A 144,179-nucleotide genomic window follows, 5' to 3' on the forward strand; every position below is an offset into this window, starting at 1 on the left:
CCTGGCCCTGTTTCACCACCAAACGAACAAGTGGCAACTGTAACTGGACCTCCCCAGATGATCTTATTAGGCAGCAGGGTTCATGACAACAAAGGCACTCCCTTAAATATCCTGGACCCAAGTGGTTAAGGACTTTATAGATAATAACCAGCACTTTGTATTTTGCTCAGAAACATATTGGTAGTCAGTGTAGTTCTTTCAGAATCTGTGTTTTATGGTCTCTTTGAGTTGTCCCAGAGACTAGTCTGGGTGATTCATTATGCGCTGATTGTCGTTTCCAGGCTACATACAAACACAGCCCCATACAGAATGCATTACAGTAGTCAAGCCTGGAGATTACTGGCATATGCATAACTTTTTAAAGGACATTTACCTCCAGAAATGGACGTAGCTGACGTATCAGCAGAAGCTGATAAAAAGTGTTCCTGGCCACTGCCTCAGTCTGAGAAACCAGAGAGAGTTTGGGATCCAAGAGCACTCCCAAGCTGTGCAGCTGATAGCTGATCTTTCGAGGGGGAGTGTAACCATACCAAGAACAGGTAGACCTAAACCATGACTTGGGCCCCGATTCCCCACAGTCAGTACCGCAAACATATTTGGATTCAACCTCAGTTTGTTCTTTATTTACTGTATTTATTTATTTAACACAATTATACAGCCCCTTATAAAATCTCAGTCTGGTTTACAACTTAAACAAACAGCAGCTAAACCCCAAAAATCATATTAAACCGATTAAAATTACCATAAATAAAACTTTAAAACCCTAAAACATAAACTAAAAGCCCAATGAAACAGGTGTGTCTTAAAATGTCACTCAAAAACAACCAGATATGGGAAGATTCTAACTTCATTTTAGAGTGTATTCCTGAGCCGCCGGGCAACTCTAGAGAAGGCCTGGTTTGGCTCACCACCAAGTGATCCAGTGGCAACAGCAACCAGATCTCCCTTGATGATCTTAATAGGCAGCAAGATTCATCATCCTTCATCCTTCAGTTACCCCTGCTAATTTGGCAAAGAGGCACCTTTTAAAGTGGTGATTTTTCTTTATTTAGCAGGGGGAGAGTAACTGGCCCTACCCACCCCCAGCACAGTACCTCCAATGATTGTTGCTGGTGTCTGTCTTATGTTTCTTTTTAGATTGTGAGCCCTTTGGGGACAGGCATCCATCTTATTTATTTATTATTTCTCTGTGTAAACCACCCTGAGCCATTTTTGGAAGGGTGGTATAGAAATCAAATTCATCATCATCATCATGAAGGTGGCACTTTCTGAGCCCAAGCCATTCAGGGCTTTATAGGTAATAACCAGTACTTTGTATTTTGCCCAGAAACTAATTGGCAGCCAGTGTAGTTGGCATCCTGGTGCCAAGCCCAGGGCCAAAGTGCGGCTCTTAGACCAGATTAATGGTGCAAACGCTCCTTTAAGCCAGCTGCTGGCATCATGTGTCAGCACAGGCTGCTTGGGAGCTGGAGGGAAGCATTCTTGCATTGTCTCATAAAGATAATCTAACTGATTTATTTACAAGGTTATATACAGCTCCCAGACAGGGTTTCTAAAACAGACCTGCAGCAGGGTTTCTTCTAGGCAGAAGCAGCTCATCCTCCTTACAAGCCAGGGGGCACCAAAGGAGGCAGTTTGAGATGCTCTTCTCTCTCTCCCTCTCTCTCCCCCATGCCCGAGAGCCACGCTGCCTGCAGGTTGGCCATTCGTCAGGTAGAGCTGCAGCTCTACCTGATGAATGGTCAGCCTGCAGGCAGTGTGGCTCTCATTAATGCTGGGGCGAGTCAGGATGAGAGAGAGAGAGGAGTAAACGGAGCTCCAGGAAGCAAAGGCAGTCACGCCTCCTTCAGAACCCCCTTGGCTCATGATTCGCTGAAGATGCCTGCTTCTTCTAAGTCAAGCAAAGAATGGAAGGGGATCAACTTGAGGCTGGCAAGGCTGTAATTATGGGCCTCTGCACAACCAGTTCACAGTTCAGTGACAACACTCATTAAAGTAAAGTTCTGCCGTCAAGTTGGTGTCAACTCCTGGTCACCACAGAGCCATGTGGTTTTCTTGATAGAATCAGGAGGGGTTTGCCATTGCCATCTCCCATGCAGTATGAGATGATTCCTTTCAGCATCTTCCTATATTGCTGCTGCTGCCTGATATAGGTGTTCCCCATAGTCTGGGAAACATACCAGTGGGGATTCGAAATGGCAACCTCTGGCTTGCTAGTCAAGTCATTTCCCGCTTTGCCATTAGGTGGCTGACCACACTCATTAGAAAATTGAAAATGTGTCCCGTCCACACATCCTGATGACCTTAGGAGCACCAATGATGCTAACTCATGATTATCTAGACTAGACCATTTCAAACTGCTTTTAGGGCAGGCTATGATTTGAGATGGCCTTGGATGGCCTGATAGAGGACCTCTGCTAGGAAACTGATAGAGGAAGTGTGACTCTGCTGGGTTTTTTTGGATCTCTCAGTGGCTTTCGATACCATTGATGATCGTACCTTCTGGATTGTCTGGGGGATTTGGGGACAGGAGGCACTGTTTTACAGTGGTTCCACTTCTATGTCTCGGGTCAATTTCAGATGGTGGTGCTTGGTGACAGTTGCTCTTCTAACAGGATCTACTGTATGGAGTCCCTCGGGGCTCCATTCTGTCACCAATGCGTTTTAACATCTACATTAAACCGCTGGGTGAGGTAATCAGGGGATTTGGTGCTGGGTGGTATCAATAGGCTGATGACACCCAAATCTATTTTCCTTGTCATCGATATCAGGAAATTAAATGACTGTCTACAGGCAGTAATGGGCTGGATGAGGGGTAATAAACTGAAGCTGAATCCAAGCCATACAGACGTGCTCATTGTTGGAGGTCATGATCTTCAAGATGGGATAGGATTTCCTGTTCTGGATGAGGTTTCATCCTCCAGAAAGAACATGTTTGTAGCTTCGGAGTGCTCTTGGACCCAGGTCTCACCCTGTGCCTCAGGTTGAGGCCAGGAGCACTTTTTACCAGCTGCGATTGATTCAAGAACTTGGCCCGTACCTTGAGGAGGATGACCTGAAAACAGTGGTACACCAGCTGGTAACCTCCAGGCTGGACTACTGCAATGTGCTCTGTGTAGGGCTACCTCTGTAAATAGTTTGACAACTTTAGTTCATTCAAAATGAGGCAGCCAGATTGGTCACTAGAGTATCCAGGTTACCTGAGAAAGTGCCTTTCTCTACAAGATTCCCACTGCTCATTAAGATCAACAGGAGGGGGTTGTCTTCAGGTGCCACCAGTTCATTTGCTGGCAGCCTGGGATTGGGCCTTCTCAGTTGACTCTCCTGGATTGTGGAACATGCTCGCCATGGATATAAGAGGATTATCTTCCTTGGAGGCCTTCAGGAGAGCCTTAAATACCCATCTTTTTAGCCTGGCTTTTAATGATATCTAGTTTTAATTTTAATTTTGATTTGGTTTAAATGTGTGTTTTTTTAATTTTAATTGTTTTATTATGTGTTTTTGATTTTAATGTAAACTGCTCTGAGCCACTTTAGGAAGGGCAATATATAAACTGAAAAAATACATTAATTAATTAAAAATAGGACTATTGCACTGACAGTTTTTAGGAAGCAACATTACAGTCATACCAGATCACTGCTCTGTTGCATCATAACATTAGGGAAGCCCCCAAACAAACCCAAATGGAGGTCATGTGCATAATATGAATCTTCCTGTCCATTTATTTATGCCAGCATATAGTACTCATTTTTTAAAACTGCAGCCAGAAGTAGCAAGGCACACTAAATATTTACTTAATGTTACTATTTATCTCCTTATAACGGGTAAACACCTTAACAACAACAAAAAAGATTCCATATCTGCCAGGATATACAAACACTAGGGGCAGTGAGGGAAAGTGGGAGAGACAGTTTGCCCTAACACTGCCCACGCCTGCTAGTGTGGATACAACATAGCATAGGGTATGTGCAAAAACAAACAAAACCAAAACTGCATACCACCAAAGTGTGGAAGTTGAGCTGCAATTCTGTATACCACGTAGGGCAAGAAAGCAATGAGTGGGTGTAGTGGCGGATTGACTACGGCGACAAATTTTGAGGAGTGGCAAATTTGCTTATACGTTAATCCATCACTTGCACATGAGGGGCAGGGGAAAGTTAAATCAACTTTGAAAACATTTTAAACTGCCACTGTGTGAAGGCAGCGAGAGCTCCTAGTGCGACTGCCTGCCTCCCAAAGCATGACAGGGTGCTGGGCCATCTTTACTTGTGTGTGTGGTGGGATGGTGATGGAGTAGCGGCGAGATCTCCTCCCATGGGCCCACATGCCTCCCAAATGACAGGTCAGGCTGTTTCCGGCCCATTTTGAGCCTCTGTGCACATGCACGCAAAGCCTGGAATGGGCTGAAAACATTTTAAAAGTAGATTTAATCCACCCCCCAGCCCCAAGCCTTTTACTTGTAAAGGGGAACCCTTGCTGGGGAGGCAAATCTCTGGTCGCCTATGGGCGGCAAAAAACTTAATCTGCCCCTGAGTGTGTAATGCAGTCTGGAAACCTTTATTAACTGTGCTGAGCCTATGGCCATATTCTCAGGCAAAGAACTTCTCAATTCTTACCCAGGTGATGGGACATGCATACACCTGTTCTCTTTGGGGGAGGTGATCCTAATGAAAGTGGTTCATCGGGTGGTGACTCTGGTCCTAATGAAAGCATCCTTCTCAAAATTAAGTATATTGCTGGTATTTTACTGTAGAATTCCATGTTACCTAAATTATTTCTTGTCTTTGAATTTCAAACTCTTTTCAATATTTCAGGCACACGGGCTGCAATGCACAACCCACTTATTGGGTTATCCTTAAAAATATAAATGCATTCAGAAAATAAAAAAGCAACAACGGAGGAGGCTCTGTTATTTGAGAAAGGGGAGGGAGGAAAGAGGCAGGCTTAACACTGTTTTCTCCTCACCACCTATGGCAGATTCAGAGAAAGGTCTTCCTCTTATTTGGAACACTACTGTTCCTCACAATATGAGGAACTCTTTATTTAAGTTTTCTAGAGCCTCAAGTCAGTCTAAATTCAGAGATTCTCTGATCAGAGTTTGGGTATCCAGTTATCTATCTATTTGACCCAAAGAAAACCCTGATAAAACTCTTGTTTTCCTGCATGGGGTCTTGTGCTCCGAAGAGCTGACTGATAATGTGGCCTGCCAGACATCTGCCTTACTTAAGTATGGGGGACAAAGTGATGACAAACGCTTTAGTCGTTATAAAGGTGCAATGCTGTTTGATGCATTCAACTCAAGGTGCCTGCTAACCATACTTATTGGTTAGGTGAATCCCACTGAAATATATGGGTCTTGCACATAAATATGGCTGCAGGGAGGTGGGGGTGATCTGCAAATTCGGCAGCACAGTAGCCCAGTCAGTGTGTGTGTGGACAGAGGTGCTCTTAGGGCATCCACAGCCATTGCCCCCCCACCCCAATCCTCATTCATTCATTCATTCATTCATTCGATTTCTATACCGCCCTTCCAAAAATGGCTCAGGGAAACACAGAGAAATAACCCCACAGGGCTCACAAGCTAAAAAGAAACGTAAGATAGACACCAGCAACAGTCACTGGAGGTACTGTGCTGGGGGTGGATAGGGCCAGGGCCTCCACAGCCCCTGGGGGCCCCCAAGTCCTCTTTAGTTTGTCCCTGGTGCTGTGGCTGCCAGGCTGAGCATGATGAGGCTTAATTGGTGGGGTGCGGGGAGGGGGGGGCTCCAAAAGCCTTTAGGTCCAGGCTCCAACATTACCCAGGTGCACGGGGGGGGGGCGCGCAGGGCGGGCGGGCGGAAGGGAGGGTGGCGTTGGCAACTCTACTAAGGGCTCGATAGTTCATGGCAGGTCCCCACACACGCGGATTGGGCTGCAACAGGAAAGAACAAGCGTGCAGCGGCTTACGGAAACCGAGCAGCTCTGGCCGCCATGGCCCATTCCGTATGAAGCCCTCGCACACAAGCATGGCCGAGAAAAGGCAAGCTAATCGGTAGCGGGTTTCTTCTGAGCAGCAGCCCGGTCGGGGAACTTCCCCGCCACAGAGAAACACACAGCGCCGTTTTTCACCCCGCCTCGTTCCCGTCAGCTCAGTTCAGACTCAGAGGCCTCGCCTGAGCGGAGGGAAGGGGACGCGCCAGCCGCTGAAGGCAGCAGCGAGCGGGGAAGGAATGCAGGGACCGCCACCAAGCCGGAGGGGAAGCCGGCGGCGGTGGCGACGGCAGGCAGCAGCTGCAGCAGCCAGCCAGCCTGACAGCCCAGCCAAGCGGGTAGGCGGCGCTTTGGTTCCCGAGGCCCGGAGCGGGTTGGCACTGCAGGGGTGAGGGCGAGGAGGCGGGGCGAAAGACGAGCTGGGAGGGCGGCCAGCGTAGCTGGGCTCGGGCTGCCTGGCTGGGGCTGAGGCGGTCGGAGGCGAGCGGAGCTGCACAGCGGCCGTAGTGGCGGCGGCGCGGTGCGGAGAAGCAGCAGCGGAGCTCAGCGGGCTCTTTTCCTGCCCCCGCTCCAGAGACGCGCGGCTGAGGCCCAGGCGTGGGGCTGTGACAGCCGAAGGTGAGCGGCTGGGGATCCGGGGGCGGGGGGTGCGCCCTCCTCTCGCTGGCCTAGCGAGGGAGGGAAGAAGAAGGGAAGTCGGTGGCGTCGGTCGGGCCAGAGCGCGGCTTGGCCGTGCGACATCCTGTTCGGCGGCGCGAGGCCTCCTGCAGCCCGGGGAGAGAGAGAAATGCGCGGCGGAGGGCTTCTTCCTGCCTGGGCGAATGCATTCTGCCCCACCGCCACTTTGACAGGCTCGAGGCAGCCCAGGCGCGTCAAGGGCAGCTCCCATTCATCCCCTTCTTCTTCCTCTGCAAGCTTGCGTGCGTGCTGGCTGGAGGAAGTTCAGCCGCGCAGCTGCCCTGCAGCGCAGGGAACCGATCTTTCCAGTGACCCATGCAGGCAGCCCCTTTCACCCTGTGCATGTTTACTCGGAAGCAAGTCCTGTTGCATGTGATGGGATTTGATCTCTAGGGTGCGTATGTTTAGGACTGCAGCCTTCATAATGGTTGCGTTTATAGCAACCTTAAGCTGAGTGAGGCACGCGCGGGGCAGGTAGAGGTGCCTTATCCTTCCCAAGGGCTGCGAAGATTTTGGGTGCGTGCAGGGATGTTGGTATTAAACGTTTCTCGCTTTTTCTCTTTCTGCTGGGGTGGGGAGGTGCGGAGCTGGTGATGGTGGTGGAGAGAGTTAAATCTGCAGTGGATTGCAACAAGGCTACGTGAAATTTTAATCAGCTACCAAGTCATTTAAAAAAAAAAATCTTGAAGGCATAATCCGCTTGCTGACTTCATATTTCACAAGCAAAACACATTTCCTTTCTTTTCCTCCTCCCCCACCCTCAGCTTTTTATAGACTCCCATCTCTCCCACAGACACTCTCCCAAGCCTATTGCTAGCCTATCGGATTTTTTTGTTGTTGTTAAGCAAAAGAGTGAGTGGCAGTTCTTGGTCTAGACAGTGTGCAATGGCTAGCGTGTGGCAAGGTGCTAGACTGGAAGAAGCTAAATAAAGCTTGCTAAATATTGACACTAAAATCTCATTCTCAGGATAAGTGAGCAATCCGCAGAACTTAATTTGGAAAATTGCTTCACATCATTTTCCTGATCTGAATTTTTATGTATCAGATTACATTTCTACCCCTCACCATTCCTATAATTATTCTTACTTCACGTGCTGAATTTGCATAACATTGGCAAACTTACTTGCTTTTGACTGTATTGATGTTTTTCTCATATTTCTTAAACTTTAATTCCTGCCTTTTATGTGTAAATAGACTCTTCATCCTGGCTTAAATATGTGGGGAGCCAAGATGCTATGTGTAGTTGAGGTGTACTGATATTTCCGTACACTGATACTTTATGAAGCTTTTATAGCCTGAGCTAAATTTCAGTGAAGAAGTGTAGTGACCTGTTAAGGGAACTGCTTGTGCTATTCAGAGCACTGGTTTGTGTTTGGGGGCATACTTGTAGCTTTGTGGAAGAATAACTCTTAAGTGCATTGTAACTTTCCTGGAACATGAAGGTGTCTGGTTCTGAAGGATCAAGTGGTTGGTTGAAAGATTCAGTTCATGAGCAGGAGAAGAAAGCCTTGTGCTTTCTATTGCTAAAGTCTTGCCTTCAAGAATTGGAGGCGTTGTTTGTGCAGATCGTTCTGACAACTGGGAGGCACAGGATTTGGATTAAAAAATGCTGAGCCTGAAATTTTTGGAAAGCAGCTTCCTTCACCGTGATTTTTGGCCATTTGTTGACCCTTTGACTGCATGTCAGTGGGGCATTTTGAGAGGACTGATTTTGGAATGAAATGTTTGCAATAATCAACATAAGCTGTGTTTTCACTAATAAAACTTAGATGTGCATATTTTTAAAACCTTGCCTAAAACTATCTGCCTGATATTTCAGATAGCTGTATATTCATGTTTTATGGTATACCTGATTGCTTCTAGGAACATTGGTAGGATGAATCTGGTTTGTGTGTGTAGACATCTTTGAAGAAAACGAGCTTTTGAGAAAACCCAGAGATTAAGCTCCCACTCCCCTGAGAAACTTCAGGGGCTTAAACTGTTCCATCCAAGGCTGTTTATTTTGAATGATGTGATAAAATTGTCTTGTGAAATTATTTTAAGTACATTGAGTTTCTTGCCAAAATGAAATCCAAGCAGTAAACATATTCATACTGTTCTGAGTTTTTGCATCCTATTTTATTATAGAACAATTAAGACTTGCATCCAAATCAGACATATGTTGACATGTCCTGGAATCATATTCTTTGATTTGAATGAGACTCAGTCTTAAGTAACTAATTTAGGATTAGTGTTCTGGATGTCCATTCCAGGGAGGATGCTTAGGGCCAGGACTTATCTACTATATTTAAGCTCTTTTTAATTTTGATTTACTGTTTTCAGTTCACTATGTGTATGGGATCTATATTTATGAACCCTTTTCAGTTGATAACTTTCCTTTCGCAGTTGGACAGAATAGATTCAGGAAATCTCTGGCAATGGTGTCAGATTAAAATGTCTCTATAGTGATATGAAGACAGTATCAAATTTGGGTGCAATTTTTTTAAAAAAAGAATATCTTGTCTCCAGATGGCCAGTGTAATGCATATTGTAGGTAAAGGTAGAACACATTTAAGCATTGTGTTTTATGTTCACATTGTGTGTGTTATTGGAATAAAGTTCTTATGCTTTTAATAAATTCTCAGCAGAGGAATTCTGTTGTGTAGGAGTGCTGGTCTTGTGGTAGCAAGCATGACTTGTCCCCTTAGCTAAGCAGGGTCTGCCCTGGTTGCATATGAAAGGGAGACTTGGTGTGTGAGCACTGTAAGATTTTCCCCTCAGGGGATGGAGCTGCTCTGGGAAGAGCTGAAGGTTCCAAGTTCCCTCTCTGGCTTCTCCAAGATAGGGCTGAGAGAGATTCCTGCCTGCAACCTTGGAGGAGCTGCTGCCAGTCTGTGAAGACAATAATGAGCTAGATAGACCAATGGTCTGACTCAGTATATGACAGCTTCCTATGTTCCTTTGTTCCTATGTTGTATGAGGAACCTCTTGGATTGCCTATAGTGTTAAAAGCCAAGACATTATTTTGGATATAGAACTAATATAGGCCATAAGCTTCAACCTCCTTATTTTGGAGTTGTCTTAATGATTAAGATCCTGAAACTGGGCTGAAAGCTAAGCTTAAAATTTGGATATATGGTGTCTGATGAGCACAACTCTGTGGTAGACCACATGCTTGGCATGTGTTAGTCCTAGTATAGTCCCTGCAACTGGGACTTGCACATGAATCTCAGGCAACAGGAGTCTTGCCTCAGGCAGTAACCAGTCCCATGTATACAAGGAAAAGAATCCCAACTCTGTGTATTGGAACCATTCCTTTTTGTGATTTAACTCTGTGGATTGCAAATAGATGAAATCTCAAGCACGGGTATTAATGGTTAGTCTACTTTTTCTGCCTGGTAAATCGAACCCCTTGTTGTTTAAAATATTATAATGCTGCTTATAAAAGATAATTCTACTTGAAATGCTGTTGGCATTCATAGATACGTTGTGTAGAGTTTTATGTTAGAACTAGTGACTGTTAAGCCCGTTACATTAACGGGTGCTAGAAGAGTTGTGAACAGGGGAGCTGGCTGCACACCTGCGCCGGCTCAGTCCTCTCTCTGACTCGCTGGAGAGAGGACGTCCGTAGCAGCTCCTAGGCCGGTCAGGAGCACGTGGCCAGGCCTAATAGGAGCGGCTGCGCTGGGGGCTGTAGCGGCGGCGGAGGGGGGCTCTTAAGCCCCCCCGCCGAGAATCAAGGGCGGCCCCCTGCTTAGAGGCCGTGTGTGCGGCCTCCCTCAGCGGCGCCACGGACGCGGCATAATCGAGCGGCCGCTCCCGGGGGCTGTAGTGGCGGCGGAGGGCTCTTAAACCCTGCCGCCGGGGATCCAGGGCGGTGAGCGGCCTCCCCACCACCGGAGTGGCTGCTCCGGGCAGCGCCACAGACGCGGCCCAATCCGAGTGGCTGCTCTTGGGGGCTGTAGCGGCGGCGGAGGGCTCTTAAGCCCTGCCACCGGGGACCCGAGCGGCCTCCTCCCCAGCGGAGTGGCGCGCGCACCACGCATGCGCAGAACACCCGCAAGAGACACAGATGCAGGTACCTTAGGGTTTTATTATATAGGATTAGTTCAGGACAGCTCAGTTCATGTAGCTATAGGAAACATTTAAACTTTGGATTAAATGTAGTTGGTTTGTGTCACATATTAGTGCAGGAGGTAAATGTATCAAATAAATGGTCTGTCTTGGTTGTCTAATATATACACCCACAAGGATGTCTTTAGACAGAACTGATAGTACTTCAACAATTCAAAGTAAGATGTCTTGATCAAAAATTGTTTGTTGTGAGAAATTCAGCCTTACTTCATACTCTCAAACTGACTGCAGAAAAGATTGTGCTCTGTAACCCTTCACTAGCTGTTCTTGACTGTGGTAAACACTGTAATGTTTCTTCTTTTTCTTTTTAGTGGGAGAATTGTGGCACAGTGGTAGTTGGGGCGAAGCGAGGGGAGAGGGGGGCTGTGTTTGCCCCTCTCCCCATCTGCCCCTCATAGTGAGGGGAGATAATGAAGAAAATAGGGAGGGGTGGAGTGGGGGGGGGCTCAGAAGCTTGGGGACCTGGGTTCTTTGAAGCCATCCGCTCAATTATAGCTACACCCCTGGTGGTTGTGTTGGTGTAAACCCAAGAGTTTGCTGTCCTCCTGAGGCAATGGGCTTAACCACCAGAGGTGAGCTGGGCAGGAGAACTCATTGGCTGTGATTTCCAACACAGGCCCACATTGGCGTATAGCAATGAGGTAAAATGGAACCTCTGTGCACAGGGGTTACTTAGCCCTTGTGATCTCTTTGTAAGGAACTTCAGTGCTTGACAGAGCAATATGCTAGCGCTTTGGTCACTCTCTGCCCATGTGACACACTGAGGTGAGTCTCACGATAGGTGAGACTCGCCCAGAGCAGGTTTGCGGGGAGAACAGGCCTAGCCCGTTCTCATGCCCTGCTAAAATTGGGCTAGGCTCTCCTAGCCCGATTTTAGCTGATCGTGAGAATAGCCTCACTGTTAATCCCAGGGTTTAAGGGAATTGTTGCTATACTTCTTTTGCAATACAGAACAACCCTCCCTTCTACATTTTACTGATAGGGGGAGGGAGGGAGGGTGGGAGGGAGGCAAAGAGAGGCTGAAGTTAACTCTCACAACTGGCGGGTTGTGGGGGCAGGGGAAATAGGTCAAGCTAGATAAATTTTGCAGTGTTTAGAGAACTCTATTTGGCCAACTGCCCAAATGCCCATGGCTATGAGAAACAAAGTGAGTAGTCCTCTTTATATGCTTGTGCACTTGTTGGACTGAAAATATTTCATAAGAAGATAAATATTTCAAAGCATTTGGGACGTTGGGAGAGTGTTAATTTTCTGGTACACGTTGTGTGCATCTTTAGTTGATGCTTGGCGGTGTTCCAGATTCTCAAGTCAAGGTGTGTTTTAGTGCATTTGCTTGCTTCTTGGAGGAATTAGGGAGGGAAACTATGTACACAGAAATGACAGTAGAACAATTTAATTAATAGTTATGATGTATTTTCATCCTCGTTTTCCAATTCCTGTTGCATTTCTACACATAGATGTGAAAGATCTAAAATAAGTCTCAATAAATTTCCAAGTTAATGTCAAATTCTTAACTTCTGTGGTAGCTTGTGTTAAGGTGTATAAACTTTTAATTCTTAATTTCCTGCTTCCCTCCCCTGAAAGAGTCAAAATCTGATGAATGGCCAGCTTCCATAGATGCAGTGGCAATGCAGTGCTAAATTCCTGAATGCTGTATCTCTAGAAGGTGCTTTCCTTCTGTGAGGAGCCATTTCCTGACTCTATAGTACAGGTCCTAATATCTTTGCCTTTTTATTCAAAAGTTAATTCCCAATAATTAATTGGTTGTTTTTCTTGCTAGCTTGCACTCCCATTCTTTCAAAGCATCATTCACCCCCACCCCCAGTTAAGTTTCTAAAGATAGTGGTCATATCCTAGTGGAGAACAGGGAGTGGAGAAAAGTAACAAATCTTAATATCCACTTGCATTCCTTTAGTTTTGAAGCGGAGCAGAGAGTGGAGTGTGTGGGGGAAAGAGCTTAGGTGGAGAGGCTGAGTATTTATCATCTAGGTGGATGATTGGCTGCTTATGGTTTCTTCAGACTCAGTCTGGTCTTAAGGGCTCATTTTGCAGTGGTGCAACAGAATGGCAGAGGAGAGAAAGCATGGCCACTTATGGAGATTACTAGCTCTAGAAAAGGGCTGCACAATGTCGGCCCTTCAGCTGCTGTTGGACTACAGCTCCCACCATCCTCAGGCACAGTGGTTAATAGGAATTGTGAGAGTTGTTGTCCAACAACAGCTAGAGTGCCAAAGTTGTGCATTCCTGTTCTAGAACATAACTCTGTTCTTATGAAAAGTTTTTTGCAGTCTCTTATGAAAGAGACTGTTCTTATGAAGGTTGCTTCCCCGTGATGTTATGTTCTCCTCCATTAGCTTCACTTTATAGTTATGTTAATACATGGTGGCTATGCAATACCACTTTTCAACAGTAAAGTTAAAGTTGTGCTGTTGAGTTGGTGTCGACTCCTGGCGCCCACAGAGCCATGTGGTTTTTCTTTGGTAGAATACAGGATAGGTTTACCATTGCCATCTCCTGCTGAGTATGAGATGATGCCTTTCAACGTCTTCCTGTATCACTGCTGCCCAATATAGGTGTTTCCCATAGTCTGGGAAACATACCAGTGGGGATTCGAACTGGCAACCTCTTGCTCCCTAGGCAAGTTACTTCCCCACTGCACCATTAGGTGGCTCTTTTCAACAGTATGTGTATATATAATATATATACACACAGTGGTGTTCACAGTACCACTTTTCAACATGTGTAAGTATGTGTATTTTCAACATGTGTATATATGTGTGGTGTGTGTGTGTTTTAGACGTATTCCCCAGTTGCAGGGGAGTAATGGCAGGTGAGAGGGCACGCCCTCAACTCCTGCCTGCGGCTTCCAGCAGCATCTGGTGGGCTACTGTGCGAAACAGGATGCTGGACTAGATGGGCCTTGGGCCTGATCCAGCAGGGCTGTTCTTATGTTTCTTATGTTTCACAGTACCACTTTTCAACAGTATATACATGTGTAGTGGTGTTCTATTCTGAGCTGAATGATGGAATATGAAGAATTTATTATCCTATAAATAGTTTAACCTGCTAGAATTTCACAACCCTCTCAAGAAATTTATTTTGTTTGCTGTGTAAGTGAATGTCTTGACTTGTTGGTATGGAAGTGCAACAATTAGATTATAATTTGAACTTTGATTTTCCTATAGCCTCAAAATGATTAACAAAATAATAAGCCATTATAGGGTGCATATTCTTCTGGATTTTTCAAAACTTCCTTGTTTGTGTATGTATACTATTACTCATCAGTGTATTACTGCTCTTTCTTAGTTTATAATCAGCAGGACTAAAATGTTCAGGACTAGTCTCTTGCTTCAGGTATAATTATGTATTTACCACTTGCGTCAACTATACAAACACTACTCTAAGGTGGCCTAGTTTTGTTTATTTCAAGTAAACCCTGGGGATTCTTTTGCAAATTGTTTATTTATCATATTTCTTTACTGCTTGATATAGACTTCTCTAGGCATTGAACAAAGTTTAAAAAATAACAAATATAAATAGCAATAGCACTTACATTTATATACCGCTCTATAGCTGAAGCTCTCTAAGCGGTTTACAATGATTTAGCATATTGCCCCCAACATTCTGGGTACTCATTTTACCGACCTCGGAAGGATGGAAGGTTGAGTCAACCTTATATTACCAAATATAAAAACAATATGAAACAGTTAAAATTCATAAAACAGATAAAGATAATCTCAATAAGTAAAAACATTAAAATTAAAACTTCAGTAAAAGCTTCAGTAAAAGCTTGGGAAGACAGGAATGTCTTGAGGGTTTTCCTAAAAAGAAGCAGAGAAGGAGATGCTCTTATTTTGACAAGGAGTGTATTCCAGAGCCTCAGAGCAGCTACAGAGAAGGCCCGGTCCTGAGTCACCACCAAACGAGATGGCAGCAACCTAATCAGACCTCTCCAGATCTTAATATAATTATGGAAAATACATAAATGAAAAGATTTCATAGAAAAATCATAACTATCTATATTGTGACTGAAGGAATGAAAATGGGCATAATGCTTCACCAACAAGAAATACTTCTGGAGAAATGCTATTCAGAAGAGCTGTCCCAAGGCATGGAAAACAGGGAGTCTACAAGGGTTATCTGGCAAAAAACACTAACTGACATCCTGACTACCGAAGTCTGGAGCCCTTGCACAAATCCGCCAGTCATCCTCTGCACATGCCCTTGTGTCAGGGGGCAAATGCTTCTGAATGCTGCTCAGAAGCACTATGTAAGATCAGATACAAATCAGAGGTCAGCAACATGTTTGTGATCTTGCAGAATGTTTCCCTAGTACCAGCAGAGCTCAGAAGTGTTAGCCCTCTGGCCCAACAACACGTGCCCAGGAGGACTAGGAGAGTTGTGTGTGGGCTCCCAATAGAACCTCCTAATAGATGCTGGCCATTAGTCGGGATGTCAGCCGCTGGCTTTGCTCGGTCTTAGCCTTGGAAAGTGGATCAATGCAGGGGAAAAGGCTGGAACATGGACTGATGGGAGTATAGCAGGCTTTTAAGATGAGAACCCTAGGAATATTGTTGAAAGGGAACAGATAAAAAATACCAGCAGACCATCTTCATTGCATGCATTGCTAAAATTGTAGGACTGGTTCTGATTGTGGTGAAAAGAAATGTGACCCACTACTTGGCTAGGGATACTTTTTTTAAAAAAGTGTATGTTGGCAGAGGTGGCAGGAGAAAGAGGTAGTGGCTTTGCCCCACTGAAGACCATGGTCTGAGAGTCAGCCTCAAGGGATGAGGTGTGAAACCTCTCACAGTGCATTGATTGTTGGTGATTAAGGATAGATTGATGAATTGGAGGGGCCTCTTCTTTCCTTGCCCAACTATGGCCTCTTGCTCCACTAAAGAGGCTGTCAGCACTTAGGAACCATTGGGCTTGAATACTCATTGCTTGGGTGGGGGGAAGGGCACCGTTCACTTTCTCCTATCTTCCAACTTGATGCCAGCTTCTCTATAAAGAGATGCATCAGATGGCGTTGCAGTTTTGAAGGGAAAAGCATAGTGCAGGTTCTGGTTAGTGGTTAATGTATACAGTGATGACTTGGACATCAAGGATAATCATGCCTGGCTTTATTAGGATGGTTCCCTGTTCCGGTTTCCATATTTCATACCAGTATTTTATGTTATGTTATGTTATGTTATGTTATGTTATTTTATTTTATTTTATTTTATCTTATCTTATCTTATTTTATCTTATTTTTATTTTTTACATTTTATATCCCGCTCTTCCTCCAAGGAGCCCAGAGTGGTGTACTACATACTTAGGTTTCTTTTCTCACAACAACCCTGTGAAGTAGGTTAGGTTGAGAGAGAAGTGACTGGCCCAGAGTCACCCAGTAGAAAGACTTCACTTTAGTTTTTGAGTAAATGATATGCCCAAGGGGTTAGTCTGCAGTACTTGTGTAATAAGTGGAGTGCACTCCTCTCCTAATGTATTACGTGCAGGAGCATCCTGTGTGTGCCCTAGCAATCTTATCTGAGTGGTTGAGTCCTTCCCTGATATCAATTTCTTGTCATGATTCTCCACAGGATTTATGTCAGTACACCTATTTTTGAGACTTGTTCTGTAACACCTAAGCTTATGAATGATGCACCTAAACATAATTAAACTTTAAATTATGCTTAGAATAATTATCTTATTGTCTTTTCTCTCTCCATAGATAAAGTATGTGTGCAGAATCCCACAGCAAAAGTTTCAAGACAAGTGAACGTTTTATGGAAAGTACAGCAGAAGAAGGTGAAGCAAGGAATAAAATTGAGCCCGCCTTGAAAAACTGTACCCATAAGTGCCAAGTAAATCTGAAAAGGAACTAGTTCTAGACTATACATAGATAGAGAAGAATACATCGTTCTGATTAAATATAAGGATAAAAATTCAACGTCAGCAGTTCAGCTACAGATTCTGGTGCTTTTTACATCTTTGTATTACGGTCCTTATTGATACTTTCGTTCCCCTGTTTAGAACTCCTCTAATGTATATAAATGATAAAGACTGACAAGAACTGTTTTTGCTATTTTTCACTAAAATAATTTTGCTATTTTTCACTAAAAATAAATAGTTAAGACATTTGCCAAAATGAGTGCAGAAGGATACCAGTACAGAGCTTTATATGATTACAAAAAAGAACGAGAAGAAGACATTGACTTGCACTTGGGAGATATTTTAACTGTGAATAAAGGTACTTTAGTTGCCCTTGGATTCAGTGATGGGGAAGAAGCAAAACCTGAGGAAATTGGGTGGTTGAATGGTTATAATGAAACTACTGGAGAAAGGGGGGACTTCCCAGGAACATATGTAGAATATATTGGAAGAAAAAAAATTTCTCCCCCAACTCCAAAGCCTCGCCCTGTTCGGCCCCTTCCTGTTGCACCAAGTCCTGCAAAAGTAGGAGCAGAGAGTGAACAACCAGGTTAGTAGCCTCTGTTTTGGAGGGTGGGATTGTGGTTCCATATAAACTGTTTATTTCTGTGGAGTGTTCATTGACATTTAATGCTGAAGATGGCTGGTCCTGGAAATTAGTCCAAACAGTGATAGTTTCTTGTATTTCTCCAAATGTTTTAACTTGATAACAACTGCAACTTTCAGTTGGAACTAGAATTAAATGCATACTTGCTTGCATTTTGGTTTCCCTGCTTGTAAAGAGTAACCACAGAATAGCCACACATTTATAATAGTTCTGGGAAGTACTTTAATTTGGTAATCTTCGGAGCTCAGTAAGGTTCCTTATTGAGAATGTAATAGAAAAGTATTTTCCTTTAAAGGTAATTGTGCACTACTACCAAACTCCTCCTCTAATGCGCAACCTCAGGGGAGGAACATTGTGTACTCTTTGACACACTGCCAGTACACCTGGGGTAACAGGTCTGACTTGCGCTTTGAATACCTTCCCAAATTCCCCAGAATCATCTGCAACCGAGGAGATACCATGGCAGATATATGATAGTTTGGCTGCCCGACAAGTCAATGTGGAAAGGGTTCTTTTGAAGTTACAAAGTTTTTGAAAACCACCACTCTTAACGCATAGTCAGGGGAAAATGCTGGGATAGTAAACTTTTATAACTTTATATATATATATATATATATATATATATATATATATATATATATGTGTGTGTGTGTGTGTGTGTGTGTGTGTGTGTGTATATATATATATATATATATATATATATATATATATATATATATTGCTCAGATGCTCTAAGTTGATTGTAACTTAGAATATCAGATCACACACACAGAGAATAAAACCAGTGCAAGAACAACCAAATATTTCACTGGTTTCTGCTTGCGGCTGAATAGGAAACAATGCCACTGGTACTATTGTGCATGTTCCAATGCCTCTTGTACATCTTGATCAGTAACTTGTTTTTAGAAAGTATATGATGCATTTCATTAGAATAATCTGTGCTGGGTTCTGGTGCAAAACATCTTCAGTAGAATTTTGTCATCATTATTTTAAAATATAGTAAAACTAATACATGTTCTTGGATATTGAATATTAAAAAGCTGAAGCCAGTATATATGTGTGTATAATAAGCAATTAAAATATTAAAAAAACTTTAATAGAGCTATTTACTTATACTAGTTATTAAGGTTGTTCTCACTACCAATACTGGGGAGGGCGGGCAGTGGGGGAGGCAGGGTTCAACCTATCCCAACCCCCAGCTTGTCTTGGACGTGCAAGCCATGTGCCCACAAAATCCATGCTGCTTAGGGCAGCGTGGATCTCCAGAGGCCAGGGCAACGCATCCCAGCCTCCGGATATCCCACAATATGCTATTCGAGCGTGGTGCATTGGGGGATACCTCAGTGGGACTGGCGCTCTAGGTGCCTCTCTCTGTGTGCAGTTCAAGCAGCTCGAGCTCACACATGATCCCAGCACTGGGGTTAAGGGTATGTTCGTGCCCTTAACCTCAGCTAATGGCCAGGCTTCAGAGTGGGGTTAGGCATGTGTGCAGCATTGGCGTCCGTGCAGATCCTGGTGTTGCGCATGAACAGCCTAACCCAGGCTGGGCTACCCTAGCCTGAGTTAGGCTGTTCGTGAGAACAGGCTTATTGTCTCAGTGAGGTCAATCACAATACATTTGTGGAAGTGGTAATTGCATTTAATTGCTTTCTTCCCATCCCACTTTGTAGAAAAAACAATGAGGCTGTTCTGACGAGCAGCTGAAATTGGGCTAGGGGAGCCTAACCCGATTTCGGCTGACCGTGTGAGCCACTGGGCTCGCAGGTGAGCCCGGTGGCTCCCAGGCGTTTAACCCGCCCAAGTACCTCTCCCCTTAAACTGGGTTTGCGGAGCAAGGTCTCCGCAAACCCGGTTTTCAGAATCGCGAGTAGCTGCAGTGCAGCTCAACTCAGTAGCTGCAGTGCAGTGCAGTCCAGAGTAGACCCCTGGATGGGAGGCAAAAAGCCGTCTCCCGACTCCGGAGGTGTCTCCAGTATGCCCTGCACGCTCGTGCAGAGGCACGCGGTCCCCAAACTCCCCAGCCCCCGCCAGCTCTGTCATGGAGCCATCAGTCGTGTGGGCAGCCGATCCGGCCGCCCAGGGTTCCCGTCCTGCTTGTCTGCGGGGAGAGTGGGCTTAGCCCGCTCTCCCCGCAAACCCGGACAAAACAGGTCTCACGGATCGTGAGACCCGCCTCAATGACTTGCCCAGAATAATGTTATGTTTAGTAAAGTGTTTTCCTGCACAGTGACTTTCCTCGCCTGTGAGCCTGGTGGTTTACACGCCCAGTAAAAATCGGGCTAGGCTCTGCTAGTCCGATTTTTGCTGGTCGTGAGAATAGCCCCACTGTGTTCTGCCCGGGTTTGGGAGCTGTGTGCACTCCCAATTTCCGGTTGTGTAGAAGCAAGGTAAGAAGAAAACCTGGCTAGAAGTGATTGTGTGGAAGCAAGGTAGAAGCAAGGGAGCAACCTATCGAGGTTTTCCTCTTACTTTGCTTCCAGACAACTGGGAATTGGGAGCACACAGAGCTCCCAAACCTGTGTAGAACACAGATTTTTATTGTGTGGATAACCTCAATGTTTATCTTTTCTAGCTTTCCATGATAATCACCTTGCTTCCCACAGTAGTTGTAAATGGTGAAATTTTAATGCTGGAAATCTGGCATCCAACCTGGACAGAAGCCAGTGCAGGAGGGGACTGTGGGCACAAAGGTATATAGGGGCTATTCACATGCACAGGCAAAACTGGGCTAAGGAAGCCCAGCCTGGTTTTGCCGGTGTCTGTGAACTGCTGAGATCCACATGGCTCCCAGCAGCAAACCCACTTAGGGAATCCACCACTGAACCTGGGTTTTGGGTGGCAGGGATGTGTATAATGCAGTCCTTTCTGGTGCTAGGGTTGCTAATTAGCCCTGTGTAGTGCTTTCATGGATTCCTCACCAACTGCAGACTACGACCCCACTCCATTTCCCAATACTTGAATATGCAGTTTATTGTTGAATAAATATTCTATTTATTGATTTAAAAATGCTAATTTAAATATGCTATTAATTAGTGAAGGTGAAGATGCCAGATAAGATTGGTGAAGAGAGCAAATCAAAGCTCATGCTGAGGAGCAGTGCTGAGTGCATTTTCATCACCACTGAATTCTACAATTGACTCCACAAAAGTGGCACTAGGGATTAATGCTTTCATGCTTGAGCCTGGTCGTGGCCACCATTTACATCCTGAGATAAGAACACAAGGAGGCTGTTCACACACACACACACACACACACACACACACACACACACACACAGGCAAAAGGGAGCCCAGCCCAGTTTTGCATGTGTGTGTGAACTGCTCGGATCGGGCCTGATCCCGGCGGCTACATGGTGGCAAAACTGGCTAAGTACCCTCCCTTCTAAATGAGGTTAAGGGAGCAAGCACTCCCTTCACCTCATTTATTTGATGGTGTGTCAGCCGTGGCTGCTTACAGCCCCGACTGGCACATCCGGGGGAGGGAGATCCCAGTAATGCACCGGACACTCACGTGGTGCATCATTGGAGCTCCAGGGGGCAGGGCAACGTGTGGTGTCGCGTCCCAGCACCCTGACCCCCAAGCTGCCGGGCGCGCAGCTGGCCGTCCGTGTGGGCGAGCCACCCACTCAGGGAAGGGAGCATTGTTCCTTGTCAGGTGTGTGCACTTGCGCACGCTCACAAGTTTTCTGATGTCCGCTGAGTTAACTTTAGGTTCCGCTCAGGTTGAATTAGGAAGGCCCCACTCTGTATGCATGTGTGCACACAGTGCTCTGATACTGCCACCCAGAACAAAACTCATTCGGCACAGAGATGGAAAAAATTAGTGGGACCACTGGAAGGGAGGCCGATTATCTGTGGGGAGGGTAAGTGAAACCTGCTCTCCCTACACTCCACCCCAGAGTTCTTCTCACTGATGGTGAGAAGAGCGCCAAAATGAAATTCCAAAATGACTCCTTTTGATTTAGAATACTGATATAGGCTGGAAAAGAGCAGGGGGCAGGGAGAATTCATGGTGGCTTATAGCAAGATTAAAAAACACACAAAAACAAAGTAATACCTATAGGAAATAAATGAAGACTACATAAGCTTGAGATATTAATAGCAGCAGTAGAACTAAAAATATACCATTAAGGTTGCAATCCTATACACACTTACTTGGGAGAAAATTTGATTGAAACCAATGGTGCTAGCTTCTAAGTAGGTATGCACAGAATGGATTGCACAATAAAGCCCAAAACCTTAAACATGACAATGCAGAGATAGGCAGTGATTTACATCAAGATCAAGCTATTGTTACCTTGTTGGCATGACAGTTGAGTAGAAAGGACCAAAGTGACTTGCTTCCTCCATTTGGTTCTTGTATTAAAAAGCATGCCACAGTAGCATGGGATATTACTGCAGGGATAGTGTATGTGTGTAATTGGGCTTGCATTGGAAAAATGGAACAGAAGCCACTGTTCTCAAATGTAATAGTGTTCAAAAATAATATTAAATTAGTCTCCCATGGCTATATGTAAAAATGCATTTGACAATCGCTAGTCTCTGCTCTAGCATTCCAGCAAAATGGATGGAATGCCTTTAGATTTTGCAGTGTGGGCAAAAATATCTAGCACTTAAATACCAGTACTAGTGGCTATCTGCTCTTACAGTCAGAGCCTAAATTATTAAGTGTTTAAAACTGGATTTTCTGCTCCCCAGATAATGAAATAGTTAATCTTTTATATAATCCAGATGCATGTGGGCAGCAAACCAAGAGGAATCTTCCCAGGGTAATAAACTATTGCTCTGCACATTAGAGTGCATATTGAATATAAGGAGATCTTGATGTAACATTTGCTTGACTGTATTTGGTCAAGTTTATATTTTCTGGGCTTAACAGTTCAAAACCTCTCTTTAGTCAATATGAGGAGAAGAGCCTAGAGAAGTGATGTTTCTTACTGTACTATCTGGAGTCAAACTGAAAATGAAAACATACTGGTATGGCCTGCAGAGTATGTCTCTGTTGTGGTTTTTCACTGATACATTAACTGTAGTACTTTCTTTACAAACTGTTTTTAACATGAGTGTCCCCATAAACAACATTAAGCTAAGTAAGCTGACTCTTGGTTCAATTCTTGTAACTTGGGAGGGGGGGGGGAAGTATTTACGAGCTTATATCACTGAATTGCATCTGATTGAAAATTATGTTCAGGGGTTGGGGACTGGAAGCATTTAATTAAATTATGGAAATGTTTTTCAAATTTAATTTTATGCTAATATACACTTCAGTTAGCTCTAACTCACAAAGCTGGCAGAGCAACTAACCCAGGCTTCCATAATTTTTTAATGCTATCTGAATCTGGGGGGAACCCCCTGTTAATGTACAGAAATTCCAAGTGGCCATGGAATGCTACCAATAATAGTGTTAGGCCGAGAGTTTAAAATAAATGTTTCTAGTCCCAAATAAAGATGCAAATTAGTTTTTAGTGATACTTGGGTAAGAAATGTCCCTGTGTTCATGTTAAATACATTTTGACAGTAAGGGCCAATGTTACGGTTCTGAGTGGTAGTGCTACTGCTTTGTTTGGTTAGACCGTTTGTTCTTATGGTGACATCCAGAAAGAGGAACCATGTGATATGAGTGAATCATGTGGTTGCTTCGTACATTGGCATCACTCCTTCCAATCATGCTGTTGTGTCAGAAGCAATCATGTTATTCACATGACGCATTTAGTTCCCCTTCTCAGACATCACTGGAGCAGTGAGGGGTTTAGCTTACAGTAAGTGGCAGCCATGCCAAATCTTAACTGAGTCTAAGCCTGATTTGTAAGATATCAGTAGGGCGTAATTCAGGCACATGCTTCTGAAATTTGAGACATATGTTTTGTACATGTATAAGGCTGCCTGTGCTCTTGCATATCAGAAATTTTGAGGTGGGGATGTATATTTCCACCTCTCTAGATCTGGAGCACTTATACCCCTGTTTGCTGGTGGGGCAAGGAGTGAACTGATTTTTCTTCTTCTAAGTAAAGTTATTCTCCTCCAATGACTTTTATGGATTTAGTATCAGGCAGAATGCTGAAAGAGAGGCCATTTTTGTTACTAAAAAAAAAAAAAATCTGTACAACTGCTATGGCTTCTGTTGGGTATTGTACGAGGTCTCACAATGGAGCAAAGCCATTGTGTTTGCAATGTCTTCTCAGTTGATGTTAGAACTCTCTTTTTTTCAAAAGTAGGAAGTGGACTTCCAAACAACCCTTCAAAGAGAGTGCCTTGTCAATTGTGCCTCTTTTTTGGGTGAAATTGACAACACTGGGCAGCAAGGCCTCTTTCTATGCATGTTCTGCCTCATGTTGCTTATGGAGCTGTTTTGTGAGATTGCACAAAGAGCGAACATGCAGTTGGGAAATATTTTGCAGGATGGTGGGATAATCCTGAATACAGAATGAGGCGGGTCTCATGACTTAAAAAAAGGGGGGTTTGCGGAGCGCTCGCTCTGCAAACCTGGTTTTAGGGGAGGGGTATTTAGGCAGGTTAACTGCCTGGGAGCCACTGGGCTCACTTGCGATCAGCTCCCCTAGCCCAATTTTGGCTGATCGTGGGAATAGCCCCTATGTCTTGCCTTCAGAAAGGGAGCTAAGCCTAAAGATGACGACCTTCTTACCTACAACCTTTGATACTGTTTTTCAAAGAAGTTTATGTGAACTAGATGTTTCAGAATGTGTGTTTAGGACCTAAGTTTGCTCTTGCTTTTCAACCATAAGGAATAGTGAAGGAAGTTTAAAATCTACATGAAAGAGGTTAATTATAAGTTTGAATTAAAGTAACACTCTATCAAAGAAGTAGCAGCAAAAAAACCAGTCACTTCTCTCTCTGCCAAACCTACCTCACAGGGTTGTTGTGAAGAGAAACATAGCTATGTACACTGCACTGGGCTCCTTGGAGGAATAGTGGGTTATAAATGTTAAAATACATACATACATTAAAAATATTTTTATTGCATAAAGATGTGAAATTCTACTTCATGAAGCAGCAACATATTTGACAGTTTTTAGAACAACTTTTTCTGAAAGCGTGGTACTGCTGGAAAAAATGCTTTTGAAAAGTTCCAGTATATGTTCCAGTATCTCAAAGTGAAGAGCTCTGCTGCTGATTTCTGGAGGCTAACTGAAAACAGACTTGAAATGGTTATTATCTTTCTCCCCCACAAGGACCTGCAATTATGTGTGAACAGTCCTGTATATGCATAGAAGTGTGTTCCCTTTTCTTTCAGATATTTCTCTAAATCCAAAATACTGTGAAATTTTTAGCTTTTCCATTTAGCCTGTGCAATGGGCAGCTAGCATCTTGCCCTAACACATTTAATTAAATATGCCTATTGACCTCTGGACTCTCAAGTAAAAAATAGCCATAAATTTAGCGATTGGTATCCCAAATCAAGTGTTATCATAAAGGTACAGAAATTCCAAAGGTGTGTTATCCATATCCCAGGCCTTGACAATTTTTCTTGGATCTAGGAGCCAACTCAGAAATTTAGGAGTCAGACAGAGGACACTTGACAGAATTAATGATGGACTTCATTATTCTCTTCACAAGTAACATACAGCGAAGGGAAACAGGGCTGCCAGGGACAAATAAGGATGTTATTAAATAACTCTACCTGAATATCCTAGTGTAGGCACCATGGTTAAATTTCTCCCCCCACCTCCAGTGCCTTGGGTTTGTCAAGCCTTGCCATATACCTTTTCCCATGATCTCAAACCACTGTGTTCATACAGTGAATTGTTAACTCCACAGTGATGTATGTTTTGCATTTTTGTTTCTTCAACCAGTTATTCCAAGATGATGGGGCAAGGAGAAAAGGGTGAAAGCTTTGCTGTTAACTTCTGTTGTTCGCTCCCTCCATAACTTTGTAAACAATTCCACGTCTGAAGAAAGTTATAGAACAAGTTGACATGAATAAAGCATTATGTAAACGATCCATGGAAGACATCACACTTCGTAGTCCATCAATATTATCTTTCTGTTTCTGCAAAATTTTGTAGAACTGGGGGATATCTGGAATCTTTGAAGGAGCTGGAGTTTTGAGAGCTAGGATTGTCCATAGAATTTGTTGTGTAGTGCAAATTCTGCCTGAAGGTCCATATTCAACACATTGTTGAGTTCTGACGTCATGGAACTGGTTCCATAAGGCTCTGTGTGCTCAGTGAAAGCTATGGGGTCACGTTGGGCATTCTGTAACAGGAGAGAGATTGTCTCTTCATGGAACTGAAGGTGTTGAAATGGGAGGAGAGAGGGCTAGTTACCCTTTTGGAAAGAAACCAGAACTTGGCATTTCTTGCCCTTTTCTCTGCTGTGGTGCCTCATGATATTGAAATTGAGAGTTTATATTTACATGTATGCTTTAAGAGCTTCTGAAAACAATACTGTTGAGAAATGGATCTTGTTCATCTACCTTGAATTGAATTGAACCCATGAATGAAAAATGTCTTTCTGTTAATAGAGGTCTGCTTTTGTCACCATGTCCACACTTCCTTTGGGATACTTAATGGTTGATTTGTCAAATAACTTTCTGAGTGCCCTGTTGATTTGTATCAGTGGAAGCATATTCCACTCTTCCTTTTCCTTGTGATCATACAGACACTGACACTTACTGAGGAGGATGGGAGAATTGAAAGTTTAGTATACAAAGGGTATAGTCTTCTTAAATATTCTTAAATTATTAGCATATGTTGTCTGGCAGTAATTTGGTGATAAACTGTTAATCTAAGATAAAACATGCTAAAGTGATTACAATGTTCTGTCTGTATAACTTATTTTGTAATGCATATGAAATCTCTTAAACACCCCCCTTACACACACACACACACACACAGACACAGACACAGAGATACACACACACACACACACACACACGTAATGCTGCTGAGCTTCCCTAACTGTTGTTTGACTCCACCTGCTGGTATATGCCCATAGTACAGCGGGGGAAATAGAAACCAAATTGATGGATTGAAATTATAGTAAAAAGGAATCATATCCTGTTTTCTGATAAATTGGAAATCTAATTTTAATATTGTGAATTGTGTTATGTAAATACTACTATGGTATCTACAGAGTAAAGTGCTAACATTTAACAAAGCTTGCCAGCTTATCCACTTTAGGACCTCTTGCTTGTCTTCAAAGGACACGTTGTGTACAGTGGTGGTCGTTCTATTTTTTTTCATCTCTGTTCAGAATGAGTTTTGTTCTGGGCGGCAGTATCAAGGCAGTGTGTGTGTGCACGGGCATTCAGAATGGGGCCTTCCGGATTCAACCTGAGCAGGATCTAAACTGAACTGAGCGGACATCCAAAAACTTGTGAGCATGCACACGCCTTAGAGGGAACATTGGTTGCATACTGAAACAGGCTTACCCCCCTCCAAATGAGCTCTTAATAATAACTGGGGTTATGTTTAATTTGTGCTAATATTACCTGATGCTGGCTGGCTAGTTGTATTTCAGTGAGGACTTGCTTATAAGCAATTTTTCTGCACATTTCTCAGTAGCACATGGTTACTTGCAACTGCGAAATCCTTGCCAAGAAATGATAATTCTGTACCACTAATAAATTGCTATGCCCTCTTAAACTTTTGTTTAATGCCATTTACAGATACACAGTTTCTTGTGAAATAGCACAGATGTCTGCAGTGCAGCTGGCCATAAAACCTTTTGCATGTGTATCTTGCTTACAATCTGGTGTCCATGATGAACTACCATGAAATCAGTCTGAAGGCTGAAATCTGAGGTTGAAAAACTGAGGGCAGAAAAACCCCTATTTTAATGGCTTGGAATGAAAAGGGCATTTGTGTTATAATTCAAGTATTTAAGGACTGTTCTGTGGAGAAGGCTTAGACATTTAGAGGCATTACAGTGACATTAATCTGAACTTGAAGGAGTAGTTGGATTTTCAATATGCTGAAAGAAATAAAGCAGACCCAAATAGAATGACATAATTATATATCTAATTATTTAACTAAATATCCTTCCTACCCTACCCAAACAATTCTGGGCTGGTAACAATAAGTGCAACAGAATATACCAAATCAAATAGAACAAAAGCATTAAAACCCACTCTGTTGGCTAAATGCTGACCCCAGAAGCCAATCCATACAAAGCTCTTACAGTGCCTGTGAGATGTGTTTAGCCCTTGGCAAGTCTCCATGAGGAGGGGAATTCCACAGCTGTGCGACAGCCACCAAGAACGCCTCTCTGCGTTCCTTTGTTGTCTGAATGTAACACAGAGATATGATTGTTAGGAGAATATTCATAGAACACTGAACTTAGATTGTGAGGGAATATAAGGGGGGCTGGGAAGAGCTAGACTTTTAGGTATGCCAGAGTTGTTCTGCGCCTTGTGACAGAATTCTGCAACCAAAAGGTACATAACATGACTTTGTATCACTTATACAATATAGTGCTGTTGAGCAAGCTCAGTATTTTTCACAGTAGTTTGTTCAAATTTGCGGCCTTAATGTGAGCTAAATGCCTTTGAAGCAGTCAGTTTTTCCAGGTAAGATGAAGATCTTGACTTTGCCAAAGCTAGTCAGTAACTGTGTGGCCTAAGGGCCAACCTGGACATTTCAGGGGGTGGGGGAAGGTTGGTTTAAAAAAACAAACAAACATAATGCAGAGTCTCTGGGAGAGCATTTACCAAGGAGAATCAACAAGTGAGTTTCTGCTGATTCTCCCTGACAAATGGTCTTGCACTCACCATAAACTAGTTCAGACATTATATCGTCTTGCGGGGGGGAGTAGATTCCACTCTTCCTTCCTCCCCCACCCACCCGCCTGGTTTTGAGAATAGCCTCAATGTCTGGTTTGCCCTTAAACGTGATTCTCCCTACCAAAAATCCTATAATGTTGCTTTTGAAAAGTATAATTCCACATGTGTATGTAGTCATCCCCACTGGAACTAGTACAGACGTTACACATCTGCTTGGCCATTAACTGAACATCACTTAAAGTCTCAGAATGAATGGGAAGAGGATGAACAGCACAATTTGCACCCCTGTGCTTGCTTTTGGATATGAACAATACCTTTTGTCGTAATTCTACTGAGCTGTAACTTTGATATTTCTTATTTAGTGAACTCATGCTTCTGCACCTGTGGTTTATACAATTCATGGTCAGAGTTTGACTGAATGCAGTGATGTCATCAAAAATTAATACTGAGAGTGGAAATGTAGTAGATAGCACTTGGGAGTTTAATAGCCTGATTAAAAACTTTAGCTGCTTCAAGGAGACCCTCTGCTGGCCATCAGTGAGAGCCATGGCAGTGAACCCCCACCTCTGTAACTGACTACTTTTCTTTTGTGTAAAGAGGTTCAAGGTGCCCAGAAGAGTGTGGCAGCTCATAGCTAGAGTAACACATACGCCTATGGATTTCATTGAGAGATCGACTGGTGTTCTGGAAAGCAAAGATTGCATTCTGGCCCTAAACTGTGAATTGGCAATGTCAACATGTGAAGCCCAGCCAAGGCTCATACTAGATTAAGGGCTTTCTCTATCAGTGTTGGGTGTCAGGCCATAATGCTTCCATTTTAAATAATCACTTGTGCAACTTAGTCTGATTGATAAGACATAATAGATTTCTTTTGGATATTCCCAGAATTCATTGAGGCCTTTCTCACGACAAGTGAGAAAGAGCAACATAGTTAGTAGGGGTGGGGGATCCCTGAAGAGCTTACCTCCCCACAAATGAGCAAATTTCTGTTCCTTGGGTGGGTGGATTGCCTGCCCAGGTGAGCCATGGCTGCTTTGAGGAGCTCCGAGGGCCAGGGTGCCGGGATGTGTTGTCCCTGCCTCCTGGAGCTCCGATAATGCACCAGTCAGTGCAGACAATTTTAAAAAATGAGGTTAAGGGAGTGCTTGCTCCCTTTTAGAGGTTGGCTCCATAGGTGAGTTTACCACCGCGGTGCTGCCAGGATCAGGCCAAATCCCACACGCACGTGCAAAACCAGACTGGGCTTCCTTAGTCTGGTTTTGCAAGTGTGTGTGAATAGCCTCATAGTGTGTAATGAAAAATGTTGCTTTAAATAATACATTGAATATGAAATGCCTGTTGTTGTGGTTGAGGTTTAAAAAATTGCTATCAGGTTTCTGCCCTAAACAATGCTGCCTAAACATTAAAATGTTATTGATGTTACTGGTACTTCTGTGTATGTTGTGGACTGTTTGGATTGGTAACTGAATTCTTGTCCTATTCTGCCTGATTTACACCTGCTCCTTCTCTGAAGTTGCTCTAGACTTGCACTTGCAAAGTGGCTGGGGAATAGGACTCAGAAGATCTCTTCAGATGTTAAAGAAAGGAGTGGGGGGATGTGGGTGCTGTACTTGCTACAGCATTTCAGTCACAAGAAGGATCTGTCCATGGCTACAGACAAACACTGTAAGACTGGACAGTGTCCAGGTGATGCTTCTGAGTGCTGGTGCAGGGTTCTAGGGATGCAGTGAATAAGTGCTACAGTCTTAAGTGCTGAAGAGAGCTACAGTCTTAAAGTTATCAAGATATTGTTTATCTATCCATTGTTTTCAAGCAAACGTGAATCTATGAACGCCATTTCATTTCATTAACTGCAACTAACTGCTGAAGCAACAAATGCTTCTGAAGATGTTTTGTCAAATAAACTGTCCAGGCCTGCAGAAATTAGAGTTTCTTTTTTGTTTAAAACTCATCTTTGGCCTCTCTCTCTCTCTCTCTCTCTCTCAAAATAAATGCAAGTTAATCTTTGTTTTTGAACTAGAATTTTTTCAGTAAGCTTTCCAAATCACTGATACTGTTTTGCTCCTTAAGTGTCTTTCCTTAGATAATCAGCATATACTTTCCTATGAGGCATTGTTCCAATCCAAAACTTGTCCTAACTGTACACATCAGCTGACAACAGTGCTTCAGAAACTCAGAACAAACCTCCTGCTCTCTGTGGCCTACTGATAGGTACATAGGTAGCCCTTCTTTCTTACCTAATAATCATAGTCAGGATATTTACTCAATCTTTTGGGCATCACTTGATGCTTCAAAACTTTGTATTTCCTGAAAAGTATTTAAGCATGTACTTATTCCTGAAATTGAATTCAATGAGATTTGAAAGTGCAACTTTGGTTATGGCATTACCGTAGATTAAGGCCGCAATCCTCAGCACAGTTTATTTGGGAGTAAGTCCAATTGAAGTGTGTAAATATTCATAGAATTGAGCTGTCAATGTTCAAGGCATTTCCCGTACGCAATCCAGTAACCCTTAAAACAACCTTGTAACGCAGGCCAGTACTACTATGCCTATATTACAGATGAAGGGAAATTAAGATTTTTTGTCAAAGGTCACCCATTGAGTTGATGACTTATGTTTTAGTTGGGACACTTAGGTCATTCTTTAAACCCAAGCAAACTTCAGAGTTCTCCAAAAGGAGCTTTCCAAACAGTTTGTTAAGTCATAACAGCAGAAGAAGTTCAACCTAAGCAAAGTCAAAGTGATGCATGCTGAGGAAAAAAAAATCCTGATTTCACATATAATTGGTAGTATCCAAATTTGTTGAAAACTGCTCATAAAGAAATCCTTGGGGCATAGTCAAAGCTGGCTCATCAGAACAACATCTGCTATTTGTCCTATGGCAGGGAGAGACCCTGGAGGGAGCAGGAAGAATAAAGGTAAGGGTATGGAGTACCTGCTGTGAAGGGTGTTTTAGCAAATTTGGGCTGCTTAGTTTAGAAAATAGGTAGAGGGAAGATGCAGGACAGTGCTATTAACAGTGTGCAGATAATTACTAGAGAGGAATTGTTCTCTCCGCAAGCACTAGAACTTGAGGACATACAATAGAATTGATTGGCAATAATTTCAGGAAAGATAAATGGTGATGCAACAGATAACTGTGAAACTCTTTCTCACAAGCTGTGATGACTGCCATCAGCAGAGGGTTGTTGTTGTTTTAATAATAATTAGAATATGCCCTCTCCTTTTTTACTTTATATTCTGTGATTATGACTTCTCTTGTAAAATTTTTAGAAAATTGGCTGGCTGATGGTGGCTAATGGGTCTTAGGTTTTGAATATGGACCACTGTTTGAATGTAAATTTAATAGAGTTCTTGCCAATTCAAATCCGGTCAGCTGTTCCAAATACAGAATAGCATTGCTCATAATGAGTCTACATAAGCATTTTTTTATGAAAAGCATTATTGAGAGCTATTTTGGCATAGTTCAATTTTGAGACTTGACTTCTCTGTGGGCTTCAACGTCTTGCCTGTTAGCAGGAAAAAGTGTTGAGAAATGCATTTTCTATAGCACAGTGGTAAACAAGAGTTGGTTTTGTTTTTAATAAAATATCTAGATTTAAAGGTCTTCTGTTCATCCAGGAAGGGGCTGCCTCAGGTGCACTGGCACTGCATGGTAATACTTTCTTTTCCTATGTTGTATTTTTAACTTAACTGCCACCAGTTTTGTATTTTTGTAATTTCCTCTCTAAGACAGTTTTCTGTGCTGTTGGTAATAAAATCCCTTGAGCATTTTGCAGTCCCAGGCTTAACTGCTAGGTTTTCATAATAGTATGTGTTTTGAGGGGGGCATGGTAATAGTGGGATATGCAGCCAGTGAGTCAGTAATACCTGTAGCATGAACCACAGTGCTTGTTAAGCTTCCAGCTTAGTCTAAGCCAAAACCAAAACAAACAAAAAAACCCACCCAAAACCCATCTCTCTAATGCCTATGTCAGCTAATTATGAGTGAAGTTCTTGTATTTGGAACAGCTGACTAGATTTGAATTGGCAAGAATTCTGTTAAATTTTCATCCAGATAGCAGTCCATATTCAAAAGCTTAAGCTACTGTCCCTTGGGTGGCACCCTTGCTGCTGCCGCTTTGTGTGACAATTCCACCTCATTTATTTATTTATTTATTTATTTATTATTATTTTTTTACTGATCTTACTGTATATCACAGTTACATCATGTCGACACGTATAAAAGAGCACACTTTAAGTGAAACTCTTTATCCTACCTCATTTGCAGATGTTCCCTAAAGAAGCCTTGCTGTTACAAATCAGATCCTTAAATTCCTTTAAACTGAAACACTGGTGCCACCAGATGACTATGGCTCCTAACTCCCTTGTGATAGAAGGGTAGAAGGTAGGCCTGTGCTTCAGTGTCCCACCATTGCACTGGTACCACATGGAGACAGCCGCTCACAGTATGGCTGTCTCTCTGCAGTACTGTGCACTCCCCCTGTGGAGGCTCCTTCTTTAAAGGAATCTAAGCCCCATGCTGCCCCAGTGATGCCTGGGACAGTGCATGGGATGCAATGGGAGGTGTAAGCCCATGAGGGAACACTTCTCATTGTGGTCCCTGCACACACTTCCTGCCGCACCCTGCATGCTGTTCCAGATGTTGCTGGTGCAGTACATGGGATTCAGTTTCCCATAAAGCAGGCTCCGCTAGCACTGGAAGTACAAAGGACCACATGGAAACAGCTGCACTACATGCACCTCCCTCCATGCAGTACAGACACAACAGTGCAGATTATTCATTTGTGGTAGCACCAAAGTATAGGCCTATTTTATTTTTTATTTATTTTATTTCTTTTATTTATCATATTTCTGTACCACCTGATAAGTATGTCTCTAGGCAGTGTAGAAAATTTAAGACAATATAAAAAGGTAAAAACCGATTTAAAAATTCACAAAACACAAATAAAAGAACCTCATAAAACAAGTTGTTAAAAAAATTATTAAATTAAAAATTATGTATTAAAAATAAATATTTTTTAAAACCCCAAGGAACCCTTGTGAAGACAGTATAAGGTAACCTAAATGGTGTCATGTTTATTTAAAACAAAAGTTACTTTCGAAGACGTATAATGACTATCTCTTTGCAAAATAATGCAGGTTTTTATGATCTCTTAAAGTTCTTTGGTGTTAATTCCTTAGCAAGAGTGTTTATGGAACACCACCGCCCACTGAGATCTGCTGGAGAGGACCGTCTGCAACTGTCACCGGCTCGTCTGGTGGCCACTCAGGGACGGGTCTTCTCTCGCTGCTGCCCCAAGGCTTTGGAATACGCTCCCTAGTGAAATAAGAGCCTCCCCATCTCTGACAGCTTTTAAAGAGTCTTTAAAAACACATCTCTTCACCCAGGCTTTTAATTAATGTTGTTTTAATTGGTTTTAATGCTGTTTTAAAATATTATTTTAAATTTTTAAATTGTTGTAATCAGGGGCGTAATAAGGCTGGAGTGGGCCCAGAGACAAAATTTTAAAATGGGTCCCTCGCTGATACACACACACACACACACACACACACACACACACACACACTTCACAATATATAGTCATGTGACTTGCCTCTGGGGGCCCCCTCGAGGCGTGGGGACACCCAGGCAGCCGCCTCCCCTTGCCTAATAGTAGTTACGCCTCTGGTTGTAATGTGTGTGTTCCCCACCCACCCCATTTTTGTCTTAACGAATGTTTTATTTTGTTTTTATTTTGTTGTAAACCGCCCAGAGACGTAAGTTTTGGGCGGTATAAAAATGTTTTAGTGTACTGTAGTGTTTAGAGAGCAGACTTAGATTAACTTTCCTATTCAAAACCAACTGCCATTTGCCTTTTCCTATTAACGCCCTCACACTCGCCAGTCTAGTCAGTCAGCAACTGGTGCTTGCATGATGCTGACTGACGTGAGATCTCACTTACCTTCCTTCAATGATTGCCCCCTCAGTAAGACCATCAGTAAACCACATCCCTACGGCAACAGACATCTAAATAACCGCTTGCCTATTTGCTCTGGTGAATAAGCATGATGACCTCCAGCTGCCTAGACAGGGAATGGGAAGTGTTTGAAATATGGAAGAGATGGCACTCTTCCCGCCTCCCTTCCTTTCAAGACAATGACCAGTGATACACATACCATCATAGGTGTGTAGTGGGAGGCAAACTAGTAACTTAAGAGTAAAGGCATCCTTCTAAATAAGTCCTGAGAATGTACAAGTCCAGAATTTTGTTTACTCTCCAGCAAGCCATTTCTGACCTAAAAGAAGGAGAAATTGCATATTCTTTAAAGTTTTCCTGCCTGATTACCTGAAGAAAATTCTTACCACAGGTGACCAGATGGCTGTTTTTGAGCTTGCTTGAAGAAGAATACTTGAAATCTCAAGTCAGCTTATTATAAATTGCATTCTGCCCCAGCCCAAACTAAGACTAAGTTTTAGTTATTGTTGGCCTTATTTTCATTTGTGTTGTGCTCTCTGCAAGAAAACAGGCACTGCTAATTTTTTAATCTTTGGATACCAAGGCACCAGGGATGGGGAGTGGATATAAGAGAAAAAGCACTTTTAGCGTATTTAAATAGGCATTTTGGGACTGCTGCACAGATGAAAATACCCAAATTGATTGTGCAGATATCTGTGAAGTTTGAGCATCATTGTCAGCAGACGATCCAAATCACTTTACCAACATAATTTATGAAAAGGGGAAGATAGTTGCATGCTGGTCTGGTTTTTTCTCCAGATGTTTCCTCCAAGACACACATGTAGAGCTTTAATTATGTTTGGGTAACAGAAGGAACCAAAGACATTACTTTTTTATAATTGCATTATTCATCTGATGTATAGCATTTGTCACTGAGTGTTTATATTAAGACAGCTCAAGAACATGTTGTCATTTTTTTTCATTTATAAGGATAAACAACTGCACTCACTTTTCTAAATGATGTTCACTGAAATGTTTTATCCCAAAATATTTTCTGTAAGGGTAACTTTAAGATTTGTATTAGGTTGTTCTTGAGTGTTCAACATTCCCTCCGTGTAACACAGGAAAGCACAAGCTGTTGTCTTCCTCCCACCAAGGTCATCAGCCAAATCCCTCATTAACTTAAGTGAAAATAGGATCAGACTTACAAAGATTATCCAGGATTGACTCTTTAACCTGGTTATTGGGAATCTTGTCTGAGAAAGTACTATAAAGTTGGAGTATAATGTTAAAACTTCCATAATACATTGGCCATACATTGTTAGGGGACTTCTAAAAATTGTTCAGGATTTGTCTGTTGACTTCGTCTACTGACTATTTGATGCAATTCCATGCAAAATGGAACCTGCACAAATGTTTCTTTAAAAAACAACAACTATGCTTGATATACACTCCACCCTTTTCACCTGCATTTTACTGAAGTGAAGGGCTGGTTCTTACTATATAATCTGTATGTGGATTTTTAAGTGCATAAATGTTTCTCAAGTGTGAAGGGCAAAGCACATGTAAAATGTGTGTGACTCTTGAAGAGTTGGACTTGGAATTATGAGAGGGCTTGGTCTGAGAGAAGTTCTAGAATGGCAGCCATTTTACTCTGTTGTAGCAAAATTGACTAACAGAATCCTGCAACATTTAAAGACTGAAAAATTTCTGAAGTCATATTTTTTCCATAGTTTGGAAGCAGAGTCCCATTTCATCAGATGCATTAAGAGTTTTATGTATACCAATATATGGAATATATCCAATATATCCAATTTATGGAAGTGTATGCCATCATATATTTGTTACGCTCTGAGGTGCCACAAGATTGAGAAGAGTTTTCTATATTTTACAGCAAGATTTAGGCCTTGGAGTCCCCTTAGATTTTGTGCTGCTCTTTAGCATACAACTGCTGTCAAGTCAAGCTACTGGTATATTGCTACTTCCCCTTCCTGAGCAGGTGTGTGCATGGGAGAAATCTTGCTTGATTACTTCCTCTCTCTATGCACCCTCTGCTCTTCGAACAGCCTACATGGGAGGATTACTAAGGTGCTTCCTGAAGCGAGCTCCAGTAAGTAATGTCCTACTGGGAGACCATGCATAATACCAAGAACAAATGAAGATTGAAAATTTGAAGTATGGAAAATTGAAAAGAAATTACTGTTTTTCTAGTAAGAATATTCAGGTTTCATAATTTGCTCTTGTAGAAGACCTGCTATGTTAGTGCCAGAGCAGAAACCATCCTGAGTTTCCACATGTTGCTGTTTTCTGTATGACATGGGAGGCTTTTGATTGTCAGAGAGCTGATTATGCAACTGTCCAATGTCTGCCACACTTCATAAGTATGGCTGTTGCTCAGATGCCTTGTGCTGTTGTGACGTTTGGCCAAACATCCATAACTAATCTACATCTGGACTTGATAATTTTATATGCCTACTAATTTGATGGTTTCTTTCCGAATTCTTCCACTGGAAATCACCTTTATGCTATTTTCACCTGAAAAGGAAGGAGATGATAAATATATATCAGTCTTCTGCTAGAACCAAGTTAATTGCTGACAGCCTGCCATCATTTTTCTCTAGCTTTTGTCTTATAGTCACTAAAGTGGATCATGTGGAAATGACACCCAGACCCAGATAGTAAATGCCCTCACCATAGGTGCATAATAGCCTAAATTGTGCTAGGTAGTCTTTTTGTCAATTTCATTTACTACTGTCCAACCTCAGTTTCTATATTTATAAATAATTATTGACTACCAGTGGGGAAATGCTTGACTAGCAAGCAGAAGGTTGCCGGTTCGAATCCCTGCTGGTATTATATCGGTCAGCAGCAATATAAGAAGATGCGGAAAGGCATCATCTCATACTACTCGGGAGATGGCAATGGTACCCCCCCCCCCGCATTCTACCAAAGAAAACCACAGGGCTCTGTGGTCACCAGGAGTCGAAATCGACTTGATAGCACACTTTACTTTTACCCAAATAATATTGCACTGTAGAAAATTGATCAAAGATGGAATAGCCAAATTAGGAATTGCTTGAGGAGGATTTCCTTTCCTAAAGTGCATTAAACAAATTCTCCCCCAAACCTCTGACAGGATGAGTTTTATTAACCATGCTGCTCGAACAACAGCTTTCATAGCAGTTCATTTCTACCACTAAGAACTAGGCTAATGGCCTATGTGATGAGGAAAGTTACTCAAAGTAGTCCCATTTAATTGAAAGGACAATGTAGGCATTCCTAATATGTCCTTTTAATTTCAATGGGATTTCTTTGAGTAATTTTCCTCAAGAGCCAGTGTTTGCTGCTTTTGATGCTAATATAGTAAAGAAATAACGTTTCCCGCTCATGTTCTGAAGATATGCCTGACCACGAAGTGGCCACAGGTTTACATCTTTGTCCTGAGAGTGTTCAGCAGTGGAGTGAGATGCATGAATCCCAGTCATGCATTTCATCTAGGCTGTGGACCTTTGCCAGATACATATTTGAGGCTACCAATATACCACTCCAACTTTGCTCTGTACAGTAGAGAAAAGCAATGTTAGAGTCAGCATTGCATGATTTCACAAGACTTGAAGGAAAATTTAGAACTGCTTGATAAACAATATTTATAGGGGTTCAGAGATGCGTGAACATAACACTTCTCATGCAGTGGGGCTTTCCTGCCCCCTTCTCTGTGCCACAGTCCGCTGCTTCACTGCAAAGCAGCTCCTGAGAGTTGGAGGAGCCACTGGAATGGTATAAGATATGGTGTGGGGGCTGCAGTGGGAGGGAGAAATGGGTGGAAATTGAGTGGGGGCATCTTGTATGAACAGAGCTTTTGCTCCTGCTACTTTGCAAAGTGTCCCTTCCCACTGCCATCCCCTGTGCTATATATCCTACGCCATTCCAAAGGGTCCCTAGACCACCAGAAGTGGCTTTGGGAGGGTGGGGCGTAAAGGAAATCCCTGTTCTACAAGAAGTATTCCACTTGTGCAACTTGGCTTCAAGCCGGTGAAGAAACAAAAGTGTGTGTGTGTGTGTGTGTGTGTGTGTGTGTGTGTGTGTGTAACCGCATATAGTACAAATTATGTGTACCAAGGAGCTAAGACTGGCTGCACAACTCCAGCTTCACGTGATGTTTCTGTTGCAACATTCTGGGGCTGTTCACACAAGCAGCTCTACCCAGGCTTGCGTAGCTGTACTGGGGGGCTGCTTGTATGAAACACGGGGATTATAGCCGATCCCAGCACTTCCTCACCAGGTTGCCCAGGGTTTTTACTCAAGCTTTTACCTGGGTAAAAGGGTATGAGTGGGCCCTTCTACCCAGGCCCCCAGCCTAGGCAGACCCAGAGCCAGGCACCTAGAGTGCCCAGCTGAGGGGGAATCCCTCACGTGGTGCATTTAGGGGGATCTGGAGGCCAGGCTGCATGTTCCAGCCCCCAGAACGCTACACTGCCAGGATCAGTGATGATTATGTGGGCATGTGAGCCGCGTGGCCCATGCAGAAAATGAGATTGTCTGGCGGAGAAGGTAGGAGCACTGTTTCCACCCACCCTTTCCACCCAGTCCTCCCTGCCCAGAGAAAAAGGTTGTGTGAACGACCTTTCACACTGTCATAACAACAAGCCTCCTTTTAAAAAACTGAACAGTAGCTTGTCTCTTCATCACTGGGAACAGCTGTTCTGGCGGGGATGAGGGGGTGTGGGTGGGAATCGACACACAAGGCTTGCAACAATACAAAATATGCATTACAATAATAATGCTTTGGCAGTATATGCCCTCTATCACATAAACATATTTAGAAGGTATCCTCTAGGAGCAGGACCTTCTCAGTGGTGGTGTTTGGAATGCCCTCCCTTTGAAGGTCAGGTGAGCCCCTTCACTCTGCATCTTAAGGCACAAAGCAAAGACTGTGTTTTTTCATAAGCTTTTAACACTGGCTGAATCTTCTTAGAGTTGTATGTTGTTTATTTTGTTCATACCGATCAAATTATAATGCTGCAGTATCTCAGTGTTTTGCCATTATTTTCTTGTTTTAATTGCTGATACTTTTTAGCTTTGCTTTTGTTTTGTTTTTCAGTTATTAAACTTAGATTGTGTTTTATTTGTTTCTTTGTTAGCTGTTGCCTGATGGAGAGGTGAGGAGTGAAAATAGTGGCTAACATGCTACACCACCTCGCAAGGGTGGAGCTGTGACTTCTTGTGAGGACAGCTCTTGCTAAGGCTGCACACCATGTCAGCTAATAATAATAAGTAATAATAAATTAATAAATATTTCTTCTTTGGCTGTTGGTCTGTGTACACATTTTGTAAACATTTTGCACGGTTAAGGTTTTCTTCTGTCTTTGCTAAATGCTGAAATGTAGGAGAGGGAGAGACTGGTGAATTGGGATATGGACAGAGCACCATTAATGCATATACATTCACATACCTTAAGTATATTTATGTAACAGCAAATATTGCAGGAACTATTTGTATTGGGCTGTGCAAACTTATGACAGCTTACGTGCAAGTACATGCATGTGTATTTCATTATTTGATTGCCTTAGGAGACTGCTGTTTAAGTTGGCAGATTGATTTATTAAAAGCAAAGCTTGTCTGCTGGCCAGATTAAGTATGCTTGAGGCGTTGGGGGGGTTAGAAGCCTAAATGCTGAGGTGTAGTGTGTTTATAGTGTAAGGAAACTATAAAGTTACCAAGGAAAAGTAGGATTAAATGTGGTTCCAATTTATTGTACTGAGCTCAAGATGACAGCTCTTCAGAAGTAAATGATGAAAATCTTTTTCTTTCTTTCTCAGAATCAAATATGTTGAATGCTTTGCTCTTCTGACTTTTCAAAAGAGTGTTCTGTTCAGTTCAAGGTTTATCACAGTCTATGACCAGCACAACAAGGAAATCAAAAGAGTGGAAGTCTTGTTCTCAATATTTCCTAAATGTTTAAGCAACCTGGGATTTTAAAATAAAAAAGCAAATGATAATCAAATAGTAAGATTTGTTTAGTCTCAGTAGTTGGCATCCAGAGAAATCGGCCAGTAGCATGGCAGCAGGACATGCCTGCATAACAGAAAACGTCTCCACTACAGCTCCAGCTGTGCAGCCTTGGGCATGTGGCAAGGAGGAGCAAATTTAGACAGTCTTTACTGCCTCCGGATGTGCCCTGTGTCATGCCAAAATATATCACAACACCACAAGACACTGAAGATCACCACAACTGGAGACACATCTCTTCAGCCAAGCTTTTTAATTAGTTGGTGTTTTTTATGGATATTTTAATCTGGTTTTTATATGTTTCAACTGCTAAATTCTTGGTTTGTTTTATTCTTGGTTTGTTTTATGTTGGAAACCACCTAGAGAAATCGGTAGTGGACGGTATACAAATTTATTAAATAAATAAATAATGAAACAAGAGTATGTTCTTGCTCTAAATGCCAAATAAATCCTAACAAAGAAGATCAAGAATTAATAGTACATACATATAAGAAAACATTTTAATATGGTTTCTAGAGTAAACAACAATATAAACTATGTTATACAATAACATAATAATAAGCTGAGGTTTATTTTATTGTGTAAAGTTGTTTATATTGTTGTTTACACTAATAATCGTATTTAAAATATATATATGTATGCACTATTGATTCTTGATCTTTTTTGTTAGGCTTTATCCCAAAATATATCCCCAAGAGTCACACATCCCTTGGGGACATATCTTTGGATGACACGGCACTTCCAGAGGCAGCACAGACCTTTAACATTTGCTCCTCCCACTGCATGCCCAAGGCTGTGCAGTTGGAGCACAACTGGAAAGCTCTCCATGCAGGCTCATCTTCCTGCCGCGCTTCCAGGTAGGCTGCTCTTGATGTCAGCCACTGAGTCCCATTGGCACTCAACTCATCAGCTTTGTGATGGGCTGCTTAGGGCTACTTCACATAATTTATTTATCTGTGTGTTTTGTCATGTGTCTAGAAGCTGTTGTGGATAAGTTGAAAAATTCAAGCCAGATAATTCTGCAACACTGGCCCTTATGCAGGTTCTGAGTTGGTTGCTGCCGACCCATTTGGTGACAACTTGGGACCTGGCCTTCTCTGTGGCTGCCCCGGGGCTTGGGAATGCATTCCCTGTTGAAATAAGAGCATCTTCTTCTCTGTTTGCTTTTAGTAGGATCCTGAAGATGTACTTGTTTTCCCAGGCTTTTAACTTAAATTGAAATATGTTTTTTTTAAATGGAGGTTTTTATCTGTTTTATGAATTTTAATTGTTTTATATTGTTTTTAAATTATGATTTAACAGTACACTGCCTGCAGACTTCTATATCAGGCAGTATAGAAATACAATTAACTAACTAATGAACTAATTAATTAATTATTAATAATACATAAACTGATGGCACATTAGGCTGTATTCTGTTTTGGAATAACTGCATGAGCAAATCCTTATCTGCTTCTTGGCTTCAGTTCAGGAATCCTCAACTGCTAGAACAAATTCAGTATGTTGAGTTCAAGATAAATTGAACATATTGCATATAAACTGTATGTAACTCTGATAGATCAGCTGCTTGCACTGGACAAAAACTGTGAATCATTTCTCACAAGTGGCATCAGTTAGTACTGCGACTTACACTGTATGCCTCTTATACTGGAAAGAGATTAGATTTTACCAAGGCATCCAGCCTAAGAGAAATGATTGTTTGTATGATGATTAAAACAACAACAACTGGAGAACAGGGAGGGGAAAAGTGGTGGAAAAGAGAATAAGTAAATAGCCTAAGGTTTGCCCTAGATGATCACCTCTCTCTTTGTAGCAAGGCAATAATGGAGGGATAGTTAAAGGTGATTGCCACATCAGCACAGTTTTAAGCATTTTTAATTGGCGGTGCATATTTTTGTACATTGCTGTAAGAGTCAAGGGAAAGGCTAATTAGGGTACAGCTTGTTCCAACTGCATGCGCAAATTCAGTATGATAAAAATCATGTACAAACTATGCTTTCAGGTTCTGTGGGTGGCGTTACCTTCAGTGCCCTTAGGAATAAGAGCTCCGGCCTATTAGATGAAAAGGTCGCCAGACTTAGCTGGGGAACAGCCTTTTTCTTTTCTTTCCCCCCTTAAAACAACTACACCACACAATTCCATGTTAGCCAGAAGAGTTCAAACATACAGACTTTCTGCCTACAACTGGGACTGTTAATAAGAGGCTTTCAATTTCATAACACATGAATTAGGATCTTTCTTATCCTGATGTTTTTCAGTCTATTGTCAGATGCTGGACAAATTGTAACAGCAAGTGCCCAGCAATCTGAGCAGGGAGTTCCCAGCCTTTGGTTCCCAGATGTGTTGGACTACAATTTAAGGTACCCATGTGCAATGAAACCAGAAATTCTTACAAATACTTGTGTACACACACACCCAATTAGTGTAGTAGAGTGTAACAGAGTGGAAAATAAGGCTTTTAAAGTGTATTGTTACTAAGTTACTAAGATTTATTATTTGGCTATTACCAAATCATAAACAAGAGTCCTACTCGGAGTGAAAGATAATCCTAACGGGGAAAAAATAACAGTGTCAAGCATCCAGTAAGAAATACAAACTGACGAGTCAGGAACAAAGACAACGTATATACACATAAATCCCAACAAAGAAATCCATTTCTTAAAAGAACTAGGAAATAGAATTACACATTTAATGTAAACTTTTTATATAGTTACTTCCTACCACTTTTGTTGCCTGAAAGAGCTGCCATTTCCTTAGCCATTCATAAAAAGGAAGAAGAGGTCCATAATAATATTCTTGGGTTTCCAGAATGAAGCAATTAAAAATAATTGTGGCATTTTCTTAGATGCACTTTTGCTGGACATCCATTTTGTTTGAACAAAGTAATATAACACTTCCAGGGTACCTTTTTCGCTAAAGTGAATGCATAAATAGATACTTAAAAGAGATCTTGGAAACATAATGCATGCCTAAAATAACGACAGGTTGTTTGTAGGAGACTGATCCAAGGCATCATTCGTGGAAAATACTGACACCCTGACGTGAAGTATAACTTGAAAGCAGTCAACACATTCAGGACATCACCAATCTCTTCTAATTACTCAATTTTTACTAGATTTTGCTGCACACATATATATATTTTCCTGAATTCTGTCCCTACAAAGAACTGTTAAGTTCTTGTTACCAAGAAATGTTAATTTGCCAGATGTAGGTACTTACAATTTCTTTGCTGAGCTTATTAAAAAAATACATATTTTGGAATTTGATTATAGCTACTGCTTTTTCTAAGCACTGGAAAAATCTTCAATTTGTGAATAATGGCACATGATTTACTGGTCTTAGCTCCTGCCTGTTCCTTTCAGCACAATACAAAAAGTCATAAGCCTGGTCTTTGTAGGGTTGAGGTAAAATAGCTTTTGCACTCCCCACTTGAATGTCCTATTGATGTTGGCGATTTCAAGTCTAATCCTGTACCCTTGCCTAAATGGACAAGAGCAGCCATTTGCAATTATTCTGAAAATTAAGCATAAAAACACCATCTACATGAAAATGGTGACTTTGAACAATCAAGCAACCCAAGCAGGTTATGAGTGCACATTTTACTTTTGGTATAGTGTTTGAGGAGAGAACTAGAGCATTCTGCCTATGGAAATGCATGAGCCCTGCACATGTGTAGTGCCCATCGTCTTGGGGGCATGGAAGAAAAGATTCTCAGTCTTCCTCTTGGACAATACATTGAAAGCATTAATATATATTGGATGAGGGTTTCATTTTCACTGCTTGACTGATATCTAAAGGCTGCTGCTCCAATTGGTGTTAAGAGGATTAAAGCCTGAAGGATATAATTATTCTCTATTATCTTTGTTCTCCTTTTTTATTTTTTTAAAAAATTAAATACACATATCAAATACATCAAAAAATCAGTGTATAACATTAAAAAATCACAACTAATTGGGGAATAAAATTAGTGAAATTTTGGTCCATCCATTCAGTAAAACAGATGAAAAAACATATCTTCAGGTGACACTCAAAAGCCTAGAAGAGCAATCATGTCGAAAAGGAGGCCAGTTGATAAAGTCTTTATAGGGAGGGCATTCCATAAAATTCGAGTGACTGCTTAAAAAGTTCAATTCCTAATGTATTCTATTGTCAGGCTGTGCCTTGACTCTGCTTCTGGGGAATCCTTGGAGGAGGTGGGTCCCAGTATGGCCCAAGCGGAATCTTTAGCAGAAAACTCTGACATAGTCTCTGAAGAGTCCCAAACCTGGGAAGATCCCAGCTTGGTCCAGGAAGAACCCTAGCTTGAGGAGGACCCCAACAGTCCCCTGAGCACAATGCTAACAGACCCCTGAGGAAGGCCCTAGCACAACCCCCACAGAAACCCAGACTGAGGAGGACTCCAGTAGAACCCCAGCTGTGACCCCTCCCCCAAAAGCCAAGACACTGATCCCCAGCCATCTACCTTCTGGGGTTTCTCACCATCTCCAGACGTCTAGGGGGACCCTGATGAGTCCAATGGAGAGGAGCGAGCTAGCCCCAGCAGCATCGTCGCTGCTGAGCCCGAGCCCACCTGCAGGAGCGGCAGAGTGATTGCCTGGCAGCACAGTGACGTTTGCTAGGAAATGTCTTCCTCGGGGGCAAGAGGTCTACCCAGGAGGAATCTCAGGACCAGCTCCAGTGTCATGCCTAACGAGCTAGAGACCAGTTATTGGCTGGAATTCTTTAAAAACTACCTAGAGTTTCAAGATGGCTGCTGGTCCAATGGCTCTGCTTGCTGAATTCTCCAGCTCCTTAACTCCAGTCCCCAGCCCCACTGCTAAACTACCCTCTAGTCTTTTTACCCTTAAAGAAACCTCAGTATTGGACAACCTGAATTCTAGCCTCAGCATCACCCTACCCTCAACCGAGCCTGACCACCTACCAGCCCAGCAAGCCTGCCTGCATTTGCTCTAGCCTGGTGAGTGTACACCCACAGTTTGCTGACCTTGTGAAGGCAGGGCAGCTATTCATTTAGAAATTAATATCCTGCCTTTCCATTAAAACAGAATGCCCAAGTTAGCTTGCAGCAATCAGAACACTATCAAATCAACTAAAAATAAGATACGAAGGAAAAAATGCAGCAGATAAAAGCATAACCACCACCAAGAGACACCAATTAAAGTACAGATTAAAATCTGGTCAAAACAAGAACATTTTGTCTGCCCTATGAAAAGCCAGTAGAGATGTGGCCCAATGGTTCTCTTTAGGGAGGGAGTTTGGGTATGACTGCAGCAAAGGCCCATTTCCAGGTCCAACCAACAGTGCATAGCAAGTGCACAGGGGGCTTATGTTTGCACAGCCCCATCTTGGTGGCATGTGTGCTCATGCATACACATGCCCCGCTCACCTGCTGCCTCCCATCAGTTACAAACCCTGTGTACCCATTGCCTTCTCACCTGCCACCTCCTGAACCTGCCATTGCTTACCAAGCCTTCCCCCTTTTGGCCTGGGAGCTGGAAGCAGGAAGTGTAGGCAGAGATGGAAGCAGAGGCAGCAAAGGAGGCAGACCAGTGAGCAAGCAGCAGGTGTGTGGTGGGTGGGCATGAGCATGAACGGTGGAGGAGGAGGAGGAGGAGGCAGCACCAGCGGGAGCAGTGGTAGCAGCAGTGGCTGGCAACCCAGCCAGTACCAAGAGCAGCAGAAGGAGTGGTGTTCCAAGGATACTCTGAAACACCAGTAGCTCTGCTCTGCCAACCAACCAAACATCAAGCAATGGTGGGGCACACAAATGTCATGCGTTGGTGGGGGATTGATGTAAGCATGCTAGCCTTGCATCCGCAAGAGATGGTAACTTAAATCGGTTTTGGTAAGGCATCTTAAAGAGTGACAGGGAGTGGAGAAGAGTTCATATGAGAGAAAATGTTCTCTGAAATATTCAGGGCCCACACCTTTTTGAGCCTTTATAGGTCAAAATCAGCACTTTGAATTGGGTCCAGGAAACACTGGTAGCCACTGTTGTAGAGCAGGTGTAATATGCTCTCCCTGACATGTGCCTATCAAAAGGTGAGTGGCAGCATTTTACTTGAATGTCTTGAATCATGACATTGAATCCTATTCCTGAGAATATTCAAAGCAGCCTCATGTAGAATGTATTACAGTTGTCTAACTTGACAGGTATACATGACAGTGGCAAATTCTCTGGGCATACCAGCCAAATCTGGCACTAGCAGCCAGATCTGATAAAACTGTGGTTTGCATTTGCCCTCCATACCTTATTTATGAACCATGGTTTGATTGTTGCAATTTTGCTTTGGAGAGTGTAACGGCAAACTCTGTTTTGCTGCAGGAGAGGAAATATGGGAGTGCACAAGCCTGAAGTTTACTCATATAATGCCAGGCCATGATTTACCATTGCATCTGAACTGGTACAGAATATGGTCCACCATTGTCATTTTGTAATGACCAATAGAAGTTATCTCTGGGTGTGTTATCATTTCCATCAGTGTACATGGTGTTTTACATAGTATTATAAGCAAAATTTTCAGTTATCTTCTGTGAGGATCTTACAATCTTAAGTTGTAAGAGTTGTAATATTAAATATTACAACTTAAGTTTAAGACTTACAACTTACAGTCTTAAGCCTCCATTACTAATGTTGTTATCTTGTTTGGCTTACGGCCATAAATAAAATGATTGATTGATTGAATGTTGTTATCAAGATGTTACAGTTTTCCAATGCATTTTTTTTTAAAGAAGGCTTGCTTTATTTATTTATTTATTTATTTATTTTTAAATATCAGATTGGTAAAGTCAGAATTAATTCCAAAATATCTAAATTAATTTCAGAAATACTTTAGAATTTCAGGATTGGCAAAATGTAATAGGATTTTCCCCCATAGAGGTGAATGGGCAGATCGCGGGCGGCGGGGGAGGGGATCACTAAAAATCACCAGTTAGTCCTATAGCCTTGAAACCTGGCACACCTGATTTTTGGTGGATTTTTGAAATTTTTGTAAAGAATGACTAACAATGGTGAGATTTGCTTGTTTCAAGCCAGAACTTTACAAAAACTTCTCAAACTGAAGTTTTTCTCTTTCTAGAATGGGTGGGAAAGCAGTAGGGCATGTCCTGTTATACTGTAGTTTCTACATAACCAACTTCGCAGCAAGCAAATTAACCCATTTCTCTCATATTGCCAGGTCATTCAGAAGAATTGTATATGTCTTTTTTAATGATCAGATAAGCAACCAGTGATAACTTACTCAGTAGCAAAATTTTGCACTATGGCTAGCAGAGTGCGTTGTGAATTAACAAAGAACTCCTATCTATAATTGGGTGGACTTAGTAATGATAAACTATTGCATTTAATGGATCACTATGCACAGTCTGTTTCAATTGATTATATTTTATTTTATCATTATTTTTGAGATGTAAGTTCTTTATTGTTATGCTGCCATTACATATTATACTATTTATATTCCATACTGTTACATCACATCTGGTGCTATATTACTTCTGTGTTATATTGCATCTGGTCAAAGACCATAAAAAAGGATTTACTGACTTACTGACTTACTTACAGTTATTAAATCTGGCACATATGAAGTCCTCATTGGCAGCTGTGGGTCAATCCCCTGATTTTTTTTAAATAAATTTTTGAAAATTTTCTTTATAAATGGCAAAATGTGACTTGTTTCAAGCCAGAATGTTACAAAATGTTCTGGATCTGAAGCTCTCCCTAAGACCGTAATTCTACCCCTATGTGGAGGAACAAGGATATACTTTTGATTTTATATTGATTTGTGTCTTCCCCATTGTAGAAACACATTGAAAGTGAAAGTATTTGAATGTTTCTGGTTTTTGTGGTTAGAAAGAAATTCTCACTTTTCCTTCTAGCCATTAAGAGATTAAAAGGTGTGAAATCCTTTAAATTCCTTTTAAAAGGTCTGCCTGTTCCTCCAGTTGGAAAGAAAACAATTAATATAAAATCAATGTCCTTTTCCCTTCACATAAGAATACAAGAACAGCAGTGTTGGATCAGGCCCAAGGCCCATCTAGTCCAGTATCCTGTTTTACACAGTGGCCCACCAAATGCTGCTGGAAGCCTACTGGCAAGAGTTGAGGGCATGCCCTTTCTCCTGCTGTTACTCTCCTGCAACTGATATTCAGATGTATCCTGCCTCTGAAGCTGGAGGTGGCCTATTGCCTCTCCTCCATGAAGTTATCCAAACCCCTCTTAAAGCCATCCGGGTTGTTGGCTTTCACCACATCTTGTGGCAGAGAATTCCACAAGTTGATTATGTGTTATGTGAAAAAGTACTTCCATTTGTTGGTTCTAAATTTCCTGGCAATCAATTTCATAGGATGACCCCTGGTTCTAGTGTTTTGTGAGAGGAAGACAAATTTCTTCTGTCCACTTTCTCCACACCATGCATGATTTTATAGACCTCTATCATGTCTCCCCATAGTTGTCTTTTTTCTAAACTAAAATGTTTAGCCCCAAGTGTTGTAACCTTGCCTCATAAGAAAGGTGCTCTAGGCCCCTGATCATCTTGGTTGCCCTCTTCTGCACCTTTTCCAGTTCTACAATGTCCTTCTTTAGATGTGGTGACCAGAATTGTATGCAGTACTCCAAGTGTGGCCGCACCATAGTTTTGTATAAGGACATTATAATATTAGCTGTCTTATTTCCAAGCCACCTCCTAATGATTCCTAGCATGGAATTGGCCTTTTTCACAGCTGCCGCACATTGAGTCGACACTTTCAACGAGCTGTCCACCACGACCTTAAGATCCCTCTCCTGGTCAGTCACTGACAGCAAAGATCCCTCAGCATATACACGTGGAGTTGGGGTTTTTCGTACCAATGTGCATCACTTTATACTTACCAACACTGAACTGCATTTGCCATTTTGTTGCCCACTCCCCCAGTTTGGAGAGCTCCTTTTGGAGCTCCTCACAATCTGTGTTGGATTTCACTACCCTAAATAGTTTGGTATCATCTGCAAATTTGGCCATCTCTCTGCTTACCTACTTCCAGATCACTTATGAATAAATAAAAAAGCACCGCTCCCAGTACAGATCCCTGGGGGACACCACTTCTTACTTCCCTTCATTGCGAAAACTCTCCATTTATATCTACCCTCTGTTTCCTGTCCTTCAACCAGTTAGCAATCCACACAGCTACTTGTCCCCTTATCCCATGACTGCTAAGTTTTCTCAAGAGTCTTTGATGAGGAACTTTGTCGAAAGCTTTTTGGAAATCCAGGTATACTATGTCAACTGGATCACCTTTATCCACACACCTGCTGACACTCTCAAAGCACTCCCAAAGGTTTGTGAGGCAAGATTGCAGAATCCTTGCTGGTTCTCCCCCAGGAGGGCCTGTTCTTCTTTGTGCTTTACAATTTTATCCTTAAGAATGCTTTCCATTAATTTGCCTGGAACAGACGTTAAGCTAACCAGCCTGTAATTTCCTGGATCCCCGATCTCTTTTTGAAAATCATTGTTATGTTTGCTACTTTCCAGTCCTTCGGTACAGAGCCTAATTTAGGGATAAGTTATATATTTTGGCAAGGAGGTTGGCAATTTCACATTTGAGTTCTTTAAGGACTCTGGGATGGATACCATCTGGCCCTGGCGATTTGTTAGTTTTTAATTTTTCCATACAGTTTAGAACGTTATCTTTTGTCACTTCTATCTGACTCATTTCTTTAGCCTCCATCCCCCAAAAGCCTGGTTCAGGAACAGGTATATGCTCAGTAACCTCTGCCATGAAGATAGATGCAAAGAACTCATTTAGCTTCTCTGCAACCTCCATATCACCCTTAATCATTTGTTTAGCTCCATCCATTTCATGGGGGTAGAACTCCCACCATTCTATGGTGTCACCCCCCATTCCATGTGGGTAGAATGATGGTCCAAGGAGGGGCTTCAGATCCAGAACGTTTTGTAAATTTCTGGCTTGAAACAATTCACCAAAAATTAGGGGATTGACCCATAGCTTTGGGGGATAAAATACTGAGTCCTGCCAATGTGGACTTCATGTGTGTCAGATTTCAATGCCCATCCATTCAGGAGATATAAATGGGGGTAGGGGTAGGGGGGTAGGGCATGCTGTTACCCATTTTCATGAAGGCAAAGGACAGATTCCTCCACATGCTGGTAGAATGAAGAAGAGTCTTCAGCTTCAGAAGTTTTTTGTAAAGTTCTGGCTTGAAACAAGCCAGGTTTCGCCATTTTTAGCAAAACGTTTTTACAAAAATTCACAAAAAATTGGGACTGATAAATTCTCTTTAAATTTGCTACAGGGGCCCCTGACTAGGGCTGTACACAAATTTAAAAAAATGTGTTTTGATTTGAATTCAAATCAATTCGTACTGAAACAGTGATTTTTGGTGATTTATTTTTTACTAGCCAACCCCGCACAGAGCATCTGTGCGCTCTTTGGGGCCGGAGGTTACCTCTCCCCCTCACGTCTGCCCCAGTCTCCGCCTCCAGGCCCATCTGCCTCTCCTCCCCACCACCACTTCTGCGCGCCCCCCCACTTTCTTTCCCCGCTCCTGGGCCTTGCCTCTACGGCTGGGCTAGGCCCGCCACCTCTGGCCTCCATGGCCAGGCTGTGGCAACCAATCCTCCTGGGTGCACCTCAGCCAATCAGACATGTCCGCCGCCCAGCCAATCAGCTGGGTGCTGGGACGCACATTCCAAGGCACACCCAGGAGAATTATATATATAGATTTCCCCAGGGACCACTAGGGGGGGAAATCTGAATTTATGTCAGAATTCGTATTCGAATTCTAAATCTGATCCAATTTCTGATATAACCAGAGCCCATAGAATCCGAATCCAATATTGTCAAATTTGGATCGGTTCAAATCCGAGTCCAAATTTTCTGAAAGCGCACAGGCCTACTAGCTTTGTAAGAAAATAGCTTTAAAAGTGACCAGTAGTGGGAGTAGAATACAAGAGACACTTTAAGTTTCAATCGGTGCCAACAAAAAACATCTGTTGTCTTATTTATAGCTCCCATTTCCAAGAAGTATATTCTATAGCAGATGAAAAAGCGGATGACAGCTCATAATTCATAAAGTTACCAAAGCCTAATCTGATAGAACATCATGTACAAAACTCCTCCCTACCACACAGACAATATAACTTCCTTTTAACATAAGAGAGCATGGCTTTGCTACATATTAAATTGAGGCCTGCCATACAATTTACATCACTTGTTATAATAGTTAAAACTTAATAAAGAAGCATGTTCTTATTATTGCAAAATGCTGGCTCAGAACCAATAATTCACTCTTGTGGAGATGCATTTTGTTAGCGTGTTCCCAAATGGACTTTTTTGAAATAAGATTTATATTCCTCCAGAATCTACTTTTTGTTTCGTGTTAGCTGAACTGCTTGGATTGTCATGGTGATGATGCTTTTTAAAAAATGAGGTTTTCTTGCATGTCATATATGTTTAAATGCTCATACCCACAACATATGAAGAATTGAGACCTCTCTCTCTCTCTCTCTCTCTCTCTCTCTCTCTCTCTCTCTCTCTCTCTCTCTCTCTCTCTTTTTGCACGATGATTAAATTGGTAAGTATGCTAATTGGATTCTTTTGTGAATGTGGCTTCCTGCTTTATTAGTGTTCAAGAATGACTCCTTAAGCTTCTGGTGATAGAATTCCAAAATACCCACTACAGCCCATATTTATAGTATTACACATGGCTTCTGAATGCAGTTGTAGTTTCTGTTCTCCAGACTGTGACTAGGTTAATTAAATAAGACATAATTTAGCACTTTGCATGAACTTTCATGGGGAAAAGGAAACCCCCTTTTGAGCTGTGTTCTAAAAAGGGATTCCAGTTGTGAATATAGATACCCTGTTAAGCTCATATATGCTTTATTCCCTGCTCCGTTTTTATTTTTATAAATGTTCTTGATAATAAAGAGGATCAGTTCAGAAAAAATATGGGTTGTTCCATCCTTTGCAAAAATTGTAATAAAAACCTTTCACTGAGCTAAAGTTTCTAGTCAGGGGAGTTAAACCTGGTCTCGTTTCATGACATTCTGCGTTTCCCCATTTTCCTCTGTTGTGCAGTGCATCTATAGATGCCTTATCCAAACATTTGCTGTATTGCATAGTTCTGGAGAAACAAAGATAGAAAACCTATGTCAAATACAGGAAGTCCCCAACTTACAAACAGGTTGTGTTCCAAAAGTTCATTTGTAAGTCAAGTGTTTGGAACTCAAAATGCATTTTCTCAGAGAAAAAATGTTAGAAATTGTGGTTAGGTTCCCAGGCTAGTGCACAGAAGTTGATTTAAACCATAATATAGCTGAAATACTATACATTTGCAATTAAAAATAATCGAAAACAATACTGTTGCAAAATTAGCAGTTAAAGAAAACAGGAAAATTATAAAATTGAATAAGAAATGTGATTTTTTAAAAACTTACTTTGAATGCTAGTGTTGGACGTATGGCAGGCTCTTTTGAGGAAAAAGAGTCCTGTACGTAGATGGAGACTTTTCTGGAAATTCAAAAGAGGACCTGGGCATTTTGTGGGAAGCCCCAAGCCAAACAGTTTGTGAACAGCACTTCCCACTAGGGATGTGCGAACTGGCTCGACATTGAGCCAGTTCGATGTCAAACCGGTTCAGTTCGATGGTTTGGGGTTGAACTGAACCATCCCCTGTTGTGTCTGACGCTGGACCGAACACCCCTCAACTGTTCGGGGGGGTGCGATTTTTTTTTTAACCGGAAAATTTTTTTTAAGGCACTTACCCCCTCTGGGGTAGTTGTTGGAGGCAGTGGAGGGGGGTGGGTCTGTGGAGGTTTCCCCTCCCCCTGCCAGCCTCAATGCCGTTCGGGCCTTCCTCCTCAGCACGGTGGCCTCCAAAATGGCCACCATGCCGAGGGGGAAGGCCCGAATGGGCTGAAGAGCCAGCCGAATGGGCCAGTTTGGGCTGCACTGAGGCCAGCAGGGGGAGGGGGAACCTCCGCAGACCACCCCCCGCCACCTCCAAAAACTACTCCCGAGGGGTAAGTGCCTTAAAAAAAATCTGTTTTTTAAAAGCTCACAAACTCCCACCGAACCTGGGCGGGGGGGGTCCGAGGGGGTGCCAGACTGAACTGGCCCGGTCTGGTTTGACCGAACTGGGCCAGCCGGTTCCATTCACATCCCTACTTCCCACAAGCAATGTTGGCTGCTTTCCAGTGGCTGCTGTGGCTGCCACTGCCTCTACTTCCTCTGTTTCATGCATTGAGAAAAATTCATTTGGATGTGCTGCCGCAGAAGCACTTCTGCACACACGACTGCAAGAATAGGAAAAGGGCGTGTAAAGCAGAGGAGGAGCCAACAACCAAAACACAGCCTGCTGCCCTGGAGAGAGGAGGCCAGGCTTTCAGAAAGAGTTTGGTTTGGGGGTGCTGCTGCTGAAGCACTCACACAGTGGTTTCAACACTCTGGAGTGCATGCGGCTGCAAGAAAAGGCAAAGGGTGTGCAAAGTGGAGGAGGCACTGACAGCCAAAGCGCAGCCCGCTGCTCTGAAAAGAGAGCTTCCCTTCAGCTGCTGGGGTCTGGGCAACAGTGAAGTGGGGCGGGACTGACTAGCAGCTTGCATGAGTGTGCAGAACCTGACTGTTGTTTTTGGAGGGACATCCTGTACTGAGCAGCAGCTTAGCCAAGTGCATTGTCTTTGAAAAGAGGTAGCAGCAGTGGCAGCCGAGAAAGGGGTGTTTAAGACTGTATCACAGGAGGTAGTCCATTTAAGAAAGAACAGAGGAGGCTATGCTGTGCTATTACCCCATTCCCATTTTTATTTGCCAGGATTTCTGTACTGTGGAGCTTGGTACGTGAGTGTCACCATCCATATGTTGGGGAGCAGGGGCGTAGCCACTATTGTGCAAAAGGGTTCAAAGAACCCGGGCCGGCAATGGTAGGAGCTGCCGAAGCACCCGGGGGGGCATGGCTCTGGAAGAGCCCCAAATGAACCCGGCCTCCACCTGGGCTACCGGGAGCCCCGAGCGAGTGCTTGCTGATCTTTTTCAGGCAGCGTTTGCTGCCTGATAGCATCTATTCCCCTCTCTCTCCCTCCCTCCAGAGAGGGAAAGAAAGGGAGGCTTTCAGGCAGCAAGCGCAGCCTGAAATGATAGGGAAGGGCTCGCTCAGGCTCTTTGGAGCTCGAGGTCATGCCCCCTTTGCATGATGTCACGTGCAAAGGAGGTGTGGCCTCGAGCTACAAAGAGCCCGAGCGAGCCCTTCCCTGTCATTTCAGGCAGCGCTTGCTGCCTGAAAGTGTCTATTCCCCTTTCTGTCCCTAGGGAGAGAAAGGGGAATAGACGCTTTCAGGCGGCAAACACTGCCTGGAAAAGATTGGCAAGTGCTCAGGGCTCCCGGTAGCCCAGGCGGGGGTGGAGGGGTTGGTTCAGGGTACACCCCATGCATGTGACGTCACACGCACGGGACATCAGCACAGGGGCAGCCGGGCTGGGCTGGACCCAGGCCGCCACTCAGCTGGCTCCGCACCTGTTGGGGAGTCCCTTTAAAATGAAAAGACAGAATGTGGTGGGATGTGGTTTCATTAAATTTATGGCTTACCTTTGCCACAGATTCGATAACATCTTAAAAGGAACTTTCAGAACAATTCTATTTATGTTTACTCAAAAATAAGTCTCACTGACTGACATCCAGACAAGCAGAGTGCTGGTGCTACAGGGGAGGGGTGATGGTTGCTGCTCTACCCTTCCCTCTGAGGCCCACTGTGTCACCTGAAAATATGTCTCTGAAGGGCATGTGACTTTCAGGGACATATTTTCAGGTGGCATAGTGGGCTGTAGAGGCAACAGGAGATCGGTGAAATTTCCACTCCCCCACTGTGCCAGCACTGTGTTAGTCTATGAGGTCATTCACACAATCAAAAACTGTGTTCTACCTGGGTTTGGAAGCTGTGTGCTCTCCCAGTTTTTGGATGCGTGGAAGCAAGGTAATAGGAAAACCTCAGTAGAAGTTATTGTGTGGAGCAAGGTAGAGGTATGTGTGGAAGCAAAGCTCCCCAGGTTTTCCTCCTACCTTCCTTTGGGAGTACACACAGCTCCCATATCTGGGCAGCACATAGTTTTTGATTGTGTGAATGACCTTTGTGTCAGCCAGTGAATTCATTGGGGCTTACTCCCAAGAAAGTATAGAGGATTGCAAGCTCAAATATTATGAAAGCGTAAATTAAAAACATAAATACATATTATACACACACACACACACACACACACACACACACACACACACACACACACACTCCTAAATTCCTTTATACAAACATCCATGCCATTTGGTAGGAAACAACACACCACGGGAGCAAACACCATCTCAATGAATGGGTATTGCATAAGAATACCTACATCTTACCTTGTGTGCACCTCGCTTATTTAATCCAGTTTACTTACTAGGGACTCACTTACATATGCATTGCAATTCCGAGCGGGTTTACCCAATGAGATTTACACCCAAGAAAGTGCAGATAGAATTCCAGCCTGACTTGCCTTATCCATAACTCTGCTTATAAAACTGCTATTAATAAAACAGTGTTCCTCTAAACATGCTGGATGCAATTCCAGATAAAGTTCAGGAGCTGTGAATCCGTGGATGCTGCTAGCCACACAGAAGGGGCTGCATGCACCCAGGAAACTTTCATCAACTTTTCCTAGATGGCACCTCTCATACCTGACATATCATGTGGCAAAATGCTTTTGACGTGACATTAGGTTGAAAGTACCTAATGGTGCAGTGGGGAAATGACTTGATTAGCAAGCCAAAGGTTTCCAGTTTGAATCCCCGTTGGTATGTTTCCCAGACTATGGGAAACACCTATATCGGGCAGCAGTGATATAGAAAAGATGCTGAAAGGCATCATCTCATATTGCGTGGGAGATGGCAATGGTAAACCCCTCCTGTATTCTACCAAAGACAACCACAAGGCTCTGTGGTCAACAGGAGTCGACACCGACTTGATGGCACACTTTTCTAGGATGAAAAAGCAGCTTGCTCTTCGGGGCACAGTTGGTAGAGGGAGGGAGGAAAGAGGAAGCCCTGCTGGCCATGGAGAAGTCACAACCAGGGGCACTGAAGGACCACTGTATTGCTTTTCAACGAACTTATCATACATAGTTATTTTTATCCCTAGATTGCATTTTTATAGTGTAAATTTCAAAGATACATAACTGCATATCTAAATTAATGTCAATGTATTACTATGAAAGCAGTTGTGATGGAGCTTCTTCATCTGTATATCTCCCTAGCCAGTATGGAATAATTGATTCTCAAGCAACCCACTCATCACTGAGATCATGGGGGAGGGACTCTAGGTCAGTGGTAGGCACATGCTTTGCATGCCAAAAAGAAAGCTCCCCAGATTCAGTCCCTGGCATCTTCAGGCAGGGCTAGGTAAGACCTCTGTCTGAAACCCTGCAGAGTTGCTGCCTGTCAGTGCAGGTAGTCCTGAGTTAGATGGGCCAATGGTATAAGGGAGCTTTGTTCGTTCATATGTTCGCCACACTCCTCTCCTTAGAGAGGAGAGCTGGTCTTGTGGCAGCAAGCATGACTTGCCCCCTTAGCTAAGCAGGGTCCACCCTGGTTGCATATGAATGGGAGACTTGATGTGTGAGCACTGCAAGATATTCCCCTCAGGATGGAGCCGCTCTGGGAAGAGCAGAAGGTTTCAAGTTCCCTCCCTGGCATCTCCAAGATAGGACTGAGAGAGATTCCTGCCTACAACCTTGGAGAAGCCACTGCCAGTCTGGGTAGACAATACTAAGCTAGATGGACCTTTGGTCTGACTCAGTATATGGCAGCTTCCTATGTTCCTTGTCGTGCTTGAGCATCTCTGAAAAACTAGGGGAAAATAAAAGGTAGGATGGCTTGGGTTTGGAATTAAATTGTACTATTAGCCCATAGTCTTCTGTATGCCTTCTAGTAAATGAGCCACCTTTTTCCATAGTGTATCCTATTACATTTTAAAGGGCAGGTTAGGTTAGAATTTTTGTTCTATCCACTTTCATGCTTCCTCCAGCAGTAATGAAAGCTTTGGCTCAGACACTTGCCTAGCCAATCTTCCAGCTTTAACTTTCCATAGGTCTTTGCCAGGTAATAACTCTGAAATATCTCTTTTTACTGATAACTCCTCCAAAAGGTGCAGCTGTGTGCTGGTTTCGTCTTGCAGCTTGTAGCTATGTTGGCAACGCTGAGATGCAAGGTATGTTGTCAGCTCTGACACGTTGCTGTTGCTAAATGCTGTTCAGGCCTGTCTCTGTTAGCGAGAGGGAAGCGCTTGTGGATTGGAGGGAATCCCAACTTCTGTTTCATCTGATTGGTTATCAGGGTGTCAAGGTAAAAATAGAACCAGTGGAAAATCCAGCATTTCTGACTTGTCATCAGAAGCCTCTCTTAACCTGCGATAAATGCTTAATGGCTAGTGAAGAAGGCATTACTAGCTCTTTAAGACATCTCCAGCAACTTGTAAATTTTGGAGACAGTGGCATTTAAAAGACTAAAAGTACACTTTGTTTTACATGAAAATTAAAATGATTACTGCAAGTGAAAAACTGATTTTGGATTGTAGCAAAGGAATCTGCAAAGTTGCCCAGATTCTTAAGAATGGACTTGGGTCTTCAAACCTCTGTGCTGTGTTGCAGCATGCTTCAAAGCAGAAGATAGTTTTGAAGTCAGGTACTGGGTGCAGACTGCTTGTGGAGTTTTATTATTTTTGTGTGTTCATTGGAAATGGCATGTTGGTAGTGGGACTCGTTTTTTGTTGTGATTCTTTTTATATTTGTGTGCAGTCCTCTGGCTCTATTACCTCTAATCCATATTCAGAGCTTGTTTTGGCTGTAGTAGTTGGAATACTTACTTTTTTCCCCAGTGTAGTGCTGTAGCATGGCAGTGTTTTTTTTAAATGAAAAGCATCTCGAACAAACCTGGCCTTCTTCTATGTAAATCTTGTAAAATGGCATTTAGTTCTAAGAATGTTGTAAAGTGTTTAGTTTGGCAGCCAAATGTTTCCTGAGGTTTTTTCCCCCCTTTAACTTTAAATGACTGTAATTTTCAGTTTTGTGCCAAAGGTGGAAAGTTTACTGTCTAATGTACCAATTGCAGTGGAATGGTTGGGAATTTTATACAGGAGCCACGCAAAACAGTACAACTAGCTTCTGTGACTAGTCCACTTAAAAAAAAAAAAACATGCACACACCACACCCTGTTTTTTCCTGGTCATATGCATTCATCTATCACTTTATCAAATTACATTTTAAAGTGATTTAATTTTCTTTATTTCTTTAGAATTGACCAGTGAAGCTTTTCATTAAAATTAAAATGTGGAGAGTTTAATTTGAATTTTATCAATTATATTTTCATATTAGTAAATATGTCATTCTGGAGCATAAATTCTTTCTGTGTTAGATGATGCACAGATGCTTCCTAGCAGGTATTGTCTAAAAAGCAGATAAGCTTTTCTCTCCCTTTCTTGTATCGTCTTAGAGGCATTCTGGTGTGTGTGTGAGAGAGAGATGGGCAGGGGGTGGGGAGGAAAAATCCTTCTTCTGAGATTATTCTTGTCATATGCAAATTTTCAAAGTACTGGTATTTTAAAAAAATAGTTGTTTAAAAATGCTGCCCAGTTCATAGATTGGATTTTAATTCATCAACATGTTGCAGTCCTAAAAATAATCTCCATATAGCAAAGCCAACTGAACCACCTGTATTTGGTTAACTACGCTACATAAATTAGTCTAAGATGAGAGAAGTCTTGCTGTAAAACATGTGAACTGCTATAAAATCACAGGTCAGTTGTATACCAATGGGAAAGTTCAGGTTTCATGAGAATATTAGTCAGTTGCCTGTGTCCCCTCCCTAAAGTGGCTTTAAGGTCCAATTCAAGGTGCTGGTTTTGACCTTTAAAGCCCTTAACGGTTTGGGCCCAGGGTACTTGAGGGACCGCCTGCTCCCAAGGGTTGCTGCCTGCTTGGCGAGGTCATCTGAGGGGGCTCTGCTCCGGGTGCCGACAATGAGGGAGGCTCGGCTGTCGTGCACGCGGGACGGGGCCTTCTCTGTTGCTGCCCCCAGACATTGGAATGCTCTCCCAGTGGCCATTCGCTCCTCGGACTCCATCACAATTTTTAGAAAGCTTGTTAAATCTTGGCTTTTTATCCAGGCCTTTACATGATTGTTTTTATTGCTGCTTCTATGTGTTTTACTCATGTATAGCTTTTATGTTTGTATTTTGTAGATTTTAAATTAGATTGGTTTTATATTTGTAGCTTAATACTTTTATTGTCATTTTTATTGTGTGTTTTTAACTTTTGTAAACCGCCTTGAGATTGTTTTTAATGAAAGGCGGTATATAAATTTATCAATAAATAAATAAATAACCACAAGTAGCTAAAAGTAGGTCCATTGGTACTTTGACCTATAAAGCCAAAAGTTGGCAAAGAAAAGTCACCTTGTCATGGCATGGTTGACAAAAGAGGCCACTACCTTTAAGCTGGCCCTTTTTGAAATGTGTGGTAAGAGGTTATATGTTTAGGGTGCCAGTGCTTTGGATGGATCTTTCTAAAAATGTGCCAGTGCAGTAGGTGCTTTGAAACTACCACTTTCCTGTTTAGATTTTTCCATTGACAGATAATTTGACTCTTCGGTCTCTAGTTGGAGCAAAATGAAGGCTATATAAAGGGGAAGGTGCCGTTGTTGTTGCCTTTAGACTGTATTCTCCATAGCTGATCTCTAGCTGCGATTCAACATTTCTGAATGACTTCTGCAGTTCTGAGAGAATATTATAAAATTGGACTCAGGAATATAAAGAGAGAAGACCTGCAATTTGCTTTCCTATCAGAAACCACCAGAGGGAGTGAAGGAGACAAGGCAGTGTAAAGCTATTTTGAGCCAAGTATTTCATCCCGTTTTCGTCTCTCTCAGGGCTGCTTCGCACATACCTATTTACTGTGCAAATATCATTTGTAGGAAAATCATGTGTATGTGTATACATATGTGTGTATGTATACACATATAATATGTGTATGCACTGGGATAACGCAGTTGGCATTCATCTATGGATTCAGCATTGATTTGCATACTTTGAGTGCATATACTTCTATGTATAAAACAAAACATGTCTGATATAGATATCTATTGAAACTATTGGTTTTTTAGGATATAAGCCTTCTTTTAAACTTTTATAAAAATCATTCCTTGTTGCCAAACAGTCTATTTGGGACAACTACGTCTGACTCCTCCATATTAGGGCAGGGAAGAACAACCTTTTCATAGGATTTGTTTGATGGACATATTTCAGATCAGCACTGCCAAGAATTCCTTTTAGACTTGGTGTGCTATAATTTTTGAATTTGCCATGATTAATAGCAAAATAAAAATAAAAAATGGCTGTTACAGTTATGTTTTGAAAACTAAAAGCTTCAACTTTGATATGTTAATGTGTTTTTTGTAGAAACTGCAGGCTTTGCAAACCATTCTACTAGAAGCATAGGAAGCTCCCTTCTAGTCATTCAGACTATCAGTCCATTTAGGTCTGCGCTGACTGGCTGCAGCTCTCCATGGTTTCAAAAAGGGATCGCCCTACATGGACATCCCAGGGATTGAACCTGGGACTTTTCTGTATGCAAAGTTTGACATGTGCTCTGTCACTGAGCTATTGCCTTTCTCCCTATGAGTTGCTCCCCCAAAGAGTATATATCTGTGGCTGCCCCGCTTCTTTGGAACACTCTCCCCCACCCCCCCGATTCATTCAGCCCCCTCCCTGGCTGCTTTTTAAGGCCCTTCTTAAGACCCACCTGTTTTGCCAGGTGTTTGCCCTATTATTATTATTATTATTATTGCTAATGGTATTGTTGTTCACCACCTAGAGTCTTTGGAAAAGGTGGTATATAAGAAAATTTTAATTAATTAATTAATATAGTTCCCTCAGCTGGTGCTAGTTGTCAGCTCATTAGAACATAAGAACTGCCCTTCTGGATCAAGCCCAAGACCTATCTAGTCCAACATCCAGTGGCCCACAGGATGCCTCCGGGAAGCCCACAGGCAAGAGGTAAAGGCATGTGCTCTTTCCTGCTGTTGCTCCCCTGCAACTGGTATTTAGAGGCATCATGCCTCTTAAGCTGGAGGTGGCCTGTAGCCCTCAGACTAGTAGCCATTAATAGACCTGTCCTCCATGAATTTATGGAGCTCAACTAACGCTTTTTTTCTGTCTCAAATGGGAGGCTAGTATACATTCTATACTTATAACTTGTTATTCTTCATGGAAATGTGGGTTCTGTGCCTGTGCAGAACACATGTTGGCACAGAGGCCTGTGTAAACAATGCACATGGAAGACATGTGTGGTCATTAGTGATGGGGAACAGGAAAGATAAAGCAGGCATCATGATTCGCAGCCAGCCAACACCTTGTAAAATAGCCGCGGTTCCCTCAACCAATGCCAGTCACCAGCCAACACCTTTTGCCCTGAGGAGAATGCACATGTAAAGCGAGGGAGGTCATAAGTTGCAAAGATAACAAACTGGCCCAGTAGAACCTTGAAAAGAACTGCAGAAGAGGAGCTTGGGTAGGGATGACACTGTCTAGGCAGTGTGAGGCTAAAGCAGCAGTAAGTGCCTCTAAGGACAGACAGGAGCCTGGAAGTTTTTCACACCCGGTTTTTAGTTCTCATCTCCTCTGCAGTAGAGGTATCCATTCACATATCAGCCAAATTTACCCTGAAGTTCCTGTAAGTTATTAGGGAACACTTCACACACAATTTGGCTTTTTCATCACTCATTAGAATGTAGCCTGATTTATATCTGGGTTTTATTTTTAAAAATCCACTTTTTGCGTTGTTTCTTGCGGGGGGGGGGGCAACTTTGAACTCTCAGTAAAGCCTCGCAGAAAACCCACGGTAAAGCCTGTAGTCTGGGAAAGCTCCTGGTGGTGGGAAATCACAGGCCAGGGCCTTAGAAAACAAAAGTGATCACTTTCCCCCTCTGAATTCTACAGAACAGATGGACCGTGCATGAGAGAATGAGGCATCGTCGCATCGTGGCAGGCAATCAGTGGTGCCCTCTAGAGGGCAATAGGCATGCCATTATGCCTAGCAGTGACTCTGGAAAGGAGAACACAAATCAGAACAAAGAGTCTAGGGAAGGCATGGCAGGGCTCCCCAATGCCAGGCAACAGTGTGTGTTTCTATGAACACAAACAGGATCCAGTCCCCACCACTAAGCGCATACAAACCACCACACAGGATCCATCTCATGGCATTCCCAGCATGTTTGAATACAGATACTCTGTACTCATTCCTGTGAGTGCAAAATACATGACCACCTTTTCTCTAGCAGAGACAGTCACTCAGTGGGGCCCACGGACAACCAACACAAGTTCCCTTTACTCTAAATTAGCTTCCTAGGTGAACATCTCAAGTGTGCAGGGAGAGCATTGCTATCCCCTCTTTTGGCAGGGAATAAATTTCTTTCTTTTCTTTCTTTTCTTTTTCTTAAATACTTTATGGCAGAAAAGTGTCCACGAAGACTATGCCGCATACTGGATGTATATGGTTTTGGTTTAAATATCAACTCTGATATTTGGGATTCAAATTTTATTTTAATCGTGATTATTTAGGATTCTAATGCGCAAGTAAGGAGTGCCGAGCAAACTGTTTGCATAGACTTTGACAGCTAATAAAGGGAATTTGCACAGTGTTTAAAATTTAACCAGTTGCATTACATCCCATGACGTTCATAAATTCTAACTGTAATTTATGTTCAGCTGCTTTATTTTATTCTTTTTTTTTTTTTACAGCTTTCACACTTCCAGAACTTTCAGAACAGTTTTCACCACCTGACAGTGCTCCTCCACTCCTTGTCAAGTTAGTGGAAGCCATTGAAAGAAAAGGTAATGCAGATGATGAGTGGAGCTGGCATGTTGTTAATTTGCTGTGTGTGTCCAGTCATTCAAAGTAGCACCTATTCAGAGTCACATTTTGCATTGCAAGTGCCATGTGTAAAGTGTCAGAAGCCATATCAGGTAATGCTTGATCTTACACAGTTCTTGTGTGCTTATGCAATAATGTCAGAATTGGACTCAGTCTGTGGGCTTCTTAATTCCCGCCTCCCATTCCCTGCATGGATGTTCAACCAAATCAAATTTAGACCTATCTTACTGGTATGCAGACGCTACTTGAAGAGTGGCTACTTTGAATATTAAGATAGTGGTCAGGCTTGCAAAGTTTGCCACCTAGCAGCTTTATGGAAACGGATATTTCCTAAAGGGTATGTACTTGGATAAGTACCAGAACAATAAAATGCTTTCACTTCAGGTAGCAAAAGCACTGCCCCTGAAACAAACAGCAGTAAACCTTTGGTCCAGAAGTGGGTGGAAACTGTTCAGTATCATTAAGTGGTGAGAAGCACTGAGGGCAGTGCTGAAAAGGTATAGTTGCCTTTGGGTGAGAGAGAGCCCTGGAAATTTGGGGTGCCTTTTTGTAGTGCCTGTTTACTTACAACTATACTAGTATGAACAACTTTGGGAGGTTAAAATAGACTCCGAAGGCAGACATCACCACTGCTAATCCTGCATCAGACTCCCAGAAAGAACGCTAAAGTGCTTCAGTTTTAACCAACTTCATCTACCAAAGTTATCTTTGTCTGGCCAAATTCAGTTTTAGTGCTACACTGTGATTAAACCATGCTTTAGTGTTACTGGCACAAGTCGGTTTGCTATTCTGGCTCATTCACAAACTGATTAAAACAAACCAAGTAGTGAGCCTGAGGCTCATGCTAATAACACTAAACCATGGGTTAGTCATAGTTTAGCATTACGACTTAATCTGGCTTCTGTGTGTCCAAATTTGAACTTGCTACTACAAACTTTCTCTACCTTTCCAGTCCCACTAGCTGAGAATGACACCTCCCAAAGGCAGGAGAGAGAAGTTTCAGCCTCCAAGGAATGCTAATGTTCTTTTCCCAAGTCCCTGATCACCTATTCTTACTATTATTACTGTTAGTTAGATTTCTATCCCACCCTTCCTCTGAGGGTGTTTTATCATCACAGCAACACCATGAGGTTAATTAAACTGAAAGATAGTAAATGGTCTAAGCTCATTCAGTTTGCTTTGTGGGTGAGTTGAGATTTGAACCCTGGTCTCCTTTCTCCTAGTCTAGTGTCCTTCATCAACCCTAAGTGCAATTCCCTGACTAATGTTTGTTTATTAGGCTTGTGCAAGGCTTCAGCCAAAGTTGAATATTTATTTATTTATTTATTTATTTATTTATTTATTTATTTATTTATTTATTTACAACATTTTTATACCACCTTTCTGCCTTGGCAAAGGCACCCAAAGCGGTTTACAGTATTAAAAGACACAAACAACAGATTAGTAAAACGTCTCAGACTTTTAGTCTTTTCGAGAGCTGAGGACAATTGCTCCCTGGCCGGGGTGCCTCCTTTCTTGCCTTCCTCTCAGGGCACACTGGTCTTTCCGTACTCCTGGGAAGGTGGGGGGCCTGCCCCAACAGTCGTAAAACAGAGTAAAATACTCTGCACAGTCCCCCTGGCACAATGTGCAGGCAGCTGCTCCAACTGTGCAGTGCTGTACTTTGGCCGGTGCTGATGGGGCTCCTTTAAGGGAAATGGATCCCTACGCCATCTTGGAAGAGGTGCAGAGAGTGCTAGGAAGTCTAGCCCTTCCCAGTGCTTTCCTCCTAGAGCTCTTAATAATGGCGCAGCGGAGTAATGACTTGACTAGCAAGCTAGAGGTTGCAGGTTCAAATCCCCACTGGTACGTTTCCCAGACTGTGGGAAACATCTATATCGGGCAGCAGTGATATAGGAAGATGCTGAAAGGCATCAGTTCATACTGCATGGGAGGAGGCAATGGCAAACCCCTCCTGTATTCTACCAAAGACAACCACAGGGCTCTGTGGTCGCCAGGAGTCGACACCGACTCGACAGCACACTGTCTCTCTTAAATTGAGCCCTCTTGGACCCCTATGCCATCTTGGAAGGCATGCACAGAGTGTTAGGGAGTGTAGCCCATCCCAGTTCTTTCCTCCTAGAGCTCTTAAGAGACAGATGTCTCTAAGCGGGCCCTCCCAGCTCTGATAAAAGAACAATACTGTGTACCGTGCAGAGATCCGCAAATCGGAAATGGCTTTCTTCTATGTAAAGTGTGTGTGTACACACACACACCATCTCTCACATTATTTGTGGTTTAGCCCTAATACAGATTCTCAAAGTCAAGGTTTTGGATTGTACCCTGAGTGGGGTTCAGTTGTATGTGAGTGATTGCAAACAGAATCACACAACTACATATTAACTCTTATTACAAAGAGGTAATTGGGTGAAATTAAAATAAGAAAGTCACAGGAGATGTTTTGGTTCATAAAGCCAATCTGTTTTGTTTTTAAGGTCTGGAATGTTCAACATTGTACAGGTCACAAGGGTCAAGCGGTGTTGCAGAATTAAGACAAATTACTGAGTGTGGTAGGTAACTATTTTTCTTACAACCCAATCTGAAACATATTTACTGGAAACTAAGATGAAAGATTTCAGTGTGCTTAAATGTATGTATTATGTTTTATGTTCTGCATAGAGTAGATTTGAAATGTAATGTTAACACACAAACAACCAACATTTAGAATATTTTTGCCTTTTATTGGTATTCTAATACAGCATTGAGTCAAACTAACCCCATGTTCCACCAATTAAAAGAAGGAAAGTACAAGAACATAAGAACAGCCCTGCTGGATCAGGCCGATCTAGTCCAGCATCCTGTTTCGCACAGTGACCCACCAGATGCCAGGCAAGAGCTGAGGGCACGCACTCTCTCCTGCTGTTACTTCGCTACAACTTGTATTCAGAGGCATCTTGCCTCTGAGGCTGGAGGTGGTATGGCCTATAACCCTCAGACTAGTATAGTCTGGAGGATAGAGATGTCCTCCATGAATTTCTCTAAACCCCTCTTAAAGCCATCTAAGCTGTTGGCTATCACCACATCTTGTGGCAGAGAATTCCATAGTTTATAATCTTGGACCCATTGGCTTATAGTTTATAAAGGTTTGTGGTTTATTTTATAAATGAAAACCCATATATTTATAAACTTGAGACGTGGATTATATAGGTATTTTGGTTTTCCTGGAAATCCTTTTAACAATGCCAGATATTTGGCTAAATAACAGCAAGAATGCAAGGTACAACAGGGCCCTGCTTGTAGTCTGAGCCTCCTTAAAGAGCAAGCCTTTCTTTGCTTATGCTAACTTATTTATAATGGCTGGGATCCAGAGATTATCCTTAGGTGTACCTAAGGACTTGGGCACGCTTGGGCATGGGTGCTTTTGTGAGCCCCCACCCTTTTCCTATTAAAATAATAGGCTCCTGTGCCATATCACAAGCTACAGTATCTCTCAAAGTCCCCTCCGATTCAAAAGCAGTTCCCTATGCAGTAAGGGGAGTCGTTTTCAAGAAAACGTCCAAAGCCCCTTTGGGCATGCTGAACTAGTTGCTTTGGATCCTAACCAATCTGTTTTCAATTGCATAATGTCAGTTAAATCTAGTACCTTGCAAAAGAAGAATAGTGCTTTCATTCTCACAGTGATTCTGAAATGTCATTGCCTTCAGTACCTGTGCAATGATTTTTTCAACTTAACATAAACAAGTGGGATGCCGAAAGCAGTGTAATATGGTTGTTCTTAATCACAGTCTTTGAGACTGTGGCACCTTTGCCTGTACTGCTAGTAAAGGATAGGAGGATAGGGCTACTAGCAAGGGCCATGCTCCTGAGCAGCAGGTGCCTGGAAACACCAGCAGAAGGGGCAGTTGCCCTCCTTTCCCCACTTGCAGGCTTCCCAGATGTTCCCTGATGCACTGTGAAGCAGGATGCTGGACTAGATGATCCTTTGGCCTGATCCAGGAGGGCTCTTCTTACTTTTATTTATACATTTGTATTACAAGCTTGTATATTTAGGTCCTGATAGATTCTTGTGCCTTAGGAAAATGGACCCTCCACAATCAAGTGTTTGATTTTTACATCAGCTTAACCAATTGGCCCATAGCCTTAAAATGCAATATTTTTGCTCAACTAGTTTGCTGTTTCAACTGAACCTCCCCACACCCCGTTGTTTCTCTTCGAACTAGCTTTCAGCAATTAAACCCCCAACATTTTAGTTTTTTCAGGAGGGTTTCCACTTTCTTTCTAGAATAATAATAAATTATTTACCATTCACAGCCTAGAACTCTGATAAATGTAATCTAAAATAATTGTCTAAAATAATTGTAGTAGCATACTTTGCAGAACTGCAAATGTATTTGGGGATTTCAAAGCATATTTGGAAACTTAAATGTACTTCTAAGAATTTCATCCTCCTAATGTGCAGATTATGTATGTGCACCCATGTGTGCACACATTTAAATGTATCCCTAGAATTTTTGGCACCTTAAGTCATTGATTCTAGTGCCAATAAAACCGTCCGTTTATTTTCACCTGGCCCTAGCATTGGTTGCCCTTTATGCATTACTGTTTACACAAAATATTAGTATGTAAAACATAGCCCAGTTTAAAATAACTTGGACTTTGGGAAGGCCTATAACAATCTGCTCATATTACCGCATGAATCAGAGGTATGAGTACATGCATGTATGAGTACGTGCATACCTAATACTTAAAGTGTTTGTGAGATCTGAACATTATAGAAACACTGTGGTTTAGAGAAGGTGCTCATTGTGAGGTATATGCCACCTGTAGGTTTCGCAGCTCATCACCAATGTGCAGGTTTGTCGTGTTCTTCTGTCTAAACTGTCAACTGGTATCATCATCAATGGCCACCTTGTTTCTTACATATAAACTTGCCACTAGAAATGGGGATGGTGGCATACAGTTATGTAATATGTGTCTCAAGATGCAGAGTTTATATAGAAAGAAGTCTTCATACAGTGATTTAAGGTGTGTGCTGAACTAGAGTTTATTTGGTATCTTACATTAAGATATCCTAAACTTTTTAAATAGTTGCAGAAGTTCATATTTGGGTGTTGTGTTTGGGTGTTGTTAATATTTCATTACAAAGCAAACTGAAGTGTAAGCTTGATCCCTCTTTTGTACAAATAAACCGGGTGGGAGCGGGGAATTGAAATGTGCAAAATGCAAAGCATGGTGTATTTTCTCTCATTTTTCAGATGTTTCTACGGTGGATTTTGATGCTATAGATCTGCAGATTTTATCAGATGCTTTGAAGAGGTACTTTCTGGACCTGCCAAATCCTGTCATTCCAGCATCTGTTTACAATGAAACAATATCTACAGCACAAGGTATGTGCTATATGTAAACTGCTTCTTTTCTCTCCTTTTTAAAAAGAATCTTCAACTTCAACAGTACGGTTTGATTTTTATTTGTAGTATATATAAGCTCTGGAAGGCTTACTGTACCACAAAAAGAAGGTGTATGTAAGACTCGTATATGACTTGAACCTTACACATACACATTCTAGGTCTCTTTCAGACATTATGCAGTGCATGTATCCATGGTGGGTGGCTGCAGCCAGTCCTAGCCCGTGCACCTGTATGATACACATAATTGAAAATGTGTGTTTTGTCACATGCTCACCTTACATTTTTAGGTGGAGGCATAAAATGTCTAATGGGAGAAAAGCTTTAAAACATAATGTTCAAAACATATCTTAGAACTTGGTGTGTCTTGGCGAGTACAATATCTGTACAAACACTGGTTAACAAATCAAGGATTTGTCTGTATGCAGAAAGAGCTAATTGTTAACCTTTTATCAGCATTTGCAAGGTAAACGTATTAGAGAAGAGAGGATTCTGAAGTCCATTGGCAATTATGGGATACAGTGCAATAAATACATACAGATAAAGCTCATCCCCTAGAATAATGATTTCAGGCAGTGAGACTTAAACTGTTTCAGTGGTGGGCTTCACAGTCAGTTGTAAATTCTAGGGACAGGATATTATTGCTGGCGTAACCTTCAAAACTAGAACAGCACCTTGGAGGTTTATCTGCTACATCTCAGAATTACCCAATCATGTATGATACTAAACAGAAGGAAGACTTTTGCCAGCACACTGTGAACACCTTGTGTCTTTTACCAAAAGATTCTTCTGTTTCAATTTGACTTTTGTAGAGTCGCTCCTTCCTTTTCCAACCTGCTTGCTACAGTTTTTGAAGCTTTCTACAGAAGAAAAATCAGCTTGGGTTTCACTGATGGAATTAATGTTTTTCTTGCAAAATTGATACTTTTCAGAATATCTTTTTTTAAAGAAAAGTTGAATGATTCCAGGCTTATTTGGAGACATTTATTTCTTTGCAGAAGTGCAGAACCCTGAGGAAAATGCTCAAGTGCTGAAGAGGCTCATCAGATCGCCTAATATACCTCAACAGCATTGGTCCACACTCCAATATCTGCTCAAACACTTCTCTAGGCTTTGTCAGACCTCTGCCAAAAACCTTTTGAATGCAAGATCCCTAGCCGAAATTTTCAGCCTTCTGCTGTTCAGATCCCAGGTAGCAAGGTAAGATACATGTACATATATCTGATAATTTTGCAGAATATTTAATTCATGTTCAGCATCTGCATTAATGTTTCAATATATTATTGACATTTTCACAGCTCTGACAATACTGAACACCACGTAAAAATCTTAGAAGTGTTAATTGCCAGTGAACTGAATGAGAGACAACCTGCACCAGGTAAGAAAATTTGTGTTTTGGAAACAGATGCATTTTTAAGTAAACTTCACAATTTATTATGGGAGCCAGTATCTGCCTGTTTCATAGTTCTTAGGTTAACATCATTGATTATGTGTGTTACAGTACATAATCTGTATTTGTTTTTTAGAATTTTTTATTATTATTATTTCTTGTTTACACAGTCAGACAGGTGTTGTTGACTGGTTTGTTTTATCCAGACATCGAGTCCTTCCCAAGGACCTGGGATGCCAGAATTTTATTATCAATATTGTTTTTATTATTATATATATCGATGCAAAATAGAGGCAGTTCCCAGTAAAGTTGCTTTTTGTAATTGACTGGTGGTGATTTCTGTGGCCCCTATGGTGTTGAGGTGCTCTTCAACTTGTTTTGGAATTGCGCCTAGGACGCCAATTACTACTGGGATTATTTTGGTCTTCTTCTGCCACAGCCTTTCAATTTCAATTTGTAGATCTTTGTATTCTGTGATTTTTTCTATTTCTTTTTCTTCTATTCTGCTATTCTGCTTTTCTTCTATTCTGCTACAATTTTTTAATTGTAAACCGCCCTGAGCCAGCTCGGAAGGGTGGTATAAAAATCAATCAATCAATCAATCAATCAATCAAATAAATATTTTATGTCAGTTATTTTGGCTTGTTTTTCTTTCTTCTCAGCTACAGTTATATCTGGTGTTTTGTATGGCAGATGTTTGTCTGTTTGTAGTCGAAAGTCCCATAATATTTTTGCATCTTCATTTTGTACAACTTTTTCAATTTTATGGTCTCACCAATTTTTGGCTACAGGAAGCTTGTATTTTTTGCAGATGTTCCAGTGTTTTGTTTGTTTGTTATTGCCTGTAGCAACACAGGAAGTGTTCAGTTTGGGGTAGCAAAACCCTTTCAGTTTTTATTATTTTGAATTGAATATCCATATGACAGTCGTGGGAAATCTCTGGCTGTGCATGGAGGCAAAGGCGTTGTGCTGATATGCAAATCCTGCTTGCTCAGTCTTGTGATAAAGCCCTGATCCAGGAGTGAGAGGAAGTTCCTGTGTACCCATGTATGATATGTTAAGATATGCCATCAAGGGCAAAGCCTGTGGGTAGTTATTTTTCAAAAAGAGTTTAGTTGACTGACTATTGGTTTGTTCTTCTTAGTTGTACTTAAGATGTCTAAGTTCATTCATAGGATCTACTAGTCTTATTGTTTAAAGTGGTGCTTATTCAAACAAGGGTATTGGGATTCAAGTCTGCTTGAAAAATCCTTCTCTGACTTGTAAGTTTCTTCCCCACCCACTCTGCACATGCTCACTAGTACTCTGTATTATTAGTCACAGTGCTCTAGGACTGACCTCTGGTGAAAGTAGATATGGGGTTAAGTCCTAGTGAGTCTTGGCTCATATTAACCATCCCTCCATATCAAGTTCAGTTCTAGCAGAATGAACTGAGAATAAGGGGTATTGTTCCTTGCTAGAATAAGGAGAATAATTAAGAGCAGCTGGGGGTGAGTGGGTTTCGTCTTTAGCAGTAGCCACACAAAAATCACCTGTAACCTCTCCTTGGTTCAGGTTCTTGTGTGGAAATAATTGCTCTGCTTTCATCTGAACCTGTGAACTCTGATCTGGTTGCAGTGAGCAGAGTTCATGGCTTAATTACATAATAAGACCTGGGGCAGCTCTTACCACACTCAATGCGACCCAACCTCAACTGAAGGATCATTGCAGGGACCAGGCAGGGACTCCCAATAAGTGCTGTGTGGATGCATTCTTTCTCATTGAGAGTGGTGCAGGAAGCATTTCTGTGTCAGAAAGTCCTGCCAATCCATGGCGGAGAGAGTGGAAGGGATGAGAGTAGAGAGAACTAATCGTTGCAACTGCATGTGTATAATGCTGTAGATGCATTTTGAAGAGTCTCGTATAGGAACCTGGAGTATCTTTTCTCTTATTTCAAAATCCATGCTTCTCAAGACAACAGTAAAATCCTGGTCTACAAAGAGAGCTGGTGCAGCACAGGGGCTAGTAGCATGAGCTGGGTTCACATCTTCTCCTCAGGCATTTACAAGGTAGACCTAAGCAAGCTACTGTTCTTCCCCCCAGCCCCACTCCCATTTGTAAGATTATGATCTATATATTTAATTCTCTAAGGCATACCCATGGCTAATCCCATGCCTGGCAGCTCTTGCGAGAGTGCAGAGAGCTTCCAGATAGGCTAGCCATGGGATGGGTGGGAGGGGGAAAATGGCAGCAGTGGCTGGCCGGCTGGCTGAGTGGGGGACACCGAGAAAATGGCAGTGGCAGAAGGAGGCGGCAGGGATGGATGGGGCCAAGGACGAAGGAGGAGGCAATAGGCAGGGGAAGGAGGCAGCAGCGGACAGGTGACAAAACGGTGACAGCGGTGGGGGGGCGCTCAGCACAGGTGACAAACTAGAGGTGTAGACGCTCTGTGCCCAGCCCAGCTAGTCATCATTTATTTGCTTAAAACCATAGGTCATTGCAATATATAGGTCAGGATTCAAACCAGCAGCAGTTCCTTCAAATGGCAGCTCCCTGCACTCCTCAGAAATCTCTGTCCTAAGGTCAAGGGGCCCTCCAGAGTGGTGTCTCATAAGAAGGTTTGCATCAGAAGGAAAAGCCTGGTCTTTCTGTTTGTACATAGAGTGGTTAGGATCTCACCTATGGGGAACATGTCATTCAGCAAGAATCCCACCTAAGGTAAAATAAATATCCCCCAGGACAAATAAACACAGCAGAGGAATTAACATGTGACATCCCAATAAATTCAGTTTAAATGAGTGGTGTCCAGAACAGTGTAACATATTTCACTGCACAAACCTTTGCCTGCCAGCTGCAAATGTATTCGTAGCAACCTTGTATGTTGGAACTTTCCACTATCTGATAGAAGGGGCGTGTTTTCTTGAAATAATTTCTGATTATGATTATGCCAAGGGAGTTGGAAAGGAATCTTTCCAACTGGGAGATACATACAGTGGGTAATGCAATACATAGTGAACGACATCCTGCGCCGGGAGAGGGTAGTAAAGGACTTCTCAAGAACAGAATGTTAAGTTATACAGCTATGACTCTACGACAGGCTTGAATTTTGGAAACCAATGCCATTGGGCAACTGCATGTTGCAAATGCATTCCAGGTAGATATCAATATTGGGGATAATAATAATATTGGTCCACGTTACACAACTATTTTGTGTATTACTGAGATAATGCAAGCGAGGTATGTCCCCAGCATTAATCAGTTGGTGAGATTAAAGACTGCTCCTGGTTAACTAGACATTCCATTTATTTATTTTAAAATGCTAATTATTTGTTACATAACTCTTTATAGAAACTGTGGATGCCATCATCCTAAAAGAGGCATTTCTCCTCCTCTTTCACACAGGAGAGACTGATTCTCCTAACTAAGATGGGGCCTGCTGTCACATATACATGCAAAGAGAACCCAACAGTGTGTGCTTCCCCCACCCTACCCCAAAATTGTCTGGTTTGTGCATATTTTATTGATTATTTAATCAATTAAAGGAACTTCATTTGATTAGTCAGGTGAGAGCCTTAATGTGAAATGCAGTGACCACTTGAAATGCACAATATGAGTAATACATGTTTGCCGCGACCTGGGGGTCACTTGGGCCTTCTCCCTTCATCAGCAGGGCCTCAGAGTGCTCGAGGGGCAGGGGTTGGCCTTCACCCGTCTCGTCGTCCTCAGGGCTGTGGGGATCATTGTGGCTACCTCTCTCCAGAGGCCTCCACCACTCTTTCTCCTCTGCCCCCTCATCAAGAGCCACCTGCATTTTAAATAGCTGCTGGCAGCTCAGACAACCCCCAACCCCCTATGTCGGGCCTCCACCCTCCTTTATTAGCCCCCTTTTAGCCTCGGTATGAGCAGCTGTTAACTATCCGGGTATCCCCTCCCCTTCCTCCTCCTCCCAGCTTCGCCCCTCCCTTCCCTACGTGGTCCCTCTCTGACGTCAGCAGGAGGTGCCTGGCCTACGGTCCGCTCATGCAGCTGCTCTGTGGGGGCTCCCAGCACTTTCAGCATGTCGGTCGGCGTCCCAGTTTCCGAGGTCCTCCCATCGTTGCCAGGCCTTGCCCAAGCTTCTGCCACTGTCGTTGCCGGACCAGGCGGGGCAGTAAGACCGGTGGGGCCACCCTCCGGACAATGTTACATATGCAGCAACACGCACTAAGCCAAAATAAATAAAGTGGATATCCTCTGAAAACTCAGGCACATCTTCAGAGTGTTTATTGGTTTTCCCATTACCCTCTATGAGTAGTGGAATGTCTTGTGTGCATTAATTACATTGTGTGCAGAATGTGGTGTGCACATTGGCTTAGCCATAATATGAAAGTAGAGGTTTCTTGTGCATTTTCCTTTCTACATAAATGAGATCTGTATTTGCAGTCTGTTGCAGAATTACCATATTTGCCTGAATCTATGATTACCCCCTCCCCCAGTCTAACCTCTCTCTTTTAAGGCATTGTCTTATGTTGAGAGTCACCTTCTATTTGGGTAAATACGGTATGCAGTGGCCATGGTGGGGGTGTCATTATTTCCAGATAAATAGGCAGGAATGAGGACCCTTCTGCCAAGATGCTGAACATTTCTTTGGTTTGCGCGTAATATTTGAAGAGTCAAACTCTTTTGACAACTCTTCCTTGCAGCAGGCAGGAGTGGGACCAGTTGGCCTACTCTCTGACACAGTGATGTAACCAATCCACTTCAACTTAGCCTGAGCCATTCCATTTGCCACTGAAACTGGTATCTCTTGTAAAATCTGAAAGGATTTTGGTGAGAAACATATTTTACTACTAATCAGATCATGGACAGGAATGTATGAATGAACTTTGTCTGGGATCCCAACTAGAGTTGCACTAGTACAATAAGAAAAGTTGCATACACTTGTTTTCAGAGCTGAGCAAAGGTGTTCCGTGATGTTGTGCACAGATACAAGGTTGTGCAATGCATTGGGCAATGTGTCAAAATTGCTACTGCAGAAGCTTCCTTTCATTGTGGAACGTCATAGCACAGTGTCTTTGCGTTAGCACAACCTCATTGCACTGGGGCAGCACTAGTGAGGTTATGGACCCTTATCTTCCATTTTGTACTCAGTTTTTCTGTCTATTGAGATGTCTTTGGCTACAAATACATATGGACTGAAAAAGCTGAACTACAGTTTTAAGATCTGTATCAGAAGCGACAGACCTCCAGAAAGATATTATGAAATATACATAGATTCATTGTGACTGATGCTTGTTGCATTTCAAATGGACTCCACAGAGCAGTAAATAAAACAGGGTAATACAGTGATTGTATCAGTACATGACATGTTTCTATTATAGACTATTTTGCACCTGCCTTTAAGTGTGTTATAAATTGATCATACTTTTCAAGTTGCACCATATAGATTTTGTATACTATAGTATACTATAAATGTATACTATAGATATAGTATGCATTTTTATCATGAGTCATGTGTGCTTAGAGAAAATGTGTTTGAGTGGTTTGGCATGGGAAACACAATAATTGAAAAATCAAGCAGGTGGAGGTGGAGTGTTAATGCCTCTTTCCTCCCCTGCCCTCACTCTTAAGCCCATGGAAGTTCTAATATTCAGCCAGCAGAGGGCTCTCCTCATAAACTAATAGTAACCAGGTTGCATATCACTTTGAATAAGTAATATTTATTCAATATTTATTGAATTGTGAATTCCAAATTTTGTCAATACTTTCATTTCACTATGAAAACTATAGATGTTTCTGTGATTTCCTTGATCTCAACTGTGTGTTTAATCACATGGATAATCAGTGCAATGGAAGCTGAGTTGTATATGCTCTTTTCAGTCCCTGCCTTTAGATGCTTTGTGGGCTCAGTCTCCCAAGTGCCATCTATCAAGCAGCAAAACCAGTTATGCAAGACGTGGGGAAGTCCTGTTTATTGTAAAAGGGAGTAACCGTAGCCATAGAGCATGACCCCGCAGCCCATCTTTGTATCCAATGCCTTCTCTATGCAGCATCATGCAAAGACACGTGGATTCCCTTTAGTGGCTTTTCCCTCTACCTATGCATCCCCATTGCTACCTATAGTTGAATAGGCCTATTGTGAAGTTAAATCTCATATGCAGCTATTGTATACGTTTGTGTAACTGCACAGGTGAGCACTGACTCTCAATCACATCTTGCCTTGCGGGATAGTAGATGGGAACTGGTGTCTGCATGGATTGTTACAACCTAAGCAAAAACTGGGGCCAACAATTATCTGTAATGAATAGTGGTTTACCTAATTAATTGAGAAGAATTTAAGCAAATTGTCATTATGATACTTAAGCTGTTGTCAAGTAGAAGATACAAATGTGTCCTCCAGTTATTTTTGAGTTCCCCATTGAAAGGGCCAGTAGCTAATTTCCTGTGTACTCATTTTTTTCCTGTAGCCAAATGTAAGGAGATGTGTGAAACACATAAGAAAGTAACATCTCCTCATTTGCATATGCTTAAATTCAGGATTTCTTTGCTTCCTTGATCACTTTTAATACTGTTCCCTTACAGCCTGATCCCAGGCCAGCAGGTCTGGGCTTAGGATAGAAGATACCAGTTGCTCCACAAGCATAGGGTCACAAAAGACGTCAATGAGAGGTGGTAATCAGATACAGCAAGGCTGTATCACAGGATAGGTTGGGAGGTGCAAATTAAAATAAAAGCAGCTGGTATGGTGCTTGTTCTTTCAGACCTTTCTACTTTTTTCAAAATGCAAGTCTGAGTATAATAAACCTGATTCCCAACCAAGTACTGTTGTTCCTTCCAGACTACCTTCTTTCCCTATATTTCGAACATTAGTTCAATTTGTGTAACAGGAGCAGGGAGAAAGGAAGAGAGCAAACACACAACACCACAAAGAAAACAGATCACAGCTGTATTGAACCAGCAAGTATATACAGGTGAAACTCGGAAAATTAGAATATCGTGCAAAAGTCCATTAATTTCAGTAATGCAAATTAAAAGGTGAAACTGATATATGAGACAGACGCATTACATGCAAAGCAAGAGAAGTCAAGCCTTAATTCGTTATAATTGTGATGATCATGGCGTACAGCTCATGAAAACCCCAAATCCACAATCCCAGAAAATTAGAATATTACATGGAACCAAGAAGACAAGGATTGTAGAACAGAACAATATCAGACCTCTGAAAAGTATACAGTGTACTGTGCTTGATTGGCCAGCAAACTCACCTGACCTGACCCGATAGAGAATCTATGGGGCATTGCCAAGAGAAGGATGAGAGACATGAGACCAAACAATGCAGAAGAGCTGAAGGCCGCTAATGAAGCATCCTGGTCTTCCATAATACCTCATCAGTGCCACAGGCTGATAGCATCCATGCCACGCCGCATTGAGGCAGTAATTGCTGCAAAAGGGGCCCAAACCAAGTACTGAATACATATGCATGCTTATACTTTTCAGAGGTCCGATATTGTTCTATTCTACAATCCTTGTAGATCATCACAATTATAACAAATTAAGGCTTGACTTATCTCGCTTTGCATGTAATGCGTCTGTCTCATATATCAGTTTCACCTTTTAATTTGCATTACTGAAATTAATGGACTTTTGCACGATAGTCTAATTTTCCGAGTTTCACCTGTAGGCTGTTTTGTGGCTGGAGCACAGGGACCCAAGCAAGGTTGGCTGGAGCTCCCAGCCTGTCTGTAGGAAGAAATAGGCAGGAGACAGGCACAAGTCAAAGGCCTTTTTCACACATTGAGGCTGTTCTCATGCGCTGCCTAACCCAGGCTAGGGACGCCCAACCTGGATTAGGCTGCACAGCAGAACTGCTGGGATCAGGCTCAATCCCAGCAGGGCAGGGCAGCCTAGCCCTGCTTCTTAACCCAGCTGTTAGCTGAGGTTCAGGGAGTGAGTGCAGTCTTGTGTGTGAGCTGGGCTATTACTAGCCTAGTTGTTGTACACTGCCCAGACCCTCTGGATGGAGCGGTTTATAAATGTGATAGATAGATAGATAGATAGATTAGAGCACCCGTCTCTTGGGGGAACCCCGCAGTGCATCATGTGTGTCATGTGGTGCATTGTGGGATTCACAGAGGCTGGGACAATGACCCCAAGCTTCTGTTTAGCAGCATTGCTGGGAACAGCATGGAGATTCATCTGCACTGCTCTCAGCAGAGCTGGTCGTGTGGGCACACGGCTTGCGCTCTGCCCAGGCTTTGAGTGGTTGTCTGAGGGAAGGTAGGTTGAACCCTGCCTCTTCCCGCCACCTGTGCACAGTCATGTGAACAGCCCTGTTACATTCAGTGCATGCACAGTAGTACATTTCCTGTCTGTGCCCTGCATTTGAAGGAACCTGTACCCAGGTTCATTTTTTAAATAAGCACATGTACAGTCATTCACACAAAATATTTGCATGTACAGAGACACCTGTATGTCCTTACAGTGTAATGTCTGAATGGGGCTAGTGTCTGTTCAGGTTGTGACAAAGAGGGCAACACTAAATGTTCCGCTGCCCTGGAAATCAAAATGAGAAAGGCAAAAAGCACAGAAGCCCTGCACCAAAGTATGGGACACCTTCTGTCTTTTAAATAATCCAGGAATAGACTGGCACCATTCTTCCTCCAGTTCTCTCGCGGGCACACTGTCTCCTCTCCACTCCTATCCCCCCAGAGACAGTACCATGAAGTAACATTAGCAAAAGGGTGATGAAATCTTGGGAGCACAAACATTTGTGTCCAGCATGGATGGTGCTTTCCAGCACCTCCTGTGCCCTCCCTGTACCAGGCGCAACAGTACCCAGGGGAAAGCTGAGAGAAGCACATTTCAAAGAATGCAATAGACTACGTGTTTAAAACTTCAAAAATAGGGGAAAAGTCAAACAGTATACTTTTGTGTGTCTAAATGTGTGTGTGAGTGAGTGAGTGCGTGAATGAGTGAGAGTGTGTGTGTGTGAGAGAGAGAGAGAGAGAGAGAGAGAGAGGAAGAAAGAAAGAGTGAGTGAGTTCTGGCTCGTGCGAGGAATTTCTCTAGAGTACATTGTCAGAATTGAGCAGGAATTGCTTGGTTATCTCTGCCCCTTTCTCCTTTCAGTGATGGCTTATGGCTTTATTCTTCACACTGAGTCATGCATATAGCTCTTGGAGGGTAAGTGATTCAGTAGAAGGATAAAGGCAGGAGTTTGGATTTCTCTTTTTTCGTTCATCCCATCTACTCACTGCCTCTTCAGATGCAGCAAAGTTGATTTGACCCAATCGTGTTCACATCCAAACCCTTCTCTTGCACAGATGCTGAGGACCGCATTTGGCCCAAATAATGCATTTGCTTAAGTAAATTGAAAGCTCTGCGGCTGTCTACTCTAGGAGGCATTTGCAAATGGAGGAGGGGGCTGCACTTCAAGCTGACTTTAGTTTGACTCAGCAGTGCAGGACTTCATTTTATGAGCCTTCATACAACACCTGTCGTTGTGGTCCGGTGAAAGTGTGTGGGAGGTGGTGCAGTGAATGCTAACAAGTTTCTTCTGCGCTTGTGGGCTCTGGGAGGCACAGAACTTTACAAGGAGGCTTTCATTCTATCCCCCCCCACCCATGAACTAGCCCAGCCACTTCCTGTATTTGGCTGCTCATAATGCTTTTCTTGACAGTCATCTGCTTCAATGCTGCATGCAGCAGCCAGTTACAGAGACTATTTTAAGGCCACTTACAATGGCCTTCTCATTTACTTGGCTAAAATGAGACTGGTTCGTTTTGCATTGGCCACTTGTTAGCCGATGACAACTCTGACTTTGACTCCTTTTCCCCCTCCCCCCCTTGAAATCCCTTGCTCAGCAAATATTTGAACCTGCCCAAGTTAATCATGAAACTGAGATCTTTATCTCCGAGCGACGTGCAAGCTACTGAGGACTTCTTTTTTTAAAAAAAACAAACTGTGCTAAAATCAGTGATGAACAAATGAGCAGATAGTTTCAGCAAGCACAGAAGTTGATTCATTCCAAAGTGAGAAGGACTTGGTGGTTCTCCCCCACCCCCCACCCGCTCTGATTTGTGCACATTGCAGCTTTTTCCTTCTGGGTTTAAGGAGCCAGAAGAATCAGTTACATTTTTGGAGCTATTTTTTCCTGGTGGTTTCCGAGAAGTCTTCAGGATCCAAGGAGTCTTTGTTCTTGCTTTTTGATATTTCTTCTTCTAAATGTTGTGGAACTAGGCAGAGACTACCTACAAATCTGGAATTTTAAGATTGTTGGATACAAGTACTTAAAGTGCGAGAGTGTGCCATGCACACATTACAAAGTAAGTGACTTTTGAGTTGACTTTTTCCCCAGCTGTTAAAGCAGTTTAAGTAGGAGGTTATATGAATGTATATGTTCATATATATATTTAACTATAATCTGTGCTGTAGTAAAGCTGAATAGGAACTAATGCTTTCATAGTTAAGAATGTGGTTAAGAGGAAGTTCTTACCTGCTCTCAGTGTGTTAGAATAGTGGAAAATCACCTGTCTGTCTGCGTCTTGCCCGTTCTGGTTTGCCACATGGTGTCAAAGCAAGCTAGACTAGTTTGTGTTGAGTGGTAACCTGATCATACAAGTGTGGCTATCCAGAAATTAGCCAGTAGTAAAACCTTGGTGAGAGAGAGCTCTTCTTCTTTTCTCCCCCACACTTCTTTACACTGTATGCGGAAAATGCGAATAAAAATTGCAGTATGTCTTGCTGGACTCTTAGTAGCTACCTAGCTAGCTAGCTGTGTGTGCTTTGTGTCTTTCGTAACCTAATCTGAGCAGTGCACCTTGGCAACACAGCTATTTGGATAGCAGGTGGGATAAACCCTCAAGTTCAGTGTTTGCACTTGTGTCTGGGACTGTCTGAAGTGTCCTGTTACACGAGGCAAATGGAAGGAATCTCTGGAGCACGTCCACCTAAATGGATAGGGGTGGGAGGCTACTGCCGGAAGAGTTTGAGCATGGTGACGAGGGCGTGCATGTTTTTGCTGATGTTGGTGCTGTAACCAGGTTCTTGCATGTTCGCACTTGCCTTCAAGGATAAAAATGGTCAAGGGGTCGTTCGTATGTGCAGTACTTAGGAAATGCAAAGAAGCTGCTTGTTCATGCATTTCTGCCATACACATCCCTTTGCAATGCCAGTATCATAATTCGGCATGGCAACAGTTGTACTAATGAGTTACATACTTCTTTATGTCTGGCTTCCTGCTGTGGTAAATATGTAAAATATCCAGAATCCCTCAGCAGGGCAAGTTATATAATGTGCAGGAATCTTCTGAGGCGTCTGAGCAAGAATTCCAGCCCTCCCCCGAATTGGTTCACTTCAGTTGAGTGGGTCTGCAGGAGGAGAGTTTAGAAACTACTAAGCCTAATACAGCAATGATTGCCCAAGAATCCTTGCTCTTTAGGAACTGCCAAAACGGCAAAATCTGATGAGAGCAGGTCAAAAGAGCCACTGTTAACCATATATATCCCTCTGCTTGAGGGATATGGCCCTCAAGTATCCTTTGTAATGTTCGTAAGATTTATGCAATAGTCAAAATGCCATTTGGTTTGTGTTAACTGCATTATAGATATTTGTTGTCTGTTTTAATGAAGCTTGTTGGCATTTAATACAGGAGAGCTGGATTTCAAACTTAAATACTTGGTGAGTTATTGATTATACAGTTCTGTTTGCAAGCCACACCAAAACAACCATGTCTTGGGGACCATTTATTAGTAACAGTACAAGGCATTTTGAGTGTTTTAAGCATTCAGATCACACAAGTGTACAAAATGGGCACTTTATCATATGTTTGGAGCCTCCAGACTTTCTTATCATATCCCCCTCCCCACCTTTAAAAATCATGCTCATGGTAGTTTCAAAATGTACGTAAAAGGATTTCAGTCACTAATCCCTGCTAGAAAGATGCCTTCGAATGGGGTAACTGAGAGGCAGCCCAGCTCTCTGTAAACCAAGAAATTCTACTGTATTGAGAGAAAATGCTTCCTGCTGCAGCGTATCAGCCTTTTGTCAACCTGCCAGCAGCAGTGGACTGTACCAAGCAGCAGACAGAAAAGATTAAGGGGGAGGGGGGAGGAGAAAAATCAGTGTAAATTGAGAACACATTCAGTCGTCTTTATAAATAAGATCAGGTGCCGATCACAATTCTGTTTAAGTGTGTCTGCTTTCTGGAATGACAATTGTAATGAGATTAACAATGAAGAACAAAAGTGATGAAACAGGAGTGGTCCAGTGACATTATTTTTGACATGATTGGCTGGGGATTATGATGTAATAGGTTACAGTGCAGCCCCTTGTAGGTTTTAAAATGAATTCCAAGACACCATTACAAAGAGATCCTGACTGTTTCCTTATAACTGAGCTTACTCACTGAAACTGAAATGTACAACTCTGTATGGAACATGGAAGAACTGGACATAGACTATCCTAGAACTGATATAAATTGTGGCACGGACTTGATGTTTTACATAGAAATGGACCCGCCAGGTAATGCTGCAGTGTTGTTGTTGAAGGCTAGCATATTTTGTATGTTGCGATAGCTGCTGCTAGAGCTGAATCAGATTTTTAGGGTTAACTTTGTCATTGAATTTAATTTATGTTTTAGTGCATGGAAGGAGGAGTCAGCAAGGATTATTGTACGGAATTCATTTTGGCTTGCTTTATGAAACTGTAATTGTAGTCATGTGATTTTTGTTTTAGTTTCTTCTCTCACCTGTAGGTATGTTTTGTTATAGTGAAAATAGCACTGCATTCTGTGTCATGACAGATAACAATGCTGTTAAAAAAAGTGCTTTTCTCAAAACAATGCCTGCATTTTACATTATTGGACACTGTTATTAATGTTAGAACTACAATTATTTAGGACAGGATAGGAAAATCATTAGGTTGTGTTGAAACTCTGAAAATACAGCCTGCATTTAATATATGTTTGTTTGGGGTTTTTTGCATGCATTGAAACAGATAAGCAGGTTTGAACTTAACATTGAACTAAAAAGCTTGGATGATTTTTTTAAAAATCCTGTTACCAGTATTGTCCCCCTTAGCTAGTAAGCCAGGAATGCTGCAGTATCTTCTTTGGCACCCACTGTTATACGTATTCAGCTTTGACATTGAGCAAAAGGGATGTGGTTTTTTAATCAATCTGACCATTTTTGAACAGTTTTATACTACAGAATGCTAAGCCAGGGATATTTGGGTCGCAGCTGGGTTCCTTAAAAGTGTTTTTGGCAGATCATTGTACCAAATGCGGAGGATCAGAGAAACCCAATTCCTTTCCTAAAACATACAGCAGTGCTGTGGATTTGCTGATTGTGATTGCCCACACTGGTGCCAGAGCAAGAAAACAAATAATTCCTCCTGGATGACTAAATATGGTGGTGGTGGGGAGGGGTCCGGTGGGATATGTATGATACATTTTATTGCATACAACAATATATAAATGTTCACTCAAGGGATGGGAAATGAGGTGGAAATAAGCCTCAGGTTACATCTTAAGTCTACATTGCAATTTCTGATAGAAACAGGGGAGGAGCAGTTCCCCCTGGGTTTGAAGCATCAGACTTTTAGGTAACTGAAATATATAGATTACTGTAGGACCTGCTTACTAAGGAATGTATTTTGCTTCCTGATTCTCTCGAGAAGGAGAGGAGAGAGAGATTTCAAAAATATTACTGCTTTTTAAAAAAAGGGGGAAACTGCAATTATTTTTTTAACACAGAAATGTATTTGATATATTTTATTGTTTATCATATTGCCTCATTTGTACAGGTAGGCTAAAGATGTGTTGTTTTTGCTTCATTTGTAGCACTGCCTCCTAAACCTCCAAAGCCTAATACTGTAACAAACAACGGTATGAATAACAACATGTCTCTGCAAGATGCTGAATGGTACTGGGGAGATATCTCAAGGTAAGGATATTTCGAGATCCCTTTATCTTGGTAATATATACATATGCTCTTTGAGAGTAAATGCTCTTATAGAATGCATCCTCTATTTAAAAGGAAATTCTGTGGTTAAAATGTTTGTACCACAATCTTTAGGTTGCACAGTTTTAAAAAGTTAAAAAAGCATGTGGCAACCAGCTAGAAAGACAAAATAAACCAAAGGTAGATATTCTAAAATGTCCCTGTTAATTTGCTACTACTGCACAGAGTGTTTGCAAACATATCAAGAGTACTGACATCATTTTTTGCCGCTAAAGCTAAAACTTTTGATAGGGAGTTAATACAGCAGACTGTGTGTGTGTGTGTGTGTGTGTGTGTGTGTGTGTGTGTATATATATATATATATATATATATATATATATATTTACACACACATATATATATATACACATATATATATATAACATGCCCACTATTTTTAACCTTGATAGCCCATAGCATAAGCTATCAATGCCACAGACTTCTTCAAACAAGCTGAAAGAGAGCTATTCCAATGGAATAACAGTATTAGACAGAGCCTTTTAATATTTCATATCAATAAAAAGTAACTAGAATTCTTTCTAAATGTTTCCACTGTCCAGAATACTGAAAGGTTAGTTAGGGGAAACTGTGCTCCTAGGATAAGGAGAGTATCTGTAGAATAAGAAACAAAACCAAATGTTCCTTTTGGTTCCATCACAGGGAAGAAGTCAATGAAAAGCTTCGTGACACTGCCGATGGTACCTTCTTGGTACGAGATGCCTCAACCAAGATGCATGGGGACTATACACTTACACTAAGGTAAGGACAATTGAATATTGTTGTTATTGTTTGCTATTGTGGGAATTCATTTAACCAACATTTTAGATGTAAATATGATTGACCCTTTTCCAAATTTTATTTACAGGAAGGGAGGAAATAATAAATTAATAAAAATATTTCACCGAGATGGGAAATATGGCTTCTCTGATCCGTTAACGTTCAATTCTGTGGTTGAGCTAATAAACCACTACCGAAATGAGTCTTTAGCCCAGTATAACCCCAAATTGGATGTTAAATTGCTTTACCCAGTTTCCAAATATCAACAGGTAAAATTACTTTTTCTCTCTCTTCTGCTTGAATATAAAATTTTACCAGATTATCTTCTAGCAACAGCAACTTTAATTTGTGAGGAGTATGGAATAAAGGCCTTTAAAAATGTTGGTACTGTTGAAGTCACACTTAAATGATCCACTAGAGAATAATTAAATTAAGAATTAGGTTATTTGTATAATAATGAAAATTTCAGGAGAATAACCATGATAATATGCACTAGCAAAAACAAAGAATAAGCTTACAAGCTTATTGTGACATGTGTTTGTCCTTGTACCTGAAGAAGTAGCTTCTAACACGCATAAGTATTTCACAACAAAGTACAGATGGGGTGTACACTTTCTTTGATGGTGAAACCTTAAACAATGGCTGACATCCAGACGAATGTTGCACATGCAAAAAAATATAGCATGGGGCAGGTTGGGTGGGTGATTTTTGCAAATTCCCCTTTTGCTTCTGCAGCCTTTTGTAACTCTTGAAAATATGTCCCTGAGGGTTATGGGTTCATCAGGGACACATTTTTGGAAGTCACAGAGAGCTCCAGAAGGAAGGGGGATTGGCAGAAATTATCACTCTCCCCACTGTGCACACAAAACATGTTTTAACGTTTGCAACATTTGTCTGGATGTCAGCCAGTGTATTCTGTTGTGTGCAGAATCCCTTTCTTTTTGCTATAGAATGATATAACACGTGAATTTTCATTTCTTTGCAAATGACAACTCTTTCTTGCCTAATTATTGTTTTATGATAAATATTAATATTGTAAGAAGTCATGCCTTCACTGCATGTATTTCCATGTGTTTTATCCTTCCAGGATCAAGTGGTTAAAGAGGATAGCATTGAAGCAGTTGGCAAGAAATTACATGAATATAACATCCAGTTCCAAGAGAAGAATAGAGAATATGACAGACTCTATGAAGACTACACAAGAACATCTCAGGTGTGTGGTGTTAAATGCCAAACCATAAACCCAATCTACAGAGCATTCTTCCACAGCAGGGCCCATTTGCTTCAGTAAGGCTGGTGTTGACAGCCTGAGATTAAAGTTTCGTGAAATTTCAGAGATTTTATCCAGACTGCTTTGATGAGCTTTGAGCTTCTTGTTTTAAAAGAAAAGCATGTGGTTCAGTTATCTGACCAGGTCGAAATAGCTTTGTCATTTATAAACCACTGTAATCCAATGATTTGGGAGGTGCTCTTGCAAGCACTTTGTATCCTTTGAATTCTCTGCCATAAGGTGTGGTGACAGCCAACAACCTGGATGGCTTTAAGAGGGGTTTGGATGACTTCATGGAGGAGAGGTCTATGATCGACTACTAGTTAGAGGGCTAGAGGCCATCTCCAGCCTCAGAGGCAGGATGCCTCTGAGTACCAGTTGCAGGGGAGTAACAGCAGGAGAAAAGGCTCAATTCCTGCCTGCGGCTTCCAGCGGCATCTGGTGGGCCACTGTGCAAAACAGAATGCTGTACTAGATGGGCCTTGGGCCTGATCCAGCAGGGGTGTTCTTATGTTCTTATCCTAAAGACTTCTTTGCTCATGGCAGGTAATCTACTCTCTAGTCACTTCCAGGTACAATAGCACAATATTAATTGCTAGCCTTCAGAATAATATGGTTTGTTACAGGAAAATTAATATTGTCCATTCATAACGAATATACAGTAGCGACTGAAAATACAAGTTGGTGGGACGGCTTTGCAGATATGAAAGAAAACTTCTGTCTCTAGAGAATTTCAGCAGTGAAATTTTGAGCATTATGGGAAGTAGATCAAAACATTTCAGAGGGTGAATGTGCATTGACTGGGAGGATAGAAGTACATAGTAAGGTCTTTCACATGATCATTTGGGGCTGGTTTGGGAAAGGGAAGAGTCCCTACCCTGATTCCCACAGAAGACCAGACCCTTCATTTGGATCTGTGAACTCACCAGAGGATCAGAGCAACTGTGGTTTCTATTATGAGAAATGGATCTTCCACGGTCTCCCAGAATGCATTGCATTGCTGCCTGTCTACTGGGACAGGCAGCCCTCAGTGCACCAGCAGTTGTCTCCTGTTGGCCCCTCTAGCTGTTGGCCCCTCTAGCTGTAGCACACTATGACAAACATGGCCGTAGGTTGCCAGGAGTTGCAGGGAAAGGGAAATGCAAATACTGAGATAAGACAGATCCTCTTTTTGTCCTCCCTAGGTAAAAATTCAGTTACAGGATCTGGGCTACTCATATTTGAAGGGGCTGAGTTGGAGGGCTTCCCATGGGTTCTCATGGGCTATACTAGCTGGGTTTCTGCCTCTTATTCTCCCATTCTTGGTCATGTGAACAGACTCAGAGTGTAACATTAAGACTCCTGAAGTGCTTTCAGTTTCACTGTTGATTTTTCAGCAGCAACTAGACTGGATGTAAATCCTGGGGAAGTTGCTTTATGGTACTTTCAACAGCAAAACCATTGATAAAGTGCATGTATAAAGGCCAAAATAGAATTGGGAGAAACCTTAAAAGTAGCCTTGTGATACTGAGTTTGTATTGTACATACATATGGTTCATTGTCTTTCCTATAAACTTGCATTAAAGCAGTAAATTGTAAAAGGGCTAGTATTTCAAGAACTACCTCAGGGTTGCCCAATGGTTTGGGCATGACCCATAAAATGTTTGTCTTTTTTAAACAGAGGACCTTCCTCATACTGGTTGACCGTATCACAAATTTATTTTAAATGTCCCTTCAGTTTCCAAAGCAGTATGCCATGTGTTATGGCAGTGGGGAGGGCTTCTATTTGAGAGAAGCAGGCCCAACTCTCCCTTGGACATGCTAGAATTAGATGTGGTGCTTCTTGGATCCCATCTATCTATCTATCTATCCTGGAAAAAGAGTGCCTTCAGATATAGGACAGCCAATCACTTTACTAAAACTAAACTGCAATATTTATCCCCTCCAGGAAATTCAAATGAAAAGAACTGCCATTGAGGCATTTAATGAAACCATAAAAATATTTGAAGAACAGTGCCAGACACAGGAAAGATACAGCAAAGAATACATAGAAAAATTTAAACGGGAAGGAAATGAGAAAGAAATACAAAGGTTAGTAGCAATGCATGCTTAAGAGTTCATATTTAAAAAATAAAATAGCCTAAAAAGTAAAGCTGTGAAAGAATCTGGCCACAATCTAACATGCCAACTTCTTTGCTCCAGAATTATGCACAATTATGAAAAACTGAAATCTCGAATCAGTGAAATTGTGGACAGCCGGCATAGACTGGAAGAGGATTTAAAGAAGCAAGCTGCTGAATACCGGGAGATTGACAAACGCATGAACAGCATTAAACCAGACCTTATACAACTAAGAAAGACAAGAGATCAGTACTTGTTGTAAGTAGCTATGACTTGCCTGGCCTCAAGTGTACTATTTCTATAGCATGCATTTATTTTTATAAATGTTATCACCACTAACCATGTCTTATTACTTTCCAGGTGGCTGACTCAGAAGGGTGTTCGGCAGAAGAAACTGAATGAGTGGCTTGGCAATGAAATTACAGAAGAGTAAGTATCCAAAGTCTCTTTGAGCATATGTGGTATCTCAGTTAAATTCTAGTCCAACGAGTTATTAGTTTTTGTCTTCTACAAGGTCCTATACTGCTGGGAAAGTGATATTTCATTTCACCAGGAAAATGATCTGGGGCATCAAGGTCACTTTTTCTGGCCCTGGAGCATTCAGACTTGAGGCCTTGGCAATTACAAGGCCTCCCCCCTGCTCCTGCCCCCAAAAGGAGAAGACAAATTTAATTTTTTTTAAAGATTTCCGACTGCCAATGCCTTGATACCAGATGTTTGCCATTGTGTGTTTCAGTTTCTGTTTGCCCACTAAGATAATAATAGAGATGGATGTTCTTCATGTCACTTCATTCTACATGAAATTGGCATGCAAGGAATTGTAATTGGTTGGATCATAATTTTGGCTGTGAATAGATATATCATCTAAATCTGTGGCACCAGGAAGTGGTCAATGAGCATATAGGGATTCCCCTTACACACACAATGCTTACATGTGTATCTGAGTCACTGGGTTGTAGTCTTCTGTTGACCTACATTTATGATTTGCAATAGCCAGATATAACTTTCACTGTTTGGAGCAAGTGAGTGAGAGCACAACAGGCTTTCAGCAAAAGATTGTTTGGAAGGATATGTTTGAAGGCTGTTCGGAATATGCAAGACCAATATTCAGAATAAGCAACTTTTGAGTTTTCCAAAATATATACAGTAGTCTTCATTTTATACCACAAAATTAAGCAAATGGCTTAAAAAAATTACTGAGGAATAAAAAAGGATATTCCAGTGCTGTTTACTCCTTGTTTTCATGAATAATCTGCATTACTCCTGGGCCTGCTCCTACTACTTTGCATTCTGTGTGACTTCTTCATAGACTTAACTATGCTGAAATTTTAGTAAACTAAAAATCACCTAATGCTTAACTATTTAATGTTGATGTCAGTGCAGAACTATTAGTGGTGACAGTACTGGAAGTGCTGGCTGGAAATGTCATAGGCATATTACATTTGTGTAATTAGTTTGTTGTCATAATGTGAAGCTGTCAAAGATCCCATTAATATCAGAGTTGCTACATGGCAAAAAAACAACCACCACCTCTGAGCAGGAACAGGTTATTTGTTTTGTACACTCAGGAAAAGAAATCTATATTTGCAGTATGTTTTCTCAAATTTGGAGAATAATCTTGAAGATAGATAATAATTTGGAAGCTTGTTGGTCTTCATCAAAGCGGCAGAAAACTTTGACCTAATAAAAGAAACTGCTTGAAAATGCTGGTAGAGCAAACTTCAGGTTCTAAATTAAATAATTTGAATAGAATTGTCATTAATTTTGTGTCCCCCTGCTCTCTTTCAAGTAGCCAATATTCTATGGTGGAAGATGATGAAGATTTGCCTCATCATGATGAGCGAATGTGGAATGTGGGAAATATCAACAGAAGCCAAGCTGAAAATCTGTTGCGTGGAAAACGGGACGGAACATTCCTTGTTCGAGAAAGTAGCAAACAGGGCTGCTATGCCTGTTCTGTCGTGTATGTATCCACATGTATTACTCTGTTTCTCAAGCAGTGGACTGCACATGTAATTTATATCCCCCCCTGCAAATCTGCTAAGAGTTTTACAACTCAGTAGTGTGCCAGAACAAAATGTTTAGAATATGCTATAGAATTTCAGGTCAGCCCTTTTAATAATACCATCTCTGCACCAACTTTAAGAATGAGGTGCACCAACAGGGGTTCTTTGTCCTCCTTGTAGTTATTAAATTTGTTCCCTCCTGGGGATTAGCCAAAGTTCATGCCTGGGCACCTGTCTGTTTGGATTGCCTTTCAAGGGACTTTAGCAAAGTTAGAATTAATTCTTTGGGCATAATGCTTATGGCTTGAAGTTTTTACGTATGTAGATACCCTTCAAGCCTTCAGGTGATCTATGCATTCAAATAGAGGATAGCACACTGAAAATATATATATTTAGCTCTAGCTTTGGGATAAAGTTGGTAATTGCAAAGGTAAAGAGATTTATTTTCAATATAATAACCTCTATTTCTCTCCAGTAGAAATTTTATTATTTATTAAAGTTTACAACTTACCATATCATGAAAACATGTGTGTGCAAGAACTTAAAGCCATAAAAAAAGTCACAGTAGTGTTTGGTACCAATGTATTTGGTACTGCTGAATCTAGAAGTTTGCTTATCAATCCTGCTGAAAGCAAAGTCTCCACCAATGCACGTGTGTACGCCTTGCAATGTTTCCACTGCTTCTAAACATGTGTTGCTTAAATATCCACATTTTCTAAATATTCACCGAACCTTTTTACAAACCTAGCTGGAGAACTGAGCCATGTATGCCTAGCTTCATTTCTGGGTGAAGACATTAGTTTGAACGCTCTCTTCAATAATAAGTTCTTAAGTGGATGATTCCTTATTACAGTTATGGCTTAGATCCAGTTGCAACAGCAGGAGAGAGGACATGCATATGCCTCTTGCCTGTGGGCTCCTCAGAGGCATCTGGTGGGCCACTGTGTGAAACAAGATGCTAGACTAGATGGGCCTGGGGCCTGATCCAGCAGGGCTGTTCTTATGTTATCCAAATTAAAAAATGACTTAGGGCTATGCCGTGAATTTTGGTGCAAGTGGTAGTGGAAGCCTTTCTTATAGAGCCGCAATGTACTGGAGATTGTATTACAGTATGAGAAACATGGGCCACTCACACAATCACTCTCCCTTGTCCCTCCTCCCAACTACAGCCTCAGGAATGGTGTGGCATAGAAGGCTGCGGTGGAAAAGGGGGATCCCTGGAAACTAGGCACTGGCAATTTCTATGAGTGCCAATACTTATAAAATCAAGAAGAACTATTTTTTGAGATATCAGAAGTGCCACATAGAAAGAGTACATTTTGTCACTGAATTAACCAGTAGCAAAATATTATTGACTAAACACAAGAAAAGTAATTGAAGTCTCCAGATCTTCTGCGTAGTTATGCGGGTTGAAGAAGGCTCCTCCCTCATAAAGTGCCTGCCTGGAGATTAGTTGTGTTGAAGGCTTCTTCTGCAGCCTACAGAGGAGAAAGTTATTTTCCCTTCTCTCCCCTACCTCCAAAAGCCCTTTTCGCGTCCATAAATATGTCCCTGATGGTTGTACAGCCCTTAAGGATATATTCCTGGAAGTGAAAATGACATCTGGGGGTAGGGGAAAGGAGCTAAAATTGCTTCCCCTTCCCCCCATGCTAGCTGCAGAAGAAGCCTTCAACACAGCTCTTCTTCTTCCCAGCTGCTCTGCAAGGATGGAGCCCTTCCTTCACCCTTGTAGCACTATGCAACACTATGCAATACTTTAGGCTATAGTACTAATGGATCCAAGAGTGTGCTTGTGTAATGGGCAAGTTAATACTAAGCTTATGTAATGGGCAAGTTAATACTAAGATAAAATAATCAAGGAAACCAACCCCAACCCTTCTTTTTCTTCTTATAGTGTGGATGGCGAAGTGAAGCACTGTGTTATCAACAAAACACCTACTGGGTATGGATTTGCAGAGCCATATAACTTGTACAACTCACTGAAAGAACTGGTGCTCCATTATCAACACACATCGCTTGTACAGCACAATGACTCTCTCAACGTCACACTAGCCTATCCAGTATATGCACAGCAGAGGCGATGAAGATGTTAATACTCTGGGGTTTGTCTCTTTTTATGAAACGCCCACAAAGATAACTCAACAATCTTGAGGCCTCTTGGTAGAGAATGCTCATGAGTTGGCGCTAAAGTGTCAAAGCTGTCTGTCTTCAGATGGGACTGAAGCTTTCTTCACAACCGCAGTGGGAGAGATCGTAGTTGAGAGCTGTGAACACACATTTTTAATCTAAAGTGCTTATTTTTTAAAAAAGAAAAAAACTAAGCGCAAAAGAAAACACAAGAGAGAGAGGGAAGTGCTACACCTGTCTCCCTGCAGGGACATAGAGGCCTTTAACCATGGTGCTTGTTGACCATCTCTTTTGAAGCTTTAAGAGCTCAAACGTTGGAACTCCACAGACCCCCAAAGTGTGGCAGGGGCTGTGTAAGTGGCGGAAGAATCTCTCCATTGTGACTTGAGTGATGCGGCTGCACACAGTGGATGCAGAGGCCCAGCGTTGTGGATGGCTGGTTTTCTGGTGAATGATATGTAGCAGAATGGCACTTTCATTTTTAAGGGACACTTTAAACGACTTTGACAGTATGTTTATCAGAGAAACAGATGTGATAACAAAAGTGCCAGGAAGTGTTTTTGTTTAGACATTTAAAATCCTGTTTTAAGAAGATATTTAAGACTGAAGAAAACTGGACTTTTATGGCATACAGTATATAAAATGTACATAGTACTGGATGACTAACTATCATAGATGGATACTGTCAATACCAAATTCATTCTGTTCATTTTTTGTTTTGCCGAAAGCTGAATCCTTACACTGCTATGCAATACTTCATTTTCTATAGGCTGTATTTTAGTTTCAAGTGTAACTAGAGGATAAGCTTTTTCTGGTGTTCTTTTTTCTTTTTGTTGTCTCAGAATGGTCACAATTCACATTTTTGTGTTAATTTTCATTTTGTTCATCCTTTCCCCCCTTTTAAAAAGAAATGTACAGGATGCCAGTTAAAGTTAGCTTCGGAATAAAACTATGAACTATTTTAACAGGGTCCCCCCCCCCTTTCTATACAGCATTGAGCTGCTAGCCAAGGTTAAAAACCATGATTTCCTTTTTGACTAAATATTTTGTTGGGCAGTGCCTGATAAGCTTCAATGCTGCTTTATTCAATAAAAAATATATGAACATTATACAAGTATCACTGAGTCCAACAACTGCTTGAAAAATATCTTCAGATCATGGTATACCAGTATTTTTGAACACAGAGTGGTTTAGATTTTTGTCCTGGTTCTGTTTGTTTTTGGAAGAAGATAAATGTGCATCTTATTTTGAATGCTGCAGACGAACAGATGGAAAAAATATTGGCTATACTAGAGTAGTTAAATCAAACGTGATCCTTCAGACTAAATCAAGGGAATCTTGACCAACAATTCTAGACACTGCATCAGTACTTTTTATGCTACATAGAAAAATTGTGTTGTTGTTTTTAAAATCATGTGTGCATTTGGCTACTATATTTCATTTTATCCTGAACAGAGTGCAGAATACGGATAATTTTAGGAAGCCCTGTTTCTGTGACATTTACTTTCCACAATTGTTACTTTAAAAGGGCAATTTTAAGCAAATCAGGTACTTATAGGTTAAAGGTAATGAAAGAAATGTAAGACCTCAGTGTTATAGTACTTAACCAAATTCTTCATTTCTTGAACAACACAATAAAAACCTTGGCTGTATTTTTATGTTTTATGGATTCGTGTTTTAGGAACTCTGGAAGGTTTTATTTTAGTGAAAGTGCAAAAAGGAAAATAGATCAGTGGAGTTGCTTTGGTTTTGCCCCCTTTAGGCAATCTTTGCTTCTTAAAATGAAGCATTAAGGACTACTTGTAGATATATCTTTTATTGTGTGGTGACACTATGAATAAACCAATTTGTTCCTTCTGTTTACCTTTATATCTGATGCTGTGAGGAGTTTGTTTATAACCTGTTGACTTTGCTTTCCTGAGGAATGTGGTTTATTTCAGCATACTTCCCAGCTCGATTAAAAGTCTTTAAAAAGTCAGTGGGGATTTTGTAGGCCTTGATAAAAAAAATCCAGGGGGAGTGGAGACTGTAGCCACAAGCTACAAATTTCAATCCGCTTGTATTGGATTAGCCTCACCTGAGTCAATGGGACCATGCCAGGTCTGCTCGAAGGAAGTGGGCTCAGAATCACATTTCATGTCATGTAGCAAAGATCAACCCAAACCTACACCAATTTTAATCAGTTCATTTCTTCTCTTCCATTAAACCTTTCAATACTATAACAACATAGTGTATAAAGAATCTTGCTCTATTTTGATTATTACTCTTGGAGGGCAAATTATTAATGATCACTGTATAGCAAATAATTTTAATATGACCAAAATGCACTTTGAAGAAGATATGAGTGCACATCGACGAGATGCCTGCACTTAACTAATTGCCAAACAGATGGCTGGTGCATCTTCTCTGATGAGCTTTTCAGCGGGGAGAGAAGCCTGAATCTAGGCCCCTTTGGAGTGAGGAAGGTGGGACCTGAATTAGGTCAGCCCCACAAAAAAAACAGATGATCAATTTGACACCATTGACTGTTGGGTGCTGTGTGCACAGTTGCCAATCCAGTATTGGGAACCACATGTACAGCCTCTTTAGTGCTGGAAACAATGGTTGAGCCTTGGGAACTGCATGCACACACTACCTTTTTTAGTATGCAGTTCCCAGACCAGCAGTGGGTGTGTGTGCAGAAGCCTATGTCTGTGTATGCATCTCCCTTTCTGCATGAGGATGCAGAGAAACAAAACTCCTAAGCTACAAAAGTAACTTTACAGGGCTGCTGGAATATGAACTGCCATGTTTATATCACGCTGCACCTATAATGAATACAGCTACTACAGACAAAACAAGTTATGGATTCCTTAACTTGAAGCTTAGGGTTGGTGGTCTTCAGTGTACCTTCTGTATGCGATTGTGTGTGTGAGAGAGTGTGAGTAAGCCATATTTTAAGTGCAGCTTTCAGAAACATACATTGACTCTCTTCTCCAAATTCCCCATATATCCATATGACTTGGGTTGGTGGGCAGTGTTCTTAATTGTACTTCTAGTATTTGGATTTTTATGTCATTGGCTGCCCTGAATGCCCTCTGAGCCCATGCAGCAGGAGACAAATTGTTAAAAGAAATCATTTTGATGATTTGGAATCTGGATAAATTGGAGTGCTCTTTACAATGAGATAACTTCAATTCAGATTACTAGGAGCTTATAAATGAGATTTTAATAAAGAGGAAGTCTGTTGTGCATGCAGATTTCATATTAAACGAAGCATATTTTAACATCTCTTAATTTGTGTCAAGAAAGAAACACACACACACAAATTTTTAAACATAAGATTCTCACTGTTGAAGGGTGAATGACCTGGGTGCATCTGTTTGAATTCAAGTAACCTGTCTGAAGAACACAGGGAGCTTGGAAAGGTCAACTCTTGATGTTTCTAGAATTTGTTTTTTAATGTGTAAAGCCAAATCTCCTGTTTTTGTGTCAGCTGTTATGTAGAAAAAGTGGCTTTGTCTTGTAATTAACAATGAGCTACAATGCTTGAAAATAAATCATTCTGATGTTTTTCAGTGGGGAGAACATCAGTTTATTTTAACACAGTGCTTTTTGCTATGCATGGTATTCGTTTGGGAAAGCGACTCCTAAGGTGGCTTTTGTTCAGGATCGCTTTCAGAATGGGCAGTTCCGAGCCCAATGCCTCCCATGGGACAAGGTTCAAGATGCAATATGCTTTCTAAAAAGATCATTTTAGTAGGAGCTGATTAAAATGGGCCATACAGGAAATTACAACAAAGTTAACATTGCCATTTGTCCCTATGAGACTGCATTAGCTGCCCAAAATGCTGCTATTTATATTCTTGGATCTTTCCCCCTAAAAAGATTAAGCTCTGTTCTGTTAAATGTCTTTAAAACATTTTTTAAAAATCCTTTGTTTTTTGATGGTTCTTTTTATCTTTTTATTTTCTTTCTTTTTTTAGGGAGGCAGAGGCTTACATGAGTCAGTTGTAAATTGCCTTTAAAAGGCAACATTAACAAATGCGCCTCCTTAAAAAATGTTGTTGGCTTTCTGGAATTGATGGAGCTGTGTCCTGTTTTTTCAGTTGCTTTAAAAATTGTACTAGGTCTTCAAGCAGAATAAACGTTGTTTTGAAACGGCACTTTATGTGTTGCATCCTCAATGAGGGCAGTGGATTGTGGCTGACTTGGATGTGCTTGTTGTCCGATGAATACATGGAAGTTGTCAGGAAGTAAAGGATGGTAGTATAAGAGTTCAAAAAACCCAAATCTCAAATATTGGCAGGGGGAAATGAGTTAACCGACTTCACAGTGGTTGAACAGCTCTGATACCATCTGCCATCTATGTACAAATCCAAGTGACTGTTTTGGATGAAACAACATGAGATTATACACGGTTTAAAGCCCCGCAAACTTACTCCAACCAGAGACACCATAAGCCACAATTCTGGCTGAGACCAAAGGTGCAACTAGGAGTTACATTTCTCTAACCCAGGGGTAGGCAACCTTGGTTCTCCAGCTGTTGTTGAACTACAATTCCCACCATCACCAGCTACAATTTATTGTGACTGGGAATGATGGGAGTTCTTCAGCAACAGCTGGAGAACCAAGGTTGCCGAACCCTGCTCTAACCCCTTTCCCAATGGACAACCAGTTTTGAAACAACAGGCTGCCAGAAGTGGATTGTGAAATAACATGGTGGTTTGCAGCTCAAAGGAACACATCATCATCATCACCAGAGGTGCACACAGGTAATTTTGGAGCCTGGACCTAAAGGCCTTTGGAGGCCCCCCTCCCCTGCAAATTAAGCATAATTATGATCCACTGGGTGACCAAACCACTTGGGACAGACTAAAGAGGATTTGGGGGGCCCCAGGGGCTGTGGAGGCCCTGGACCTCAGCCCCAAAGTCCAGGGGTAAGAGCACCTCTGATCATTACCATAATCATTAATAATAATAATAATTAATAAAAAATAATCATGAATCCCACTGTGCTTGTCCAAGCCTTTGGATGCATCTAATGTCACTCTAGGTCTTGGCATCAGAACATAATTTGATCCTTGCTGGAATTAAGCCTATCTACCCAAGGCCTATCTCATCCAGCACCCTGTTTCCCACTGTGACCTACCAGATCCCTCTGGGAAGCCCACAAGCAAGAGACGAAGGCATGCCTGCTCTCCTACTGTTGCTCCCCTGCAACTGGCATTCAAAGGCATCCTGCCTCTAAGTCTGGAATGGAGGCAGCCTATAGGGCTCACAATCTAAAAAGAAACATAAGATAGATACCAGCAACAGCCACTGGAGGTACTGTGTTGGGGGTGGACAGGGCCAGTTACTCTCCCCCTGCTAAATAAAGAGAATCACCATGCTAAAAAAGGTGCCTCTTTGCCCAGTTAGCAGGAGTTACTAAGATCTGGAGGTAACTATAGCCTCTGTCCCACAGTGCTCTGTTCACAAGTGCCTACGGTGGAAACCCCGGCCTGTGAACTAAATTAGACCCCTCGCACCATTCTCTGTATTTTTTTTTTTTAATCTTCATCTCTCTGAAGCTTCTTGGGCAGATGGGTGGCAGGGCCTGGCTTAAAGTGAGGGGCTTCTCCGAGTTTGAAAGTGGTGTGGGAGATGCAAAGGCATAGCCTGTTGTGGTCCATCTGCACATTTAGCCAAGCATGGGTTAATTAAAGAGAGAAGTGGTACTAGAGTTTGTATGTGGATGGAGGTGCATGCTTGTCTGACAGTGGGTACAAGTGTAGTATATTTAGGTGCAACTTGGTATCTAGTCAAATTAGCAAGTCAAAGGTTTGGTAACCAGTTCCCCACCCCCCACCCCCAGCTTTAAATAAATCTACTCTTTTTTTCCACATATACACACAAATGTGAATCTCCCTTGTAATAAGTCAGACCATGACCCAGCCAGCCCAGTGTATCGCCTACTCTAAGATCTGCTCCCCAGGTTCTCGAGCAGAACTCTCTCCCACAACTTGCTGTCTGAGCCTTTTCAGTAGAGGTGCAGGGCTTGAACTTGGGACTTGCTGCATGTGAAAGCATGCACTCTATGGCTACTTCTTGACCTCCTCCCCAACTCCATCACTACTGTGATCATCATCTTTGTATCCTTTCCGCCAAGTATTTCAGGATAACATCATGATTTTGCCTTCACAACAGCCCTATAAGGTAGGTTTCATAAGGCTCCAATAAAAAAACAAAAAGAGGAAAATAAGTACTTAAGATAGTTATTTTGAACAGCCTTATTCTGGCTCACCAGGCCGCAAATTAAATTCATTGCTACAAAGATTTTCCATGGAACCACCTGACACCAGAGGTTCAATGGATCCCAGATTAAGAACCCCTGACCTAGGATGTTGCAAGAGCAGCATCCCAGGCACAACTAAGTCTGGGAAATGTAGTTCTTCAGGGTCCAGTTCATTTTATGGCCATGAACCCTGGACAATTATGTGGCTCAGGACACCTTGCATGTGAGACATTGCTATTGTTGCATTCTCAGCAACAGAGGGAGCGAGCCATCTTATTTATTTATTATTTCTCTGTGTAAACCGCCCGGAGTCATTTTTGGAAGGGCTGTATAGAAATCAAATAAATAATAATAAATAAATACAGAAGGAGATTGGAAGCCACGTTCCAATCACCTAGATTCAGACCTAGGCTTGGGCAGGTCGGGGGGGAGGGAGGGAGACCATTTGGCCTCACCAGAAAATGAGGTTGATGGATCTAATTTCAAACCAAATGGGATGGTTTCGCCCATCACTGTACTTAACACTGAACTGTACACAACTGAACCCAAGCACTTCTCTTTGCATTGGCGAAGACACAGAGCATGTATTTTGCATGCCTGTCCCAGGTTCAACCAGCAACTCTAGTTCAAAGAAAGCGAGGTAGCAGGGCTAAAAAAAGACCTCTACCTGACATCTTGAAAAGCTGCCAAGGGCTAAACTATATCTCTTATATTAGATGTGTTATTGACGCTGCCGTGCTTTTCTTCACCAAACTGCAGCCACAGAGGGACATAGTCTGGATCAGAACTGTGGCATCAGGGAGAGGCTTTAACTCTTTGCCTCTGCCATGGTCCGTCCCAGTCTAGACTGTGCTCCCAGCTGCAATTGCCACCCCCCTCCCACTGAAATTTGCATTGCTAACAATGAGGGGCTTCCTCCACAGGGAAAATAGCTGCTTATGGTTGGGACTAGCCACCTAATGGTGCAGCGGGGACGTAACCTGCCTAGGGAGCAAGATGTTGTCGGTCCAAATACCCGCTGGTGTGTTTCCCAGAATATGGGGAACACCAATATTGGACAGCAGTGATATAAGGAGTTGCTGAAAGGCATTGAAGCTAGTCTCATGATCGGCCAAAATCAGGCTAAGGAAGCCTAGCCCAATTTTGGCAGAACATGAGAATGACCGAGCTCGCAGGCAAGCCCGGTTTCCCCAAAGCGGGTAACCCGATAACTTACCCCCCCCCACCCTTAGATGAGGTTAGTGGAGCAAGCTCTCCGCTAACCCCATCTTTTGGATCATGTATTGCCATGGCGCTGCTCCGCGCCATGGCAACACACGGGGAGACCCCCACCGGGAGGCTGAAGCAAGCCTCCCGGCCCTGGGGGTCTCTCCAGGATGCCCTGTGCACTCATGTGGGACATTGTAGAACTTCGGGGGGCCATACAGGGCCCTATCCCAGCAGCCCCCGCTGGCTTCTCTGATGGAACCGGCAGTCGGCTGGGTGGCCGATCTGGCCGCTCAGGGCTGTAGCCTGGATCGTCTGCAGGGAGAGTGGGCCAAGCCCGCTCTCCCCGCTGACCTCATTTCAGCGAGTCTCACTGATCGTGAAACATGCCTCAGCATCTCATACTGAGTGGGAGGAGGCAATGGTAAACTCCTCCTGTAGTCTACAAAGACAACCACATGGCTCTGTGGTCGCCAAGAGTCAACACCTACTCAACAGCACAACTTTACCTTTACTTTATGGTTCAGACTGTAGCAACAATGTGATATGGGGCTTTAACCCTTTGCCCCGATTATAGTCCCAGTCCAGATAGGGCTTCCCACTGTTGCTGTTTGCCCCAGCAGGGAAGTTTCCATTGGCACCAATGGGCATTTCACTTCCAGGGGAAACAGCAGCTGCAGGGAGCACAATCTGGATTGGGACCATGGCAGGTGCAAAAGATTAATGCCCCTCATCCCCTACATAAGATCATAAGAAGAGCACTGCTGGATCAGGCCAAGGCCCATCGAGTCCAGCATTCTGTTCTCACAGTGGGCCACCAGGAACCCCACAATCAGGAGATCTCCCACTATTGCTCTCCTGAAACTGGTATTCACTATTGCTACTTTGCATTTATTTTTTTTTAGCAGTTTTGAACAAAAGTGCCCCAAGTGGTTTATATGGAAAATAATAAAATGGATCACTGACCCACAGGGTTCACAATCTAAAAGGAAATGTAAGGTAGAGATCAGCAAAAACTATTACAGGAATGCTGTGCTAGGGTTGGGTAGGGCCAGTTGCTCTCCCCCTGCTACACAGAAGAGAGTCACCACTTCAAAAGGTGCCTCTTGTTCAGTTAGCAGTTAGGATGTTCTGGTTCTGGACCTGGAGGAAGCATATAGCCCTCAAGACTAGTAGCCATGGTCTCAATCCAGATCAGGCTGCTCCACTGTTGTATTCAGTAACATGGCATGTAGTTTGGCCCTATCAGTCACAACAATGGGCTAGACTCACAAGCCTGCTCAGCTTAGCCCGCCCCAGGTGCTTTTGGACTACAACTCCCATAATCCCCAGTCACAGTGACCAATAGCCAGGGATTATGGGAGTTGTAGGCCAACATCTGCAGGAAGGCTGAAGTGGAGCAGCCCTGGGAGGGACCAAAAGTTTGACTCAGTCTAGGGCAGCTTTATGCGTTCAAAGCAGATAAATTTAACAAGATGTCTAGGTTATGGGTGTATTCATAAAAATGCTAGAAGCAAAAAAGATGGATCCATGAATTGGACAATGGCCAGGAAGGACAGTGGATAAGATTTCCATCCAGATCAGTTACACGAATCCAGTGCTTCTTTAATGAGGTACAGGATGCCCACACACAGGGTGGTCTTTGGCACACCAGGATCTTGGCGAGACTGCAACTCCTTGTTTGTCGATGGGTAGCAGATGGTGAAAAACGTGCCATCTCAGCAACACCCTTATTCATGTTTTATTGATGAAGAGCACACAATGATGTGCAAACGACCACCCAGTGCAAACATATTTGAACCCAGGTTTCAAGCTTACTCTGCAATGCCACGGTCTAAATAAAACCACAACTCCCAGATAGATTGCGCCCAGAGAGACAGTGAGCGCAGATATGTGCAACATTCTGATCATCAGGAGCTTAGAGTTAAAATTGCAAAGGAATCAGCAGAGGGCATTAGGAAGGCTATGGAGACACAACTAGGACAAAGCTATTAAGCATGAAAACAGCTGTTGATACCCTGGGAAAGGAGGATAATGCAGGCAGGAAAAATTTGAACTTTCCAAAGCTCTTGGAAGTCTAATAACATTTGAATCCTGAGATTACTTGAATCATCCAGGGCAGATCCCCAGAATGTGTTAATTGTTTGTCATTGTTATGTGCTAGGCAACCTATGAAGTTGAAAAGCCAAATGGTTTCTAAGCACCTCAAGGGCCAAGGTGCTTCAAAGAGTTGAAGGAAAATGGCTAGTATTTAAAGGATCTGTTGCCAGATTATATTAGGCACAACCCACAAGGATATAGACAGAGAACAGGCTAATAGTAATGTGTTTATTGGTGGGGTTTTTAAAATTGTGAATGCCTCTTGTGCAAACTTTTTTTGCTGCTCCTATCACTCACTCACTCACTCCGATAGCAATGCAAGGTTGTACCCAGCTACGGAATGGGTAGAAGGAAAAGCCTGCCTACCCATCAGGAGGCCAGCTGACAATCACTGCTAGCACGTCCTACCTTGTTTTTCCCTTGCAGACAATCAGAAATCAGGAGTGTACAGCTCCTGAAACTGGGTAGAAGGTCTGTCCTACCTAGACAATGATCATGTGAATGAGACAAGACTGAGTGGGGCTGGTATGGTGTATGTGGTGTTTGGGGTTAACCCATTCTTTGATCCAGGCCAGCTTTTGAATGGGGCTTTAGTTGTTTGGGGGTTATAATTTTTATCCCCCAGTTAATTAGCAGAGCACTAAAGAAGCTACCCACTCCAGTTACAGGGTAGTTGCAGAGTTTAGTTGTTGCAGCTATTTAGAGAAGACACATGGAGATTCTTATAGAATTAAATATTAAGTATTTATTGGTGAAGTACACTTTGAATAGGAAAGACCTAACCCTAATCTATAGAACTACATAATGAATAGGTAGGAAGAGAGAGAGATGTTTCCATCTGCTCTCTAAGAGGAAGGGAAGGCATTCTGACTCAGCAAGGAAATACCTTTAGAGTCATATCATGGGTCACAGAGTAGATATAGGTAGAACAGTTAGGGAGACCCTTACTCATTATCTCTACTCCCAATGCCCGTAGTGGTCATTAGGATCATTGGTGCAAAAGGTTGATGCACTGGAAATCCATTTCCAACATAAGTTAATTGTATTCCAGTCCGGCGGGGGTTATGGGTGTGCATGGAACTGGCTGGTCCAGTTTGGTTCAAGTCAGAACTGGACCCGAAACAGACTGGGCCAGTTCAGTCCGGCACCCCCTCGAATCCCCCTGGTTTGGTCTGGGTGGGTCTACGATTTTATTTAATTGCAATTTTTTAAATTACACTTACCCCCTCTGGGGGAGTTGTTTGAGGTGGTGGTGGGGGGTCTGCAGAGGTTCCCCCTCCCCCGATGGCCTCACTTATGCCATAACACTCTTCGGCCACTCGTTGGCCTTTCCCCTTCAACGAGGCGGCCATTTTTGAGGCCACTACACCTGCACAATGGGCCTCTGCGTGGCCTGGCATAAGGAAGGCCGGCGGGAGGAGGGAAACCTCTGCAGACACCCCTGCCACCGCCTTGAACAACTCCCACGGAGGGGGTAAGTGTAATAAAACAAATAACTTTTTTTTAAAATGGCAATCCCCTGGTGGGGGTCCGGTCTGGGTTGGACCGTACAGGGGGTGGTTTGGTTCAATCATGAACAGTTGAACTGAACTGGTTCGATGTTGAACACATTTCATGTCGAACCTGTTCACACATCCCTAGCAGGGTTAACAAGCAACCAGTAGCAAGAGCATGGAAAAGCAGTCTGCACTTGCCTCTCAGGAAATAATATCCATCTCATTAAACTATTAATATTCCTGATTTCACTCCACGGCCTTGTCCTTGCATACCACAACTCTTTCCCTTGGCTTCTACAGTGTAGCAATCAGAGTATAGGACTAGGACAAAGGATGCCAGTTCTCCACTCAGCCTTCACGCTCACTGGGTGACCTTGGACCAGTCGCTACCTCTCAACCTAACTGATCTCATAGGGCTGCTGGGAGGATTGAAGGTGAGAGGAGAGAAACCTGTATGCTGTTCTGAAGGCAGGAGAAAAATGTAACGTAATATGAGGAAGTATGTAAACATGCATTGTACAGGTCATGGAATTCAATCTTTTGGGTGCAAGTATTTTTGTTTAGTGTGCAGATATATGTCACCACCTCTGCATCTGCTTGCATGCAGAAGGTTCCAGCTTCATTCCTTGGTATCTCCAGGTAGGGCTAGGGGAAACTCCGGCCTGAAACCTTGGAGATCCACTGCCTGTCAGAGAAGGTGAGACAGTACTGAGCTAGATGGACCAATGGCCTGGATGTTCCTATGTATGGGTGCTTTACAAAGAATGAAAGGACAGGTCCCTGCCCCAAGGGGCTCACAGTCTAAGCACCAACACAATGGACCACAGTGGAAGTGGAGAGAAACAGAGCCAGGGGGGAGCAGAAGGAAAAGATGTGATAATTTAAATTACACTTGCTGAGGCTTACTTACAGTGAGGTATGGATACTAAGGGGCTGTGCCAGGAGTTACCTTGTACACAGACAGCTCTCTTCTTTTCCTGTGCCCCCAACTCTGAACTTAAAATCCCTTTCCCTGGATCAATACAGTTGTATTGCACAGGCAGGTGCCCTCTTCCCACCTCTCTGAAGCCAACGTTCATAGGGAAGAGCTGACGTAGATTCGGCTGTACTTTGCCCTTGTCTGTGTGGCAAAACTGTTGATTCTCATCCAACGTAATCAAATTTATGCTGCATCTCACCCGAATAAAGAACAACTCATGCAGAGTAGAGTCTATATAGTTCAGCTCTGAATCTCCAAGAAAGCCGTTTGGTTTTGGTTAGGCAAAGTCGATGCAAAACATCTACGGACATTTTGTGTGGACAGGACTGCCACGTTGCTTTCTCTGGCATGCTCAGAGATTGCTGCAATTCACATGACTGGTCACTTCATTGGGGATCGGGGTGTGTGTGTGTGTGTGTGTGTGTGTGTTGGATACACACACAACAATAGCCCCTAGGGGTGGCTGGAGGTATTTGGGTTCCTGCAGTGAGTTGTGAGATGCCACTCCAACTTGCCCTCCCCAGCCCTTCCCCCTTAAACAAGTCAATGAGTTGGGGAGAGAAGGCTGCTTCCTGACAAGGTCCTTGTCACCCTGACCACCTTTCAAGGGGTGTCCAAAGCAGTGTGTGGGGCTCAGGACATGAGAGAGAAAAAGATCCAGAGGTGGCCGGGTAGCATGAACGTCCTTATCCCTACCACCGCCGACTCAGAAACGTAGTTCATAGGAACATAGGGAGCTGCCATATCCCAAGCCAGACCACTGGTCCATTTAGCTCAGTATTGTCTACAGAGGCTGGCAGCAGCTTCTCCAAGGTTGTAGGCAGGAGTCTTCCTCAGCTACAGTTGCCATGTCCCCCCAAATTCCGGGTTTTGCCCGGATTTTAAGCAGCTCACCCAGCTTGCTTAGCCCGCCCAGATTCTCCCAGATTTCAGCTTTCATTAAAATCAAACAAACCAAGCTTTAGCCCTTGTAGAAGTGGAGTTATGGAGAAAAATGTGCAGTCACTATTCTGCTCAGAAATTATTTTCCAGCCAATTTACATAATATGCAAATTAGGTACCCAGATGTGGAAAGCCAGAGTATGGCAACCCTACCCTCAGCCCTATCTTGGAGATGCCAGGGATGGAACTTGGAACCTTCTGCATGTACGCTAAGCATGCAGATGCTTTTCCCAGTGCAGCCCCAACCCCTAAGGGGACTATTATTCACATATGCAGTCTCCCATTCAAATGCAAACCAGGGGAAACTCTGCTTAGCAAAGGGAACAGCTCGTGCTTGCTACCACAAGACCAGCTTGCTGCCAGCGCAGCTGCTTTAAGGTCCAGCCGGCCCCGCAGTGTGCTGAGCTCATCTGCGCGCATGGTCAGCTCCGGATGGGCTCTGGAGATCAGAAGGCAGACCAGACCAGCCAGAACCAGCACGGCAGTCCAACAGAGTGTGCCTCGGGGCCAGTTGCACCTTGAAGTGGCTGCTGTGGAAGGGGCTGCACGGCAAGGCCAGCAGTGGTGCGGACAGGGAGATTCCAGGCAGGAGTTGCCACATCCTCTGGTGCAGAGCCAGAGGATGGCTCAGAGCAACACCCTCATTTACCACCCCCAAGGGACAGCCTCCAGGCAGCCCCCTCTCCTCAACTCACAATACAACCACAAGAAGTATTTATATGCCGCTTTTCAACAAAAGGTTTCCAAAGTGGTCTACACAGATAATTAGCAAGTTTCAAGCCGGGCGCCCTAATTTGCATATTATGTAAATCATGCGGCAACTCATTTGCATTTTATTTATTTATGTACTTGACAGATTGGTTTGCTTTCCCCTCCTTCTCTGCCCTCCCATGTGATCGGATCCAGATTAAATTCCGGGCAACGCATTCGAAATCCGTGTAAATCGGGGTAGAATTTAGAATCCGGGTGGAGGAGCCAAACTCCAGGGGCTACCCTAAATTCTGTGGGGCATGGCAAGGCTACTCACAATCTTAAAGGCCTTTCAGGGTTTTTAATCAGTTTTAATTGTTTTAATACCTGGTTTTCAAGGTTTTAATTGTTTTGATAGTTTAATTGTTTTTTAAGTTGTTTTAAATTGGTATTTATATTTGTATCTCTGTTTTAATTGTTTTTAATGTTTTCTGTTTTAATTTTAAACCGCCCTGAGCCATTTCAGAAGGGCGGTATATAAATCAAATAAATCAAATAAATCAAATAAATAAATAAATGGAACAGGAGATAGACACCAGCAACAGTCACTGGAGGGGTACTATGCTGGGCGTGGAGAGGGCCAGTTACTCTCCTCTTGCTAAATAAAGAGAATCACCACTTTTAAAAGGTGCCCCTTTACCCAGTTAGCAGGGGATACAATAAAGCCATCCATCTGCCCTTCTCTCACCCTTACCTTGCAACTACTGCCTGGGAGGACCTGCTACTGGAGCCAGAACCAGGACCAGAACTGGAAGCTACCATTTCCAGCACGCCAGAGGAGGAGGAGGAGAAAAGGAGGGAAGGTAAAATGCAGAGTGCAAGCGAAGGAGGCTGCAAAGCAGCAGGCATGGCTCATGGGCTGCAAAAAAATGGGGGCTGCTGACAACCCTCCATCTGCTCACAGTCCCTGTGCAGAGTCTTGCAAAGCTCCGATGGGAAGGTCCCAGTCCAAGCATCACAACGCTCTGCAAAGACACTGTACAAGCAGGGGAGCTTGCAGGTGCACTCCTCTTCTGCATGGCTTGGATGGGAACAACCAGTGGGGGGCAAAAGGGTGATAGAGAATGTTATTCAGAGGGAGGACTTTGCTAGAAATTAAATATAGCGAGAGGTAGGGTGATTAATGTTGTTTGTTGACTTTATTAATGAAGCTTGCTTAACATTTTCAAACTTATCCGGAAAATGGGCCAGCATCCTCTTAGAAAATACTGTCTGCCTGGATTAAGTCAAACCTTTCCAGGCTAGTTTCCTCTTCCATGTGACAGGAAAGACTGGGGTGGGTAGAGAGGTCAGTGCTGGGCCAGAACCAGACCAGATAGGTTAGACTTCGGTTCAAATCCAACCCGACTGGCCATACCGGTTCCATGCACATCTCCACCTCTTAGAGTCATCTCTGGATGGGAAGCTCCCAATCTGAGTTTGCAAAGCTCTATGAGGGTGCCATGCAAAGAGCGAGGGTTGTCAGCAGTACCCTTCTCCATGTGGCACCTTTGCAAAGGGCTTTTCAAGGCTTGGATGGGAAGCTACCAATCTGAGCACTGCAAGGCTCCGAGAAGGTACCACAAGAGAAAGGAGGGTTGCCTGTCACATGGTGCATTTGCAAAATGCTTTGCAAGAGCCCAACTGGGAGCTTGGATCTGTGAGGCCCTTGGCAAGCCCTTGCCTGGAGAGCAAGTCCAGCTCCTTCTCCTGTCCCGCCCTTTGCCTGTTCAAAAAGCAGAGGATGAGGGATGGTGGCATAGCCACCCCTGAGCAAGGGAGGACAGATGGCTGTTGGTATGTTTCCAAGTGAAATATAATGTGCTGGTTATTACCTTTAAAGCCCTGAATGGCTTAGGCTTGGGCTACCCGAGAGAACGCCTTTCCCTGTAAATTAAGATAATCAGAGGGGTCCATCTTTGGGTGCCACCAGTTCATCTGGTGGCAATCTAGGGTCGGGTCTTCTTATTTGTTGCCTCTAGGTTAAGAAACATGCTCCCCATGGATATAAGGGGCTTATCTTCTTTGGAGGCCTTCAAGAGATCCATAAAGACCCATCTTTTCAGAATGGCTTTTTGATTGGTTTTAAAGGGGTTTTTTTTAAATGAGTATCATGTTAATGTTTTAACTGCTTCCATTTTGTGTTCTATGTTGAATTTGAAATTTTTGCTGTGAACCGCCTTGAGCTGTGCTAGGATGGGAGGTATATAACTGAAATAAATGGACGAATAAGTGCCACAGGGTGCTGGGGCCACCCGGGCAGCTCTTGCCCCTCTCCAGGGCATCCCCCCATCCTTCCCCGTGCTGCTGGTGGGGGGCAGTGCTCACCCTCGCATCCTGTCCCAGGGCTGCTGCCATCCCTCCTGTGCTTCTGGTGGGGAAGCTGGAGCAGCAGCAAACGTGTTGAAGTGTGTCACTTCACCTCCCTCACTTTGTGCCTTTTGAACAAGTAGCAGACGAGGGGTGGCAGCAGGGAGGAAAGAGGAGTGCTGGGCAGGGGTGCGGCAGCAGCAGCTGGCACTGGAAGGAAAAACATGTTTTAGGGGCAACAGCGAGCCCAAGTGGAGTGAAGTGGCAGAAGCAGGTCCACGGGGGCAGCCAATCCACCACCACTGCCAACCCATAAAAACAGCGCTGTTGGATCAGGCCCTGTTGGAGACAGCGTTCCAGTGCATTGACCTTTTGCACCAATTCTCCTGATGACCACTAGGGGCAATGGGAGTAGAGGTAGTTAGTGGGGGGTCTCCTTACCTGTCCCTGCTTGCCACTACTCTATGACCCCTGCCTTGACTCCAGAAGTGCTTCCTGTAGTGAGTTGGTCCTCTTCCTTTCCTCTTAGAGAGCAGATGGAAACATCTCTCTCTCCCTTTGGATCCATTATGTAGCTGATAGATAGGACTAGGTCTTTCCTATCTCAGATGTGCTTCACCAATAAATCGATTTAGTTTAGATTGTACATCAATCTTCATGCGTGTTATTTAAATATCTGCAACAACTAAACTCAGCACTCCACTCTGTAACTGGAGTGGGTAGCTTCCTTGGGTGCTTTGCTGAATAATCACAAACCCCAACAGGCCCATGGCCTATCTAGCACAGCATCCTGTTTCCCAATGTGGCCCACGAAATTCCTCTTGGAAGCCCGCAGGTGAAGGCATGCCCTCTCTCCTGCAGTTGCTCCCCTGCAACTGGTATTCAGGAGTATCCTGCCTCTGAGCCTGAGGCAGCTTAGAGCCATCAAGACCAGTAGCCATGGATAGACCTGTCTTCCATGAATTTCCCCAAGCCCCCTTTAAAGCCATCCAAGCTGGTGGCCATCACCACATCCTGTGGCAAAGAATTCCATAGATTAATTATGTGCACAACTTGGGGTGACTTCCTCACTTGGCTTCATTAGCGAGGCACCCCTGATAATACCTATATAACCTTCTCTTCATTGTACAGTATATCGTCAACATCAGCAGACCAGCACATGTTGTTCTAGGAGAGTGCCAGCGACCTTTTGTAGCAAAGGTAATACACGCAAGCTTAATTTCTAGCAGTTCTCAGCTTTTGCCCAGAGATTCTAAGAGGCTCAGTTCTGAACAAGATTAAACATGTTCACAGCTGAGACCTAAATGGGTTCTGCATCAGCACTGAAATGGTGTGCTTAGACGCTGATCCCTAACGCAGCCTACGCACGACCCACAGCAAGTGTTCTTCCCAGCTGCTGTTCTTCCCCTTATCAGAAGAGGGGCAAAGCATTAAGGAATCGCTTGCACTAAACAATCTGAAGGCAAGATTTCAGGAGCTGTCAGTTTGGAGGCGGAAGACTATAATAGATTGCAGAGCAGCAGGAATGCTAACCTCAGGTCAGCTCCAAAAACAATCATAATATCCGAATGCTCTTTTTGTGGTGCTGACGTTATATTTAGAGCTTCCCTGCAGTCACATTTTCAGGCTTTACGCAGTAGCCATGAGTGCTAGAAACTACACACACACACACACACACACACACACACACACACACAGAGTAGACTGTTGATAATCACACAGACACACACCCTGGAAGCTGCTAGAGAATAGAGGCATCCATATTATGCCTTTATGTTAGATATGATTCCTCTCTGAGGAAAATAGCCATTTCAGCAGGGCTATTTGGATCAGGGCCACAGTTCAGGGGTGGGTGTGGGTGGTACACTACCTCTACTCCCATTCAGTTCAGGGGTGGGTGTGGGTGAGGGCAGGGGGGAGGAATAACCCTCTCCCCTCTGCAGCCTCAATCACATACTTCTACTACGATTACGGCAACGATTGATATTTATATACTGCTCTTCAACAAAATTCTCAAAGGGGTTTCGATATTAAAATCTAAAGGTTGGCCTGTCTCCAACCTTCCGTAGCTGGACAAGGTAATTGAGAGGGTGGTGGACTCCCGGCTCCAGACAGTCTTGGAGGAAACTGATTATCTAGACCCATTTCAAACTGGCTTTTGGGCATGCTGTGGGGTGGAGACTGCCTTGGTTGGCCTAGTGGATGATCTCCAATTGGAAATGGACAGAGGAAGTGTGACTCTGTTGGTCCTTTTAGACCTCTCGGCGGCTTTCAATACTATCGACCATAGTATCCTTCTGGAGCATCTGAGGAGGTTGGGAGTGGGAGCTCTGCTTTGTGGTGGTTCCGCTCCTACCTCTCGGGCAGGTTCCAGATGGTATCCCTTGGAGACTTTGTTCTTCAAAACCTGAACTGGTGTATGGTGTGCCTCAGGGCTCCATATTGTCGCCAATGTTGCTTAACATCTACATGAAACCACTGGAAGAGATCATCAGGAGATTTGGTGCAGGATGCTATCAGTATGCTGATGACACCCAAATCTACTTCTCCATGTCAGCAGCATCGGGAGAAGGCATAACCTTCCTAAATGCCTGCCTGGAGGCAGCAATGGGCTGGATGAGGGATAACAAACTGCAACTGATTCCAGATAAGATGGAGGTACTCATTGTGTGGGGTCGAAACTCAGGAGATGAGTTTGATTTGCCTGTTCTGGATGGGGGCCACACTTTCCCAGAAGGAACAGGTACACAGTCTGGGGGTGCTTCTGGATCCAAGCCTCTCCCCAGTGTCCCAGGTTGAGGCGGTGGCCAATGGTGCCTTCTATCAGCTTCGTCTGATATGTCAGCTGCATCCGTTTCTTGAGAAAAATGACTTCAAAACAGTGGTATATATGCTGGTAACCTCCAGAATGGATTACTGCAATGCACTCAATGTGGGGCTGCCCTTGAGTGTAGTCTGGAAACTACAATTGGTACAGAATGCAGCAGCCAGGTCCGTCTCTGGATCATCTCGGAGAGACCATATTACTCCTGTACTGAAAGTTCTACATTGATTGACGTTAAGTTTCCAGGCGAAATACAAGGTGTTGGTTATAACCTATAAAGCCCTAAACAACTTGGGCCCTGAGTATTTAAGAGAACATCTTCTTCATCATGAACCCCACCACCCATTGAGATCATCAGGAGAGGTCCATTTGCAGTTGCCACCAGCTTGTGGCACTAGCTACTCGGGGACTAGCTCAGGGACTAGCTACTCGGGGACTAGCTACTCAGGGATGAGCCTTCTCCGCTGCTGCCCCAAAGTTTTGGAACACACTCCCTGCTGAAATAAGAGCCTCCCCATCTCTGACAACTTTTAAAAAGTCTTTAAAGATGCATTTGTTCATCCAGGCTTTTAATTAAATATTGTTTTAACAGTTTTAACATTGTTTTTTAAAAATTAAATTTTAATTGTTGTAATGTTTTAACTTGGATGGATGCCAGCATGGCTAACGGGTACTATCAAGGAAGCCATAAAAGGGAAGAAGACTTCCTTCTGAAATTGGAAGGCCTGTCCAAACGAAGAGAACAGAAAGGAACAAAAACTCTGGCAAAAGAAATGCAAGGTGACAATAAGGGAGGCAAAAAGAGAGTTTGAGGAACATTTAGCCAAAAGTATCAAGGGGAATAACAAAAACTTCTTTAAGTACATCAAAAGCAGTAAACCTGCCAGGGAGGCAGTTGGACCATTAGACAATGAGGGAGTGGAAGGGATTATTAAGGAGGATATGGAGGTTGCAGAGAAGCTGAATGAGTTCTTTGCTGTTGTCTTCACAGCAGAGGATACTGAGCATATACCTGTTTCTGAACCAGGCTTTTTAGGGATGGAGGCTAGAGAGCTGAGTCAGATAGAAGTGACAAGGGATGATGTTCTAAACTGTCTGGAAATACTGAAAGCTAACAAATCACCAGGGCCGGATGGCATCCATCCAAGAATCCCCAAAGAACTCAAATGTGAAATTGCCGACCTCCTTGCTAAAATATTTAACTTATCCCTGAAATCGGGCTCTGTACCAGAGGACCGGAGAGTAGCAAATGTAACACCGATTTTCAAAAAGGGATCCAGGGGTGATCCGGGAAATTACAGGCTGGTTATCCTAACGTCCGTTCCAGGCAAATTGATGGAAAGCATCCTCAAGGATAAAATTGTAAAGCACCTAGAAGAACAGGCCCTGCTGGGAGTGAGCCAGCATGGCTTCCGCAAATGTAAATTTTGGACTTCTTTGAGAGTGTCAACAAGTGTGTGGATCAAGGTGATCCAGTTGACATAGTCTACCTGGACTTCCAAAAAGCTTTTGACAAAGTTCCTCATCAAAGACTCCTGAGGAAACTTAGCAGTCATGGGATAAGGGGACAAGTACATATGTGGATTGCTAACCGGTTGAAAGACAGGAAACAGAGGGTAGGTATCAATGGAGAGTTTTCACAATGGAGGGAAGTAAGAAGTGGGGTCCCCCAGGGATCTGTACTGGGCTCAGTGCTTTTTAATTTATTCATAAATGATCTAGAAGCAGGGGTAAGCAGCGATGTGGCCAAATTTGCAGATGATACCAAACTCTTCCAGGTAGTGAAATCCAAAACGGATTGTGAGCAGCTCCAAAAGGATCTCTCCAAACTGGGGGAGTGGGCGACAAAATGGCAAATGCAGTTCAATGTTAGCAAGTGTAAAGTGATGCACATTGGGACAAAAAAACCCAACCAAGTATATGCTGATGGGATCCAAGCTGTTGGTGACGGACCAGGAGAGGGATCTTGGGGTTGTGGTTGACAGCTTGTTGAAAGTGTCGACTCAATGTGCGGCAGCTGTGAAAAAGGCATATTCAATGCTAGGGATCATTAGAAAGGGGATTGAAAATAAAACAGCTAACATTATAATGCCCTTATACAAAACGATGGTGCGACCACACTTGGAGTACTGCGTACAGTTCTGGTCACCACATCTTAAAAAGGACACTGTTGAACTGGAGAAGGTACAGAAGAGGGCAACCAAGATGATCAGGGGCCTAGAGCACCTTTCTTATGAGGCAAGACTACAACACCTGTGGCAGGGGCGTAACAAGGCTGGAGTGGGCCCAGAGCCAAAATTTTAAAATGGGCCCCTCTCTGATACACACACATACTTCACAATATATAGTCATGTGACTTGCCTCTGGGGGCCCCCTCAAGGCGTGGGGGCCCCCAGGCAGCCGCCTCCCCTTGCCTAATGGTAGTTACGCCCCTGACCTTGGGCTTTTTAGTTTAGAAAAAAGACGACTGCAGGGAGACATGATAGAGGTCTATAAAATCATGCATGGTGTGGAGAGAGAGAAATTCTTTTCCCTCTCACACAACACTAGAACCAGGGGTCACTCCATGAAATTGATTGCCAGGAGGTCTAGGACCAACAAACGGAAGTTCTTTTTCACACAACGCGTGATCCACTTGTGGAACTCTCTGACACAGGATGTGGTGCCAGCCAACAAACTGGATGGCTTTAAGAGGGGTTTGGATGACTTCATGGAGGAGAGGTCTATCAATGGCTACCAGTCGGAGGGCTGTGGGCCACCTCCAGTCTCAAAAGGCAGGATGCCTCTGAGTACCAGTTGCAGGGGAGAAATGGCAGGTGAGAGGACATGCCCTCAACTCCTGCCTGTGGCTTCCAGCGGCATCTGGTGGGCCACTGTGTGAAACAGGATGCTGGACTAGATGGGCCTTGGGCCTGATCCAGCAGGGCTGTTCTTATGTTCTCATGTTAACTTTTACTGTATCATTTATTTTGTTTTAACTAATGTTTTAAGTTTTCTGTTGTCATTTATTTTAACTAATGTTTTAACTTTTTCTGTTTGTTTGTTCACTTGCTTTGTTGTAAACCACCCAGAGATGTGAGTTTTGGGCGGTATAAAATATGTTAAATAAATTAGAATAGAATAGAATAGAATAGAATAGAATAAGATGGTCCCTTGTCCCCACAGGGCTCACAATCTAAAAAGAAACATAAGGTAGACACCAGCAACAGCCACTGGAAGGATGCTGTGCTGGTGTTGGATATGGCCAGTTGTTCTCCCCCTGCTAAATATAGGAGAATCACCACTTTTTAAAGATGTCTGTTTGCTCTGTTAGTGGGGGTTAACCTCTCCCTGAAGCTGCCTTTAGAAATATACACTCACAATGGCACAGATGCATTTGTCTATCTCCAACATCACATCTAGTAAGACTAGATGTCTAGGATTAGCCTAGACAGTCCAGGAATCAGATGGCCTTTCCAGGATGTAGAAGTAATGTTGTCTTGGATGCTGAATGAGGAATCTGAGTTGGAAGACTGCTTTAACTAGTTGTACCCATTTTCCTGGTACTTCTTTCCAGGTATTGTAGCTGCATGGTGTCAATGATTAAAAGCCCTAGTTTCTTATCCTGGCAAGCTTGGCTCTCTACATGTGGCTCAGTAACCCCGTTTCCGGATATTAGCAAAGGTGGCAGTGGGCCTCTGGGTTTTAGCTATGACATATATGGACAGCAACAGCCCCCGTTTCTCTAGTGGCATTGGTGGGGTCCCCTTTCTTTCTAGCACACTTTCAAAAAATGTTATTAAACAAAGAAAACACCTAATACAGGTTTCTTTCTCGCCTGCATTGTGTTAAAGGTAAAGTGTGCCATCAAGTCAATTTCAGCTCCTGAAGTCCACAGAGCCCTGTGGTTGTCTTTGGTAGGAGGGGTTTATCATTGCCTCCTCCTGCACAGTATGAGATGATGCCTTTCAGCATCTTCCTATATCGCTGCTGCCCGATATAGTACCAGCGGGGTTTCAAACTGGCAACCTCCTGCTTATTAGTCAAGCATTTCCCCACTGCACCACTTAGTGTCATTATATATCACATATTTGAATGTGTTTATTGAGCTGAAATGCTCCTAACCTTCTCCTGTGCAAAGAGTGCTACAGGGGGAAATGCATGAAATGGCCACCAAGCTCCACTGTCAAACACTGTCCAATCTGGATCAAAAAAGTGCCCCTCTGCCCCACTTTGATGGGTTATATCCCAGAATTCTCTCCAGCAGATGTGACAACTCTAAGTAAGGCTCCTCAGTGCCTCCTCACTTTATTGACAAGCTGTAAATTTGATTGTCACTCCTTGCTGCCCCGGTGCCTCCTCGAACCAGAAATGTCAGCTGCACTTGCCAACGTCGCAATGTGCACACACAGAGCAGCAATTTCCGGTCACTTCCGGTCCAGGGAAGCACTGGGATGGCAAGGAGGTCTGCTGCCACCCCGCCAGACCATTTTAAAAGGCAGTGCCGGCAGGGGAAATGCGGCGGGAAGAGTAAGAGCACTCCCCCATCCTTAAAGAGATCCCTTGACTTTCGAACCGGCTGAACCACCGGTCTTTCAAACCAGTTCAGAAGCCCATGAAGAGCCTCTAAACTGGCTCTGTGCACATCCCTAGCTATTAGCTGACCAACACTGGCAATGCAGGCCTCCTTGAACTAGGCTGGGGTCTCATTCGCCCAACACATCACACAGGTCCAATGGCAGGACCATTTACTGCTACAATGATGAGCTTCTTAAACTGAATGAAAGTATTTACAAAATTCGAATGTAGTACTCTCAGCTTATATAAATAGGCTAAGGTGCTGAGGTCACAGCTGGGTATTTGGAATCTTAACTATGTGAGCAGTTGAACCAGCCCATTCATTGTGGAGACGAAAGCTTAAATAGAGTCCATGGACCTCCACCCTTCCTTGAGCCTCTTAGACTTAATCCCCTGCACCTGGCTCTGGTGGTGAGTCCTGTTCCTGAGTAGACACCTCCACCCGAGTAGGGCCCTCTCAGTTGAACTGCCAGCCTAGCGCTCCTATGCCATAGCTGGAACTCCAACCAAGCTTCACATTAGCGCCTTCCCCGTCATTTCAGCAGAGAGGGAGGTGATTCTCTATGAGGGGAATAGGTGGTCAGACCCCTGCTTCCCAGTGGGTGAGCTCTCTGATCGGGGCATCAGGAGCAGAGCGGGATCCTGGGGACTTGACCAGTTCAGGGGCCATTGGATATACCTGGGCCTTATCCCCCATCTCCTGTCCGTGGGTATTATTAGAAGGCTCCTGGGAGTGCAGGGTTCCAGGGTGTTCCTCCAGACTCTGCCTGGAGCCTTGAAGTCTCCCACCACAATCTCAGTTCTCTTAGTCTCAGGGTTTGGGACCTCCTCATCTGAGGAAGCATCAGAGGTAATCCAGAGAGTAGTCACTCGGGTCATGGCCTGGAGGCCATGCTTGCCACTTCCCCCATCCCTCTAGGGGTTTTGCCCCCATTTTCATGCCCCCCCCACTGCCACGGCACCATCAGACTGTGCTCCCCCCAACTCTGCACCAGTATGGCCCCAACCCCAGTGAGAACAGGCAGCCCCTTTAAGCAGACCTATTCTTGCTGGCAGTTGAGGTGAGCACAGCCCAGCGGGCTGGCAGATGGCAAGCAGTGAGTGAAAGGATGGGGAGGGCAGTAACAAGGATTCCCAGATATTGTTGACAACTCCCATCATCTCCAGTTGAATTGTCCTTTGGCTGGGGATTAAGGGAGTTGTGGTCACTAACATCTGGGAATCCACTGATGGTGGGTGAGAGGGACCATGCTTCGCATTTTGCCCTGGGCCACCACTAACCTTGCAACAAGTAGCAGCACAGAAAGGGTAGAATTGTCTAAGGCAGTCTACACACAGCTAGTTGCAGGTTTAAAACCCTCCACACAAAGAAAACCCAACTGAACATAGCCAGCTCTCAAGTTTTCCTTCCTTTTATCTTCCCCTTCCTTCTATAAGAACATAAGAACAGTCCTGCTGGATTGGGCCTAAGGCCTATCTAGTCCAGCATCCTGTTTCACACAGTGGCCCACCAGATGCCTCTGGGGAGCCCACAGGCAAGAGGTATGCCCATGCCCTCTCTCCTGCTGTTGCTGCCTTGCAACTGGTATTGAGAGGCTTCATGCCTCTGAGGCTGGAGGTGGCCCACAGCCACCAGACTAGTAGCCATTAAAAACCTGTCCTCCATAAACTTGTCTAAGCCCCCTTTAAAGCCATCCAAGCTGGTGGACATCATCACATCCCATGGCAAAGAATTCCATAGATTAATTATGCACTGTGTGAAAAAGTTCTTCCTCTTGGTCCTAAATTTTCCGGCTCTTAGTTTCATGGGATGACCCCTGGTTCTACTGTTGTGAGAGAGGGAGAAAAATTTCTCTCTGTCCACTCTCTCCACTCCATGCATCATTTTATAGACCTCAATTATGTCTCCCCTTAGTCGTCTCCTTTCTAAGGTAAATAGCCCCAAATGCTGTAGTCTATCCTCATAAGGAAGGTGCTCCAGGCCCCTGATCATCTTGGTTGCCCTTTTCTAAACCTTTCCCAGTTCTACAATATCCTTCTTAAGACACGGATACTTTACTTTATACTTTAAGGTGTCATATGCCAACGGTTACATTAATGCGATGTTCATGTTAGTTGCAGTGTTCAGGGCCACAGAAAGATAACCTGAGCCCAGGACAAAGCATAGTGTTTGAACCCTCCACTCCTGCAAATGCTGTCAGTATGAACCAATACGTTGGGGACCTTCAGCCTTTTGGGGCCCTGTGGCAGTTTGCCCCTTTTACTACTACTCCTGCCCACCACACCCCTGGTAGTGTAACATACTCTGTTTTTCTTCATGTAAGAACGTCAAGAGATCTGGCATCTGAGCACTAGAAAAATTTCCTATCTAGTTATTTTAGTTATTTTACCTAGTAGGGTTCAGGGTTGATTTGATTTAAATCAAATCAAAACTCTTTCAATCATGATTTAAATCACAATTTAAATTGCTTCATAGAAGGACTCAATTTTAATGCTTTAAATCACAATTTAAATTACTAGTCAGGAAGATTCTATTTAATCATCATTTTCTATAAAAGTACATACTTGTTGTCTAATATAACATTAATATATATTTAGAAATAGATGTATATTTCATTTTTAGAAAGTAGGCACACACGATAATAGGTACACACTTCTCATAATGCTGTTTCATTCGGGCAAACAGGCTTTGCATTTCGTTGTTGCGCTGTTTTCATTTTGCACACATGCCTTTCTTACCCACGGTTACAGGCACTTCACTGAAACATTCGCAGATCAGGTGTCTTTTGCAGTCTTCTGCCATGGTATGTGTTTCCCTTCTACAATGGAGGATACACTCAGAAAATGTTTCATCAGGACTGCATTAATATGTTCTGTTCACTTTTGGTTTCACTTTATATGTTCCCTTCCCTTCCCCTCCCCACCCCGGCATTTATATCAAGACTCCTCCTCCTTGCTCAGATCTACTCCATCCCCCCAAAATCCTCTATTCATTCATTGACCTCTTTGACTTTAAACTTGGTGGCGGGAGCAAGGGCTTATTTATTTATTTATTTTTTATTTATTTTTGTATTTTTATACCGCCTTTCGTTAAAATATAGCCCCAAGGCGGTTTACAAAAGTTAAAAACATACAATAAAAACACAATAAAAACAACATGCTAAGAGTATAAAAACATATAAAAACAGGCATAAAACAATACAAGAAATAAAAACACCCAGAAGCAGCAGTAAAAACGATTATGTAAAAGCCTGGGTAAAAAGCCAAGTCTTTACAAGCTTTCTAAAAGCCATGATGGAGTCCGAGGAGCGAATGATCACTGGGAGAGCATTCCAGAGTCTGGGGGCAGCAACAGAGAAGGCCCTGTCCCGAGTGCACGACAGCCGGGCCTCTCTCATTGTCGGCACCCGGAGCAGGGCCCCCTCAGATGTCCTCGTCAAGCGGGCAGCAACCCTTGGGAGCAGGCGGTCCCTCAAATACCCTCCACACGCTTGAATGTGTGTGTGCTGCATGTACACCACCTGCAGAGTTGGACTGATCCGTTATCTCTCATCCTCATATACTGGTGTTAACATGTTCATAGAAAATAATTATGATTAATATTTATGATGATATCTTTGACTAAGTTCTTTATGGTTTTTTTTAAAAATCAATTTAATTTTTTTAAAAATCGAATTATTTTATTTTATTTTATTTAAATCATCAATTTTTATCAACCCTGGTAGGGTAGTAACTGAAATTTCTCCAAAGTGAAATCTGAAGGAAAATTTTGGGGTTCCTTCCATGAAGAAATATTTACTCAGTTTTCCCACTTAGCCCAAAAAGCAACTCATAACCAACAAACAAAAAAGGTATAAAAATAGATCGATGACATTTAAAACAAAAATTAAAGCAGCAGCAATTAAGACACAATTAAAAACTCAGCCCGAAGCATTTCAGAATAAAAAGGTACGAAACTGTTTCCTAAAAACTTCTAGAAAGGGAGCCAACCAAATCTGCTTTGAGCGGTAAGTCCACAGGTGGTGCACTGCAGTGGAGAAGGCCCTGCCTCTGGTACCTATCAATTAAATTTCAGTTAATGGCTGTCCAGAGACCGGGTCTCTAGGCCTCTTAAAGGCCTAGGTAGTCTTAAGATCCAGGCAGGTTCATGTGGAATGAGGCAGTTCTTAAGCTGGTCCAATTGCAGCCAGGTCCAATCTCAAATCATGGAGAGCTTTAAAGGCTTCAACCAAGTTAGACAAGATATCTATCCTGTTTCAGAAATAGAGCCTACACTGACACTGTATTGTGCTGTTGAAAAATCAATACAAGGCACAGCTGTTGTGAATATCCCTCGGAAAATGAGCCTCAATTTACGTAATAGGTGCAACATTTTAGAGTATTTCATTATGTCACAAATGCTGATGTTTAAACCTAAAACAAACAGAAACAAACTTGCAAATATGTTGTGTATTTCCTTTTTAAGGAAACAGTCCCCTGTTTTTTGGGCACTATGTTAAAATTTCCTCAGACTTTTAATAATTTTGAAGAACTACTTACAGCTAATTTTGTAGAGATCACTGCTTTAGAGAAATGCTGTTTAAGGTGCCGTATCTTTATTTTAATTGTATGTTGTAAGCTGCTTTGAAAATATTTTATTAATAGGCAGCATATAAACATTTTACTTAATCAAACAAATCTCCCTCCAGGTTCTTTCCCTCCACTCCCCCAAAGTTTGGCTTATTTCCCTGCTTCCATTCTCATTTTATAGAGTAATTCAGGCAGATTTGCATTTCATACCATTATGACATCTTATCTAGCCCTGTAGCAACAGGTTAAGGGAAAGGTCAAAAGTCAAAGGTCAAATGTTTTTAAAAGTCACATTCCAAAACCCAAGGTAATGATGGGGAGGAGTTAACAAATAAAAAGTCACAAGTCAAGTCTAAGAGTAAAGTACATCCCTGCAAATTGTACATACATCCAACAGTCAACCCTGATATGCTCTCAATCTCATCTCCTCATCCCTAAAGCAACCATTTCCTGTTTGGATTGTAAAGCAATCTCACAGAGGATGAATTAGCATTTATCTGTTTCTGAAGATAAGATAAAAGCTCCTAGTGACACTAGGAAGTATCTTACATGCACACTGATTTGGATCCCAAATTCAGACCCTTGAACAGTTAGAGTCACTTCATTCTCAACACCATTTCACGTACATCAAATTGGTCTATGGATTTGTATGGAATTCAGGTGGAAGAGTTATCTCTTAGTTGTATGATCACATTCCAATGAAAGCCACACATATATGGTGCCTCTTCCACTTCTCACTCCACTATAGCAGGGGTGAACCTACAGAACCCCCAGACTCTCAAGGATTATCCATGGACCTTCACCCCATTTATATAATATGTTTTATTATATAATTTATATTATATAATTAACCCCAGCTCTCCATTCCTTCTCTCAAGTTGGACTCAACACCAGTTTGTTAATGAGAGCTTTTTCCAGCTTTAGGAAACCAAATATCTTTTGATATTTGCCCGTGATGCTGCAGACACTTGCTTATTCAATTTGATATGTCTGTATACCCAATACATGAGTAAGGATGCAATGCTGCTGACCATGCTTCCTTAAGAATAAGCCTCACTGAAGAGAAGAGGGCTTACTTCTAAGCAGGGCTTTTTTGTGTGATGGTATGTGCTGGTAGGCAGTTCTGGCACCTAACAGGACCCTGCCCTGCTTCTAAGCTCTGAAATCACCCGTGGCTGTGTTTGGGAACTGTGTGATGAAAGGAGGCATGGCCAAGCTCTGAAAGCACCTGGTGCAGTGCTTGAAAACTCACTCCCTGCCAGGGATCTCAGAGACAGGCTTTGCCTTCATTCCCTGCAGGAACGAAGGAATGGATTACAAAAAAATATATTACTACATTTTTTTACAAAATGTATTTTTTGTATGTGTATTACAAAATTTTGTAATACGATTTTTACAAAATATATTACAAAAAAAGCACTGCTTCTGACAAAGCATGCACAAAATTGAGCTGTGTGACTATTTCTCACTGAGCACTGTTGCATTACTTACCGTCATGAATTTCTCACTCATATATGTTTACTCCTACTGGAAACCAGGATACTGTAGTAGGGAACTCAGTCCTTGGCATGAGTTTGTAGTGATCAGAATCAGACTGGGTTCCGGAATTTCAGTGTTGATATCCCAGTTTATATAAGATAAGTATCATTTTTTTAAAAATACAGGCTGCCGTTTACCTGGGGTGTAAAAAGGTAAAAGTTGTGCTGTCAAGTCAGTGTTGACTCCTGGCCACCACAGAGCCATGTGGTTTTCTTTCATAGAATACAGGAGGGGTTTACCATTGCCATCTCCCACGCAACTATGAATGATGCCTTTCAGCATCTTCCTGTATCACTGCTGCCCGATATAGGTGTTTCCCATAGTCTGGGAAACATACCAGCGAGGATTCAAACCAGCAACCTCTTGCTCCCGAGGCAAATTACTTCCCCACTGTGCCATTAGGTGGCTACTAGGGGTGTAGATGAATTTATTTTTGCAATCCGATTAGATCTCAAATCGAATCACAAAAATTCAAATTGATTCATCTAACCAGCTGCCATTGCCGACTGGTTTGACAAATTGGTGTCCCTAGGTCATAGGGATACCAAAGTGGGTTGAGGAGTAGAGAATGGAGGGTGCTACCTACCACTCAACCAAAAAAAGAAACAGGAAAGCAGGCGATTTTTAATTTTTTCTTAAACTTTTCCCCAAAATCCCCCTAAAATCCTATGGGGGGTTAGTTGTTTTTTTTTAAATTACCCGCTTGCCCATTTCTTTTGTGGGTTGAGTAGCACCCATCACACCATACCACCCAACCCACTTTGGTGTCCCTGCAACCTACTCATGGGGAACAATGGGGTGATTTGAGTTCCCCCTTGTCACCTATGGGTGGAATAAGCAGAGTGCACTGTGCACACATTTTGCAACCTTGCCTTGCAAAATAACACTGCGAAGCAGCACACACAGTCCATCCCAACACAGAACAACACATTTTTGCCAAATACACAATCCAAAGATTGCCAAAAAAGAAAAAAAAGAATCACTGATCCAGAATCAGATCTCAAGCCAATCTAACAGCCAGAGTGCCTATGCTGCAGTAACATCATTGGGACTAGTTGCTCTCTCACACACAATTGACTCCATCCTACTTGCAACAGTTGACACAGCACAGCAACACCCCGAGCATAGCCATAAGCTCAACTATAGCAATGTCTTCGCCCACATTTTGACTGAGTGAGTACACCTTGCAATAAAGATGTGCACTGGTTCAGTGCTGCAGTGGCGAGCAGGATCTTTTTTTTAAAAAAGAAGAAGAGCAGTTCCTTATCTGCTGTCCACCACTGCATGCCGCTTGCTGCTGTGGCAGCATTTGTCCCAAGTACCCGCGTGTGGTGTCTGCACACACATGGCATCATATTTGCGTGTGTTGCTGACCCTCGTCCGAATCGGATCGATGCTGACCCACAGTTCATGCACATCCCTACCTTGCAATGCAGACTGCAGAGCAGACCAGAGCAGTGAGTGAAGCACAAGTTAGTCAAGGCCAGACATGGATCTCATCACAGCAATCACCAAGAAATAACACACAGAGAGCAGCCACATTTTTCACCACAACATCTTCTCACAAATGGACCAAACCACAGCTCAAGGCAGGCAGGCACCCATGTTCTGTCTTTGTCAATCTGAGATCCAGCAAAACCAGGTAGTTATAGCAGCAATAGGTAGCACAGCATTGTACTCAGTGCTGAGAAAAGAAACAAAATGACAAAATCAAATCTTCCTTGATTCCTTCCTCCTCTCCTGATGTAAGGCCACTCTCTGCCTCCCAATTCCTTTGAATACATTTTGAAATTCCTGCCTTTTTTGTTCCCCCTTTGTCAATCGGAGATAGCAGCAATAATATACTCAGTGCTGAGAAAAGAAACCACAAAATCAAAACTCCTGCCCTCTAGATGTATCTTCTTCTTGCAGATGGGCTCTCGCTCTCGCTCGCTCTCTCTCTCTCTCTCCCTCTCCCTCTCCCTCTCCCTCTCCCCTCCCAGGCCCTTTGATTACATTTTGAAAGTACCTCCAAAAGTATTCCCCCCCAGCCAATGGGAGCACAATTGCCCATGCCAACACTTGATTTGAATGACAAGCCAACCAAGAAGCAAGCAGATCTCAAGCCAATCAGAAGCCTGTGCCAGAAAACCAATTAGCAAGGGTGGAAAGCCCACCAAAATGGCCTCATGAATTGTGCAAATCATTTCATGCTGAACTGGGGCTGATTTGATTTGACCTCAAATCAGCTCATTCATTTAAGGAATGCAGAATCTGCTAATCTTCCCTGATTCGGTGTGAATCTATTCACGAGTGAATTGAATTGCCCATCCCTACTGTTTACCAAGAGGATAACCAAAAACAATCTGTAGATGGGAAGGCCAGAGGCTGCTGATTCCTAATAAATGGAGAGACTTAGATCCTCCTTACTGGGGTCTTTAAGGTGATATTAAGGAGGCTTAGGACCCAAAGAAAAGAGGGATCTGGAGAAGCAGGGGGTGGATAACATCTGATTGGCCATCTCCCCACCAAGATCCGCATCACACCATCGTTTAGTCATTTGTTGTTTGTGGCTTTTTGTTGTTATGCCGGGAAATAATAAATTTATAATAAAAGCGCAAAAATTAGTCTTGAACCCTCATATGGTGTCTTTCTGTTGAGAGTTGTTAATTTTACCTCCAGTAGGTAAGCAGCAGAGCACTAAGGAATGAGCACACACTCCAGTTACAGAGCAGGTAGCAGAGGATGGTTTAGTTGTTGCAGCTATTTAGAGAAAACACATGGAGATTCTTTTAGAACTAAATACTAAGTATTTATTGTTTAAGTACATTTAGATAGGAAAGACCTAATCCTAATCTAAAAGACTACATAATGAATAGGTAAGGAGAGAAATAGATGTTTCCATCTACTCACTAAGAGGAAAGTAGTGCGCAGGAAGCGCTGCAGAGTCAGTTTGGGGGTCTTAGAGTAGGGACAGATAGGGAGACCCTTACTCACTGTCTCTACTCCCAATGCCCTTAGTGGTCATTATGATAGTTGGTGCAAAGGGTTGATACACTGGAACTCCATCTCCAACACTTTCATGTGTTTCAGACAACAATTTTGAAAACTGTTTTCAAACACTATAAAATGCATATTTGTGCCTACCAGAATCAGGGAAAGAAATGGCATCAGAAAAGTAGGAAGGTTTAGTGTCTTTTTAAGTAATAAGAAGGAAAATAATTTCTTATAGTGAGAATAATGCACCACTAGACTATCAACGTTCTCAGTCTGAAGAACAGGATTTTCAAGGTACCAAGTGTATGGAGCATCTCAAAATAATTGCTTTTGAGCCACATGGCAGAAATATTTCTGTACACTACCAACGTCAGCTGTCATCTTACACATTTGCTAAAGATTATGTTTTAACTAGAACAGGGCAAGAAGGTGTCTTTTGGTTACGATCATAGGGGTTCTGATCCACATTTCAAAACAAGCTTTCTTGATTATGAGCACACATGCATGCTGGGCCTTCCTTATCTTTTTAATGCTTGCATGATGCCTAGTCAATGCAGGTGTGCTATAGGCTGATTCTCATGGCCAACATTTAGGTAGGAGAAGCATCCAGCCAGACTCCAAGACCCATGAGTGCTCTTGAGAACTGGTCGTGTGCTGGCAAAAACTGAGGGAGAAAGAGGGAGAAGTGACCACTTGCTTGCTGTAATCTGGGTAAGACAGTGGTGGCCAACCCACATTGTGTACCCAGCATTGTGTTGAGGGCGGAGGAAAAGCATGCCCTGTGCTGTCCTATCCAGATCTAGCACACATTCCCCTCTATCACATGTCTGAGGCTAGCACACATTCCCACTGATCCTACCTTGATTTTTGCCGACACATGACTGGTTCTCAGGAGCACATTGGGACATTTCTGCTACCCAGCTGTAAGTTCTGAAAAGAAGCCCAATAATAAATGACCAAGAATAACACTGTGTGGAGACAGAGATGTTGCAGACCCACATGGAGGCTGCTGAAAGCCTTTCTATGCAGAGGTTTTCCACATGGGAGGTGTAGTGCATGTAAGTTTCTAATCACACAGATCAGCCTTCAATCCTGTGGATATATTTCCAGTAGTTGTTGATATGGAGATACTCCAGCTGAACCATTCATCCTGAAAAGGCTGAGGGAGAGTATGGAATCTGATGTGGAATGCACCACCTGCTCACGCAGTCTTTCCAGGTATGTATACCCTGCCTTCAGCCCTCAACAGGGCCCCCATGGCAACCCTCAGGAAGCAGATCATATGAAAGTAATGCCAGTGCAATGACCCAATCCTATAGATGTTTACTCAGAAGTAAAACCCAATGGATGAAATAGAACATATTCCTCAGTGAGCTTCCATAGGATTACAGCCTATGGCTGTGAGCTTCAGTTTTTCAGGTGGGAGTCTATTTTGTCCACAAAAAACCCCAAACCCTTTAGGGTGAGAGCCATTCCCCACTGTGCTGACCTCTGCACAGAACTGTCCTTTTCTCTGACTGGTTATTCTAGCCTGAAGAATGTGCAGCAAACCGAATGGATAACAAATTCAAGGCCACTAGACCTTGTGCTACAAAGATCTACTACAAGAGCAGGATATCCATTTCACGCTTTGTGCTGATTCCCGTTCCCAATCTGCAGCAATTCTTTAAAGGTGATTCCCAGCCCCCTTAACCTCAACCATATAAAGAGTTAGCACATACCGTTGACAGACAGTTTTGTCACCCCCTTTCCTGGACAGCTCTAGTTTTTCCTGTAACTGGTAGTGTTAGTTTTTGTTTTGTTTTGTTTTTAATTTAAGCTGTGAATGCACCTTTTTATGTCAGTTTTTTTAATACTGTTTGTCTCACCACCAGTCACTGCTTTGGTCTCCTATTAACAGCTTTATTATTCAGCTACAACTCTTTAACATTTAATGCGTATTACTTAACTCAGAATGGCGGGCAGAGTATATATAAATGACTAGATATTTCCCAAGGCTACTGTTCCTGCTCTCGCTTTGAAAAGGGACCCTTGCCTCTTCTAAAGATAAAAGACAAAAAAGATAAATGGAATAGACTTCTTGGGACGCTGAGAAGGTATAATGATGTCCATTCCAGGAATAATGGCTCATATACCACACACTCTAAGCGGGATGTCAACATACTGCTGCATTCTATGCAAAAATACTCTGCTGCTGCTTGCAAACACACAGAGCCTCTGTGACACATAAGGACAGCATCATCACTGCAGTGATGATGCTACCATGATTCTGAATGAGAGCATTATCTCTGCTACTACTACTGTTACTACTACTACTATGGATCTAGGTGGCCAGATTTGGCTTTTAAAAAGCCAAATTCTGGCTAATGGCCCATTTGACCCACGAGTATACCCCTTAGGTTCTGGCAACTCTGCTATGGATATGTATTATTTATTTATTTATTACATTTTATATCCCGCTTTTCCTCCAAGGAGCCGAGAGCGGTGTACTACATACTTAGGTTTCTCCTCACAACAACCCTGTGAAGTAGGTTAGGCTGAGAGAGAAGTGAATGGCCCAGAGTCACCCAGCAAATATCATGGCTGAATGGGGATTTGAATTCGGGTCTCTCCAGGTCCTAGTCCAGCTGAATACTTTTCAATAAAGTTCTCAAAGAAGCTAAGGAAGGAAGGAAGGAAGGAAGGAAGGAAGGAAGGAAAGCTTCCCTGTCCCCAAAGGGCTCATAGTCTAAAAAGAAACCTGAGGTAGGCACCAGCAACAGCCAGTGGAGGGATGCTATGCTAGGCCTGAATATGGACAATTGCTCTTCCCCTGCCAAATATAAGAGAGTCCCCACTTTAAAAGGCTCCTCATTGAAGACACTGGCTTTGTGCATTTGCAAGCTGAAGGGGTGTATTTTGGGTTAGAATGTAGCAGGATATGGGCATCTCACTTAGAACAACAATAGACTGGTGGTATGTACTGTAAGCCGGTGAGTTTTGTGCTCTCTTTGTTGTTGAGCCTGTTTGGATGACACCAGTGGTGGATCAACGGAGAGGCAGAGTAGGCATTTGCCTATGGCGGCAAAATTTGAGGGGCAGCAAATTTTGCCCCTCCTCATATTTTGCTGCCCCTCTCTGTGGGCAGCGGCGGCTGCAGCAAGGGTGGAGTGGGCAAGGAGAAAGTCCCTCCGCTTTTACTTTATTTTTTAAAAGGCAACCCTTTTATAAAACCCTTTAAAAATGTAAAAGGGTGGCAAAAAGCTTAATCTGCCCCTGGATGACACATGGGAGCCAGCCCACCTACCATGTGATAGGGACACAGAATAGCACATGAGGCTTCTTCTGCCAGTCCACCTTCCCCCTTCTCCTAATCATGCAGAGGGGGTTATTCAAAGTGGCCTGTTGCTACCAATATGTTAGCTAAAGGACACATGAAGCTGAGGCTGTGTCTGGTTTTCAGGACTGACCCTATCATTAGATAGAGTGGGGCTGCCGGCCTCAGGTGGAAGATTGGGGGGCATTATATATGGCAGCAAATCACATAGTTTATTCTGCTTTTCCACCATATCCGGGAAACTATTTGTCTTTTCTGGCTCAAGCATCACAATATTTGGGGTCATCTCTGAGGGGTCATCTCTGACTTTGTAACCAAAGAGTATTGCATTTTCTGAAAAAGAACAAGATGAAAATTGCCACTTAGATCTTCCTATTATTGGGACTAGGGATGTGTACTAAGAATTGTAATTTCTCTTCCCCCCCCCTTCATTTTCATTGCTAAAAGCCTCATTTGTGTAGGTATTCATTCATTTAAGTCATGCCCGTATAATCATGAAATTTAGCTGTTTCATTTCTTCATTCATTCCATGTTAATTCCAATGAGAACTAGTTTTACTTCTCCTGATTCCAGCCAATCAGCATGAACCTTGCAGGCTTTCTAGGATTCCTCCCAGAGATCAGACCTGCCAAGGGAAAGGAAATAGAAAGAACCAAATGGATCACTGCTCTCTCAGGACTCATTCATCCAGATTGTGTTTGGCTTGGCATGAATGCCAAATTGAATGAAAGGGCCCTGATTGTTCCATTGGTCTTGTCTAAACAGGACTGTTTTGTTTTTGCTTTTGCTTTTTTAACTTTCCTATTGTCTTCACCAAAAGAATAAGGGCTGCAGAGTTCTGGCCTGGCCTGATACTGTGCAGCTTTGTTACCAATGACATAGATGAAAGGATAGTGGCCTCAGATAGGCAGATAACACAAAATTGGGAGGGATAGCTAACATCTCAGAAGACAGGGAAACAATTCAAAATGACTTTGACGGTATGAAAAACTAGGCTAAAACATAACCAAATGAAACTGAAGTGAGAGAAATGAAAAGTTCTGCACTGAGGCCAACAAAACCAAATGAACAAGTTTAGGATAGGACATTCCTGATCTGGCAGCAGTACATGTGAAAAGGATCTCAGGACTGCAGTTGATCACAAACTGAACATCAGTCAGCAGTGTGATGTAGCTATATGAATGGCTAAAGCTCTATTCAGGCATTATGATGTATGATGAGTGTATAGATGTCTGTACATGTTTTTGTGTGAATGACTGTACCTGTGTTCATTTTAAAAGTGAACCTGGGAACAGATCCAACACATGAATGGTACAGATAGGAAGCTACTACTGTACCTGTGTTTGTAGAATCCAAGGAAAGAGTTGTGGTATGCAAGAGCAAGGCAATGGAGTGGAATCAGGATGCCAATAGTTTAATGAAACAGATATTATGTACAGAGAGGAAAATGCAGACTGCCTTCAGTGCTCTTGCTGCTAGCTGTTTGTTAGCCCTGCCTCTACTCCAGGACTGGAACACAAGTAGCTAAAGTCCCATTCAAAAGCTGGCCTGGATTAAAGAATGGATTAACCAAAAAAACACCACAGTGTTCAACATAAACTATGAATACCTGTACCTGTGTACAGTGTACACTAATTGTACTAGTGTTAAACATAATGTTTGAATAGGACTGCATTAATAGAACCATAGCTCTCAAATAACAAATAACCACAGGCAGCTGATAGATAGATAGATAGATAGATAGATAGATAGATAGATAGATAGATAGATAGATCTTTATTGTCATTGTCCTGTGCAGAACAACGAGATTGAAAAGAATCTACAACCACTACTACAGGACCTAACAAGAATAATCTAAACATATACCCATACGCCCCCCTCCCATCAACCCACTAAAAACCCACTAAAAAACTCTAACAACTAAATACAAAAAACCCCTCAGAAGCTGTGTTTTGCTGCGTTCAAAGCTGAGACCGCTTTTGGGTAGAAGCTACTTCTCAAGCGGCTGGTCCTGGTCTTTATGACCCTATACCTCCTTCTCGAAGGCAGAAGCTGAAAGAGATCGTTTCCAGGGTGCGTGGGATCCTGCGCTATCTCCACAGCTTTATTATAACTCCAACAATTAGTAAAGGAGACCCTTGTTTTCCATAGGTTCTCCCATCACGATTTCGGCTATTCATGGTCAGGCTATAGACACCCAGTCTCCACTAATGGCGTGGGACCAGGGTATTTAAGAGAGAGCCTTCTTTGTCACGAACCCTGGTGCCTATTAAGATCATCTGGAGAGGTCAGGTTATGGTTGCCATCAATTTGTTTGGTGGAGACCTGGGACCGGACCTTCTCGTGGCTGCCCCAGGATTCTGGAATATGCTCCCTGTTGAAATAAGGGCATCTCCTTCTCTGTGTGCTTTTAGGAAGACCCCCGAAGACATACCTGTTTTTTCAGGCTTTTAACTGAAATGTTAAACTATTTAATGTGTTTTTATCTTCTGAGATTGCTTTTATTTGTTTTGTGAATTTTAACTGCTTTTATATTTTACATTTGCTGTGTTCTTAACTATGTACACTGCCTAGAGACGTATATATCAGGGGGTATAGAAATATGATTAATAAATAAAATAAAATAATAAATAAATTGTTGCAGGAGTGATATTTTCAGCTATTTGTGGTTCCTGAATGTGCGTTTCACACGTGTCATCTCCAGCTTGGAGGTAGCATGGAGCCATGTTGGGCCTCCCCCCACCTCCACCTGGTACTTAAAGGATTTTTCAGCAAGGTGTGTGTGTGTGAAATTCATAAGGTTGGGGGGCCATTACTGGGGGAGCTGGAGGGTTCAAGGTACTGTGCTCCTCTTATTTCTGCTTTCCCCCATTATTTTATTTATTTATTTATTTATTTTGTGTGATTTTTAGCACCTTAAAATGTGCTGAGGAACCTACTGCCAAGATTCCCATAGGGACAAGGTTTCAAATATTGCAGTTTGGTCATTTGCAATTGTAGGCGGGAATGTAACCCTGCAAAAAGTGAAGGCCTCCTGTATTGGGAGGCATACTGCCTCTTCTCAGCACATGGTAAGATGTGAGAGAGGGAGCAACATTTTAATTTGCATAGCTCAGTCAAAAATGTTGGACTGGGCCTGATTTTAGCATATATGTCCTAAGCTGCAAGTACATTGTCTCTTCCTAGTCCTTAAAGCTGCTGTATGCAATAAGGCAGGGTACTCTTTCAGCAAAGCCTTTCTCAAAAGGTATTTTTAAAGATCACAATGACAATCACCTCCCAATGGCTGATAAAAAAAAAGTAGAGCTGCAATTTATGCTCCCAAATACTACCTTTATCTTAAGGCTCTTAAGGAGCATTTTCAGTAATAATGGCTGATTTAGATAGATTCCCATGGCGCTGGATCACTGCTGATGACATTAATGGTTTAAGTCTCCCTAAATGTTGATTGATTGCTGTAATCTGCTGAAACTATTTCAGGACATAGATTTATTATTATTAGGCCTATAAAATGGTGTCAGGGTCAAAGCAAGCTGATGATTTGTTTTGTGATGCAGACATTACACAGGAGAAGATGAAATCTTTTAATAAATGTGAAAAGCGGGAGAGAACAATGTTTCATCTTCTTTCATTGGAAAAATCCTCAGCCAGCTAATACAGATTATAGCAGCACAGGGAAGATGTATTTAGAGGCTGCCCAAGGAAAATAACCTTCAAGCACCATGTAAACTCTGCATAGGCTTCTCTTCACACCTGAGAAACCTGTTGCAGCATCTTGTCCTACAGGCCAGGCCTGTGGTGTGGAGGCACAGAAACCAGTAGTCTTGCTGAAGCTAGAAGATTTGAGTTAGTGCCTGGATGGGAGATCACCTTGGACCTCCCTGCAAGCTGCTTTCAGCTCTGCTGAAGAATGGTGCGGTATGAAAGGAATACATAACCCAATTCACTAGCCTTCCTTCAAGCAATGGAAATAAATCCATTTTGGACTAATCAAAATTCATCATAAGAACATAATTTCACATCACAAACATGAGTTTTGGGCAGTATAGAAATTTGTCAATCAAACAAATAAATGAACATAAGAACAGCCCTGCTGTATCAGGCCCAAAGCCTATCTAGTCCAGCATCCTATTTCACACTGTGGCCCACCAGATGCCTCTGGAATGCCCACAAGCAAGAGCTGAGGTCATGCGCTCTCTCCTGCTGTTGCTCCCCTGCAACTGATATTTAGCAGCATCTTGCCTCTTAGGCTGAAGGTGGCCTATAGCCCTCAGATTATTAGCCATGGATAGACTTGTCCTCCATGAATTTATCAAAGCCCTTCTTAAAGCCCATCCAGGCTGGTGGCTGTCATCACATCCCATGGCAAAGAATTCCATAGGTTCATTATGTGTTGTGTGAAAAAGTACTTCCTTTTGTCGGTCCCAAATTTCTTGGCAATTAGTTTCATGGGATGACCCCTGGTTCTAGTGTTCTTTGAGAGGGAGAAAACCAAATCTCTATCGCTCTCTCTACACCATGCATAATTTTATAGACCTCTATCATGTTGCCCCTCAGTTAATTTTTTTCTAAACTAAAAAGCCCCAGGAATTGTAGCCTTACCTCATAAGGAAGAAGCTCGAGGCGCTTGACCAACTTGATTGTCTTCTTCTACACCTTTTCCAGTTCTTAAATATCCTTCTTAAGATACGGTGACCAGAACTGTATGCAGTACTCCATATGTGGCCACACCATAATTTTGTATAAGGGCATTACGATATTAGCAGTTTTATTTTCAATCCCCTTCCTAATGATTCCAAGCACGGAATTGGCCTTTTTCACAGCTGCCATACATTGTGTCAACACATTCACCATACAACTCCATCATGACCCCAAGATCTCCCTTATGGTCAGATCTCCCTTCGGGTCACCAGCAGCTCGGATCACATCAGTGAATATGTGAAGTTGGGGTTTTTTGCCCCAATATGCATCACTTTACACTTGCTAACATTGAACTACATCTGCCATTTTGTTGCCCACTCCTCTTGTTTGGGGAGATCCTTTTGGAGCTCCTCACAATCTGTTTTAGATTTCATTACCCTAAATAGTTTGGTGTCATCTGCAAATTTGGCCACCTTGCTGCTTACCCCAGTTTCTAGATCATTTATGAATAAATTAAAAAGTACTGGTCCAAATACATATCGCTGGGACCTGTTACTTCTTACATACTCCCATTTAGAGAACTGTCCATTTATACCTACCTCTGTTTCCTGTCCTAATTCAAATCCTATTAAGAATAGGATTTCTATCCTAATTCAAATCCTATTAAGAATAGGATTTCTTGCTGGATCATAGTCCAGCATCCTGTTCCCTACAGTGGCCCACCAGAGGCTTCTAGATAGTCTATAGGCAGGAGATGAAAACATGACCCCTCTCCTGCTGTTGTTCTCCTGCACCCTGCCTCCAAACCTGGCAGTAGCATATAGCCTTGTCCTCTATGAATCTGACTAATCCCTTTATAAAACTATCCAGGCCAGTGGCCTTAACAACATTCTGTGGCAGAGAATTCCATAGATTCCATAGTGTTGTGTGAAAAGGTGCTCATTTTTGTCTGTCCTAAATCTCCTCACAATGTTTCACTGGATGATATCTGTGAGAGAGGGAGGACACTTTTCTCTCTCCATTCTCTCCACAACATGCATAATTTTATTAACCTCTATGATGTCTACCATTAATTGCCTTTTCTCCTAAACTAAAAGGCCCCAAATGTTGTAGCTTACCTCAAAAGAAAAGTGACCCCTTTCTGGACCCCTGAACATTTTGATTGTCATCCTCTGTGCCTTTTCCAGTTCTATAATATACTTTTTGAGATGCAGAACTGCACACAGTCTTCCAAATGTGAAGACTTGTTACAAGGGCATTATTCTGCAATTCTATTTTCAATCCAACTTCACCCTTATGAGCTGGGGCCAAAGGATGCACAGCTGCCTCTTGTTCTCAGAGTTCCATTTGCTCCTCTCTCTCCCATCCACCCCACTGGTATGCCACTGGTATTGTTAATGAGACCCGCACTGTCTGCAGGCTGGCCATTCATCAGATAAAGCTGTGTGTAGACTGGTTAATCATTGACTAGCCCACACAACTCTACCGGACAAATAGCCCACCTGCAGGCAGCGTGGCTCTCATTAACGCTGGGGTGGGACGGATGCAAGAGAGAGGAGCAAATGGAATTCCAAGAACAAGAGGCAACTGTGCCTCCTTTGGAATCCCTCCCGCCCCCCATCCCGCTTGTTAAGATGAACTGCTTCCGTTTCAGTCCCCAGCCTAACAACCCCTAGTTTGGAATTTGCTTTTTTCACAACTGCCATGTGCCAATGTTTTCATTATGCTGTCCACAAAAACCCCAAGATCCCTTTCCTATTTAGCAATAGCAATAGCACTTACATTTATATACTGCTCTATAGCTGGAAGCTCTCTAAGCGGTTTACAATGATTTAGCATATTGCCCCTCAACATTCTGGGTACTCATTTAGTCATTGACAGATCAGGCCCCCTCATTGCATATCTTGTTGGGATTCCCCCGCCCCATGTACATCACTGTACACTTACTTACGCTGAACTGTGGTTGCCATTTTGTTATTGCACTGATTTGTATGCACCCAAATGTTTGGGTCTACTCTGACCTGACTTTCAAAAATCATTTGTTTATTTCCCTTTCTCCTTCTCTCTTTCTAAATTTATCTTTTTAGAGGCTTGAAGGCCACGTTATTTCCTGACTCACCATTAAAATGAGGATAAGGGTTACAGGCCAATGTGACAGTAGAAGCGATCATTATTCCCAGGGGGAAAGAAAAAACTCGAAAGGCCAGAAATGAAACTCAAACAAGCATTTAAAAACTGCACATAAGCATAATGTGTGCAGCTGGTGCCTTGAACACAGGAAAAAATGTGTTTAAGGTCAGGTGCTTTTTGAAGTGGATGCAGAACACTAGAGGAATAAGGGCCGATTAACACTTCAAATATTCTTAACTTGGAGGGGGTGGAGAGAATGCTTAAGATAATTATTTTCTATTCATAAATTCTCACCTCATCAATTACTTCACACAGGATTAATTCACATATCCATAGATGACTCCCATTCATGCACTGACAGAACTGGATCTGCTTAATTTCAGCAAGGCTGTTGTATCATAAAGACTGTAAGGCAGAGTAGATTACCACAAGTGATTGCTCTTATATCCTATTAGGAAGAGCAATTACTATGGGCACAATCCATAGTTAAAGTACTTTTGGGCTCCACTGATTTCAGGGGAAATTCATTAGATTGCACCATATCTATTTAATTGAGCCATCTGAAACTTATTAAAGCAAGCAACATTGAAGTGTGCCTACTGCTTTGCTGTGTGTGTGTGTGTGTGTGTGTGTGTGTGTGTGTGTGTGTGTGTGTGTGTGTGTGTGTGAACCAGCCCTCAAGGATAGTAATCCTTGAGGGCTGGTTCACACACACACACACACACACACACACACACACACACACGCCCATCACTTGTATTCATTAGTACATCATCAAGAGATGATTTACATGTATGAATAGTCCATCGCAAAAATAACACTGTGGTCAAAAACCACGTCATTTGAAATGCAACATTTTTCAGTGGGATCACTTCACATAGTTTCAATAGGTTCAGTTCACAGAGGCATCCCCAGAACCCATTTGGTGAAATGGTATGACTCATGCTTGGATACCACCAATATGTTCAGTAACTCAGCAAGAACCTTTGCAGATAATACTGAGTACTCTTCAGATTCATGACCCTTTTGACTACTAGGTAAAATCTGTGCACTTCAGGTAAAGTAAAGGTAACGAATCGGTGTCGACTCCAGGCGACCACAGAGCCATGTGGTTCTCATTGGTAGAATACAGGAGGGGTTTACCATTGCCATCTCCCCTGCTAACTTAGCAAAGAGGCATCTTTTTTAGCATGGTGATTCTCTTCATTTAGCAAGGGGAGAGTAACTGGCCCTATCCACCCACAGCAGAGCACCTCCAGTGACTGTTGCTGGTGTCTATCTTGTGTTTCTTTTAGACTGTGAGCCCTTTGGGGACAGGGATCCATCCATCTTATTTATTTATTATTTCTCTGTGTAAACTGCCCTGAGCCATTTTTGGAAGGGCGGTATAGAAATGGAATAAATCATCATCATCATCATCATCATCTCCCACACAGTACAAGAAGATGCCTTCCAGCATCTTCCTATATTGCTGCTGCCCAATATAGGTGTTTCTCATAGTCTAGGAAACGTACCAGTGGGGATTCGAACCAGCAACCTCTGGCTTGCTAGTCAAGTCATTTCCCCACTGTGCCATTAGGTGGTACTGCCTGTATATTTTTCCATTTGAGAGGTTATGTGAAAGATCACAAAGAGAACAAACTCTTCATGGTCCTGATGAGTGGCCATCCAGGTAGGGCAGGGAGTGTGAAAAACGAGCCACCAGGGAGGCTGGCCAGCCTGCACACTTGGGATTAAGACAGTGGTGGGGCGAGGCAAGGAAGAGCAAGGCAGCCAGGATGAGGTGAGAAGACTGAGAATCAGCCTCACCTGTGACTCATTTTCAACCCCACCCAGGTGGGCTGCCACTGGCCCTGACTGGTCCTGTATTTGTACAAAACCTAGTCATAGTCACCTTGGGTATTCAAGTTTGATGCCAAAAGGTGAGATATTAAAATAAAATAAATAATAGTTACTTAGTTATCGTATTTCTATACTGCCTGATACAGACATCCCTAGGTGGTGTACAAATTTTTTAAAAAACATACCAGACTTGCTATCTGGAGAAATCTTTAAATCACTAGAGTATAGTGAGTATAGAGTATATAAAGAACCAAAGATGTAAAATTGGGGGTGGTGGCGGGGGGGGGGGGAGAGAATGGAAATACCAGTAAGCACCATAATCTTAATTGCCCTCATATTCCATTATGTTGATGTGCCTTTTAAATTTATATCCAAGTTTTTCTATATGAGATGTCTTTTTGCTACAGAGAGAGCCCTGATGCAAAAAGAGATAAGGAACTGGTACTGGAAGAAAATGTGACCATTGAGCAAGAAGACAAAGGTTAGCATTCACGGGTTCAAAATGGCAAGGCACACAAGAATTGCCCCAGGGGTTAAGAAGTAGAATGGCTAACCTTGTGGTGAATGGCTGATACTTACAGCATGGTTTCTAAGAAAGACAAGATTCCAAAAAGAAGTAAATAGTGAGCTATGCTGCTAAATTACAGCGACCAAATTACTTGTGCAATACTTGAATGTTGTTCAAGAAGGTTGCTTGGTAGTTCCACTATTATTCTTTCTCTAAAGAATTGAAGGATTGATTAGAAATAAGAGAACAGGGAAGTGTTACATGATGACAACTCAGTGAGAGTACAATTCAGTGCCAGTTAATGTTGTAGAGCCAATCCAAATAAAGTAAAGCTTGTTTAAGTCTCATTGGTGAAAAGTTCTGGTTACAAACAATGCACCAGAGAGTTTTCCTGGAGCATTTCCAGGCGGGACTTTTAGGTCATAATGGAGGGCGTGCTTTCGCACATTGGCCAGATTCACACTGAAGTCCATGCGTGATATGGGGGAGCACTTCATACACAATTTGGGTTCTTCATTGTGCATTAGAGATTTATGTCTGGGGTAAAAAAAAATCCACTTTTTGCACCAGTTTTTTTGGGGCAAATTCAGACTTGCAGTAAAGCCTCACAGAAAACCTGTGGTATAACCTGCTGTCTGGGAAAGCTTCTGTTTTCGTGGAAATGAATGAGGGACAGCTCTTTTCACTTTAACGGCATTTGCAATAGGATCATGCCTTTCATTCCATTGCTTTAAAAGGAACATAGACATATATACATATTACGTGTTTGTTACGAGTGAAGTATGTTCTATCCAGTGGTGGAGGGAGGCTGGCGGTGGCCCATGTTTGGCCACCGCCACGGCCCCCTGGCCCTGCCCCCCCACGTCTGACATCAGAAGCAGGGGGAATGACTAGCCATGCCCCCGCATTTGATGTAAGGCGCGGGGGTGTCGGTTGCGGCCCAATTTGGGAGGGAGATCGGCCCCACTGCACTGGCAGCGAGGCCAGGAGCAGCTCTCCCTGCCTTTAAAAGGCAGGGAGAGTCACTCCAGCCATGCTGCCAAAGCAGCACAGGCCAATTTCAGTCTCAAACGGGGCTGTGTGGCCCCATTTGGGCGCGAAATAACGGCCCCTGTGCCTGATGTCAGATGCGGTGGTGTGTCTGGGGCCGCGAGGCACAGGTCCTGGGAGCGGCAGCCCGCATTCTTTGAACCCGTTTGCCCAATGGTGGCTCCGCCCCTGGTTCTCCCACAAGATAGAGTGATGACACCCAGCTCTACTTATCTTTTAAGTCAGCAGACACCAGGGAGGCAATAGTTGTTCTGAACCAGGGTTTGGAGGCTGTTCCAGACTGGATGGGGGCAAACAAGCTGAAACTTAATCCAGATAAGACAGAAGTGCTCTGCGTTGGTAAAACTGATCATCCAAGTAGTGAAGTAAATCTGGTCTTGGATGGGGTCACACGCCCTCTGAAAGATAAAATCTGCAGCTTGGGGGTGTTTCTGGACTTGACACTGTCCTTGGAGGCACGGGTGGTGGTGGTGTGCAGAGGTGCCTTTTACCAGCTACAGCTGGTACACCTGCTGCAAACCTACTTGGAGAAGTTGGACTACTGCACTCATGCTTTGCTAACATCCAGATGGGACTACTGCAATGTGCTATACATGGAACTGCCCTTGAAGACAGTTCAGAAGCTTCAGCTGATCAAGAATGCTGCTGCAAGGATGCTCATGGGCACAAGTTGCTTCATGAGTGTCACACCCATCCTGCGGCAGCTTCATTGGTTACCAGTTTGCTTCTGGGCTAGATGCAAGGTCCTGGTTCCGACCTTTAAAGTTCTACATGACTTGGGGCAGGGATACCTGTTGGATTGCATTCGCCCATATGAACCTGCCAGGACCCTCCACTTAGCTTCACAGGCCCTGTTCATGGCCTCGCCACTAACAGAGATCTGGTTGGCGGGGACTAGAGACAGGGTCTTTTCGGTTGCGGCCCATTGACTTTCCAACACCCTCCGAGAAGAGCTTCGCCATGCTCCCTCCCACAGTGTTTTTTTAAAAACACACCTTTTTAAAGAGGCTTTAAAATGTTTTATCTGCTGTTTATATCTGGTAGGTTCTTTAGTTTTTATAGTTATCAGTTTTTAGCTTTTTATTAATATTTTTTTATTTGAAACTGTTTTGAAAATTGTAATTTAAAATGGGGTTTTAGCCTGGTCTTTTAACGTGTTTAACTTTATTAATCTTTTATTTTGCATTGCATCTATGTTATTAAAGTTGTGAGCCACCTCGAGCAGTAGTCTACTGGAGGGGTGGGGTATACATATTTTAAGTAAATATAGCTAGCAAATGTCATAAAACCCACACTTAACACAATTAAACAGCAGACCAGCAGACACCAGGAAAACTAGCACAAGATTTGACTTAGGTTCATTACTATAGGACACACAAACAGAACCAGTTGATTTGCCTTGCTGGAACAAATTAATGATGAGCAAATGCAAATGGCCCCAGGCATCATCTGGATTGGGGCCAGCAATTACAAGCAATACTGGAAAATGTTTGTTGAAAAGTAGTTCCTCAGCTGCCTCCTGCTGTGGTGACATACATGCACCATCAAATAGCAAACAGCAAAGAAAATACACTTTTTCTTTAAAAAAAAAAAAAGATTGCTTTGCTCATATGCAAATACTTGCAGGTGTTTAAAAATTTTTATTTCAGTGTTAACTTATTATTAAACTTCCCTTATCTAACCTTTAAAACCTACACTTTAAAGGTTTGGCAGAGTACAGCTGTAGTCAGCAAAGAGTTAACAGAATCTGGGCCTGGTTGCTAGAATAGATGACATCACAGTCAGACTGCAAACCAAACTCTGTAGTTGGCTACAGCCTCCCACATGGGAACCAATTAAATTAAGAGTTAGCTTTCCCCTCTCTTTTTGGGAGGAGCGGTTTCTTTTCTTTGGTGAGTGCCTTCTGGGGGTAGAGAGAGAGAGAGAGAGTTGGTGGGGAAGGAGAGAAGAGGTGGGGAAGTGTCTCTCTCCTGAGGCCTTTCTCAGTTTGGGCTGAGAAGGTTACTTGGAGGCCTGTGGGAATACAAAAGCCCCAAAGAACAGGATAAAAGCTATAGTAGGGACTGTAATCATAGTTCGTTTGCATTAGCTTATTCTTTCTTTCTCGGTGTTGCCTCGGTGTCTGAGACCTATTTTTCTATTTTTCCGCATCTGCCAGCATGGTGAAGTGGTTAGAGTGCTGGACTAGGACCAGGGAGACCCGAGTTAAAATCCCTGTTCAGCGATGATACTTGCTGGGTGACTCTAGGCCAGTCACTTCTCTCTCAGCCTAACCAACTTCACAGGGTTGTTGTGAGGAGAAACTTAAGTATGTAGTACACTGCTCTGGGCTCCTCGGAGGAATAGCGGGATATAAAATGTTAAATAAATAAATAAAATCTGTGTCCTGTTCTAACAATACAGCCTTTTGAGTTGTTAATACTGTTTCATGAGTGCTCAGTGGGGAAAGGTGGACCCCCAGTCACAGGCCACCCAAGGCCTAGGCAAAAGGAGCCACAATCCTATATAATAAAGCCCTTGCGTGTGTGCCCGTGTCTCTGGTGTCTGCGTCTGTGTCTCCCTCGGCATGCAGAGCGCATGCCCAGAACACGCCGAGGGAGACCAGGCAGCAGGCGGCCATGTTGGCCGGTTGGTCGCCCGGCCGCAGGGAGGCCGGAGGCGGCGCCCGCTGGACCGGCCGGGCTGTGGAGAGGGCAGAGGCGGAGGCGGGACCGGCCCTGCCGCGGGGAAAGCCGAGGCAGTGGCAGCGGGTCCAACCCGGCCGCGGGGAGGGGAGAAATGGCGGCGGGTCCGGCCCGACCGCAGGAAAGGGAAAGGTGGCGGTGGCGGGATTGGACTGGCCGTGGGGAGGGGGACTGCGGCAGCAGCGGGACCAGCCTAGCCTCAGGAAAGGGAGAGGCAGCGGCAGCGGGACCAGACCCGACCCGGAAGGGAGAGAAACGGCGGCGGCAGGACCGGCCTACTAGCGCCCGTTATTTTGACGGGCTTAAAAATACTAGTTTTCTAATATTTCCCCCCAAGTGATCACTTTACAGTTTCAGGTCTTTGGTGAAACTGTGAGGGAGGCTGGGTATCCTGTTCGTCTCAGTCTGGTATACCCTCGAGGGGACAGGGGTCAGAAAAATCCTTCCCAGGTTGTGAACATTTGATGGCAGCAGTATACTAGTTAAGGCCTCCCCAGAAGTTTCTGGCGGGGTCAGAACACCACCACCCCCATTACAACAAGATATACATATTTTATCAGATATGGCAACATATAATATTTATATGCTATACTCTGCCAAACATTTAAAGTACAGATTTTAAAGGTTAGGTTAGGGGAACTTAATAATTTTAAATTAAGTTCAATATTCACACCTGAAAAGAGTGACTATTGTCTGAGACCTTACTATTCCAGGATAATATTAACAATCCCTGATTATGAACAAATCTATCTTTCATCCAAACATCTTACTTAATATAATTCATTATCTTAATAAAAATAGCAATGTCCCAAACTTGCTAATTAGATGAGTTAGGGTTTTTTTTTAATTATTTGTACTATCCGTCTAGCTGCAGTTAAAAGCGATATTACAATTTCCTTTCTACAGCATATACTAATGATTTTATATTACAACAGGGCTTTGTAGCACATGTAGAGGGACAATTCTGATGAGTGCACCTCACACACAGCTAAAGGACATGCAGGATTACTTTGGTTCGTTCTTTAGTGATAGGAACATAGGAAACTGCCATTTACTGAGTCAGACCATTGGTCTATCTAGCTCAGTATTGTCTTCACAAACTGGCAGCGGCTTCTCCAAGGTTGCAGGCAGGAATCTCTCTCAGCCCTATCTTGGAGAAGCCAGGGAGGGAACTTGAAACCTTATGCTCTTCCCAGAGCAGCTTCATCCCCTGAGGGGAATATCTTGCAGTGCTCACATATCAAGTCTCCCATTCATATGCAACCAGGGCAGACCCTGCTTAGCTATGGGGACAAGTCATGCTTGCTACCACAAGACCAGCTCTCCTCTCTGGAGTGGGCCAGACCTCGGAGGCGGCCAGACCTCGCTGCAATCCTGATGTTACCCTGTGTAATGACCACTACTCATCTGGCCCGGCCCAATGTCTGAATAGGGTTTATGATTTGCTCATAATTTGAGCTCTATTCACACATTATTTTCAACATTTGTACAATCTGTGCACAGTGTACACAGGTAATTTTTTTTTTTTACAAAGATAACATACACCACCGTTCTTATTTGATAACTTTGCTTTTTTGTATTGTGAAAATGCCAAAATAAAAAGTTTGTTCAAGTTTGCATGTTATGTTGAACTCAGATACAGTAGTACACTTCCTATCTGTACCTGGCTTTTGAGGAACCTGTACCCAGGTTCACTTTTTAAATGAACACAGAATTGCAGTCATTCACACAAAGACACAGACGTCTGAACACAGGTAGGGAGCAAGAGGTTGCTGGTGCAATGGGGAAATGACTTGCCTAGCAAGCCAGAGGTAGTTGGTTCGAATCCCCGCAGGTATGTTTCCCAGACTATGGGAAACACCTATATCGGGCGGCAGCAATGTAGGAAGATGCTGAAAGGCATCATCTCATACTGCATGGGAGATGGCAATGGTAAATCCCTCCTGTATTCTACCAAAGACAACCACATGGCTCTGTGGTCGCCAGGAGTCGACACCTACTCACGGCACAACTTTACCTTTACCTTTACAACATCATATCTGAATAAGGCTTAGTAGGTGATAGCCCTCACCAAAAACCGTTGGGGTAGGTGGCCCCTCCCTCACCTTCCTAGCAGTAATTGAAGACCATCAACCGCCTGAGACAGTAAACCCTTTCAGATGTTACAAATTGTAACCATGAGTGCCATTCTTGAGGGGGGAAGCAGGGAGAAAGTCTTGACTCCTGCTGTCACTCACCCCACCATCCATGCCCAATGATCTCGTTTGCAGCGCTGTTTGAACAGGATGACACTGTAAGCATGATAGCTGGCGATCCCATTAGCTGCAACCTTTATTGCTCAAGTGCGTGATCATTTGGTGCAGGGGTCAGGTCACACCCGGGGGGGGGTGGCGGAATTCCTCCCTGCTTTCCCCCTCACAAGCAGTATTCATGGTTACAATTTACAAGATCTGAAGAGGGTTATGTGACTTGTGTGTGTTTATTTTTAAGACTGTAAGTGCCTTGCTCAAGGCAGAAAGGTGATATAAAAATGCAACAAACAAGCAAAACTAGTCTCTGTGTCCATTATTTTCTTAGTTCTTTCTCAGTGCTACATTTTCTGAGTACTGTTCATGGCAAATGCATTAGTGTTACTTAGGCCTAAAGAAAAGGCACCCTTTTCATAGCATATGTAAACAATTACCAGAAATGCTAGTAAAGGCTCAGCTCTGAAGGGTGCTGTTGTCACAGAGCTGTATCTTGGAATTATGTCTTTGTGCAATGTAATCTCTATAAAGTGCCCTTGGGCAGGAAGCCACAGTAAGCAAGCTGATTCATTCACCACATTTCTTATCTAACAGGCTTGCCTAAGTAACATAATATGTTGCATGCACCTGAAAGGTGTATAAGGTGTTGTTGTTGTTGTTGTTTTTAAAGAACCCCAGACTAACTAAGCTTAATGGATAATTTACTCAATCCATATAGTCCATTTTTCTTGCTTTCAGAATGCTAATTCTTTTCTCTTAGTTTTTTTTCTTTTTCCTTTCCATTGCATTTTTAACCGTTTCTGAGTTTAATTTGGGTATATAATTCACTCTGCATCCCTCTCACATCCTCTCCTCTCAATGAACTACTCATTCTTGCAATTTCATTTATCCTCCCCACGTTGTCATCATCCAAGGTGACTTCAGCTTGTGCACACTAAGCTGCATCTTCTCTGTCAGAGCTCTGATTTAATATATGGAGGCGGGGCTGTAGCTCTACCATAGAACATGTGCTCTGCATGCAAACTTTTCCCAGTTGAGTCCCTGGCACCTCCAGGTAGGGCTGAGAAAGGCCCCGTCCCAAACCGAGGGGAGCCGCTGCCAACCAATGTGTAGACAATACTGAACTAAATGGACTGATGGCCTGATTTGGTGTCAGGCCATCTTCATATGTTCCTTTAAATTTGAGTTGTGTTGGTCAGAAGTGAATGGATAATGCCTGGACAAATAGGGAAAGCTAGAAAGACTTAAATATGCTCAATTGAACTCACATCAACATATACGTTGGCATTTGAATAAATTTAAGATATGTTCATGTCTGGTCCAGAAATCATTGGCTGATGGCGACGGGGCAT

The 144,179-nt window shown here is 42.9% G+C and overlaps 1 protein-coding gene across 8 annotated transcripts; it reads left to right on the forward strand.

Moving 5' to 3' along the window:
- The first annotated feature begins 6,153 nt into the window (after positions 1-6,153).
- On the forward strand, positions 6,154-96,072 carry PIK3R1 (phosphoinositide-3-kinase regulatory subunit 1). Of its 8 annotated transcripts, none has more exons than XM_053295626.1 (16): positions 6,154-6,309; positions 16,479-17,228; positions 62,783-62,875; positions 65,390-65,464; positions 68,150-68,281; positions 69,298-69,499; positions 69,598-69,677; positions 83,488-83,590; positions 84,308-84,406; positions 84,513-84,693; positions 85,512-85,637; positions 87,622-87,764; positions 87,876-88,052; positions 88,155-88,223; positions 89,584-89,757; positions 91,695-96,072. In XM_053295626.1, exons 2-16 carry the CDS (start codon positions 16,895-16,897, stop codon positions 91,882-91,884), a joined length of 2,178 nt encoding a protein of 725 aa, XP_053151601.1. In that variant the 5' UTR covers positions 6,154-6,309; positions 16,479-16,894; the 3' UTR covers positions 91,885-96,072. The 8 variants fall into 8 exon arrangements, with proteins under 8 accessions (XP_053151601.1, XP_053151604.1, XP_053151600.1 ...); XM_053295629.1 differs by lacking the exon at positions 6,154-6,309 and adding an exon at positions 6,375-6,589 and having other exon boundaries at positions 89,587-89,757; XM_053295625.1 differs by lacking the exon at positions 6,154-6,309 and adding an exon at positions 6,377-6,589.
- Positions 96,073-144,179: the final 48,107 nt, after the last annotated feature.

The sequence above is a fragment of the Hemicordylus capensis genome, chromosome 2 (assembly GCF_027244095.1).
Source record: "Hemicordylus capensis ecotype Gifberg chromosome 2, rHemCap1.1.pri, whole genome shotgun sequence".
Taxonomy (NCBI): Eukaryota; Metazoa; Chordata; class Lepidosauria; order Squamata; family Cordylidae; genus Hemicordylus; species Hemicordylus capensis.

What these genes read in the sequence shown, in the direction of transcription:
- PIK3R1 (XM_053295626.1), top strand. Translation starts at nt 16,895, where the DNA reads ATGAGTGCAGAAGGATACCAGTACAGAGCTTTATATGATTACAAAAAA. An exon ending in ACAAGAGATCAGTACTTGTT is followed by an intron (nt 88,053 to 88,154) that starts GTAAGTAGCTAT and finishes ATTACTTTCCAG; the next exon opens with GTGGCTGACTCAGAAGGGTG. An exon ending in GGCAATGAAATTACAGAAGA is followed by an intron (nt 88,224 to 89,583) that starts GTAAGTATCCAA and finishes CTCTCTTTCAAG; the next exon opens with TAGCCAATATTCTATGGTGG.